General features: G+C 45.7%; 2 protein-coding genes and 2 long non-coding RNA genes across 5 annotated transcripts; 2 read left to right on the plus strand and 2 right to left on the minus strand.

The window, feature by feature from the left end:
* The first annotated feature begins 209 nt into the window (after nucleotides 1-209).
* On the plus strand, nucleotides 210-19,061 carry CDX4 (caudal type homeobox 4). Its single transcript, XM_056809156.1, has 3 exons — nucleotides 210-936; nucleotides 15,118-15,263; nucleotides 18,005-19,061. Exons 1-3 carry the CDS (start codon nucleotides 459-461, stop codon nucleotides 18,212-18,214), a joined length of 834 nt encoding a protein of 277 aa, XP_056665134.1. The 5' UTR covers nucleotides 210-458; the 3' UTR covers nucleotides 18,215-19,061.
* Nucleotides 19,062-23,661: 4,600 nt separating this feature from the next.
* LOC103094462 (uncharacterized) lies at nucleotides 23,662-40,747 on the minus strand. The gene is made up of 2 exons (XR_474633.3): nucleotides 39,087-40,747; nucleotides 23,662-24,773 (listed from the first exon to the last, which is right to left on the minus strand). It is a non-coding gene; the product is annotated as an uncharacterized LOC103094462 (long non-coding RNA).
* A 3,513-nt stretch (nucleotides 40,748-44,260) lies between these two features.
* Nucleotides 44,261-50,420, minus strand: LOC130456122 (uncharacterized). The gene is made up of 3 exons (XR_008914616.1): nucleotides 50,197-50,420; nucleotides 49,624-49,772; nucleotides 44,261-47,912 (listed from the first exon to the last, which is right to left on the minus strand). It is a non-coding gene; the product is annotated as an uncharacterized LOC130456122 (long non-coding RNA).
* Nucleotides 50,421-50,442: 22 nt separating this feature from the next.
* CHIC1 (cysteine rich hydrophobic domain 1) lies at nucleotides 50,443-109,650 on the plus strand. Of its 2 annotated transcripts, XM_056809157.1 has the most exons (7): nucleotides 50,443-50,551; nucleotides 50,658-50,944; nucleotides 75,097-75,151; nucleotides 79,666-79,821; nucleotides 86,721-86,777; nucleotides 89,547-89,606; nucleotides 91,022-96,923. In XM_056809157.1, the coding sequence occupies exons 2-7, from the start codon at nucleotides 50,685-50,687 to the stop codon at nucleotides 91,070-91,072; spliced, it is 639 nt and encodes a 212-aa protein (XP_056665135.1). In that variant the 5' UTR covers nucleotides 50,443-50,551; nucleotides 50,658-50,684; the 3' UTR covers nucleotides 91,073-96,923. The 2 variants fall into 2 exon arrangements, with proteins under 2 accessions (XP_056665135.1, XP_056665136.1); XM_056809158.1 differs by lacking the exon at nucleotides 91,022-96,923 and adding an exon at nucleotides 100,973-109,650 and having other exon boundaries at nucleotides 50,546-50,944.
* Nucleotides 109,651-142,524: the final 32,874 nt, after the last annotated feature.

The following is a 142,524-nucleotide window of genomic DNA, read 5'->3' on the forward strand; positions in this document are numbered from 1 at the left end:
GAGTGAGTGAGTGAGTGAGTGAGTGAGTGAGTGAGTGGGGTCAGAGCCCTGAAGCAGGCCCCGCCCCCGAAGCCGGGCAGTAAGGAGCCCAGGGGGAGGAGAAAAGGTCTGGATACACTAGAAGTTATTGCAAGGTGGGGATGCCTGGGTGGGCCTGCCCTTCATTTGAATGCAAATGGGGGGGGGGGAGGCCCAGCGTCCTCCAGCCTTCGGGCCAGATGGGAATGCCCCGTTAGCCCCGCTCCCAGGCCTCTGGACACAGAGGCTGCTTGGTCATGTTGGGCAAAGGAGGCACTTGAAGGTTGGCTGACAACCTTCAGAGCTCAGGGGCAGCTTTCTCGATTTCTGGGCACTGGGGAGTCTGGGGCTCCTAGGAGGCACCAGGATGGTGTAGGAGAAACCTCTCTGTCCCCCAAGCCACCATATACAGAAGCTGCCTCGAGAAGAAGGAGGGCGAGATGCATCCAGGATCCCAGAGGGCCAACAACCTGGGCAGCACTGGTATAGGTACCGGCATGGGAAGCAGTGGGGGTGGCATAGGCGGGGGCGGGGGCCACCTGCCAGCTCAGGCCTTCAGCCCAGCCCCTGCCTATCCACATGGCATGAGCTATTCTCATATGGCTAACCTGGATGCCCACGGGCAGTGGCTTGGGCCATGGGGACCCCACTACGGTCCCCCAAGGGAAGACTGGGCTCCCTATGGGGAGGGGCCCTCCAACTCTGTGGTGGAGCCTTCCTCCGTCCAGACCCTGGCTCAGGTCTTGGCCCTGGCCCCAACCCCAGCCCCGTACGGAGCCACTGACTACAGCAACCTGGTCCACCCTGGGCCCAGCGGGGTCCTCCCTCCTGAGAACATGGAATTCACAGAGCCCACCTCCAATCCCCCCAGCGTGGGAGGTGCCTATGCTTGGATGAGCAAAACCCTTCATGTCTCAGGTAAGCCAGACTCTGTCCCCCTCCTCCCTGGCTAGCTGCAGTGGGGTGGCCCTTGCACACCCTTAATGTGTCTTCTGTATTCCCTCCACACCGGCTACCACTGATGCGCTGGACTTCCCCGGCCAATGTTTATTTAGCGGGGAACCGCAGCGACTCCCCAGACGCCAGCAGCCCCGTTCTCTGAGGTTCTCCCCTGTAACAGTGGGGCTCTTCTATCCTGCTGGCCCCCCTCCCCCCGGACCTTGCTGGAGACCGGAGACCCCTTCTTTGATTTTGTTTGAAACCATCATTGAAGGCAACTTCGCTCCAATTCAGGGAGGGAAAAGTGAGGGCAGAGAAAGCTATTCTCCGCCGTCCCTCCAAGGTCACAGACCTCCGAAATCTCCTCCAGGACCCCCGCCCCCCACTTAGAAGAATGGGGCTCTTAATGAGCAATGCCCAGAATTCACCAGAAGAGCGAAGCTGGATCGAGCTCGAGCTCAGTGCGCAGAATATTGGAGACAGTGTTAGAGCTGGGAGGGACCCTGCACAGAAAGGGCAGAACCGGGGACTCCCTTTGCTTGAAAAAAATCTCCCTGAGGAGATGGTTTCTGGGGGAGGACAGGGACGCCTTCCCGGGATCCCTTTCAATGGTTGCCACTGTGGGAGACACCTCTGGGCGGGGGCACGATCTCTTGTTCAACCCACAGGATTTCGATGGTTTAGAGACAATCTGCCCAAGATGGGATCTGGGAAGGGGAGCCAGGAGGGACTGGGCCACTGGGCAGGTCATCAGGGAGAGTCCCAGGTGTTCCCACAGCCCTTAGCTTTCCTTTGGAAATGACTGGATGAAGCAGTGGGGGAGACCCAGTGAACATCCCCTCTATTTTCTTTGGGGAATCGGATGATTTTGCTTCTTTTGATTGCTACCTTTTTTCCTCCATCAGCTTTCCTTTCAAAGATATCTGTCCCCTCCACAACAATGAAAGCAATCCTTTGTCCCAAGGATTTTTTTGGTGACCTCTCCCACCCTCTCCCCTGCCCAGGAACTATATCTTCTCCATTCTTCCTTGGGGCCTAGCTTGATCACAATCAACGCAAAATCCTGAATTACCTTAAAAGTCAGAAAAGGGGAATTTTAGACTCCCATCTCCAACCACTTATTGGCTGAGTGACCTTGAGGAAGTCACTTCCTATCTCTGGACTTTTAAAAAATGTATTTAGTTATTTTCAATATATTTTTATTCATATATATATATATATATATATTTATGTATTCCCTTACCATCTTTTGTTTTTTAAAACCATTTCATTCCATCTTACAATCAATATTGTGTGTTGTTTCCAAGACAGAAGAGCAGTAAGGCTTAGGCAATGCAGGTTAAGTGACTTGCCCAGGATCACACAGCAAAGAAATGTCTGAGGCTGGATTTGAACCCACAACCTCCCATCTCTAGACCTGGCTCTCCATTCTAGTTACCACCTAGGTGCCCCCTTCCCTCCTTTTAAATAAAACTTCCAACTGCAGTTGGAAGAATTGAATTCTGCAATTATAGCTGCTCCCACTTACTGGCTATGTGATCTTGAGGAAGTCACTTCCTACCTCTGGTTCTACTCTCTGTCTGTCTCTATTTAAATCCTTACTTTCTGCTTTTGTAACAACTCAAGACAGAAAGGCAATGGCTAGGCAAATGCGGTTAAGTGAGAGAGATCACAGGACCCCAGATTTAGCATTTGAAGCAACCTCAGAGACCCTCATTTTACATTGAAAGGCACTGACATCTAAAGAAGGGAAGGGACTTATCCAAAGTCATGAATAAGCAATACTAAGATTTTTTTTTTTAAAACCCTTAGCTTTCTTCTTAGAATCTATTCTAGGTTAAATGATTTGCCTAGGTTCACACAGCTCGGGAGTGTTGGAGAACTTAAAAAAAATCTTTGCCTTCTGTTTTAGAATTAATACTTTGTATCAGTTCTAAGGCAGAAGAGTAGTAGGGCTGAGCAATGGGAGTTAAGTGATTGCCCAACTAGGAAGTATCTGAAGTCAAATTTGAACCCAGGGTTTCAATCCACTGAACTACTTAGCTACCTCCCACCCCAGGACCAAGATTTTAACTCAGGGATCCAAGTTGAACCCATTTTCTATGGCACCAAGATTCCTCCCATATCACCACATTAAAAAATCTACCTACCTACCCACCCACCCACCCACCCATCTATCTATCTATCTATCTATCTATCTATCTATCTATCTATCTATCTATCTATCTATCTATCTATCTATCTATCTATCTATCTATCCATCCATCCATCCATCCATCTTTTTCATTGAGTTTTGTTCCTGTTTTGTTTTTTCCATCATCCTTGTTTTCCCCAATATCTATCTCCTCCTTCCAGAGAGCTACCCCATATAAAAAATTATATTTTGAAAAGACAACAAAAGATAGAGAACGAGACAACACAAGGCATCAATACAATGAAAGAGTTTAAAAACATGTGTAACAATGGGCCACACTTGGAGATACACTTTTATGAAGGAGTGTCACTTCTTTTCCATTTTGATATCTCTCTCTGTCTCTCTCTTCAACCCTTCCTCCCTCCCTCCTTCTCTCCCTCCCTCTGTTTCTTCCCCTCCCTCCCTCCTTCTCTGTCTCCCTCTCTCTCCTACCCTTCCTCCCTCCCTCTCTCCCTCTCTCTCTCTTTCCCTTCTACCCATCCTCCCTCCCTCTCTCTTCCCCTCCCTCCCTCCTCTCTCTCCCTCTCTCCCTCTCTCTCTCCCCCTCTCTCCCCCTTTCTCTCCCTCCCTTTCTGTCTCCCCCTCTCTCTCCCTTTCTGTCTCCCCCTTTCTCTCCCTTCCTCCCTCCCTTCTCTCCCTCCCTCTCTCTCCCCCTCCCTCCCTTCCTCCCTCCTTCTCTCCCTCTCCCTCTCTCTCTCTCCCTCCCTCCCTTCTCTCCCTCTCTCTCTCTCCCCCTCCCTCCCTTCCTTCCTCCCTCCCTCACTCCCTCTCCCCCTCTCTCTCCCTCTCTCTCCCCCTTTCTCTCCCTCCTTCCCTCCCTCCCTTTCTCTCTCTCTCTCTCTGTCTCTCTGTCTCTCTCTCTGTCTCTCTCTCTCTCTGTCTCTCTCTCTCTCTCTCTCTGTCTCCCTCCCCCTCTCTTCCCCTCTGTCTCTGCCATTGTCTGTCTGTCTGTTTTATAGCCCTTACTTGCTGTATTAGTAACAACTCTAAGACAAAGTGGTAAGGGCTAAGCAAATGGGGTTAAGTGACTTGCCCTGGAGCACATAGGAAGTGTTTTAGGCCACATTTGAACCTAAATCCTCCCCATTCCTGACCTTGTGTTCTAGCCCCTTGAGCCAACTAACTGTCTCTTCATTTTTTTAGCCCTTACCTTCAGTCTTAGTAACATTTCTTAGAATTAAAAAAATCCTTTTAAACCCGTATTTAATGTCTTCCTAATGACTCTAATACAGAAGGGCCAAGACTAAGTAATTGAAATTAAGTGACTTGGCCAGGGTCACACAGCTAGAAGTGTCTGAGGCCAAATTCCTCCAGATTCTTGGCATGGGGCTCTATCTCCTTGAGCCACCTAGCTGCCCCCCCCATACTCTTTTTAAAACCTTTATCTTCTTTTTAAGTATTAGTTCTTGGAATTAACATTTTGAAATACTTTATATCTGATGAATAACTATGATACAGAAAGGCAAAGATTAGATAATCTGTGTTAAGTGACTTGCCCAGGGTCACACAGTTAGGAAGTGTCTGAGGCTAGATTTGAAACCAGGCCTGGCACTCTATCCCCTGTGCCACCTAGCTGCCCTGTCACCTGATTTGTAATTAGCATTTGAGTCTCACCTTTTTAGCAACTTAAAATTGAGATCTGTATGTAACTTTTGACTTGTAGGGCCACCTGTATTCACCCATGTGGGTATTTCTAGTTATTCAATGCCTGTTATGGGTAAAGGACTTTGGGAGGGAGAGGTGCAGAGATCATTAAGGACTAGGCCTTTCCCTCATGGAGCTCTCAAGTTGGCATGGCAGGGAGGAACAAAGGATGCCCAAACATATGATGTGGAGATGCATCAGTGATGTCATAGCGTGAATCCGTTCTCTGCCAGTGCACAAGGTTCACTTACTTCCTCTGGCACTAACTGTGTGACTTTGGGCAAGTCCTTTCCCCTCCCAGGGCCTTGGTTTCTCCATCTGTCCAATTAGGAACTTGGCCTCTATGGCTTCTGAGGTTCTCCTAGCTCTAGGTCTAGGATCCTCTGGTGATCCTTTCTGTGTGAGTCTCATCCTCCTAAATCCCCACAATGGTCCTTTTGAGGGGTCATAATCCAGGGAGCCTTCCTCCACCTATTGCTTTTTGCTCTTTTTTTAAACCCCTTCACTTCCATTACAGAATCAATATTGGTCCCAAAGCAGAAGAGGCTAGGCAATGGGGGTGAAGTGACTTGCCCAGGGTCACCCAGCTAGGGAGTGTCTGAGGCTAGACTGGAACCCAAGACTTCCTATATCTATGCCAAACTGTCAATCCACTGAGCCACCCAGCTACCTTTCTGTTCTTGCTGCACAGCTAGGCCACTTCCAGTCACATTTCTCCATGCCACACTCACTGCCCACCTTGAACACTCAAGAAGTCCTGCTGTCCCTTAGCCAGAAACAACCTCTCCCAATATAGATCACCACTCCTCTGCCTGAAAGTTGCTGTGTCCAAGAGATCCCTCCGTCCAGCCTGTAACTGAGCTTTGCCATGGTTCCCTAGGATGATGCTTGGATGATAGACTCACTACTTCTCATCACCATGCCCTTGCTAAAAGTCCTTCCAGCTTGGCAGGGATTTCTCAAGGGTCCAGTCCATTAACATAAAGTCTGAGAAGCCCAGGTCACCCATTTATCACAATCCACATTAGTATAAAGAGAGCATTGGCCCACAGGAGTCCCTAAAATGCTGAAATCCCAAGACTGCACCCTCTCCTCCTCACCCCCAAGTAAAGGATGGAGCCCCCATCACTTACTGGGCAGGCTGAGTTGAGCTGAGGAGTCACTGGGCCACCAGGTCTCCACACCAAGTCCCACTGAATCTGCTGCCAATAGAGGGAAGCCCTGGGAGGGCAAAGAGGGTGGGAGCTGCCTACGGAGGAGCAAACTGGCCCAGTCAGCCAACAGAGCAGGACTGGCCTTGTAAGTGAGCCTGAGTGAGATAGGGTGACCCAGCCTCCGAGCAAAATCAATAAATCAGAACAAAATGGGGTCCTGTTGAGGGAAGAGAGCAGGAAGATAACGCACCGGGTATGGATTTGACTCTGTTGATTCTGTTGAGTCCAAAGGCCACTTGGTGGTGTTTGCGTATCCTAATTATAACATAAGGGAAGAACCTTGATCTTGGAGTCAGAAGATGCATATGTGAATGCAGAAGCTACTCATTCACTTAATGGTTCCGTGTGTCCTTAGTGGAGTCACGTTCCTTCTTCTAGACCTCACCAGACACTGCAGTTTGGGGCTGGGTCTCCTCAGCTCACCCAGGCTGGCAATGCTGGGACCACTTAAAAGTCTGGTCTTGGAGAACAGTTGAGAGGGAAGCTGGTGCCTTACTTTGCACCCGCAGTTGGACAGGAGCAGGGGAGAGGCATCTGCCATCTTGGCTGAATCAGCCTTCTTTTGGGGACTCTTGGTTACGGGGAATGGCGCACTCTCTGAAAGTAACACGATGGAAGGGTGCCCTGGAGAAGCAGGGCACTTAAAAGCACACCCTCAGTGGAAAGCAGATGAAAAAGGCACATGGGGATCGCTGCCCAGGCCAGTGGCTCCCATGGGTGGCTTGCAAACGTTCTGCCCAAGGGGCTCGTGTAAGCACTCTTTAATCGTGCAATATGATGAGTGGGGCATTCAGTCGTGCTGGCACTACCTGAATTCATGCCTTGCCCATGAAAGGACTAGTGGAATGGAATCCACTGGACTCGCTGACGCCTCGGCTCCCCTCAGGGTTAGACTCCCATAAGCAGGCAAGGAGTAAGTCAATTTAAAATAAACCCATTGTCAAATGGGATCCTCAGGTGAAATGCCTCCCTTCCCTCCCTCGGGGAGTTTCCAGACTGTACATGAGAACAAATGGATGGACTGCTTACGGAAACCCTCCCTATTACAAGGCTTCCTTCCTTCCTCCCTCCCTCCCTTCTTTCTTTCTTTCTCTTTCCTTTCTCTTTTTCTTTCCCTCTTTCCCTCTTTCTTTCTTTCTTTCTTTCTTTCTTTCTTTCTTTCTTTCTTTCTTTCTTTCTTTCTTTCTTTCTTTCTTTCTTTCTTTCTTTCTTTCTTTCTTTCTTTCTTTCTTTCTTTCTTTCTTTCTTTCTTCCTTCCTTCCTTCCTTCCTTCCTTCCTTCCTTCCTTCCTTCCTTCCTTCCTTCCTTCCTTCCTCTTTCTTTCTTCCTTCCTTCCTTCCTTCTTTCTTTCTTTCTTTCTCTCTCTCTCTCTCTCTCTCTATTTCTTTCTTTCTTTCTCTGTCTCTTTTTTGTTACTCTCTTTCTTTTTGTCTCTCTTTCTTTCTCTCCCTCTCTCTCTCTTTGTTACTCTTTGTTCCTATCTGTCTATCTCTCTTTTTCTTACATCTTTCCTTCCTTCCTTTTTCTCTCTTTTTCTTCCTTTCTGTCTCTTTTTCCCTTTCATTTTCTCTCTCTTTCTTTTTCCTTTACTTTCTGTTTTAGAATCAATACTATAAACTGATTCCAAGGCAGAAGAGTAGTAAGAACTAGGCAATGGGGGTTAAGTGACTTGTCTAGGATCAAACAGCTACGAAGGGCTTATTTTTTTAATCTTTACTTTCCCTTTTTGAATCAATACTGTGTGTTGGTTCCAAGATAGAACAGTGATCAGGGTTAGGTAAATGAGATTAAGTGACTTGCCCAATGTCACAGTGACAAAGTGTATGAGGTCAAATTTGAACCCAGGACCTTCTATCTCTAGGCCTGCTCATTGATTTTTTAAAAATCCTACCTTCTTTTTTAGAATTGATACTGTATATTGGCTCCAAGGCAGAATAGTCAGGGCTAGGCAACTGGAATTAAGTGACTTGACCAGGGTCATCCATTTAGAAAGTGTCTGAGATCAGATTTAAGCCCAAGACCTCCCATCTCCAGGTCTATTCACTGATTTTTTTAAGCCCTTGTCTTCCATCTTAGAATCAGAACTGTGTATTGGATCTAAGGTAGAAGAGTAGTAAGGGCTAAGCAACAGGAGTGAAGTGACTTGCTCAGGGTCACACAGCTAGGACGTGTCTGAGGCCACATTAGAACCCAGGATCTCCTGTCTCTCTAGATCTGACTGTCACTACCTAAATAGCCACCTAGTTGCCCCTCTGTCCCACCACAGAACATAATTAAAGTTGGAAGAGGTCTGACATACAGTGACATAGTGTTGGAACTGGAAAGCACCTTTGAAGATAGGATATCAGCACAGCAGGAGATCTTAGTCCACAGAATGTCAAAACTAGATGGGGCCTTAAAACCTAGGGCATGGGGGGCAGCTGGATAGCTCAGTGGATGGAGAGCCAGGCCTAGAGATGGGAGGTCCTAGGTTCAAATCTGGCCTCAGACACTTCCCAGCTGTGTGACCCTGGGCAAGTCACTTAACCCCCATTGCCTAGCCCTTACCACTCTTCTGCCTTGGAGCCAATACATAGTATTAGTTCCAAGACAGAAGGTGAGGGTTTTAAAAAACAACCTAGGGCATGGAGTCATAAAGCTAGAGTTAGAGGGGTTGCTTAGAACATTGAACAGCAGACCTGGAAGGGAAAGACCCTAGAGAACACCAGTCCAATTTCTCTCATTTATAGGGAGTAAAGTTAGTTAAGGAAAAGGTGGTATCAGTGATTGCTTCTGACTGACCAGCAAAATAAGGTCTTGTATTGGGAATGAGTCTCCAATAAGGGCCATCTGCTTCATCTTTTTAAATGAAGACTCTTGGGGACTAGATGCTACAGGCTCAGACAGGATAGAACTTTGTTTGTTAGGCTTTTTAGCCAAATAATGCAAGAGACCTGCTATGATATCACTGTGGTCTAGCATCTCCCAAGATGGCTGCTGCTGGAAACAGTGGAAGTTGTATGGGCAGACTATCTCCACTACTTGGGTTGTTGACTTTAGGCAGGTCACTTCCTTGTGGGGCCCTTAGTTTCCTCCTCTGTAAAATCAGCAGTTTGAAATCCACCACCTCTAAGGTCTTTCCCAGTTCTAGATTCTGGGCTTTGTCACTGACTTGCTGGGTGAACTTGGGCAAGTCCCTTCCCTTCTCTGGGTCTCAGTTTCTTCACCTGCAAACTGAAGGAGATGGACTAGGTCTCTAAGAGGTTTTCCCACTCTGCCAGTGTTCTGAGTCCTCTCCACTAAAGGACAGCTGGAGCCCATCTCTTCTGGAGCTACAGAAATTCACCTTGGCCTCTTGGCATTCCCAGAACGCCTCAGTAGGGGTTCAGGTGATGGAGGGATGGAGGACATCCGCACTCTAAGCTGCGACATTATAGAAGGACTATACCAGAGAGGCGACACGAGAACAGCTGTTAGACACATCTGTCCCAGCCTGGGCGCATTGTTCCCAAATTAACTTGGGAGAGGCAGCTGGGAGTGAATCTCCCCTCCCGGTTCTTGGGAATCGTATTCTTTGGGGAAGAAAATGGCTCAAATGCTAGAGATGAATGCCAACAGATGTGGAAATAGCTGAAGAGTGGGTGGGGGAAGGGGCTGTTGGGGAGGGGCACTGGGGATGCGGATGGGGACAGGAGATTGTCCAAACGGTCCTCCACACCACCTTTAGAACCGGACAGGGGACAGAGACAGTGGATGGTAATTTCTCCCCCTTTGTCAACTCAGTCCTGAGGTCTGGTTTTTTTTTTCCCACTTTGTTTCGGGTTCTGAGACCTTATCTGCCAGATTGGGGCAACAGACCCTTTTAACACTTCCCTGGCCTTTGATATGCAGCCTGGCTCTGGCTAGTCCGGGGTCCCTCCTGTCTTGGGGGCTTATATTGCCTCGCCGGAAAGAATGAGTGTTCTCACTGCCCGCTCTAGTCTTTATTATCTTCCAAAGAAGCTGTTGGAGGTTGGGGTGGAGAGGGAGGAGTTGAGCTGAAGCCTTCCCTGGGGCTGGAAACCTGGATCTGTTTACTCTTTATTGAGTGGCAGGGGGTTAGGAGAGAGGGAAAGGGAGAAGGTGGGGGGGGGAGTTAGAGACAGACGTACACAGACTCAGACACACGGACAGGTTATATTTCCTGGTGATTGAACATCGCTGATGGTCCTCCCAGCCTTCTTTGGGGACCTGTGGCCCAGGGTTCCTCTGGTCCCTTGAGCAGAGAGGAGAGGAAGGAAAAGGTGCCAAGCTAGAAAAGATTTCCAATGTAGCGTTGTCCTGGTGGAGAGCCGTATGACTGTCAGGAGGGAACGCCAGCCCCTCAGCTGAGAAATGTCTGGCCACAGCACCTCGGCTAGGAAAACTGATAGACAATCAGCTCTCTGAGAGAAGGGGTGCTATCCTTTCCTGCATCAGCTTCTCCTAGCCCTGACACAGTGCTTTGCACATAGTAGGCACTTCATAAATGCTTATTGGTTAGGAGCCGCTAGGTGACCTAGAGCCCCTACCGCTCTTCTGCCTTGGACCCAATACTCAGTGTCATCACCATCACCAAGGGGTGAAAATAAATAGTCCAGGGACAACTAGGAGGTTCAGTGGATAGAGAGCCAGAACTAAAGCCTGGAGATCCTGGGTTCAAATTTGACTGCAGATATTTCCTAGTTGTGTGACCCTGGGCAAGTCATTTAAGTCCAGTTACCTAGCCCTTACCACTCTTCTGCCTTGGAACTAATAATGATTCTAAGACAGGTCAGGGTTTTTTTCATGCTTATTTATTAAATATTTAGCTGGAACCCCAGCTTTGCTCCTTACTATTAGAGAGATGTCTCTCTGTCTCTGTTCTTGTCTGTCTCTCTTTGTCTCTCTCTGACTCTGTCTCTATCTTTCTGCCTCTGTCTCTGAAATCAGGGGCTAAAACTCTGAGGTCCCTTTTAGCTCTCACTTCTGTGATCCGATGCAGGTGGGAAAGGGGGAGGGAAAGGAGGACATATTGGGTCCTAGAAGAAAATCACTATTGATCTCTAAGTATCATCCTTTCCAGCCCTAAGAGTTGTGAGTCTTCCAAGCAACAGGAAAAATCTAAAGAATTAGAACCATGTCTTAAATTACTCTTTAAACAGCCAGCCTTGGATTGGGAGGGTGTTTAGTACCCATTTCACCTAAGCAAGGAGTCTGGGGATTTGAGTTCAAATTCAGTCTCGTCTATTCACCAGCTATGTGATCTTGTGCAAATCTGACCTTTACTAATAGTAACACAAGAATAATGACAATACTGTAAGGCTAGCCTCTATATAGTGCTTTAAAATTCACAATCTTACTTTGCATGCCTCGTCTCTCTTGAGGTTCACAACAACCCCGTGGTGAGGCAGATACCACAGACACCATAATCATATCTGTCTCTGAATCCAAGAGATTAAAGTTCAGAAAAGAAATCAGATTTAAGGTTTTATTGGTATTTGCAACATCCATTTTGATTTTATAAACTACTCTCTCTCTCTCTCTCTCTCTCTCTCTCTCTCTCTCTCTCTCTTCCTCTCTGTCTCCCTCCCTCTCTCTCTCTCTCTTCCTCTCTCTCCCTCTCTCTCTGTTTCTCTTCCTCTCTATCTCTTTCCATTTCTCTCTCTCTCTCTCTCTCTCTCTCTCTCTCTCTCTCTCTCTCTCTCTCTCTCTCTCTCTCTCTCTCTCTCTCTCTCTCTCGTTCTCTCAAGCTTTCCCAGATATCTGCTTGGATGCTGAGAGCCAGCATTATTGCTCTTTCAGGACTTGTTAATTGTCCGGACTCCAGCCCTGAGTTAGCAAAAAGGCCCTTGGTGAAATTGTGTCACTTCAACAAAAGAAAATGACAAACCCCAGAAACGTCCCAGAGGACTACTCTTCCTCCCTCCGCTTTCCTGTTCCTGGACATAAAAAGGGCAGGGGGACATTTGTTTAGGGCTTGTAAATTCCCAATCCATTGTTTGTGCTCCCCAATGGACAAAGGGTTTGGCCTTCTGGGCTGTTAGGCAGGCCTCCATCTTAACACCTCAATGGAGGTCAGGGACCACTTGAAAGGGGTCTTTGTCCTTACAGTTTGTCCCCCAAACCAGTTACATCAAAAAGGGCTCGAAAGATCTGAAGAATCCCATTAACAAAAAGCTGAAGGGAGGGGCCAGAGGGTAGGAATTGGACTGCCTTTACCTCCCCCCCCCCCAACACACACACTCCAGGGGTCAAGAGAGAGGGAAATGGCCTAATTGCCTTTGGAGAAGACTAAAGGGAAGGAGGAGGAAAAGGTATCTGTCCTCAGGGAAGCCATTCAGAGGGGAAGGATAATTAGTTCCCTATTGTGAAGCAAAGGAAATGTTTGGCTAGAAGGTGCTGCTCCTGCCCCCCCTCCACTCTCCCCTACCCTCATCCACATCCCCATCCACACAAACACACTCACACCCAGGGCCCAGCGATCCCCCGGGGCTGCCTGGGAGCGAGGTGACTTGCTTGGCCAGCCTCTTTTCCCCCAGTGGACCGGTGAAGTCTGAGTGTGGGGAACTGCCTGGGAGGAAGTGAATTCATTCCACCCCAGCAGCCCTGCACCTTTCATTCTTAAAGGATTGCCTGGGGCCACTGAGAGCTCAAGTAACTTGTCGGGAGTTCCTGAAGGGAAAGTGAACCCAAATCTTCTTGCCTTAACGCCATTCCCTTTTGCTCCCCTTCAGTTGTTTTTTAGTTTCTTGGCAGAGAGACAGGTCTGGTTTCTCACTTCCTTCTGCAAGCTCATTTGACAGAGGAGGAAACTGAGTCAAATAGGGTAAAATGATTTGCCCAGGGTCATACAGCTAGGAAGTGTCTGAGGTCACATGTGAACTCAGGTCTTTCTTAATCCAGACCCAGTGCTTTATCCCCTGCAGTGCCACCCAGCTGCCCTCTTTAGCATCTATTCTGTCCTTTATACCAGTTGGGTGACCTTGGGCAAGTCACTTCCCCAAAAGTCTTCATCTGTAAAATGGGGCTCTTAATGCTTTCACTCTTGCAACCCTTAAAATGCTCTGAGTCATTTGATCATGGGCATTTTAGGGAAGGGCACAAATCTCCAACATGAAGTCAGAAGAAATATGCCCTAACCAGACAGATTTGGGCTCTTCTTGAGCTAGAACCACTTGAGGGAAAGAATTATGGCTTTTACTTAGATATCAGTGAAGGTCTTTTATATCCCTTGATTCATTTAAGCCTCATGTATGAAGTGGACAGAACAGAAGAGTATTTGACTCCTTTTTCCAATAAAGAAGCTGAAGTTCCGAGTGGGAGGAAAGTTGCTCAAGGATACCCAACTAGTAATTGCAAAGGCGAGTCAGCCAGCTCTATGACAATGCCCTGAGGTGACTTAGCTTCCCTGGGCCTCAGTTTCCCCGTCTGCAGAGTGGAGACTCAACCCCCTTCTTCCTTCATGCAGGGTACAAAATCAGCCAGAGTTGTTGAGGCCAAGTCTTGTACAAGAAGAATGGATCTTGGCTTCCTTAGTCTCCAAGCAGAAGTAGGATTATAGCAGAAAGACCCCTTGATTGGATGCAAGAAGACTTCCTTGTTCTGTCACTTACTAAACAATTCACAGGTCCTCTGTGGCTCCTGGTTTCTGTGGAACAAAGGGCTGGGGGACTACTTGGTTCCTTTCTAAAGCCAAATCTATGGCCCTGTCCAGTGGATCTACCTAAGGTGCCAGACCACGCACCAGCGAGAAAGAAATAAGGATCCTTCAGGGTCCCAGGGCCATGTTTTAAAGCTAAATTGGCCCGATGGAAATTAGCTAAATTGAGGGGAAATAGCTTGATTCTTAGACCCAAAGGATCCACCCATCCATTCCTTTGTTGAATAAACATGAATTCAGCACCTACTATTTGCAGAGCCAGTTGAGAGAAGACCCTAGCCTTGATCCTTCTAAGGATACTCAGGTGGGAGACAAGATACAAACACAGACAGCAAAAACGCTTCCTCACAATTGCTAACCATAACCATGTAGACAGGGCAAGGTACCTGAGCTGGACTTGGAGTTGGGAAGACCTGGGGTTCAAATCCTACCTCATATGCTCATTAGCAGTAGGACCCTGAGCAAGTCACTTAACATCTGAGTTTCCATTTCCTCTGATGGAAAATGGGAGTTATCTGCCTCCTGAGGATGCTATGAGTATCAAATAAGAGTTATTTGTGGATCTTAAACCACCACAGGAAGAGAGTGATTATTTTCCAAATAAAGACACTGAAGGGGGTGGCAGTGTGGTAAAGCTGGCTTTCACAGAATCCTTTACAGTTCCAAAAGATTTAAATAGATTATCCCATTTGATCCTTAGAAGTCTTAGAGGTAAACCCATTTTGCAGTGAATGTGAGCCAGGCCTAGAGACTAGAAGCCCTGGGTTCATATCTGGCCTCTAATACATTGTAGCTGGGTGACCCTAAGCATGTCATGTAACTGGTTCCAAAGCAGACTGGCAGGACGGAGTAGGCAAGATTCAAAGAAAATAAGCTCTCTCCTCACTCCCATCTCTCCCCTCTATCCCATCGCCCAATTTGTGGGTGAGGAAACTTGAGGTTCAAAGTAATTCAGTGACTTGCCTGAGGTCACAGAGACAGTAAGTGGTTAGAACAAAATTGAAATACAGGTCTCCTGACTCTGCTCTGCAATGCCTCCCTTCTCCTCCTAGGGTCATTAGAAAAATACAAACCAAAACGCTGTATGTTTTTCAAATAAAATGATCCTTCCCAAGGAGAAAGGGGAAGAACCTGGGAGGGCTTCATGGGGGAAATGGTAACTGAGTTGGACTTTAAAGGTTCTGACCAAGTGGAAGTTCCCAGGGGTGAACTGGCCACTTTGGTCTCCTCAGCACCAAACCTGGTATCTTACATCCAGTTGGCACTTAACAAATAAATCTGTTGAACTGAATTGAATTGAATTAAATTGGTGGAAGTTCAACAAGTACAGAGGAGAAAGGAGGGCATTAGAGGCCTAGGAAATCCCCTGGGCAAAGGCCCTGAGGTGGGAGATTTCAGGATGTACTCTAAGTGGTTAGAGACCTCCCAATGTGGGACAGCACTGTATGAGTTGCCTTTCTCCTAAGCAGGAAAAACCAGGACCAAGGAGAAGTACCGAGTGGTTTATTCTGAGCATCAGAGATTGGAGCTGGAGAAGGAATTCCATTGCAACAGATATATCAGCATTCGGAAGAAAACTGAACTTGCAGCACAGTTGGGCCTTTCGGAGAGACAGGTATCCCAGAGCATCTTCTTATTTCTATGTATTTGTTTTGCTTTTTTTTTTGACCCTCACTTTCTGTCTTAGAATGAAGTATTGGTTCCAAGGCAGAAGAACAGTAAGGGCTAGGCAAGGGGGTTAAGTGACTTACCCAGGGTCACTCAGCTATGAAGTATCTGAGGTCAGTTGGAACCCAAGACCTGCTGTCCTGGCTCTCTAGCCCCTGAGCCCCACAGCTGCTCCTTGTGTGTTTGTTTCTCCAGGCTGTAGAAGTCAGAACCCACACCTCTAGGCAGGCTCTAGAAATTTGTTATGAGAGTTGAGCAAAAAAACTCTGTGAGTTCCCCTAGATTCCTCCTGTTCACCCCCCAAGTGCAACCTCATCAGCTGGCTCATGGGAGAGGCAATCCTCTCAGCAGAATTCAAATGGGGAAAATGGTCCAATGCCAGCATCCTGCTAAGATGACTGACTGGCTTCTCCACCTTAAGTTGGAATCCCAAAGTAGATACAGCCTGGGCCAATGAGAGCTTTAGGAGAGAGGCAGCTGCATGTGGGGACAAGGAGCCCTGAATCTGGCCACAGAGGCACTGGGTTTGAATCCTGACCTTGCAGGCCCTCCTCCAAACTTCTCTGGAAAATAAAGGGTCTGGACTAAAGAATATCCTTTCCAGCTTGAAATCCTCTCCCTTGGGTTCTTGTAATCAGCCAATCTGGATCATTTAAATTCCCTAAGTGATTCTCAGGGTCAGCAGAGACTCAGTAGCCTGGTGCTGGAGGCCAGAGGAGTTGACCCCTTTATCGTTGTTTGAAGGTGACTCCATGACTCAAAGATTGTGCCTCAGTAGACTGCAGATGGGCCTAAGGACGGGCTGCTGCCTAATGGCTGAGGATCAGCCTGGCTTGGGGTAGAGACACTAATCTGAGCTGTGGTCACGGTAACCATTGAACCATACTGATCTCTGATGTCACGATGTCCCAAACCAGGAGGGGTTCAAGTGGCTGGTCTCTGAGGGGCTAGATGACTGCGACGTCCTCTGCCTGCTCTCTAAACCACCCCAGAGCACTGCCATTCCCTGTCCCTAGAACCCTTGGGATTCCAAAGCTTTTACTTCTCTGACCTTGAGCCGAGGATGGGCACTTCTGGTATGGCTTGAAGTCAGTCATCCATTCCCTCTTTCTGTCCCTATTCCTTAGAGAGAGAGACTTAATGCAGTGACTTAGAAAGTCACTAGCCAGGGATTCTGCAAGACCCGAGTTCAGATCTTGCCAGAGACACCTGCTAGTTATGTAAACCCTGGCATGCCCTTTGATGTCCTTGGGCCTCAGTTTACTCTTCTGTAAAATAAGGGAGTTGGACCCAATGACCTCTAAGGTCCTTTCTAGCTCTTAAATCTATGATCCTGTGATGTGGCAGGCACTAGGACAGACAGGAGCAAAAGTAGTCCCTTCAGGAGCTTATTTTTGGCTGCTTCATGCCATTCAAATGAAATGAGCAAATTCAGCTCCAAATCCGCAGATTCTAGGAATTTCTAGGAAGTTTTCAAGGTCCTTCAGTCCAGTTCCCTCAGTGCTCCCCTGTCTCACTTCTCCTCTGCCCTTGGGTGTCATGGCATCCTTTCATTCCTGCATGTCCTCCTACTATGGAAGCCCCTCTCTCTGGTCTCATCAGTCTAGTGTATCTTCCACAGTGGCTGTGTAATCTCTGGAAAGATCATTAGGTGGCTCAGTGGATAGAGAGCCAGGCCTGGGTTCCAATCTGACCTCAGACACTTCTTAGCTGGGTGACCCTGGGCAAGTCCCTTAATTCCATTGCCCAGCCTTTCCCACTTCTGCCGTGGAGCTGATACTTAGCATTTATTCTAAGCCAGAGGATAAAGGCTTGAAAAACTAAGATCATTAAAGTGATGACACATGGGGAAACTGAGGCTCCAAGATAGAAGGAAGCACTATTAAGTACTAAAGGTAAGACCTCAGGTCTCCCTAAGTCTAAGTCTGTCATTTCCGGTGCCCTGGGCCAGTAGTCTCCACATCTTTGATCTCTCAGTTCTATCAACAAAAAGGTTTTTCTGATGAGTTGAGGATGGAGGGGAAGATGTTTTCAGTGGCACCTGCACAGCTGCTGCTGCTCTGGGTACCTGATCCAGTCACCCAGATGGGCCAATGCCCATCTAAGAATAGAGCAAGTTGGGGACAGCTAGGTGGCTCAGTGGATTGAGAGCCAGATCCAGAGATGAGAGGGTCTTCAGTTCCAATGTGGCCTGACCCTTTGGAGCTCTGTGACCCTGGGTAAGTCACTTAACCCCCTCTGCCTAGCCCTTACAGCTCTTCTGCCTCTGAACCAGTACACAGTATGGATTCTAAACCAGAAGGGAAGGGTTTTTAAAAACTAAGATCGTTAGTGATGACACCTGGGGAAACTGAGGCTCCGAGATAGAATGGTTTCTCCAAGATGAAGTCACCTAACCCGCACTGCCTAGCTAGCTCTTAGGGCTTCTGGTCCGAAACTAGTACACAGGATGGGATCTAAGACGGCAGGGAAGGGGTTAAAATGGTACTGGAGGACGTTGGGGGTCGAAGGAGCAGCGAGGGTGGGCTCGGAGCGCCTTCCCAGCCTGCCCGGGGCTAGATTGGGGACAGAGCCCGAATGCGGCCGGTTCCCAGGCTCACTCCCTGAGCCACTTCAGCCCAGAGGAAGGCGCCGGCTGGAATGGCGTTCAAGGCCCCTCAATCGCTGTTCTGTGACGTTGCGTTGCAGGTGAAGATCTGGTTTCAGAACCGGCGGGCCAAGGAAAGGAAGCTCCTCAAGAAGAAGATCTCCGAGGCTCAGGGCACGGGGGTCAGCGCGGCCCACAGCGACTCGAGCTCCGTGAGCCCAGCCGACCCCCCGAAGCTCTACTTCCCGCCGCCGCCGCCCCTGGGGGAGTTCCAGCCAATCGATCTGCACCAGATCCTGGTGTCCGAGTGAGGGGCCTGGGCCGAGCGGCGGCGGGGGCGGGGGCGGCTCTTCCCCTCAGGCCCGGCCGCTGCTGCCGCCGCCGCCGCCGCCTGAAGCCGCCCCCCCCCCCCCCCCCCGGCGGCCCGGGATGTCTGCGGGGGGCGGGAGAGGTCTCATTCATTGTATGCAGCCATTGGGAACAAATTGATGGGGTAATAGAAGAGAGCGGGCGCTGCGGCCCCCGCCCCGCCCCCGCCCCCTCCTGCGCAATAGCGTGGTGTCAATTGCTACGGGAAGTCACAGTCATTCCGAGCCTGTTCCTAGCAGGCTTGTGACAGAAAATCGGGCCGCGGAGGGGGATGGTGCGATGCCGGGGGTGGTGGGGCTGGGGCTGGCGAGAGGGGTGGCGCTGGCGTTCCCACGATTCTCCCCGTTACCCAGGACCCCCGCGTTGGCGTTAAGTGAGTGTGACTTCTCGAGGAATAATAATAACTCAGGGGATCGTTAGCAATTGCTCCATTCTCCAGAAATTTCTTTCAGCCAGGGCAAGGCCCTGCTTCACCGAGGGCCTGGCCGGACTGGTTCACGGGGTCTTCGGATCCCAGTACGGACTGGGAGAAGAATCGTGCGCGGTGCGGGTGGGGGTTGCGGCACGGGGCCTTTCCCTCGGCAAATGGGAAAAATGAAGGGGGATGGAAGGGAAGTGATCGACTCAAGGTCACACACAGCCTATGGCTTCTTTACTCTAACCACTGCTCCGCCCCACTCGAACCCTAGATGTGCCTTGGAAACTCAGCTCAAAAGTCACCGTGAATGTGTTGTTGTTTAACAAAGAAAGGAAAAGAAGACGTCAAATAAACGCAATCTGTCTGTTCTTAGGCCATCCTTGTCCCCCCCTCCATCTCCTGGGTTAGACTGCCAGCTCTGGCCTGCACATGCAACCAATGAGCGGATGCCCCACTGCAGAAAGACCTCTCAAGCAGGGGCCTTCCATTGGCAGTGTTGGCATTCTTTCCCAAGGAGTACGGTCCGCGGCTCCCCGGGCTGTAGCAGGCCCCCCACTTCCTATGGCCCCACTTTAGCCTTCCCAACATTTCCAGGCTGCAGCTGCAAAGCCAGCCTTGTAAGTGGGCCCCTGGCCAGTTATGCTATTGGCATACCAACATGGTGGCCTCTGGGGCTCCGAACTGGATCACTTGGTAGGGACAACACTGAGAAATCCCAAACGAAGACTTTGATCTTTACAAAGCTCCGAGGTGGAGGCACTGTCATGTCCATTTGACAGTTAAATGGGCCTACACAAAGGAGGGGACCAGCCCAGGGCCATACCACAAGGGGCAGGGCCAAGGCCTGTGCTAAGGCACCATGATTGAGCTCAAAATTGGGGATTCTCCCTACTCTGCCCAAGGCCCCAAGAAGAGACATCCTTATAGTCCAACAACTTCCATTTACAAAGAAAGAAAGAGTCCTATGGTGGTTAAATGGCAGGTCAAAGGCCCTATGCATAAGAGGCAGAATCGGAACCCAGATCCTCTGACAGGAGAGAGTGAGTTCTAGAAGCACTGGCTGGTGCTGTTTCCTCAGGGGGAGAAATGGGCCAAAAAGTGCTTTGGAATAGCCAAGGGTTGGAAGGCCTGAAGGGCAGTCAGGTGACAAGTGGCCATCTGATTTCCCAGGGGAACAAAGTGAGACCGGTCAATCAATCGAATCTCTGATCACGCTCCCAAGTAGCCGAGTGTCTGCACCTCCTCAGACTCTGCTAAGTAAGAATGGTCAGTGGCGGAGGGGAGAAGATTTCAAGCTTTCCCGATCCAGGACAAATCCCACATTTGGCAGATGAACCAACTAAGGTTCAGAGAACTTCAGTTCCCTATCATAGGAAGGGAAGGCCTTTGGGAGCTGGGTGCCAAATTACTCCTACCAATAAATACACCCACTGAGTCATGAGAGGAAAGGGAGCAGCTGGGTAGCTCAGTGAATTGAGAGCCAGGCCCAGAGATGGGAGGCCTTGGGTTCAAATCTGACCTCAGATACTTCCTAAATGAGTGACCCTGGGCAAGTCACTTGACCCCCATTGCCTAGCCTTTACCACTCTTCTGCTTTAGAACCAATTCATGATATTGATTCCAAGATAGTTCAGATCCAGCCACAGATACTTCCTAGCTGTGTGACCCTGGACAAGTCACTTCACCCCAATTGCCCAACCCTTACTGCTCTTCTACCTTGGCAGTGATACACAGTATGGATTCTAAGACAGAAGGTGAGGGGTTAAAAAAAGAGCAGCTTCCCCAAATGCCACTTGGGCATCAGTGGGGCTGGCTGACATATGCGCCATCCCACACCCATAGTCCCCCACCTCTGCAAAGAGGGTGGTGCCTCTGGCTCTGATTTCCATAGAGAACTCTGTTCCCATCCCTGAGTTTCTTCCAGTTTCTCCCAGAGCACCTGGGGCTGCATTTTGCAACCCTCCCAGCCCTGGAAGATGTCTTTGCAACGCCCTCCGCTGTCCCAACCTGCCGGGACCCTGTGTGGCTGGGAACATAATTCCTGGGAAGGCTCTGGGAGTCCACGGGCCTTGGGAGGGGCCCCGCTTCTGCCCTGGTTCATTTTTCGGGGAAGAAGGGAGGGGAGAAGCCAGAGGGGCTTTTTGTCCCAAGACTGGGAGCGGTTGAACTCTTTCTCCCCGTTGCCACAGCAAAGGAGAGGGCGGAGCAGCTCTCTGCTGGAAGGGGCTGGCCGGATGGGCCACAGGCCCAATAGCTGAGGCCTCACCAGGCTTTGGGGCCAGGTGGCTGGCTTGCTCTCTTAGGATTTATGGAGCTGTAGCCCAAAGGGGCTTTAGAAATCATCTTGCCCATTTTCTTGAGAGGAAAACTAAGACCCAGAGAGACTAAGTGACTGACAGGGCCACCCAAGTGTGAAGTGGCAGGATCTGAACTCAGGTCTTCCTGACTTCCCGACCACTTTCTCACCTATGTTAAGCTGGATGCTTCCAAACCCACTCTCATTTATCCCTTACAACAGCTTGGGGATGTCACTAAAGCCAATGCCTTGTTGCAGACGTTTTTCAGTCATATCCCGACAATCCATGACCTCACTGGGGGTTTTCTTGGCAGAGACACTGGAGCAGTTTGCCATTTCCTTCTCTAGCTCATTTGACAAAGGAGAGAACTGAGGCAAAAAGGGTGAAGTGACTAGTCCAGGATCATAGTAAGTATCTGAGGCTGAATTTGAATTCAGGTCTTTCTGAGTGCAGACCTGGTGCTTTGTCCACTGTACCACCCATCTGGCCCCTGGGAGGTAGGGGTTCTTATTATTCCCATTTTCCAGATAAGGAAACTGAGGCAAACAAGGTGAAGTGACTTGTTCAGGCTCATGAAAGTATTATGTATCTGAGGTTGGATTTGAACTCAGGAAGAGGAGTCTTCCTGACTCCAGGCCTGGCACTCTAACCACTACAGCACCACCTAGCTGCTCCTCAAACAAACATCAAGAGACCTTAAAGATGCCATAGCTAACACCTTCTAATTTGATAGAGGAAGAAACTAAAGCCCAGAGTAATTAACTTCATGGATGGAGGATCAAAGAGAACTCAGAGGCCAATCCCTTTGATCTCAGCAAAGGGGAAACTGAGGCATGTGTGTGGGATTTGCTCTGGACAGCCAGATAGTAAGCAGAGCCAAGTTTCCTCTGCCCCCACATCCAGGAACTTTCCACTGTCCTGTGCTGCCCCCTAGGAGTGCCTTGCCCTGGGCCCTAGGCTACCTGGCCAGGAAGTGGCCTAGCTAGGATAATGAAGGAAGCTGTGGGTGCTGGAAGGGGCCTCAGGACCTGTCTGGGCAGAGTGTTCAGAACCCACGATCCCCAGGCCAGGGAAAACACAGGAGTGCTCTTTCCCAGCCAAGTTTGCTGATCCCCAGAAATCTGTCTGTGCGCCTCAGCTTTCCTCTGGAATTTGCTGCGTTTCCACAGTGGACTCAGGAGTCCAAAGGCTCTACCAGCCTGCCAAAGGGGCTACGGTAGCACCAAAGAGGTTAAGAATCCCAGTTCTAGTCCAATCTGCTCATCAGAGGGAAACTGAGGCTCAGCAAGGGGAAGGGACTCACCTAAGGTCTCAGAGTACCTCAGGGACAGAGGAGGAAACTAAGGTCCAGGGAGAGGAAGGAACTCACCTACGATCTCAGTAAGATCCTCGATTTGAGAATGTCAGAGGCCAGTGAGTCCAGCATTTTACAGTAGTGGAAACAGGCCCAGGAGGGAAAGGAATTCACCTAAGCTTTCAGTAAGATCTGAGATCTGGAGACCTCAGAAACTGGTGAATCTAGCATTTTAGAGAGGGAAACTGAGGCCCAGAGAAATGAAGAGACTGCTCTAAGGTCACACAATAGACAGTAGTACCAAAATTAGTCCACCAACTCTAAATCCTGCACTCAGGTCACAGCCCTGTTTTGTTTTATCCTATTGCTTTTACATACCCCAGGTCTCTAATGCCCTCCCTTCTTACCTTCCATTCTGGGAATCCTGCTTTCTTCCCAAATTCAGCTTAGATGGAGGCCACCTCCTCCAGGAAGTATTCCCTCATCCCTCCAAGTGCTAGTACCTCCTCTCCATTATTCTGTATTAATACACCTGTCCTGTGTGTAAGTACACCCATGCCTATACTTACATATGTCCACGTTGTGAGCCCAGATGAAGTAGTATAAGCTTCTTGAGGACAAGAGACGGTTTTATTTTTGTCCTTGTCTCTCAAGTGCTTGGCATACAGTTGGCACTCAATAAATGCATGCTGAATGAATATCCTTATCCAAGGTTACCCAGAGAGGCAGCAGAGACTAGTAGAGAGAGTAGAGTACCTACCCGGCAGGGCTCAATTATCTGAAATGAGATACTAGCCCATAAGGCATTTGGTACAGTGCCTAGTACTTAGTAGGTGCTTAATAAATGCCCTCTCTCACCCCTCAGGTAGTACTGATAGCTGAAGAATAGCCTATAACAGGGAAAAGACAGTACAGTCAGGTAGAAAGAACACTGGATCTGGAGGCAGAAGATCTGGCTTTGAATACTGTATGATCAAAAACAAATCCCTTCACCTCCTTGGGCCTCAGTTTCTTCCTCTGTAAAATGAGGGGTTGGACTAGTGGCCTCTGAGAGCCCTTCTGATTTTATGTTCCTATGTATGGCCATTGGCAAGTCATTTCTCCTCTCAAGCCTTCAGTTTCTTCCCTTGTAAAATGAGAGACAGCCTCAGTAGTTAAGGGCACTGGACCTGGAAACCTGAGTCCAAATTAGACACATTCTAGCTGTGTGACCTTGGACAAGTCACTTCACCTTCAATTGCCTGACGGAAGAATCCACTGGAGAAGGAAATGGCAAACCACTCCAGTATCCTGGTACCTATGGACCATGGGGTCACGGGGAGTTGGACACAACTGAAGAACAACAACAAATGAGTTGGGCTCCTTGGCCTCTGAGGATGATCTCTCAAGCCAATCCTGACCCTTAGGGATCTTACCATGTTGTTGGGAGTTTGGGCTCCCCCTCAGCACAGGAGAGACAGATCTGACTGTTGTATAACTGGGAGGGCTTCAGGCAGGGAGACCTGGGAGCAAGTCCATTTTGTACAATTCACTTCAGTGTTAGGGAATTGTCTCAGGGCCTCAGTTTTTCCCTCTGTCAAACAAAGGGATCAATCTGGGTGATTGCTGAAGTTCTTTCAGGCTCAGACAGTCTCCTCCAGTCACTTCATCCTCTGGAGTGGAGGTGACCCTGGGCTCTGGAAACCTGTGCCAACAGAACACAAAGTGGAGGTACCTGCCAAATTGGAAGGACTTCGAATGGCGGCCTGGAAGGAGACGGTGTTGTCTGAGGGCCAGCTGAGCTCAAGGCTGAGACCCATCAGCAGCAGAATCCGGGATGTCTACCCACCAAGGGGCTGTGGGGCAAAGGAGACAGAGCCCCAGACAAGACATGGGGGAAGATGCCCTTCCTTCAGCCAGCAACTGGGAAGAAGAGAAGATGGAGAGCTAGTCAGGAAAGGCCTTATGGAGGGAGGACCTGGGTCCTTGGGCCTCGAAGGAAGAAACAGATTTCAAAAGGTTGAGGCAAAGAGGGTAACTCTTCCCAGGTCTGAGGCCATGGTCTGCACAGATGGTCTATGCTGAGACCAGAGATGGCAGGACAACATGAGGAAGCAGCTCAGAGGACCATTTTGACATGAACAAGGCTAGAAAGGTACAGTTGAGTCAGGTTATGACAGCTTTCAAATGCCGGGCCAAAGAGTCCCCCCAATAGGGAGTCATGGGTGGTTTTTGAGCAGAGGACTAACAGGACCAGATCTACACCTTAGTAAGACAATTTTAATTTCTGTGTGAAATATGGACTGGAGAGCGGGAAAGCAATTGGGGAACCATTGTAGACCAGGAAAGAAGTGGTGACATCCCGAGTAGGCCAGTAACTCTGGGAGTCGATCACAATGGATGTGACTTTGTAGAAGTAGGCCGGTCGGCTGATTGTGTTAAAGTAGAGCCTGGTTTCAAGTTGGCTCTGCTCATGGAGTCCAAGTCAAGAAATTCAGGGAGACATGGCGCACCTTTCAGCCAAAGAAGAAAAGGAAGGTTGGCCCCAAGGGGAAGGGTGCTCACAGGCTTCCCTTTGCCTGACTCCATCATTAGGTCCCTTGCCCCTGTTCCACAAGCCATAGCGAGTCCGCACCAGAAGCAAAAGGGCCCGAGTCTGGGCCCTGCCCTGGAAGGAGGATCTGAGACCCAAATCAAGCTTCTGAGGCCTCATCAACTGTGCCTCTGAAGAAGATGTCTTGTCTTTTGGTCATTTCAGTCATGTCCCACTGTTTGTGACCCCATTCAGAGTTTTCTTGGCAAAGACACTGGAGGGCTTTGCCATTTCCTTTTCTAGCTCATTTGACAGATGAGGAAACTGAGGCAAACAAAGTGAAGAGACTTGCCCAGGGTCACACAGCTGGACTTCCTAGATATTTAGTCTGAGACTGGATTTGAACTCAGGAAGGCAAATCTTGGTCCTACATTCTATCTACGGAACACTAGCTGCCCAGCATCACTTGTGGCTATTATAATCCTGTTTAATCGCAAACTGAACTGAGTGTCTCCTGGAGTTTTGGGGCTCTTATACACCACCTCGGTCACCTCAGGACTCAATGCTCATCTCTGGAGGTGACATCCAGATCTCCATAGTGAGCCCTCCTGTCAGGCCCCAGCTGTGCTCCTCTATCTTTGCTAGGATGCCTTCTAGGCAGCTCAGACTCAATAGGCCCCAACCAGAATGCATTCTCTTGCTCTGGCCCACCCCTCCTTCTCTTGTTGTTACTTCTGTAGAGGCACCACCACACTTTCAGTCATCCATGCTGCCATACAGGGGGACGTCATGGGGCATCACTTGCCAAATCTTGTCGATTTCCCATCTCCTGTCATCCTTCCTCTCTGTCTACAACCCAGTCACCTTGGTGCAGGCCCTCACCACCGAGCCCACTGTGGCAGAGGCCTCACTAGACTTTCTGCTGCTATCATCCCCCCTCCAACCTATCTTCCACCCTGTCACTAAGAGCTGCTCTGTGGGGAAATAACAGAAGAAGACATTTTTGTAAATGATCAGAACTCTGCTGGCAAAAAGGGAGGCTTGTGGAGGAAAAAGATGATTGCCTACCAAAATAGAAAATACATTATCAGACTATAGGGGCAGCTAGGTTGCTCAGGGGATAGAGCACCAGGCCTGGCCTTGGGAAGATTTGGGTTCAAATCTGCCCTCAGATACTTCCTATAACTGGGTGACCCTGGGTAAGTCAATTAAGCTCCATTGCCTAGGCCTTACTGATCTTCTGCCTTAGGATCAATAAACAGTATTGATTCTAAGACAGAAGGCATGGGTTTAAAAGAAAATTCAACTAGTAACTATTTAAATATGATAGGTTTGGGGCAGTTAGGTGGTTCGATGGACAGTGCCAGGCCTAGAGTTGCAAGGACCTGGATTCAAATTTGGCCTCAGATACTTCCTAGCTGAGTGACCCTGGGCAAATCACTTAATCCCAGGTGCTCATCCCTTCCTGCCTTTCTGCATTGGAACCTGTACTTGGTATCAATTCTAAGACAGAAGTTAAGAGTTAAAAAAGGGGGCAGCTGGGTGGCTCAGTGGATTGAGAATCAGGCCTAGAGATGGGAGGTCCTGGGTTCAAATCTGGCCTCAGACACTCCCCAGCTCTGTGACCCTGGGCAAGTCACTTGACCCCCATTGCCTAGCCCTTACCACTCTTCTGCCTTGGAGCTAATATTGGCTCTAACACAGAAGGTGAGGGTTTATATTTTTAAAAAAGTTAAAAAAAGACAAACCAGAATATGAAATAGACACCATAAAATTCTCAGGCTTGAAAAATGAAACTGAATATTCCAAGAAGGAAATACCAAAAGTATGTGTCAGGGGGAACAACAGGAGGATTTATAAGTGAATTCTGCCAGATAATAAAGAGCAGTAATTGCTTGTGCTTTGGGTGTGGTTACTCTAAAGTTTGAGAAGGAAAGCACATTTTTATCATATTAAAAAGAACCCTCTATGCTTAGACTTTGTAGGCTTTTTAGCATATGTGAGTATATACTTAGTCAAAGACTTTTTGGAATGTGTCGATACTGTGATGAAGTTGCGGGCATTTTTATTTCTTAATGTGATTATGTTAATTGTTTTCCAAATGTTGAACCATCGTTGAATTCTCAATATAAACCTGACTTGATCAGAGTGAATCTTTTTTTATCTTTTGTAATAGACTTTTTGCTAGGATTTAGTATTGATTTAACATTTCCTCTTCCATATTTGTTAGCAAAAGTGGTATGCTCTGGCTTTCCTGGGTATTAGTATTGGGAATATATTTGTGTGGAAGAAGAGACAAAAGGCAGGAATACAGAGAAGCCTTCTGTGAAATGATGCAGAGTGAAGTTATAGCAGATAAATGGGAGGAATCCAGAGATGTATTATGTAAAATGATGCAGGGTGAAGCTGGCAGATGATGGAAGGGATGCAGAGAAGTCTCACATGATACAGGGTGAAGTCATAGAAACCAAATGGGAGGAATCCAGAGAAGACTTACATGAACTGATGCAGAGTGAAGTAATAGCAGAGAAATGGGAGGGATTCAGAAAAGGCTTATTAAAACTGATGCAATGTGATGCTGGCAGAAGAATGGGAGGAATTTGGAGAAGTCTTACAAGAAGCGATGCAGAGTGAAATTACAGTAGACGAATGGGAGGAATTCTGAGTAGGCTTATGTGAACTGATGCAGGGTGAAGTTGACAGATGAATGGGATGGATTCAAAGATGTCTGAGGTGAAATGATGCAGGGTGAAGTTAGTAGACAAATTGGAGGAATTCAGAGAACTCTTATATGAGTGATGCAGAGTGAAATTAGAGCAGATGAATGGGAGGAAACCAGGGATTTAGTATGTAAACTGATTAAAGGTGAAGTTGTAGCAGAAGAATGGGAGGAATCAGGGAAAGACTTATTTAAACTAATGCAGAGTGAAGTTATAGTGGATGAAAAGATGAATTCAGTGAAGTCTTATGTGAACTTATGCAGGGTGAAGTGATAGCAGACAAGTGGGAAGAATCCAGAAAAGACTTATTTAAACTGATGCTGAGTGAAGTTATAGCAGGTGAAAGTCTAGGAATTCAGAGAAGTCTTACTTGAACTCATGCAGTGATGTTAGTAGACAAATTGGAGGAATGCAGAGAAGCATTATGTGAACTGATGCAGAGTGAAGCTGACAGACAAATGGGATGAATTCACAGAGAAATCTTACATGAACTGATGCAGGATTATGTTATAACAAATGAATGGAAGGAAACCAGAAAAAACATATATAAATTGAATCAGGGTGAAATGAAAGTAGACAAATGGGAAGAATCCATAAAAGGCTTACATAAACTGATGCAGGGGGAAGTTGGCAGATTAATGGGAGGAATTCAGAGACATCTTATATGAAATAATGCTGGGTGAAGTTGTAGCAGACGAATGGGAGGAATTCAGAAAAAGCTTAAGTAAACTGATTCAGAGTGAAGTTACAGCAGACAAAGGGGAGGGATTTGGAGAAGTCTTACATGAACTGAAACAGGGTAAAACTTGCAGAGAAATGGGAGGAATTCAGTTTTGTGAATGAGGTGTTTCATATTTTCCTCAATTTTTTCATTTTTTTTGATTTTGTTTTATAGTTTCCTGCTGCCTTGTGAAGTTGCTTGCTTCTAATTGTTGTATTCTGGTTTTTAAAGACTGAATTTCATCCCTGGCTTTTTGGTCATCCTTCTCCTTCTGGTCTGATTTTCTTTGGAGGTCATCTTTAGTCTTCATTGCCCCATCTTTCATCTCCTTTGCCTCATTTTCAAGCTGATTAATTTTGGTTTTCAAGACACTATTTTCTGTTTCCAGATGACTTTTCTTGCTTTTTAAGTTCTTTTCCCAGTTATCTTCAGCCTCTCTTAATTATGTTTTGAATTATATTTTGAGTTCTTCCAAAGCCTGTGTCCAATTTGCTGGAGTTTCTGTGTTTTTGCTTGGTGTTCCTTGATTCTCCTCTGTTACATTTGCTCTTTGTTCATTGCCTGCTGTTGATTTTATTTTGTTTGTTTGTTCTTATTTGCCCCTTCCCCCACCCCCTGTACTTGCCTGTAGTCTTGCTCCTCTCATTATGTGCTGGATCTATGGGTTTTGGCTTTTCTTTCAACCTTCACCCTTGGAACTTAGCAAGATTCTCAGAGCAGTCTGTGGGTGAGGTGTGTTGGAGCTTGAGCTTCCCTGCCCTCTGAAGGCTTGATAAGATTAAGATTAAGCCCAGAAGAGTTGAACTTGCAGAGCTGGATGTGCCCTGAGGCCAAAACTCAGGAAGGGGGGGCAATATAGAGTGTCTCAGCTGCAATTGGGCTGCCTTCTTTGAGGTTCTCCTCCAGCTGTCCCCACCACAGCCTGTGATCAAGGCCCTGAGCCTGACACAGCTTTGCCCACAGGGTACTCCCTCTAGACTAGTGCCCTTGCCTACCCAGAGATTCCAGCCACTGCTGGATGCTCAGTACTGTAGGTGGGGTAGGGGTCTTGGGACCTTCCTTCTTCCTTCCCCTTAAACCCAAGTGTTCTCGAAATCAGGGTTTTGGGGGGCATACCTTTTAAGTTGAGTCCAGCAGGAGGGTTCCTTAGCTCTGTCCTGTTGTTAGATTTGGTTTTCAGTGCCCTAGGAGCATTTGGTTTTTAATCAGTGAGGAAGAGTTTTCAGAGGTCAGAACTTTCGCTGCCTCTACACCGTCATCTTGACTCCACCTCTCATGGGAGAAATTCAGAAAATTCCTACATGAACTGATGTAGGGTGAAGTTAGACAAATTGGATGAATCCAGAGAAGTCTTATACGTACTGATTCATGGCGAAATTGGCCGATGAATAGGATGAATTATGAAAAGTCGTAGAAGAACAGAAGCAGGGTGAAGTTATAGCAGACAAATGGAAGGAATTCTGAGTAGGCTTACACGGACTGATGCAGAGTGAAGTTGCAGATGACAAATGGGAAGAATTCCTAGAAGGCTTATGTGAACTGATGCATGGTGAAATTGTAGCAGATGAATGGAAGGAATTAAGAGAAGTCTTACAGGAAGTGATGCGGAGTGATGAAATAACAGATGATTGGGAGGAATTCTGAGTATTCTTACTTGAATTGATGCAGGGTGAAGCTGACAGAAGAATCAGATGAATTCAAACCTCTTTTATATGAACTGATTTAGGTTGAAACTGGCAGATTAATGGAATGAATACAAAGATGTCCTAACTGAAGGGATGCAGGCTGAAGCTGGCAAATGAATGAGAGGAATCTAGAAAAGGGTTATTTAAACTGATACAGGGTAAAGCTAGAAGAAGAATGGGATGAATTCAGAGAAGTCTTATGTGAACTGATGCAGAGTGAAGCTGACCGACAAATGGTTGGAATCCAGAGAAGTCTTACCTGAACTGATGCAAAGGGAAGTGTAAGGTTTCAGGTAGAACGAATCATGAAAGCATTAAAGAACTATTCAAAAGTTGACCCTAATGAGCAAAGTGCCCAAGGACCAGACTTTTGGATAGATTTCTAATATTGCACAGGATTGATTTCTGAATGCTTAAATTGGTTGGTTCTTAAATTTTGTGGAACTTAAGAATGAAGCCTCTGATGTAATCTGCAGTCTCAAAAGCTAGCAGAGCAGTTCCACAGGTCTTTTGTAATATCAGAGACTTGCTTCTGCATTAGCTGGTGCCAATGTGTTGGAAAGGAGAGGATTTCACATGGGCTTCATCCCTGAGTACCTGGCTCTACTCTTGTGGCCATCTGTTCCTTTTACTTGTCATAACTATGTTAAAACTTCTGATGTGCCGACTGTTTTTGATTGACACCATGCTACCCCAATTCCTGATATTCTATAATAAACTGCAGTGGTGCAGGGGATGGAGAGACACCTTGACTCCTGAGAACTGATCACTGACTCCATGCTAACCTTCTGTTCCAGTGTTATTTGTCTCTTTATTGCTTCTATGCCTCAACATCTCTAGCCTCTAATCCTATCACATTGCTTTACAGCTTCCAGGTTCCCTCCACAGGTAAATCAAACCACCTCAAGATGTCTATGCAGACTTATCAAGCCTTCAGAGCGCAGGGAAACTCATGCTTGAACACCCCTTGCCCACAGCCAAGAATCAACTACCCAGCAAAACTGACTATATTCTTATAGGGGAAAGTATGGTAATTTAATAAAATAGAAGAATTCTAAGCATTCGGAAAGCAAAGACCAGACCTGAACAAAAAATTTGATGCCCAAACACAGAATTGAAGAGAATCATCAAAAGGTAATTAAGAAAGGGGGAAAAAACAAAAACAAACAAAAAACTTTCTTAAGGGACCAAATAAGTTAAAATGATATATATCCCTACAAGAAAAGAGGATATTGGTAATTCTTAAAAATTGTGATCACCTGGGTAGCTAGAAGAATTACTCTTAGAAGGAAGAATCACAAACTGTATAGGATGAAATGCCAAACCATAAATATGCATATAGATATATGTATTCATAAATATATGTATATATATTTATATATACAACTAGAGTTTTAAAAAGAGGTTAATACTAAGAGAAATGGGGAAAGAAACAAAATGCAGTAAATGTATATGTCACAAAGAAGCAAATGGCGGGAGTGGGGGGAGAACATCAATACACTGGAAGGGTAAAGAGGTTGGAAATAGGAAATAGTCAATTCTTATGTGCATTGAAATTGACTCGAAGAGAGAAGAACAATCCAATCCATTGGGGCAGAGAATTAATTTGCACCCTATAGGGAATTAGAAGGGTAACAAGTGGACAGGTGGGGAGGGAAGAAATACAAGGGAGGGCAAGGTTGGGGGAGTGGTTTAAAAAGACTGTAAAGAAAACAAGAGGGCAATAAGAATGGAGGGGAGGTAGAAAGGGAAGTAAAATAAGGGCAGGAATTAGTGGGATTGATTAAAAACAAAACACTGGTGTAGAAGGAAATAGTGAAAGTAGAAAGGAGTGGGAATCAAAATGCTGGGAAATACACAGATGGTAATCATAACTCTGAATGTGAATGGAATGAACTTACCCATAAAACGCAAGCGAATAGCAGAGTGGATTAGAAACCAAAATCCTACCATATGCTGTCTACAAGAAACACACATGAGTAAGGTAGATACACAGAAGGTAAAAGTAAGAGGATGGAGCCAAATCTATTTATCTACTGATAAAAAGAAGGCAGGAGTCACAATCATAATATCTGACAAAGCCAAAGAAAAAAATAGATCTAATCAAAAGAGATAGGGAAGGTAATTACATCCTGATAAAAGGCAGTATAGACAATGAAGAAATATCAATATTCAACATGTATGCACCAAATGGCATAGCATCCAAATTTCTAAAGAAGAAACTAGTGGAGCTCAAGGATGCAATAGATAGAAAAACTATACTAGTGAGAGACCCAAACCTTCCTGTACCAGAACTAGATAAATCAAACCAAAAAATAAATAAAGAGGTAAGAGAAGTGAATGAAATCTTAGAAAAAGTAGAGTTAGTAGACGTGGAGAAAAATAAATAGGGACAAAAAGGAATATACTTTCTTTTCAGCAGCACATGGTACATTCACAAAGATTGACCATATACAAGGGCATCAGAACATTGCAAACAAGTGCAAAAGCAAAAATAATAAATGCAACCTTCTCAGACTAAAATGCAATGAAAATAATAGTTAGGGTACCTGGAGAGGCAAATAAAAATTAATTGGAAATTAAACAATATGATTCTCCAGAATCAGTTAGTTAAGAAACAAATCATAGATAGTATGCAAGATGAAAAGGGAGATCTCACCTCTAATGAAGAGGAAATTAAGGCAATCATTAAAAACTATTATGCCCAATTAAAGGGCAACAAATATGGCAATCTAGGTGATATGGATGAATATTTACAAAAATATAAATTGTCTATACTAACAGAGGAAGAAATAGATTACCTAAACAACCCTATATCAGAAAAAGAAATTGAACAAGCCATCAAAGAACTCCCTAAGAAAAAAACCCCAGGTCTGGATGGATTCACAAATGAATTCTATCAAACATTCAAAGAACAACTAATCTCAATATTATACAAACTATTTGACAGAATAAGCAAAGAAGGAGTTCTACCAAATTCCTTTTATGACACAAATATGATACTGATTCCAAAGCCAGGCAGGTCAAAAACAGAGAAAGAAAACTATAGACCAATCTCCTTAATGAATATAGATGCAAAAATCTTAAATAGGATACTAGCAAAAAGACTCCAGGAAGTCATCACAAGTGTTATTCACTATGACCAGGTAGAATTCATACCAGGAATGCAAGGATGGTTCAATATTAGGAAAACCAGACACATAATTGACCATATTAACAAGCAAAGCGACAAAAATCACCTGATGATCTCAATAGATGCAGAAAAAGCCTTTGACAAAATACAATACCCATTCCCTTTGAAAATACTAGAAAGTATAGGAATAGAAGGGCCTTTCCTAAAAATAATAAACAGTATATATCTAAAACCATCAGCCAACATCATCTGCAATGAGGATTTATCCAAGAAAGCTAGAAGCTTTCCCAATAAGATCAGGAGTGAAACAAGGATGCCCATTATCACCTCTATTATTTAACATTGTACTAGAAACACTAGTAATAGCAATTAGAGAAGAAAAAGAAATTGAAGGTATTAAAATAGGCAATGAGGAGGCCAAGCTATCACTCTTTGCATATGATATGATGGTCTACTTAAAGAATCCTAGAGAATCAACCAAAAAGCTAGTCAAAATAATCAAGAACTTTAGCAAAGTTGCAGGATACAAAATAAATCCACATAAGTCATCAGCATTTCTATATGTCTCCAACACATTTCAGCAGCAAGAATTAGGAAGAGAAATTCCATTCAAAATCACCCCAGACAATGTAAAATACTTAGGAATCTATCTGCCGAGACAAACACAGGAACTATATGAACACAACTACAAAACACTCTCCACCCAATTAAAACTAGATCTAAACAAGTGGAAAAACATTGATTGTTCATGGATAGGATGAGCTAACATAATAAAAATTACAATCCTACACAAATTAATTTACTTATTTAGTGCCATACCCATTGAACTACCAAAAAAACCTTTTTACTGTAGTAGAAAAAAAAAACTATAACAAAGTTCATTTGGAAGAGCAAAAGATCAAGGGTATCCGGGGAAATCATGGGAAAAAATGTAAAGGAAGGTGGCCTTGCAGTACCAGATCTCAAACTATACTATAAAGCAGTGGTCATCAAAACAATATGGTACTGGCTAAGAGACAGAGAGGAGGATCAGTGGAATAGACTTGGGGTAAGTGACCTCAGCAAGACTGTCTATGATAAGCTTAAAGATCCCAGATTTTGGGACCAAAATCCACTATTTGATAAAAAACTACTGGGAAAATTGGAAGATAGTATGGGAGAGATTAGGTTTGGATCAACATCTCACACCCTACACAAAGAAAAACTCTGAATGGGTGAATGACTTGAATATAAAGAAGGAAACTATAAGTAAATTAGGTGAACACAGAATAGTATACTTGTCAGATCTTTGGGAAAGGAAAAATTTTAAGACCAAGCAAGAGTTAGGAAAAAAAAAACAAAATGTAAAATCAATTAATTTTGATTACATTAAATTAAAAAGGTTTTGTACAAAGAAAACCAATGCAACCAAAATTAGAAGGGAAACAACAAATTGGGAAACAATCTTCATGACAAAAACCTCTGACAAAGGTCTAATTACTCAAATTTATAAAGAGCTAAATCAATTGTACAAAAAATCAAGCCATTCCCCAATTGACAAATGGGCAAGGGACGTGAATAGGCAATTTTTAGATAAAGAAATCAAAACTATTAATAAGCACATGAAAGTGTTCTACATCTCTTATAATCAGAGAGATGCAAATCCAAACAATTCTGAGGTATCACCTCACACCTAGCAGACTGGCTAACATGACAGCAACGAAAAGTAATGAATGCTGGAGGGGATGTGGCAAAGTAGGGACACTAACATGACAGCAACGAAAAGTAATGAATGCTGGAGGGGATGTGGCAAAGTAGGGACACTAATGCAGTGCTGGTGGAGTTGTGAATTGGTCCAATCATTCTGGAGGGCAATTTTGAATATTCCCAAACGGTGCTTTAATCCAGCTATAGCACTGCTGGTTTATACCCCAAAGAGATAAAAAGGGAAAAATACATGTACAAGAATATTCATAGCTGCGCTCTTTGTGGTGGCCAAAAATTGGAAAATGAGGGGATGCCCTTCAATTGGGGAATGGCTGAACAAATTGTGGTATATGTTGGTGATGGAATACTATTGTGCTAAAAGGAATAATAAAGTGGAGGAATTCCATGGAGACTGGAACAACCTCCAGAAGGTGATGCAGAGTGAGAGGAGCAGAACCAGGAGAACATTGTACACAGAGGCTGATACACTGTGGTACAATCAAATGTAATGGACTTCTCCCTTAGTGGCAATGCAGTGATCCTGAACAACCCAGGGGGATCTACGAGAAATACCACTATCCACATTCAGAGGGAAAACTGTGGGAGTGAAAACACCAAAGAAAAACAACTGCTTGATTACATGGATCGAAGGGATATGATTGGGGATGTAGACTGCAAATGAACATCCCAGTGCAAACACCAACAACATGGGAATAGGTTCTGATCAAGGACACATGTAATACGCAGTGGACTTGCACTTTGGCTACAGGAAGGGCAGGGGAGGGGAGGGAGGGAAAGAATATGATCCTTGTAACCATGGAGTAATGTTCTAAATTGACTAAATCAAAATTTCAAAACAAAAAAGATTTCTGTGCAGAGCTGGATCTCAACATGAAGCTATAGCAGGCGAGTAGGAATAATCCAGAGACATAGTATGTTAACTGATACAGGCTGAAGCTGGCAGATGAATGGGATGAATTCAGAGAAGTCATAGATGAAGTGATGCAGAGTGACCTTATAGCAGATGATTGGGAGGAATTTTAGTAGTTTTATGTGAACCGATGCAGGGCGAAGTCATAGCAGATGAAAGGCTAGGGATTCAGAGAACTCTTACATGAAATGATCCAGAGTGAAGCTGCAGCAGAAGAATGGGAGGAATCAAGAAAAGGCTCATTTCAAGTGATGCATTCAAGCAGGGTGAAGCTGGCAGATGAATGGGAGACACTCAGAGAAGCCTTACAAGAAGTGATGCAGAATGAAGTTTTAGTACATGAATGGGAGGTATTCTGTGAAGGCTTATATGAACGGACGCAGGGTACAGTTCTAGCACAATAATGGGAGGTATTCCAAGAAGACTGATGCAAAGTGAAATTATAGCTGACGAATTGGAGGAATCCAGAGAAGTCTTACCTGAACTGATGCAAAGGGAAGTGTAGGGTTTCAGGTAGAACCAATCATGAAGGCATTAAAGAACTATTCAAAAGTTGACCCTAATGAGCAAAGTGCACAAGGACCAGACTTTTGGATAGATTCCTAATATTGCACAGGATTGATTTCTGAATGCTTAAATTGGTTGGTTCTTAAATTTTGTGGAACTTAAGAATGAAGCCTCTGATGTAATCTGCAGTCTCAAAGCTAGCAGAGCAGTTCCACAGGTCCTTTGTAATATCAAAGACTTGCTTCTGCATTAGCTGGTGCCAGTGTGTTGGAAAGGAGAGGATTTCACATGGACTTCATCCCCGAGTACCTGGCTCTACTCTTGTGGCCATCTGTTCCTTTTACTTGTCATAACTATGTTAAAACTTCTGAAGTGACGACTGCTTTTGATTGACATAATGCCACCCCCATTCCTGAGATCCTATAATAAACTGCAGTGGTGCAGGGGATGGAGACACCTTGACTCCTGAGAGCTGATCACTGACTCCACGCTAACCTTCTGTTCCAGTGTTATTTGTCTCTTTAGTGCTTCTGTGCCTCAAAAGCTCTAGCCTCTAATCCTATCACATTGCTTTCCAGCTTCCAGCTTCCCTCCACAGGTGGATCAAACCCTCTCAAGGTTCTACGCAGAGCTGGGTCTTAACATGAAGTTATAGCAAAGGAATGTCAGGAATCTAGAGATGTCTTATGTGAACTGATGCAGGGGGAAGCTGTAGTAGATGAATGAGAGGAATCCAGAGAGGTTCCATGTGAACAGATGCAGGGAGAAGCTGACAGATGAATGGGAGGAATTCAGAGACTCCTTATATGAAATGATGCAGAGTGAAGTTATAGCAGACAAATGGGAGGAATTCAGAAAAGTCTCAAGTGAACTAATGTACAGTGAAGTTAAAGCAGAGAAATTGGAATAATCCAGAGAAGTCTTATGGGAACTGATGCAGGGGAAGTTAGCAGAACGGGAAATAACATAGACAAAGATCATAATGATGTAGGAAGTGGCTTTAGTAATATCTAAGGGATGTCTGGTACAGCCTGCACCCAGTTACAGAGGTGTTTTGAGCTTGTTTTCCTCTATAGCTTCATTCCTTATATTTTTTCTTTGTAAAAAAGAGTATAAAGTGTGCTAGCTCTGATCCTATGGAAAGTAGACTCTATTATGCCAATGTCACGTGAGAGGCCTTAGTGAAAAATGGTAAGTTGAGGAGCAAAGGCTTCAAAGCCACTTGGTAGAAGCACACACCTAACTGGGGAAATCCACTCTAAACTCACTTCCTTGGGCTAGCCAGTCAGCATGATCACCCCAGGGAGAAGCAGAACCGGGGCAAAGAAAGTTGTTCATTGCTCAAGAACCCTAAAACACCTGGAACTTTGGCACTTCTGCTCAATTAGATTGAGGACTGCAAGCACCCGACTTCGGCTGCTTCTAATAGAATAGAATCAGGTTGGTGGCCAGCAGCACCACTTGGTGGTGAAAATTGGATCTAACGGGCAAGAGAAGAGAATGTGGATGCCTGGTGTCCGAAATAGAAAAAAGAAAGTTGTTTCACATCCAGCTGCCTCAATTGTAGCGGCTAAACTTCTCAGCCAATCTCTGGTACCCAGAGATTTCCGGGCAGAATGCATTGGGCATAACATGAAAGGGTTTAACCCTTCTTCTCTGGAAAAGCTATCTATGCAGATGAGTGAGTGAATGAATGGAGCATTTGTTTTCTGCAGATAGAAATTGCAAAGTGAGTCAGCCCCAGTTTTCACTCACTAATGGGGTTTCTAGCACACAAAGAAGGTCTTAGCTACAAGTAGGTTGGCAAGGTCTCCTGGTCTTTAGGGCACAGCAGCAAAGCAGCCGTTTGTGTCTCTTTTCAAATGTCATTTCCACTGACCCAATCCTATCTGGTTCTGCTGTTGAACCCTTTGACAATGCCAAGGACTTTGGGGACAGGAACATTCTTTGCTGGGTCTTCAAGAACTGTGGCACCTGCAGAAGCCGTTCCCAGGCTGCTTCCCCCAATGGTGTCCGAGGACCCTGCTCAGGGAGCTCCTTGGTGTTCAGGGCTCTGAGACTCAAGGTCCTTGGCTGGCACCAGTGAAGTCTAGCTCAGAAAATCTTCAGAAGACCAGGAGAGCGGGAGCACGGCCCCATGGCATGCCTATAGCCTGCCTGCTTCACTCTACCTGGAGCTGGACTTTCTGTGCTCAAATATCTGTGCAGGAGGGGACTTCATTTGCCCGGTTCCTGGCTTTCTTTTGGCTGCCGCTGTGATGCCTTCAAGAATAAGGGCTTCCCTCTCCCCCAGATCTGAAAGGGAGGAGCATTGGTAGCAGAATCACAACCAAACAGAGCAGCTAGGGGGCACAGAGGACTCGGTTTTGAGTTCAAATCTGGCTTCAGAAATGTCCTAACTGTGTGACCTTGGACAAATCACACCATCCTGTTTACCTCAGTTTCCTCATCTGTCAAATAAGCTGGAGAAGGAAATGGCAAAACTCTCCAGTATCTCTGCCAAGAAAACCCCAAGGGGATCCCGAAGAGTGGAAGGCGAAGGAAACAAATAAGTAACAATAATAGCAGCAGTAGCCAGCTTCCTAGGGAGCCGGGGAAACAGAGTGAGGGGGGAGAGGGGCACGGGCGCCCCTTCTAATATTCCTTTTCCTAAATGCACACAGATTTACCACGAGAGCGCTCTGTACTGGGGGATGCCAGTGAAGAGCTCGGAAGCCACAGTGCGGTGTGGTGCGGCTGAAGTAGAATCAGAATGCGAGGCTTGGGGGGGGGGGGTCCGACGCTTTGTCCCCCCAAACAAGCCTCCCCCGCTCTTGGCTGGGCCGGTTGGACCACAGCGTTTCTTTGGCAGGAGGGGCCCCAGAGTGGCCGAATCACAGCCAGCCCTGCTCGGAATGGCGCGGGAATGACCTTGGACAAAGAACTCCCTTTGTCTGGGCCAGTCTGCGCGGGAGGGAGCTGGATGAGAGAATCCCGGCTGCTTCCAGGGTGCAATCCAACGAGCAGACTCCCGCGAGCCACACCGCACGGGCCACACACGCCTGCTGCCGATGAATGGAGGCCCACCGGGGAGTCTGAAGCAGCTGCAACTCGAGGGAGACCCAGGCCGCACGGCCCCCACGGGAATCTGCGGAGTGTGCACCGAGCCTTCCCCCCGTACCTGCCCTGGCAGGGGCATTCTTCGCTTGTCTGCAAAAGGAAACATCCTCCCCACTAAAATGCCCTAGTGTGTCCGCTTGCTTCAGTGGCCAGACCACAGCTTGGCCGGCGGCCAGGGCCTTCCCAGCACATTGTGGTCAACCCAGGGCCAATTATTCTTAATAGCAGTGAGAACAAGAAGAATGCCAAACACCACCGCAATGCCTCCCCCCCTCCCTCCTTCCGAAGTGTGGTAGGAGTTTTGATTGGACAGGATAGCCATAGGTAGAGACCGGAGAGAGTGGGGCATTCTGGGCATAGGCAACAATATGGTAGGAAAAGCTCAGGTCTGAACTAGGAGACCACCCTATGTAGCTCAGGAGCTGCTGGGAACTTCGGGGAAACAGTGGATAAAGGTCGCAGGGTCCTCACACACAAAAAAGGACCAGGTCAGCAACGTGGAGTAGTAAAACCTGGGTCTAAACTTGGAATCTGATCTTGGGTTCAGATTCTAGTTCATATATTTGCTATCTGTATGGCCAATTGGGCAGCTAGTAGAGTGCCAGGCCTGGAGTCACGAAGACTCCACATCATGAATTCAAATTCAAGTCTTAGACACTTTCTAGCTGTGTGACCTTGGGCAAGTCACTTAACTCCATTTGTGCCTTGGTTTTCTCATCTGTCAAATGAGCTGGAGATAGAAATGGCAAACCGCTCCAGTATCTTTGCCAAGAAAATCCTGAAGGGGGTCATGAAGAATTGGACACAACAATGATGATGGTCCCCAAGTCACCTGGAAAGCACTAATTAAATACTAACCATATGCCAAGTGCTAAAATTTCCAACACAGACCTGAAACAGAGACCTTGAGCAGGCCACTGGAACTTTTCTGGGTCTTGGTTTGTAAAATGAGAGAAGTGAATTAGATGATCTCTCTGTCTCTGTCTCTGCCTATTCTCTGTCCTAGTGCCTGTCTCTGTCTCCCTATCTCTCTGTCTGTCTCTCTCTCCCTTCCTTCTCCCTCCCTGTCTCTCTACCCCTCCCTTCCTCTCTCTCTCCCTTTCTTTTTCTTCTCTGCCTCCCCCTCTTCCTTTTTCTTTCTGTCTCTCCCTTCCTTCTCTGTCTGTCTCCCTTCTGTCTCTCCCTCCCTCTGTCTCTGTCTTCCTGCCTCTCTCCCTCCTTCCTTCTTCCTCCCTTCCTTCCCCTCCCTTCCTTCTTCTCCCCCACCTCTCTCCTTTCCTTCTCTATGTCTGTCTGTCTCCCTCCCTCTCTCCTTTCTCCCCTCTCTCTCCCTCCCTCTGTTTCTGTCTCACTCCCTCACCCTTCTCTCTCTTCCTTTCCCCTCCCTGTCTCTCTCCCTCCTTCCCTCTTCCTTCCTCCCTTCCCCTCTCCCTTTCTTCTTCTCCCCCACCTCTCTCCCTTCCTTCTCTGTCTGTCTGTCTCCCTTCTGTCTCTCCCTCCCTCTCTCCCTTCCCCCCTCTCTCCCCTCTGTCTCCCTCCCTCACCCTTCTCTCTCTTCCTTCCCCCTCCCTGTCTCTCTCCCTCCTTCCCTCTTCCTCCCTCCCTTCTCTCCCCCTCTCTCCCTTTCTTCTCCCCATCTCTCTCCCCTTCCTTCTCTGTCTGTCTCCCTTCTCTCTCTCCCTCCCACCCACTCTTTCTCCCCCTTCCTTCTGTCTATCTCCCTTCCCCCTCTCCCTTTTCTCTCTCCCTCCCTCTGCCTGTCTCCCTCACCCTTCTCTCTCTTCCTTCCCCCTCCCTGTCTCTCTCCCTCCTTCCCTCTTCCTCCCTCCCTTCTCCTCTCCCCCTCTCTCCCTTTCTTCTTCTCCCCCACCTCTCTCCCCTTCCTTCTCTGTCTCCCTTCTCCCTCTCCCTCCTACCCACTCTTTCTCCCCCTTCCTTCTGTCTGTCTATCTCCCTTCCCCCCTCTCCCTTTTCTCTCTCCCTCCCTCTGCCTCTGTTTCCCTCCCTCACCCTTCTCTCTTCCTTCCTCCTCCCTGTCTCTCTCCCTCCTTCCCTCCTCCTCCCTCCCTTCTCCTCTCCCCCTCTCTCCCTTTCTTCTTCTCCCCCACCTCTCTCCCTTCCTTCTCTATTTGTCTCTGTCTCTTCCTCCTTCTCTCCCTCCCCTCTCCCTTCCTTCTTCTCCCCTGCCTCTCTCCCTTTTCGATTTGTCTCTCCCTCATTCCTTCTACCCCTTTCTTCTCCTCTTCCTTCTCTATCTCCCTTCCCCCTCTTCCTTTTCTCTCTCCCTCCCACTGTCTCTGTCTCCCTCCCTTCCCCTTCTCTCTCTTCCTTCCCCCTCCATCTGTCTCTCCTTCCTTCCCTCTTCCTCCCTCCCTTCCCCTCTCTCCCTTTCTTCTCCCCCACCTCTCTCCTTTCCTTCTCTCTGTCTGTCTGTCTGTCTCCCCCTTCCTTCTTCTCCCCTGCCTCTCTTCCTCTCTCCCTTTTCAATCTCTCTCTCTTTCCCTCATTCCTTCTACCTCCCTTGCCCTTTCTTCTTCTCCCCCACCTCTCTCTCCTTCCTTCTCTGTCTCCCTTCTCCCTCCCATCCACTCTTTCTCTTTCCCCCTCTCTCTCCCTTCCCCCCTCCCTTTTCTCTCTCCCTCCCTCTGTCTCTGTCTCCCTCCCTCCCCCTTCTCTCTCTTCCTTCCCCTTCCCTGTCTGTCACTCCCTCCTCCCCTCTTCCTCCCTCCTTTCCCCTCTCCCCCTCTCTCCCTTTCTTCTTCTCCCCCACTCTCTCCTTCCTTCCCTCTTCCTCCCTCCCTTCCCCTCTCTCCCTTTCTTCTCCCCCACCTCTCTCCTTTCCTTCTCTCTGTCTGTCTGTCTGTCTCCCCCTTCCTTCTTCTCCCCTGCCTCTCTTCCTCTCTCCCTTTTCAATCTCTCTCTCTTTCCCTCATTCCTTCTACCCCCCTTGCCCTTTCTTCTTCTCCCCCACCTCTCTCCCCTTCCTTCTCTGTCTGTCTCCCTTCTCCCTCCCATCCACTCTTTCTCTTTCCCCCTCTCTCTCCCTTCCCCCCTCCCTTTTCTCTCTCCCTCCCTCTGTCTCTGTCTCCCTCCCTCCCCCTTCTCTCTCTTCCTTCCCCTTCCCTGTCTGTCACTCCCTCCTCCCCTCTTCCTCCCTCCTTTCCCCTCTCCCCCTCTCTCCCTTTCTTCTTCTCCCCCACTCTCTCCCTTCCTTCTCTATTTCTGTCTGTCTCCCTTCTCCGTCTCTCCCTCCCTCTCTCCCTCCCCCCTCCCTTCCTTCTTCTCCCTTGCCTCTCTCCCTTTTCAATCTCTCTGTCTCTATTTCCCTCATTCCTTCTACTCCTCTTCCCCTTTCTTCTCCCCCACCTCTCTCCCCTTCCTTCTGTCTGTCTCCCTTCTCCCTCTCCCTCCCACCCATTCTTTCTCTCTCCCCCTTCCTTTTATGTCTGTCTATCTCCCTTCCCCCCTCTTCTCTCTCCCTCCCTCTGCCTCTGTCTCCCTCCCTCCCCCATCTCTCTCTTCCTTCCCCCTCATTGTCTGTCTCTCCCTCCTTCCCTCTTCTGTCTCTCCCTTCCTTCTTCTCCCCTGCCTCTCTCCCTCTCTCCCTTTTCAATCTCTCTGTCTCTTTCCCTCATTCCTTCTACCCCCTTCCCCTTTCTTCTTCTCCCCCACTCTCTCCCTTCCTTCTCTATTTCTGTCTGTCTCCCTTCTCCGTCTCTCCCTCCCTCTCTCCCTCCCCCCTCCCTTCCTTCTTCTCCCTTTTCAATCTCTCTGTCTCTATTTCCCTCATTCCTTCTACTCCTCTTCCCCTTTCTTCTCCCCCACCTCTCTCCCCTTCCTTCTGTCTGTCTCCCTTCTCCCTCTCCCTCCCACCCATTCTTTCTCTCTCCCCCTTCCTTTTATGTCTGTCTATCTCCCTTCCCCCCTCTTCTCTCTCCCTCCCTCTGCCTCTGTCTCCCTCCCTCCCCCATCTCTCTCTTCCTTCCCCCTCATTGTCTGTCTCTCCCTCCTTCCCTCTTCTGTCTCTCCCTTCCTTCTTCTCCCCTGCCTCTCTCCCTCTCTCCCTTTTCAATCTCTCTGTCTCTTTCCCTCATTCCTTCTACCCCCTTCCCCTTTCTTCTTCTCCCCCACCTCTCTCCCTTCCTTCTCTATGTCTGTCTGTCTGCCTCCCTTCTCTGTCTCTCCCTCCCTCTCTCCCTCCCCCTCTCCCTTCCTTCTTCTCCCCTGCCTCTCTCCCTCTCTCCCTTTTCAATCTCTCTCTCTCCCTCATTTCTTCTACCCCTTCCCCTTTCTCCTTCTCCCCCACCTCTCCCCTTCGTTCTCTATCTCCCTTCTCCCTCCTTCCCACTCTTTCTCTCTTCCCCTCTCTCTCCCTTCCATGTCTGTCTGTATATTTCACTTCCCACCTCTCTCCCTTTTCTCTCTCCCTCCCTCTGTCTCTGTATCCCTCCCTCACCCTTCTGTCTCTTCCTTTCCCTTCCCTGTCTCTCCCTCCTTCCATCTTCCTCCCTCCATTCCCCTCTCTCCCTTTCTTCTTCTCCCCCACCTCTCTCCCTTCCTTCTCTATTTCTGTCTGTCTGTCTCCCTTCTGTCTCTCCCCCTCCTTCCCTCTCTCCTTTCCTTCTTCTCCCCTGCCTCTCTCCCTCTTCAATCTCTCTCCCTCATTCCTTCTACCCCCCTTCCCCTTTCTTCTCCTCCCCCACCTCTCTCCCTTCCTTCTCTATTTCTGTCTGTCTGTCTCCCTTCTCTCTCTCCCCTCCCTCTCTCCCTTCCCCTCTCCCTTCCTTCTTCTCCCCTGCCTCTCTCCCTCTTCAATCTCTCTCTGTCTCTCCCTCATTCCTTCTACCCCTTTCCCCTTTCTTCTTCTCCCCCACCTCTCTCCCCTTCCTTCTCTATCTGTTTCTCTTCTCCCTCTCCCTCCCACCCACTCTTTCTCTCTCCCCTCCTATGTCTGTCTGTCTATCTCCCTTTCCTCCTCTCCCTCCCTCTGTCTCTGTCTCCTTCCCTCCCCCTTCTCTCTCTTCCTTCCCCCTCCTTGTCTGTCTCTCCCTCCTTTGCTCTTCTTCCCTCCCTTCCCCTTTCTCCCCTTCTTCTTCTCCCCCACCTCTCTCCCTTCCTTCTCTATGTCTGTCTGTCTCCCTTCCCCCTCTCTCTTCCTTCTCCCTCTCTGCCTGTTTCTCTCACCCTCACTCCATCCTCCCTCTCCCTCTCCCTCTGTGTCTCTCTCTCTCTGTCCCCATTGATGTCTCTGTCTGTCTGTCCTCTGCAGATACAAATCCTATGATGCTTTGACCACATAGATGGGATCTGCTTCCTCCAAGGATCCCTTGCAGCAATAAGGCCCCCTCTCCCCAGTGTCTGATCTGAATATGGCCTCATGGGAAGATGCAGGTGCCCTGCTCTGTGTCATCCGGAATCAGCCTCCATCAAATGAGCTGAAGGGGAGATAAAGGCTCGGCTCAGAAATCAGAACATGTCCTGAACCAATGAGACCAGTGGGATTATCATGGCAGTTGGTTCCAGTGGCCAAGAGGAACTCTAGAAAAAAAGATGATTAGCAAACAATTTTCAGTGTTTCTTTTACATTGTCCAGGGAAGAGGGAACTTGCATTTTGGTAACTGATCTTTTTTTTAACCCTTCCCTCAGTTTCCCCCTCTGAAAAATGAATGACTCTGAGGTCCCTTTGAACCCTAAGCCTAGAGTTCCAAGATCTGCAGTTCACCTTTCCCGTCACCCTTCTTCACTTCTCCCACCCCAAATCCTTCCCTTCCCTTCAATACTGTGTATTGGTTCCAAGGCAGAAGAAGAGCAGTAAGGGCTGAGCAATGGAGATTAGGTGACTTGCCCAGGGTCACACACTAAGAAGTGTCTAAGGCCAGATCTGAGCCCATATTCTCCCATCTCTAGGCGTGGCTTTCCATCCACTGAGTCACCTAGCTTGGCCCCTAGGTAACTGATTTTGCTTATATGGAAAGCCAGTGATCCCATCTTGATTTTTTCTTAACCAAGGAAGAAACTGAGGCCTAGAGATGTTCAGATATTTTTCTATATCTCCCATAGGGAGCAAGTTCAGAGACAAGATTCAAGTCTAAGTTCTCTGATGCCCCAGATTTGGAGTTGAAAGTCCTGGGTTTGAATCCCACTTTGGCCACTTATGACCTACGTGGACTTGAGTATCTTTTTTTAAAAAAAATCTTATCAATTCCAAGACAGAAGAGCAGTAAAGGCTAGTTAACTGGGGCTAAGTGATTTACCCAGGGTCACCCAGGGAGGAAGTACCTTAGGCCAGGTTTGAACCTCCTTTCTCCAGGTCTTGCTCTCTAGCCACTGAGCCACCTAGCTGCCCCCCTCTTCCTAGCTTCTTGACCTCAAATAAATTCCTTTGACTTGTAAGCATTATTTACCTCTCCCTAAATCAGGAACAGTAAGAGCCTTCTTGCCATCCTAGCACCCCAGGGAAGCTGAGTGAGGATTACCCAGAGGCCTAAGGGACACCAGCCACGTTTAGAAGCTGCTGTGCTGGAGAACCCTCTGCTAAGAGCCAAATCTGCACGTCTCTGTCTACATACATTGTGCTAAAACAGCTCGTTTGGTTCCAAAGGTAATTTGCTTTACTGAAACGTGGGCGTGTCTGGCATTAGGAAACCATTACCTCATTTTCTCCAACAACGTGAAACAGCCTGGTGTCCAAACAATCCCTGCAGAGGACACAGAGCCCAGATGAGCAGCAGTGGGAAAGGCTTCCAAGCGCTTCCCAGCCAGGCTCTGAGCAAAGTGGAAGGTGGCCTTATTTCCCCCTTGGGAAGGTGGGACCAGATGCTGGGGGGATGATAAGGAATGTTCTCCAAGGAAGATGAAAGTCAGTTTAGGGCTCAGATTCAGGAATCTGCAATTTTTCAAAGGGCCAAGACTGGCTGGGGAAATCAGGTAGGGCTTCCCATAAGAAGTGGTAGGCAGCGGGCAGCGGGGTGGCTCAGTGGATTGAGAGCCAGGCCTAGAGACAGCAGGTCCTGGGTTCCAATCTGTCCTCAGACACTTCCCAGCTGTGTGGCCCTGGGCAAGTCACTTCACCCCCATTGCCTAGCCCTTGCTGTTCTTCTGCCTTGGCACCAATACACAGGATTGATCCTAAGGTGGAAGGTTAAAGGGTTAAAATAATGAGGGTGATGGCTGAATTGTCTTCACAGGTTTTCCTGTTTGAAATCTCAGGGCTAATTGCTGTAAACCCAGCACCCTCTCCACTGCCCCATCCTGTCTCCCCATATGTTATCTCACTGGATCCCTATCACCCTAGGAGAGGCCTAGCATAGGCATTATTGCCCCATTGTTCAGAGGAGACAACTGAGATGCAGTGACTTCCATCATCGCCCAGCTGGCAAGGGGTAGAACTGGGATAAAAGTTGAGCTTTCTGGATCATGGGATTTAGTGGTCATCTAGTCCAGTCCCTTTAGGGGAGGAAATGAAGGCCCAGAGAGGGAAAGGACTTGCTCAAGGTCACATGGGCAATAAAGAGCCATAAGCAATCTTTGGACTGGGGCCCTCAGAACTGATATTCTTACCATGACACCAACCTGCCCCTCCACTCAACTTGAAGGAAGGGGCCAGTTGTTGGCCCACTTCTTGGACCTGTCCGACCTCTGCAGTATCCAGAACTGTGGCCACGTGACATTTTCTCTGCATTTCCTCTGTCCCCCCCAGCCTTCAGCAAATCCTCTTGGATCTTCATTCCCTAAGCCACCCCTTCTGTGATGCCCGCCCTCCCAGATACCCTTCTTCTCCAGGCCTGGGAGATTTTCAGGGGGCTCCCTTAGCACTTCAAGGGGCACTTAGAGGACTCATGGTGCAGGATCTGGCCTCAGCCCCAAGCTCCAGGATCTGGAGCAAGATGGGGAGGAGCAGAGACAGGCTCGGTAAATGTGAGTGCAGCAGGACCAGAGTTGCCAGGCAAATCTGGCTTCTCTTTCTAATCTGCACTCCTGGCCTTGGTTCCACACCATTCTCTAGGACATCCACATGGCCTGTGTCCCCAGGATACCCTGTGGTCACCAAGGAGCCCGGACTAGGGACACAATGGCTGCTGCAGCCATTCTGGGCCATCCATCCATTCGTCCATCCATCCGTCTGTCCACTTGTCCATCTATCCGTCCATCCCTCCCTCCATCGACAAGCATTTATTAAGTGTTGACTCTGTGCCAGGCCCTGTGCTAGGCTCCAGTGCTGTAAGGTCAAAGAAGGAAATAACCCCTGCCCTCAAGGAGCCTGTATTCTAACCGGTGGAATGACAGGGCCATATAGAAATACACACACAGGATAACCCTAAGGAGAAGAAATCCAAAGGGGTACCAAGTGGGCAACTACAAGGGTGGCACTGACAAGGGCATTCTGGGAATGTAGGAGGGCCAAATGCTGTCCCTGGTGCCACTAGAAGAGAATAATAGTGGCAGCTGGGTAGCTCAGTGGATAGAGAGCCAATCCTAGAAAGGAGAGGTCCTGGGTTCCAATCTGGCCTTCTGGCCTCCAACATATTCTAGCCAGGTGACCTGGGTCTCAAACCTTTGGCTCCCAATATTTCACGGCTTTGTTTCCCAGCTTCCATCAGACTCCCCATGCCTGGGCCTTTGGTTTTCAGCAGATCCTGGAGGGAGAAATGCCAGGCCATGAAGGGAAACAAACAGTGAGTTGGATGGAACCACCTACCTGAGAGTGGCACAGGTATTGGGCCAAACCTTGGACTTAAATCAGGACACTTGGCTTCAAGATCTGTTTAATACCCTACTGTAAGCTGCGTGACCTTGGGTAAGTCTCTTCCCTTTTAGTGGACTAGATGCCTTCCCTCATAAAATAAGGGAGTCTCTAAGATCCCTTGGTGCCTGAAGTCAGGATTCTGTGATGCAGTGGAACGGCCACTCAGGGGCAAGGGAGAGATCCCTGAAGTGTCCCACATCTGCCTGTGCTATTTGAAGTCATAGTAAAGTGAAATGTGGAAATTGTCAGGGGATTCCACATTCCCATCAACCAGGCCTGAGCTTACCGGTTCCTCTTACTAATTCCTAATGCCTCCCAGTGGCTTGTCATGACTCAGGGCACCTAGGTGAATAGAGAGCCAGGACTAGAGATGGAAAGTCCTGGTTTCCAATCTGGCCTCAGACACTTCCTAGGTGTGTAACCCTAGACAAGTCACTTAACCCCCATTGTCTAGCCCTTACCTCTCTTCTGCCTTGGGACCTGTGCTTGGTATTGTTTCTAAGATGGAAGGTGAGGGTTTTAAAAAAGAGAAGAACTGACTTGGGAGTCAAAGGTCTTGGGTTCAAATCCCATCCGTGATGGCTAGTAGGACTTTAGGGATGTCATTAAAGTTCTCTGGGGCTATTTCATTATCTGTAAAAGGAGAGGCTGAATTAGAGACTCCATGTGCTCCAAGATCCTGAAACCTCCAATTCGATGTGTCTGGGTCTGATCCAAGCTTTGTTACTGACTCCCCTGTGGAACCCTAGGTAAATATGTCTGGTACTTCCTGTCAAAGGCAAGCAATAGCCTGGGTGATTTGGGGAAGGGACAAAGTCAGAACTTAAAAGGTCCCACCATGAGGGTTTTCTCCCCCCAGCTCCAAAGGGATCTTCTGCTCTGGGTTCAAGTACTGTCATTGTCACTCCCTTTGGGGCTTGGGGTAAGGTTGCTTTCTTACCCTCAAAGTTGTCTCTGCCACTAACATTCTAGGAACCAATTTGTATCCTAATTCCCCTTACATGGAATTCTGTTCCTCAGTTTCCCCACTTGTAAAATTAGAATGCAGAGTGGTGGTGATGGTGATGGATCAGATACCCTCCCAATGGTTCTAATCAATATCATCCTAAGAGCTAAAGTGTATCCAAAGTCCCTTTCCTCTTCTGTGCCTCAGTTTCTCCACTTGTGAAATGAGAGTAGTGTTAGGTTACATGTGTGTGCACTCTGAAATGGCATCCTAAATCCCTTTTAATGCTCTGTGCCTCCGTTCCACCTGTAAAATGGGAGTGGGGGTGGTATTGGATCAGATGTCCATCCAGTGGTCCCTTTAACTAGCATTCTAAGATCCAAAGTGTATCCCAAGTCCCTTTCCAAGTCTGTGCCTCAGTATTGGATCAAATGCCCTCCCAACGATCCCTCTTATTATCATCCTAAGATCCAAAGTCTATCTTAAGTCTCTTTCTCCCTCTGTGCCTCAGTTTCCCAGCTTTGAAATGGGAGATATGTTGGGTGATGTCCTCCGGAATGGCATCTCTTATCCCTTTGGGACTCAGGTTTCCCACCTCTAAAATGGGAAAGGGGGGTGGTATCAGACCTGATGCCCTCCCAATGGTCCCTCTTACCATCATCTTAAGATCCAAAGTGTATTCTCAGCCCTCTTTTCTCTCTGTAGCTCAGTTTTCCGACATGCGAAACCGGAGATGTGGTGGGTTCGATGCCCTCTGAAATGAAACGCTGTTTCTTTTTCCTCTCTGTGGCTCAGTGTCCCCACCTGTAAAATAGGAGTGAGAATGTTGGTACTGGATCCGATGCCCTCCCAATGGCCCCTCTCAATATCATTCTAAGATCCAAAATGTATCTCAAGTCCCTTTCCCTCTCTGTGCCTCAATTTTCCCTTCTATGAAAGTTGGCTGCCCTCCAAAATGGGATCCTAAATCTCTTTTGCCCCTCTATGCCTCAGTTAACCCCACTTTCAAAACAAGGGGGGTTGGTATTGGATCAGATGCCTCCCACTATTATCCTCTGAGCTGAAGTGTCCACCTGCGGCCATTCCCACTATCCGGTGAACCTAAGTGTAACGTAAGTCTCTTTCCCCCTTTATGCCTCAATTTCTCTCTTTGTGAGCTAGGCGTGGGTTGCCGTGGAAACGGAGGTCCAAGAAGATAAAAGGGGCGTCGGGATGGCCTTCAGCTCACCGGGCGATCCTAGCAGAATTGGGAGGCCGCGAGAAGGTGACCATTTTTTGAATCCTAGCGGTTTGCGGTTCTAAACTCTCTCCCGAGAGGTTTACTGGAAGGCCGGGGTGGGTGCGGGGCAGCTGCCGTGCTAAAGCTCCAGCCTCTAGCGGTATCTAAGAACCTCCCACCCTCCCCTTCCCGCTCCGCAGCCCCCTAGGGCTGCGCAGGCGTAGAACAGAGTCGCTCCTGGGGGGGGCTCCCCTCCCTTCCAGACCCCCCGCGTTCTCTCCGTGTCCCCGGCGGAGCGCGCAGGCGCGCTGTGGCGGCCCTTTGGCCGGGCCCCGCGGCTACAGCAGATCATTTGGAGCGGCGGGTAGGTGGCGTGCGGACGCGGCACGGCCGTTCTTCCAGTGGGGAGGTTGGTTAGGTCGCGCGGCTGCTCGCTCATCTCGCCTGCTCTACCGTACCCCTCCTGAAAGGTTGCGGCTCGAGCCGGGAGTCACGTGATGAGCATCCTGCTGCCCAACATGGCGGAGTTCGACACCATCTCCGAGCTGGAGGAGGACGACGACGACGCGGCAGCCTCATCCGGCCTCGACGACGATTTCGAGGATCGCTTTGACGACGAGGATGAGGGCGTCGCGGTGGATTTCGAGCCGGAGCTGCTACAGCCGCTGCCGCCGCCGGGCCAAGCCCAGAGCGAAGAGTACCTGCGCCGGCTGGTGCCTGATCCAGTGACCGTGCATGGCACTGGTCACATCACAGTGTAAGTCCGGGCTAGGGAGGCCTTGGGTGGGGGGGAGCCTTGCCGGGACACCAGGCGGGGGGGGGGGGCGGCGCGGGGGGGGGGGCGGCTACCGGGACCGAGAATGGAGGGAGGCGGGGTGATGGAACCCTCCTTTATTGAGTGTTCGGAGGTGGGGGGGGAGGAGAAAGGGGGCTACCGGGAGGGGGAAGGGGGAGCCACAGCCCCTGATGGAACCTGAGACTGAGCGCACTAGAACTGTGGAGCCAGGGGCGGAAGGGAAGGGGGGGAAAACTAAGGGGGCTAAAGAGATTTAAGTTGGTGGGGGATAGGAGTGAGGCAGAAGGGCTCACAGGATGGGAAGGATGGGACTGCAGTGCCTGTAAGAGGATCAACGGGGCAGTGGGGGGGGGCAGGAGAGCTGAGAGGACTAAGGGATGAAGGGGGGGGGATCCAAAAGAAGGGGCCACTTGCCCTGGCAGTCAGATGGGGGGGAGGATGATTACTGCCAGGGGAACCATGGGGGGCAGTAGGGGTGATAGGGGAGGGTCAAGCTGAGAGGGCATTTCTGTACCTTGAAAAAGAAGGGAGCCACATTAGGAAGGGGGGCAGGTTGGGCCTAAGGAATTGATGGGATAGGGGAAGGATTTGCTTCTTGTGGAAGGGAGTCCCAGGGGGTACCCTTGTTTCCTTTGAAAAGGAACCAAGCTGGGGGGGGGGAGAGGATAGAACTGAGAGAACCCCTTGGAAAGAAATGGGGGGGCAGCAGGAACACCAAAGGTAAGTTAAATTGAGGGCATTCAGAGGGTTCTAAAAAGGAGTCTGTTTACTCTGAGTAAGTTGAGGCTAGAACTGGGAGAACTGAACTGAGTGTAGGAGACTGAAACAGAACTGCTTTCTTTGAAATGAAGCTAAATTGGGAGGGGGTTGCAGGGTGTAGAGCTGAGAGAAGTCAAGGGAACTGAGGCAGATGGGGTGCTAAGGGAATTGATGGGACTCAGATTTTTGGGGGGCACTGAGGACTAAAGTAGTTAACAAAAGGAACCATTTCCTCTGAAAAGGAGCCAAGGTGGGGAATCGAGCTGAGAAATCAAGGGATCCAAAGTGATAGGCTGAGGTATTTGACTGGCAGGGTTAAGGACTAAATGGATCCATTAAAAGGAATTAAGTGATACTCCTTCCTTTGCAAGGGAACTCCATCAAAAACTTCAAGCAGTCAAGGTCAGGGGATGTTGATTAAAGACTTCAGTTGGGAGGGGGCTCAGGATTGAGAGAGTCCAAGAAAAAGGGAATGTGATTTTGCTTGCAAAGGGATTCAGATTGCAGAGATGGAGCTCATAATTGAGGGAAGCCAAGTTGAAAAAGTCCTGGGGGTTCCAAAAAGAGATGGATATTTCCACGGAAAGGGAGCCAAGTTGGGAAGTGGAGCTCAGAGAAGTTAAGTTGGGGTCCGAGACAACTTTGGGGAGCCATGGTTGTGGGGAATTTCTGAGAATTGGGAGGAATCAGATGAATATCTAGAGACTGAGATCTGCTTCCTTTGAAAAGAAAGCTGAGAGAACTGAGAGGAGCCTGGTTTGGGGGTGTTGAAAGAATGGTGGGAATCTGGTAGAGGAGGTTTGAGAAATGAGGGCTCTCTAAAGGGGGCTATGTCTTCTGAAAGGGAGGGAGCCAGTTGGGGTAGGGTTAAGAGAGCTTAGCTAAGGGGTAAAAGAGGAGCCAAGGTGTGGGAGAGGGTTGAGGGAATTGGGGGGATTCAAGTGGAGAGGGGACCGAGGAAGTCTTAACAAGGGGCTGCTTCCTCCAAAAGACAGCCAAGTTACAAGGGTGGAGCTCAGAGAACTGGGGGTGGTGGTGGTGAAGGGGGCTGCTTCCTGTGAAAAGGAGCCAAGCTGGAGGGGTAAGACTTGAAACAATTGAGAAGAACATGGAAGGGGGGGCACTAAGAAGATTGAAGTGAGCCAAGTTTGGAGGGAGCCCAAAGGACGACGACAGTCCTTGAAAGAGGCCCAAGCTAGGGAGGGAAGCCAAAAATTCAGTGAGCTAAGGTGTGTGTGGGTATGTGGGGGGGATAGATAAGAAGTTGGAGGGGGGCAGAAAAAGGCTACAACCTCAGAAAGGGAACCAAGTTGAGACAGTATAGGGAAGCCCCTGTTTGGTAGGGCTTAGAGAGCAGCAACCCCTGGGACAGCCAAGGAGGAGAGATATGGGGGGCTCTCTTTAAATGGTATGTGACCAAGCTGAAAGATTTGGGAGGAGCCAGGTGGCTGGAGCCTAAGGCCTGGGGGTGAAGCCCTTAAAGAGGGAGCCCAGTTGTTGAGGGAGGTGGAGCTGAGAGAACTCTGAGGGGCTTTGTTGGGGGGGTTGCTAAGCAGGCTGGAAGATCCTGGGGTGGGGGTGGGGCTTAGAGGAGAGGGGGCTGAGAACTGGGTTCCAGAGGGCTGGGAAAGCAGGGGAAAATGAGTCAGGAGAATGTAGATGAGGCAGGGTGAAGCCTGGAAACAAACCCAGAACCCAGCAACTTGGCCCTTCAGCCTTGTCTGCTGTCCATTTCTTCCCCATGGGAATAGCTGACAAGACAGGAGTTGAAATCCTTTCCATCCCCCTTCTAAACCTCAGCAGGAGAGGGTTTTGGATATACTTGACAGACCTCTGAAGAGATACATACGTGAAGAAAATGGCCCTCTCCCTGCCTTGGCTTTTTTCAGCATTCCACCCCTTTACGCGAGAGGTCAGTTGCCAAGGAGGGAGACCTGGCCATGGAGGGGAAATGAGGAAATCACCCCCAGGAAGCAAGGGTAACTTAGAAACTTAGATGAGGCCATTTTTTCTTTTGTAAAACTCTGAATTGTCCCTGGAAAATCAAGCAGCTGACCTCCCAGAGTGGGGAGGCCACGGGGAAGACTATGCCAGCCCAGTGGCTGCAGAGGAATTTTTCTGGGGGTCCCTCACAAGCTTTGAAGGCTACTTAAAAGGTGTTCACTTACTTATGTTTCAAGACTGGAAATTCTTGGGACTTCACATACACTTTTCACTCTTTTACTACATTTTCAGAACCAGACCACCTTTTTTTCTGTCAAGTTATCATGTCTCTCCTTTCTGTGATCTCTTCAGAGCTCATAGACTCACACCTTCCTTCCCACAGGCCAGGGCTCGCGATTGGGCCCGTCCTATGCTTTTTTCTATTTCAATGAAAGACAGAAGAACACAGCTTGTTTGGTTGGGTGGGCGGGGATAGGAGAGAGCATACTGTTTTATTCCCTGGATGGCTCTTTGATGAGGCAGCTCAAATTCCAAATTTGGGGGTCTGGGGATCTTGTAGAGAGCAGCAAGCCACAGGAAGCCAGCAAATGGACAGGGCAAGCTCATTTCCACATTCCTTTTTACCACCAGCCAGAGAATTTGGTCCAAACACTAAGATCCTAGCACCTCTGGAATATGTGAATCGCCGTCATGCAGACTAACTCACAGGGCTGAGGGAATCCTAGGAACTAAACGTAGAGCTGGAAGGCCTTCGAGGTCATCTAGGGCCCTCATTTTAGAGACGAGGAAACCGAGGCCCGGGGTTAACATGGAGTGACAGTAGGAGGTGGGTGAGGGGGATGGACAGCTAGCCCCAGCGCATGCTCCCCATTGCACCCTGCTGACATTGTCAAAAGCTGTTCATCGTGGCCAAGACTGCTCACCAGCACTTCTTTTGGTAAGTTCAGACAATGGCAAAGGAGCAAGGAGGCAGAATTTGTTTCCTGGACCTTGTCTTGGTCCATGCATGGAAAAAGAGCCAACTTTTCTATTTTCTCCTTTCTTAAAAGGGAACAGCAGCCTTTTTTGCTTGGGATCTTCTTCAATGACAGACTCAAGGTTCCTGCTGGCTCTACAATCTTGTGATTCTAAAGGGGGCAGGGGAGGTGATAAGATGCCTTCCAGGATGGAAGCCAAGGCCTTTCTGAAACCCAGGAGCCCAATGTTAGGTTGCTGGGCACTTTATAAACTTACTTAGTATGCCCAAGTTCTATGGTGCAGCTGTGTAGGATTTGGGGTTGAAAATTGTGATCAGTGCATTAAATGACTAGAATCACATTTCCTGAGATGTGAAGAAAGGAGGAGCCTTACTGTTGGCCTGATGGACTCAGGAAATAGCGAGTCTTGTGTCAATGACTTCAAAATAAAGTGAGTGTGTGTGTGTGTGCACGCTGTCAGACAGAAGGTTCCTTCCTTATTCCCCAGATTTGTGTCTTTTCCATTTTCTGTACTTTTTTTAATGCTGAAAAGGACTTTGTTTCTTTTCACAGTTTTAAATTTGAATTAAAATCCCCAAGTGGGACCTTTTTTAGAAAGCTGTGTTGACACGGTAAGAAAAGTTTTCTTTTTGAAAATTTCATGACAAGTGAAGTACTTGAGAGATAAGGATTGTTCCTCGCCCCCTCAGCATGATCTCCCCTTTCTCCATCCCCCAGATCTCTCTTGTGTTCTCACTCTGTTCTGTTTGGTGTAATATTGCAGTACGTCTTTTATTGCCCTACTCTGTTATATGCTCTGAGGACTATATGATTTCCCGTAGCTCCCCCAGCACCTAGCACAGTGCTGCACATATAGGAACTACGGAATCAAGAATTATAGACATGAGGGGCAGCTGGATGGCTCAGTGGATAGAGCACCAGGCCTGGAGTCGAGAGGACCTGGGTTCAAAGGTGACCTCAGACACTTCCTAGGTGTGTGACCCCTGGGTAAGTCACTTAACCCATTTGCCTAGCTGTTGCCCTTCTGTTTTAGAGTTGTTGCTAAGACAGAAAGCAAGGGTTAAAAAGAATTCCACACATGAATTAAAAATTGAGAAGCTCCCACCCACCTGTGTGACTTTGGGCAAGTTACTTGCATTCTGTGGGCCTCCAGTACCATCTGTAAAATGAGGGAGTTGGGTGAGGTCTCTAAGACCCTTCCAGCTCTCACCTTTGGGGGAGGCACCATGGGGCCACAGAACTCTGTTCCAATCCCAGCTGTTCACTCCTTCGGTCACCTTGGTCCACTTACTTCCCTTCCCTGGCCTAACTGTGCTTCATGCTCAAAAGCCTGACGGTCCCACATCTTTACAAAGATGTAGCGAATGATACAAGTGTTTGGGAAAGATAAAGACTGAAAACTGGTCTCCGAATTAAGCCAGTGACCACATGGCCATGTCTCTGTCTCTCTTGATATTTATAGTTGCACATCTCGAGAGTCCAAAAGGACCTCAGAACCCATGTAGTCCAACCAGTCCCTGAAGGGAAATCCTTTCTACAGCTAGTCTGGCAGGGTACAATGGAAAGAACACTAGGGAGTCAGAGACCTTGGCCTCAAATCCTTCCTCTGATAAATGTGGCTTTGCTTAAAGTTATTTTGTTTTGTGATCCTTCAAGTTCTTCCTGTGCCAATTGAGACAATTGTGCTAGGTGGTTGCTGGGGTCCCTGCCGGCTCGAGATGTGTGGCCGATCTCTCACACAGCCTTTGCTATCCAGTGAGATGGATCCCACTCCTTCCTAAGCTAAGCGTCCACTTGGGGATAGCTCTAATTCTTAGGAAGGTACTAGTCCCTCTCACCCCCCCCCCATTGTTCCTGGTTCCATCTTCTGGGACCAAACAAGACAAGTTGAATCCTTACTTTCCCCCACGGTAGCCCTCTAGATACTTGGCTTCTCTCCTGGCTAAACAGCCCCAGCTCCTCATACAGCCTGATCTGGAAGGCCCTCCTTTAGACACCCCAGCTCATCATCATCATCTCTTCTATTTGACACCCAGAGTGAGAATGCCATCTTCCAGGTTTGGTTCAGTCAGTGGGGTGCTCTCATGCCCCTAGACTGGCCTTGAACATTGCTTTCACTTTCTTGGCTGCCATATCCTGTGGACTCATTGGAGTTTGTGGTCCACCAAAGCCCCCAGATCATTTTTGGATGAACTTGGGTAAAAATGAATTATCCTGCTTTAATTCCCCCTCTCTCTAGTAGCAACTTTGGATGGTAAAATCCTTTGTTAACACATTAAAATACTTGGGTAATAGTCTTCTGGCCATTTAGCTGAGGACCCCAAGGTTCCGAGATAGTAGGTAGTGACTTGCCCAGGGCCACATGGCAAAGATCTGCCCTGCGACCCCTGCTCTCAATTTTCTCTGGGCACTTTCTAGTAATTGAGGATTTCCTAAGCAAATTAATATTAAACAACATTTCAGGGGAATGTCTAACATTCTTGAGAAGAAACTTTGGCACATTCTGGCTGACTTTGTTTCCATGTCGTCCCGAATGGTTGAACTTTTTGTGGAATTACAATACAGCCAGATAGCCTTAGAAAGTGAGAGATTCTAATTTTGGAGGAATTGTCATAGACCTGCTTATCATCATGGCCAAAGAGAAAATATTTATTGAATATCTTCTGTGTGTAGTCCATATTAGCCTCCAAACAAGGTGCTGTTGTCTATTGGTCGCCTTATTCTGCCTCTCCTAAGCATTCCATAAAACCTGAGAGCAAAGGTAACTTTGGGTTTGGGTGAACACTTGCCATGTCAGCGGACTGTGGTATGACTGAGGTATGAGGCACACAACCTAGAAATGCTTAAATCTTTCACCAGCCTAACTCCACAGAACCCACCTCCAAATCTAGTCATTTACTAACATTTACGGAGTATTGCCCCATCACCCCTCACTGGCCAGATTCCTCATCTTTTCTTCCCTATGGCGCCCATTTTGGTTAACGGTGTCACCATCTTCCTAGACTCCCAGGCCACAGAGCTTGGTGTCACTTTTGAATGTTGCTTCTCTTTTGGGCCCTATTCTAATTTGTCACCAAGTCTATAATCCATTGGAACAGACTCTGGTCTAATAGCCACACTCTGCCTCACCATTCTCACTTGCTGTTTTCTCCTAAAATCTTAGTTATCCTTCCTGCCTCCTGTTTCTTCCCTCATTAATCTATTCTCAGTAGAACTTTAAAATGTTCAAAATTTAAAATTTAAATTGAATATTCAAAATAGCCCCTTTTGATCATGTTTCAGAACTGATTATTATGACTCCCTGTTAACCGGGAGGCGTCAGATATGAACACCTTTGCCTGGCTTTCAAGGCCCTCTCTCTAACACTGGCCCCACCTTGCCATCCAACTGAATCTCTGGCTACTGCATTCAGGCCCATCTTACTGTCTTCCACACATACCATGCTCTTTTCTGCCTCTGCTTTTTGCTCATGCTGTTCCTCCTGCCTAGAGTGCCCGTTCTCCTCCTCTCTGCCTATCCATACCACTTCAAGGCCCAGCTCAAGTCCTACCTCCTCATGAAGCCTACTTTGGAGTCAGAAGACCTGGGTTCGAATGTGGCTCTGCTCCTTACTCCCTGTGTGGCCTTGGGTAAGTTATTTAGCCTCTCTGGGCCTTGGTTTCCTCCTCTTTAAGATGAGAGTGTTGGGCTAGATGACCTCTTTCCAGCTTCTAAATATGATGATTAGATAATTATTCTAGACTGTAGCTATTCTAGACTCTGCATACTCTAGCATGGGGGAGGTGGGATTCTGCTCTCTAGTTCTATTCAGAGTGCTGCCCATGCCTGGTCACTAATTATTTTATGGTGGTACATCTGTATTTCAGCCAATTTGGGGATTTATTTAAAGCAGATTCTCTTTGTGGACCCTTCTGGGGCTTCTGGATGATGGATTTGGTGACAGATTCTACAGATAAAGGATGAATCTCAGCTTAAAGCTAGTCTGGGTCAATAGTTCTTAACCTCTGGGGTCTGTGAACTTTAGAAAAACAAGAAAGTTTATACATATATTGAAATATAGATAATACACCCACATATATGTAGGTATGTGTGTGTATATATACACACATATATATTTTGCTAACTAAATGTCCTTTGAAATCTTCTGCATTTTATCCACTATATTTTAAAATATATTTAAAAGCCTGATGCTGGAGAAGAAGGGGTTCATAGGCTTCCTCAGATTGCCCCGGGGGTCCAGGATGCAAAAATGCTTTGCTAGACTGGCAGGGACGAGATTCAGACTCATCAGTTTGGCAATCAGCAAATAGTACAAGCTTGCATAGGATTAAGTGCTAAATTGTGTGATACAGATGGAAAGTGTAGTAGTTTAGAGAAGGGGCAGAGGGGGTTTAGTGGGTCTCACAGTTAGAAAGGCAGACTTCTTAGAGGAGGTATCACTTGCGCCAGGCCTCAAAGGTTAGGCTAAGACTTGAGTACACCAAGAGGTTGGGTATATAAGGATGGTTCGTGAGTGAAGACTGTTTCCCCAAATGGTTGTGGGTACGTGAAGGGCACCTCATGAGAAGCTGAGATTCCTGAAGATCCCTTCAAGCCCTCATTCTTGTGATCTCCTTGAGCTCAGTGGCATTGCTAAGCTCCATTGCCTTTCATAGTCAGCCCTGTTGGGTACTGCTATGAATAGGTCTCCTAGAGGACCCATTCCACTGCTAAGCGCATAGTTGGCACTCAGTTAATGCTTATTGGCTGGCTCAGTTGCTGTGCCAGGTTCTGGTATCAGAAGCAGTTTATACACAGGAGATAACAGTATTAGCACCTCCGGGCAGTCTTATTAAGCTGGTGGCAGTGTGTGAGAGGATCCATGCTTGGGCTTCTTTGTCCAGAATAGGACCTGAACTCTTGAGGAGGGAGGGGCAGACTAACATGCTTGGGGAAGATTCTGGGAGAAGGTCCTTAATGGGTAGGGAAATCAAGAAGAGGTTGTGGATGGGGGGGGGGGAAGTAAGCATTAGGAAATGTTTTGGTATTCAGAGAAAAAGCGAGTCATGTTCTATGCACAGTGAGCAGAGTCCCAGAGGTGGGACGGACGCAGGAAGGCCAAGGATATGTTTGAAGGGGCAGAGGAGAACACATATGGGACTAGACTGGACTGGTCAAATGGCACCGGGTTGTGGAGGCCTGGAAGGCTAGGCAAGAGGCATTGAATTGGGAAGCGGTAGGCAGATGGCCAACTAAGGATTTTTGAGCGCACTGGAGATGGGACCACATCTTGCTTCCTGACATTGGTGTTCTGCTTCCTCTTAGAGCGGTTTGTGATTATGTGTCTGTTGGATATCTTCCCGCCCCCCCCCCCCAGCCTGTGAGGTACAGTACGGTCCTTGAAAGGCAGATAATCCAGATTTCTTATGTGTGGTAGATACTTAATAAAGGCTTGTTGAATCAAATTGATCTCAAGTTTCTCTACTTTCTTCATTTAAAAAAATGGATATGTTGCTTCAAATGGAATGCTATGTGATGTATGTATAGAAAGAACATATAACTAGCACCTCCCCAAAAGGCTCCTTGATTGATGAATCAAGGCAGAGGCGTGTGGTCCTGGGTTCCCAGAGACTGCCAATACCATGTGAGTTCTGGTAGCTTCTGCCCTGCTGAAAATCCCCAGAAGCCATGGCTGACAGAGGAGAGGGAGCAGGATCTGTACTGGGAAAGGTCCAGTCCAAGCTCTCCCGTTCACAGAGCCCTTGCCAGTTTTGAGAGAACTTTGACCCCAAAGACCCAGGAGGAATACCGGTGGTGCTTGGACGAGTAGTTTTAACAAGTGGCAGATGAGATGAAACCCTGGATGGCCCCCCCATCACTGAATGAATTGTAGAGAATGGAGCATAGTGAGAATTCTAGAACTGCCAACTGCTGTAATTTCATGCTCTTGCTGGGGAAGGCTTCATTTGGAGAAAGAAAGGGCAAATAAAAACTAGACCAAAGTCTCTTCATGTTGGAGATAGGAGGAGGGGCAGTTTGGGAGATTTAGTCATTCTGAAGTTGGCAGTAAACAAAGACTTCCCTGCTTCCTAAGGATCGATGATTGATGGCGAACAAGTATGTTTTATCGGTAATCTTGTTTTCTTCTGCTCTTAGAGCAAATTGGAATTAATTCCTGGGGGATGCAGAAAATAGGAATGTGACAGTTTAATTAAGTGAGACCCTCAAGCAGAGGATGAAGAAGGATGACTGGTTTGCTGAAATTAGCCAGTAGAGTACTTGCTGATTGTCCTGGAGGAACAGCTGCCTTGGGCAGGGGGGAAGCATGGCAATACATAAGAAGTAAGTCATGGTGGATAGTTTGCAAGGTTCCCGAGCATTGAGGAATCTCGTATCTTTGATGCCCTGCTATTCTGTAGTGGGCAAAAAAGTTGTCTGTATTTCCATGGGGGAGAGGCTGGAGACTCCAAGTATAATAATTGGAATTGCTGGTGTAGACTGGTACTGGGACAGGGTGGGGGCGGTCGAGTGGTGGCCACACAGAGGGTTTAGCTGGCCTTTTCTCTGGAGAACAGCTAACCTTTTGGCATAGTAGATACCCATTGTGAGCAAACGGGAATTGGTTGGTGTTTTGTCTATTCTGATTTTTAAAATACTTTAATGATTTTCAAAGTCATTGGATCTGGCCAGGGCCAGCAAGGTGGCTCGGTAGATAGAGAGCCAGGCCTAGAGATTGAAGAAGTCCTGGATTCTAATGTGGCCTCCCTCAGACCTTTCCTAGCTGGGTGGCCCTGGTCAAGCCACTTAACCTCATTGACCAGCCCTTAAGCTTATTTACCTTGGCGCCAGTAGACAATATTGACTCTAAGATGGAAGGGAAGGGTTTGGAAAAATGATTGGATGAAGGAGAACCATACCTTCGAGTTCTTGATGCCGTGTACTTTTCCTATTCCCCAAACATACGAGAGCCTTTTAACAGATTATCTATGTTCTTGAGAACCACTGGCCTTAGGTTCAAGGTGGTCTGAGATTGTTTTGAGTGAGTAAAACTTCGGAATTGAACCAAGGACCTCACTCGTCTACCTCATGAGATTGGAGTTTGGAGAAGAGCCTTTTGCTGCCATGTTTGGTGCTCATGAAGTTTCCCAGGGGCCCTTAGCTGGTCCGTCCATCAAGGGCTGTTACTTGAGCACAGCAGAGTGATCCTTAAGCTCTGGTCCCCAAGGCCAGTTGTGTTTAACATTGTTTTGACAGCTAATAGTCTCTAATGAGGGCCATTAACATAAATATAATCACCCTGTCTGTTACCTCCATAATTGCTGCTGAAAAGTAATCCTAATTTTAACTGCTTAAGGATTGGTTCGCCTTTTGTGGAATCATAGAAGTGGAATGAATATCTCTAACTGAGAGCTGAAATGGCTCTCGAGGCATTATCTCCTCCCCTGCTGGGTTTCTTCTGGGCCTCTTTAAAGTTCAGAAGCCTTTTGTCATCCCAACTGTCCAGAAGGACCTTGCCCTTTGGCCCTTTTTTAACCAAGTTTTCGAATCCTCGACTGCACTCACTGTAACATGTATTATGGCTCTGGAGTTTGGGGCCTTCCCCATTAGAACAGAAGCCTATGACACAGTCAGAGGCTGGGTCTTAGCTGAGCCTCGTCTTTCTTTCTAAAGCACAGGTCTGATGGTATTGGTCATTCCCTTGCTCCAAAAGGTTGCCTGTCGGTATCTCCTCTTGCCTCCAGAAGCCAAGACATTTGAGGTCTGGTTCAAGCCTGCCTTTTCAGACATGATTCCCATCCCGTACGCGAGGAGCCATCCTTGTTCTCCACACTGAGCCTTTGTCCTGGGCAGCTCTGTAGCTGGAGCACTCCCTGGCCTGCCCTCCACCTAAAGCTCAGCTCCCAGGTCCCCTCCTGGACCATGATAGCTCTCTGCTCCTCATTTTTGACTGTTCTGTCCCCATAGAGTTTCCCAAGGCCCTCAGGGACTGCTCTCTTATTGGTGTGCTTGCTTGCTGGCACTGGCTGCTGATGAAATATTTGCTGAATGTCTGAAAGAGCCTGCAAAAGGAGTAACCTGAATGGCAACCATTCTGAACTGAACCAGCACCTGTTAGGTGCCAGGAGGAGCCAGGCAGGCTCTGAAAGCGGTCCTTCCCCCTCTCGGGTGGTTGGATAGAGCGTGGACATGAACACCAGCACCTCACAAGCAGCACAAGTTTCTCTAGCCAGGTATGAAATTGTGGCACTCTGACCACGACTAGGGGAGCCTTCTGAGGGAGAGAGAGAGAGAGCTTGGGGAGGCCCCAGGATGGAAGGGCAAGAAGCTTCTGTTCAGCAAGAACCATGAAGCCCATGCACAGAGGAAGGCTGTGAAAGCCAGCCACAGCACTTGAGATGCTGCTAGAGGCAAGCCCCACGCACTTCCTGGCTGGGTGACGCTGCTATTGAATTTGGGCAGCTGCGAAATGGCTCCTTCTCTCCCTAGGAAATCCACCTTGGCCTTTCCCCCTCATTTCTTCCTCAATCGCTGCTTAGCACAGTGGGGGGATGGGGCTCAGGCCTTAACACAGTGGAGTGGTCTCAACTCTTACGAGGTACAGTGCAGGACATCAAGGCAGTGGAGGGGGGGCTGAATGGCTGTTTAGAACAGTAGTGGGCTCTCTGTTGTTACAATGGGGGGATCTCAGGTCTTAGTTGGCACAGCAGAGAATCTCAAGGCATAGTTGGCATAGCAGGGGGTCATAGTTGGCACAGTGGGTTGGTTTGAAGTCACCATTGGCACAGTGGGGGGTCACAGGTCTTAGGTGTCACAGCAGGGGGGTCTCAGTTCTTATTGGCACAGGGGAGTTGTTCAGGCATAGCTGGCACCCCAGGAGGCCTCAAAGGCCTAGTTGGCATAGCCTGCTAAGATCATAGGTCTTAGTTGTCACAGTTGGAGGGTCTCATGTCTTAGTTATCACAATGGGGGATCTCAAGTCATCACAAAGGGGGGGGGTCAGGTCTAAGTTGTCACAATGAGGGAGTCTCAAGGATCACCACAATGGGGGGATCTCAGGTCTTAGTTGGCACAGCAGAGAATCTCAAGGCATAGTTGGCATAGCAGGGGGTCGTAGTTGGCACAGTGGGTTGGTTTGAAGTCACCATTGGCACAGTGGGGGGTCGCAGGTCTTAGGTGTCACAGCAGGGGGTCTCAGGTCTTATTGGCACAGGGGAATTGTTCAGGCATAGCTGGCACCCCAGGAGGCCTCAAAGGCCTAGTTGGCATAGCCTGCTAAGATCATAGGTCTTAGTTGTCACAGTTGGAGGGTTTCATGTCTTAGTTATCACAATGGGGGATCTCAAGTCATCACAAAGGGGGGGGTCAGGTCTAAGTTGTCACAATGAGGGAGTCTCAAGGATCATCACAATGGGGGGTCTCAGGGTTTAATTGTAACAATGGGGGGTCTCAGAGTCATCACAATGAGGGGTAAAATCTTAGTTGTCACAATGGGGAGGTCCTCAGGTTCTCACAATGGGGGGGTCTTAGGTCTTAGTTGTCACAGTGCTAGTGTCTCAACTATTAGTTATCCCACTGGGGGGTCCCTCAGGTCTAACTTGTCTCAATTGGGGGTCTCAGGTCTTAGTGGTCACAATGGGGGTTTCAGTTCTTAGTTGTCATAAGGGGGGATCTCAAGGGTCATCATAATAGGGGGTCTAAGGTTTAAACTGTCACAATGGGGGGTCTCAGGTTGTCACAGTGAGGGGTCTCAGGACTTAGGTGTCACAATGAGGGGTCTCAGGGTTTAGTTGTCACAGTGAGGGTGTCTCAAGTATTAGTTATCACAATGGGGGGTCCTCAGGTCTAAATTGTCTCAATTGGGGGTCTCAAGTCTTAATTGTCACAGCAGGGGGTCTCAGGTTTTAGTGGTCACAATGGGGGATCTCAAGGATCATCACAATAGGGGGTCTCAGGTCTAAACTGTCACAATGGGGGGTTCCCCAGGTTGTCACAGTGGGGGGTCTCAGGCCTTAGTTGTCACAGCAGAGTGTCTCAGGGTTTAGTTGTCACAATGGGGGTCTCAGGTCTAAATTGTCACAGCAGGGGGTCTCAGAACTTAGTTGTCACAATGTTGGGGGGTCTCGTCTTAGTTGTCACAATGGGGGGATCTCAAGGGTCATCATAATAGGGGAGTCTAAGGTTTAAACTCACAATGGGGAGTCTCAGGGTTTAGTTGTCACAATGGGGGGTTTCAGGTCTAAATTGTCACAGCAGGGGGTCTCAGAACTTAGTTGTCACAATGTTGGGGGGTCTCAAGTCTTCGTTGTCACAATGGGGGGATCTCAAGGGTCATCATAATAGGGGGGGTCTAAGGTTTAAACTCACAATGGGGAGTCTCAGGGCTTAGTTGTCACAATGGGGGGTCCCAGGTCTTTGTTGTTACAGTTGGTGGAGTATCAGGGCTTAGTAGTCACAAAGGGGGGGGTCTCAGGTCTTACTTGTCAGATCAGGGGGTCGAAGGGCTTAGTTGTCACAGTGGGGGAGCCTCAGGGATTAATTATCACAAAGTGGGGTCTCAGGTCTTAGTTGTCACAATGGGGGGTCAGGTCTAAACTGTCACAATGGGGGGGTCATCACAATGCGGGGTCATGTCTAAGTTTTCACAATGGGGTGTCTCAGGTGTTAGCTGTCATGGGAGAGTGTTTCAGGTCTTAGTTGTCACAATGAGGAATCTTGGGGCTTAGTTGTCACAATGGGGGGTCCCAGGTCTTAGTTGTCACAATGGAGGTCTCAGGTCTTAGTTGTCACAAAGGGGGATATCAAGGCTTAGTTTTCATAATGATGGTATCAGGTCTTACTTGTCACAGTGGGGGGTAACAGGTCTTAATAGTCACAGTGGAGAGTGTCACGGCTTTGTTGTCACAATGGAGAGTCTCAGGTATTAGTTGTCACCATGGGGCATCTCAAGTATTAGTTGTCACAATGGGGGGTCCTCAGGTCTAAGTTGTCTCTAGTGGGGGTCTCAGCTCTTAGTTGTCACAATGGGGTGTTTCAGGACATAGTTGTCACAATAGGGGTCTCAGGTCTTAGTGGTCACAATGGGGGTTCTCTGGGCTTAGTTGTCAAAATGGGGGTCTCAGGTCTTAGCTGTCACAGTTAGGGGTTCCTTAGGTCTTAGTTGGGGGGTCCTAAGGTTGTCACAGTGGGGGGGTCTCATGGCTTAGTTGTCACAGCAGAGTGTACCATGGTTTAGTTGTCACAATGGGGGGTCTCATGCCTTAGTTGTCACAGTGGGGGTTCCTCAGGTCTTTGTTATCACAATGGGGTGTCTCAGGTCATCACAATGGGGTGATCATGTCTAGGTTGTCAAAATGAGGGGTCTCAAGTCTTAGTTGTCACAATGGGGATCTCAATTGTCATCACAATGTGGGGGTCTCATGTCTTATTAATTGCCACAAGGGAGGTCTCAGGGCATCACAATGAGGGGGTCTCATGGCTTATTTGTTACAATGAGGGTCTCAGGTTGTCACAATGGGTGGTCTCAGGTCTTAGTTGTCACAATGGGGGTTCCTCAGGTCTTAGTTGTTACAATGGGGTGACTCAGGTCTTAGTTGTCATAATGTGGGGATCTCAGGTCTTAGTGGTCACAATGGGGGTTCTAAGGGCTTAGTAGTCACAATGTGGGAGTCTCAGGTCTTAGTTGTCATAGTTGGGGGTCTCAGATATTAATTGTCACCATGGGGGCATCTCAGAGCATCACAATGGGGGGTCAGGTCTAAGTGGTCGCAATGGGGGCTCTCAGGTCTTAATTGTCACAATAGTAGGGTCTCAGGTCATCAGAATGAGGAGTCTCAGCTCTTAGTAGTCACAATGGGTGGTCTCAGGTTGTCACAATGAAGGGTCTCAGGTCTTAATTGTCACAATGGGTGTTCTCAGGTCTTTGTTGTCACAATGAGGGGTCTCAAGGTTTAGTTGTCACAATATTATAGGTCTCAGATCATCACAATAGGGGGTAAGTTCTAATTTGTCACAATGGGATGGGTCTCAGGTGATAGTTGTCACAGCAGGGTTTCTCAGGGCTTAGTTGTCACAATGGGGGTTCTACAGGCTTAGTTGTCACAATGGGGATCTCAGGTCATCACAATGGGGCTGTCAGGTCTAAGTTGTCAAAATGGGAGGTCTCAAGTCTTAGTTGTCACAATGGTGGATCTCGGTTGTCATCACAATGGGGGCATCTCAGGTCTTATTAATTGCCACAGTGGGGGTCTCAGGTCATCACAATGACGGGTATCATGGCTTATTTGTGACAATGAGGGTCTCAGGTTGTCACTGTGCGTAGTCTTAGGTCTTAGTTGTTATAATGGGATGTCTCAGGTCTTAGTGGTCCCAATGGGAGTTCTAGGGGCTTAGTTGTCAAAATGTGGGGGTCTCAGGTCTTAGTTGTCAAGGTTGGGGTTCTCATGTCTAAATTGTCACAATTAAGGTGTCTCAGGTTGTCTCAGTGGGGGGTCTCGGGTCTTAGTTGTCACAATGGGGGAACTCAGGTTGTCAAAATGGGGGGTCTCATGGCTTAGTGGTCACAATGGATGGTCTCAGGCCTTAGTTGTTACAATGAGTGGTCTCAGGGTTTAGTTTTCACAATCTGAGGTCTCAAGTCATCACAATGGGGGGGTCTCAGGTCTTAGTTGTCACAATGAAGAGTCTCAGGGCTTAGTTGTGACAAAGGGAGTCTCAGGTCTTAGTTGTTACAATGAGGAGTCTCAGGGCTTAGTTGTCACAACGGGGGTGTGTCAGGACTTAGCTGTCACAGTTGGGAGGTCTCATTGCTTAGCTGTCACAATAAGGGGTCTCAGGTCTTAGTGGTCACAATGGGATTTCTCAGGTCTTAGTGGTCACAATGGGGGGTCTCAATGGGGAGATCTCAAGGGTCATTACAATGGGTGGTCTCTGGTCTAAATTGTCACAATGGGGGTCTCAGTGTCATCACAAAGAGGGGTCTCAGGTCTAAGTTGTCATAATGAGGGGTCTCAGGTCTTAGTTGTCACAATGGGGATCTCAAGGGTCGTCACAATGGGTGGTCTCAGGTCTAAATTGTCACAATGAGAGGGTCTCAGTGTCATCCCAATGAGGGGTCTCAGAACTTAGTTGTCACAATGGGGGTCTGAGGTCATCACAATGGGGGGTCAGGTCTAAGTTGTGACAGTGGGGGGTCTCAGGTGTTAGTTGTCACAGCAGAGTGTCTCAGGGCTTAGTTATCACAATGAAGAGTCTTAGGGCTTAGTTGTCACAATGGAGGGTCTCAAGGGTCATCACAATGGGTGGTCTCAGTTCTAAATTGTCACAATGAGAGGGTCTCTGTCATCCCAATGAGGGGTCTCAGGTCTTAGTTGTCACTATGGGAGTTCTAAGGTCACAATGGGGGGTCTCATGGCTTAGTTGTCAATACAGGGCTCTCAGGTTATCACAGTGGGAGGTCTCAGGTCTTAGATATCACAATGGGGGGTCTCAGGTTGTCAAAATGGGGGTCTCATGTCTTAGTTGTCACAATGTGGGGTCTCATATCTTAGTTGTCACAGTGTGGGGTCTCAAGTCTTAGTTGTCACAATGAGGAGTCTCAGGGATTAGTTGTCACAATGGAGGGTCTCAGGTTACCACAATGGGGGGTCAGGTCTAAGTTGTCACAATAGGGGGTCTCAGGTCATCACAATGGGAGGTCAGGTCTAAGTTGTCACAATGGCGGGTCTCATATCTTAGTTGTCACAGTGTGGGGTCTCAGGTCTAAGTTGTCACAATGGGGGGTCTCTTGGATTAATGGTCACAATGTGTGGTCTCAGTCCTTAGTTTTCACAATGAGGGGTCTCAGGGTTTACTTGTCACAATGGGAGATCTCAAGTCATCACAATGGGGGGTCATGGTCTAGTTTGTCACAATAGGGGGTCTCAGGTTGTCACAGTAGAGTGTCTCAGGGATTAATTGTCACAATGAGAGGTCTCAAGTCATCTCAATGAGTTGTCTCAGGTTTTCACAATGGGGGATCTCATGGATTAGTGGTCACAATGGGGGGTCTCACAGTCTTTATTTGTCACAATGAGTAGTCTCAGGGTTTAGTGGTCACAAAGGAAGGTCTGAAGATATCACCATGGGGGGGTCAGATCTAAGATGTCACAATGGGGAGTCTCAGGTCTTAGTTGTCACAGCAGAGTGTGTCAGGTTTTAGTTGTCATAATAAGGAGTCTCAGGGCTTAGTTGTCACAATGAGGTCTCAGGGAATAGTTGTCACAATGGGGGTCTGAGGTCATCAAAATGTGGGTGTCAGGTCTATGTTCTGACAATGGGGGAGTCTCTGGTCTTAGTTGTCACAATGGGGGGTCTCAGGTGTTTGTTGTCACAATGGAGTGTTTCAGGTCTTAGCTGTCACAATGGGGGTCTCAGGTCTTAGTTGCCATAATGGAGTTGTTTCAGGGCTTAATTGTCACAGTTGGGGGGTCTCAGGGCATAGTTGTCACAATAAGGTGTCTCATGTCTAATTGGTCACAGTGGGGCTTTTCAGGTCTTAGTTGTCACAATGGGAGGTCTCAGGTCATCACAATGGGAGGTCTGAGGCCTAAATTGTCACAATGAGGGGGTCTCAGTGTCATTACAATGGGGGGTCTCAGTTCTTAATTGTCTCAAGGGAGTCTCCAGTTGTCACAATGGGGGGGTCTAAGTTGTCACAATGGAGGGTCTCAGGTCTTAGGGGTTCCTCAGGTCTGAATTGTCACAATGGGGGGTCTCAGGTCTTAGTGGTCACAATGGGGGAGTCTCAGGTCTTAGTTGTCACCATTGGGTGTTCTCAGGTCTTAGTTGCCACAATGGGGGTCTCAGGTCTAAACTGTCACCCTGGGGGGTTTCAGGTTGTCACGGGGGGTCTCAAAGGCTTATTTGTCACAATGAGGGGTCTCATGGATTAGTTGTCACATTGAGGTATCTCAAGTCATTACAATGGGTGGTCTCAGTTTTTCACAATGGAGGGCCTCTTGGATTAGTGGTCACAATGTGTGGTCTGGAGAAGTCCTTAGTTTTCACAATGAGGGGTCTCAGGGTTTACTTGTCACAATGGGAGGTCTCAAGTCATCACAATGGGGGGGTCAGTTCTAATTTGTCACAATGGGGTGGGTCTCAGGTTGTCAAAGCAGAGTATCTCAGGGATTAATTATCACAATGAGAAGTCTCAAGTCATCAGAATGAGTTAACTATCTCAGGTTTTCACAATGGGGGGTCTCATGGATTAGTGGTCACAATGGGAGGTCTCAGTCCTTATTTGTCACAATGAGTAGTCTCAGGGTTTAGTCTTCACAATGGGAAGCCTCAAGTCATCACAATGGGGTGTCTCAGGTTTTAGTTGTCACAAGAGGGGTCTCAGGGATTAGTTGTCACAAGAGGGGTTTCAAGTTTTAGTTGTCACAGTTGGGGGGGTCAGGTCTTTGTTGTCACAATGGGGTTTTTCAGGTCTCAGTTGTCACAACGGGGGATCTCAGTTCTTAGTGGTCACAATGGTGGTTCTCAGGGCTTAGTTTTCATAGTTGGGGGGGATCTTCCGGTCTTAGTTGTCACAATAGTGTTGTCTCAGGTCTTAGTGGTCACAATGGGAATGTTCAAGGCTTAGTTGTCCCAATGGGGGGGGTCTCAGGTCTTAGTGGTCACAATGGGCCTTCTCAGGTCTTAGTTGTCACAATGGGGGTCTCAGGTCATCACAATGGGGGGTCAGGTCCAAGTTGTCACAATGGGGGGTCTCAGGTGTTAGTTGTCACAGCAGAGTGTCTCAGGTCTTAGTTGTATCACAATGAGGAGTCTCATGGTTTAGTTGTCACAATGGAGGGTCTTAGGTCTTAGTTGTCACAATTGGTGTTCTCAGGTCTTAGTTGTCACAATGGGGGGTCAGGTCTAAACTGTCACAATGGGGGGTCATCACAATGGGGGGTCATGTCTAAGTTTTCACAATGGGGTGTCTCAGGTGTTAGCTGTCATGGGAGAGTGTTTCAGGTCTTAGTTGTCACAATGGGGATCTCAGGTCTTAGTTGTCACAATGGCGGTCTCAGGGCTTAGTTGTCACAGTGCGGGATCCTCAGTCTTTAATTGGCACATTTTTCAGGTCTGTGTCTTTAGTTTTGCACAATGGGGAGGCCTTAGGTCAGTGGGGGTTTGAATAGCTGGTTTGTATAATGGAGTGCCTCTGGTCTCAGTTGGTACAGTCCCAACCCAGAGAAGAAGTGAGGCTGCCTGGTGATGACTGTGACCCGCAGGGATACAGGGAGTGACCTTGACTTTTGTTGAGAAGTAGGTGGAGGGAGACCTGAGGACGGTTGGGCTGTGATTTCTGTGGCCTAGGGAACAGGCCCTGCATTTTAGAACCTTAGAGATTATAATCTCTTGGAGAGCTGGTGAGATCGCCAGGACCTGCTTGTGATTTTCCTGCCATTCTCACCACCAGTTCTGAAAGGCAGGAGTTGAACTCAGGTTTGCCTGCCTTTGAGGTTGGCTCCCTAGCCACTGTGCCTTCTCCTGTATATTGAACAGAATCTGTGCCAAAAGCAATCTCTGGATTCGGAAGGGGCTACATATCAATGGGGAAATTGGGAAAGGCAGCTCGTTGGAGCGAGGAAGGAGAGAGCATTGGAGGCTGTGCCAAGACTGTTCTGTACAGCAAGCTCCAAGCAGACCAGTTTGACTGGAATGTGGTGAATGGGGGAAGTGATGTGTAATCAGCCTAGAAAGGCAGGCCAGAGCTAGATTGGAATGGACTTTAAATGCCCAAGCAGCACCATGGAGTTGCATGATTTGTCCCTTAAGTTTTGGCTTTGGGCAGAACCCTTTTAACGACAACCTTAGGAGGTTTGGAAGTAGGTCATGCTCTATCTTAGCAGACGCCCACCATGACGAGAATCATCCATAGGCTAGTTATTTGGAACGACGAGCAAAACCCCATGTCCACTGGGAGTTGTTGAGCCAGTGCACAGGGATTCACATCAACGTGGTGCTAGCCAGAGAGGAGATGCTTGTTAATTAGCCAAAGTGCAGGTAGGCCTGGGTACTTAGAAATCATTGGAAAGCAATGGGAGCCCATGGAGGTCAACTTTTGGAGGCTCCTACTCTGGAGGAAGGCCTCAATGATCCCCCAGGTTCCTTCTCAGCTGGAACCAGCAGAACTTTGGGGCAGGAAAAAACCTTTAGGAAAAATGGAAAATACATCCCTGCTTAAGAGCTTCAACCAGCTTGCATCGGAACCCGGGCTCTTGTGGCCTATCAAAAGCTTCTTTGTGAAAGGAGATTAAATCTAGCCTTGATTAATGCATTAAAGCCTTTGCATTCTCATTTAGGTGGATTGGCCTGCCCTTAGTCCATGAACTTATTTGTGTTCCAGAGTCTGGGATTAGCATGTAATGGTAAATTAAATACTAAAATATGGATTCCTCACACTGTGAAATAAAGTCCAAAGACGCCACCAAGCCAATCCTAGGCCTTGGAATTTAGGGACTATTAGGTTTACACTGACTCTGTGGGAGTATTTAGAGAGAGTTCAGATGGGGGCGGAGGGTTTGAACCCTGGCCCCTGGCACAGGACGAGATGGTTCACCCTGGACATTTTACGTACCTCTGGGGCCCTGGTTTCTTTCTCTCTTAAATGGAGAAAGTACTTGGCCCACCTGCCTCCTGGGGTTATTGTGATGAAAGGGCTTTATAAACCTTAAAATACCACAGGAATGTGAGCTTACAACACTGGACAGTTTTTTTTCTTACACACAAAAGGTCAGGCCTGGGATCATAGCTGAATTTTATAGTATTTTTTGTTTGGATTTTTAAATTGTAGCTTTTGTTCTGATTTCAACTTCCAGCTTTAGATGTTGGCTACTGCCCACACAATGTTTTCTTTTTTCCTTTTCCTCTGGTAATATCTTCTTGTCCTTCCCCCCAAGTACACGTAGAGACAACTTTTCATGTTTGTTTTCTGATGTTTAGTGATCCAAATTCTCTCGCTCCCTCCTCTCTCTCCCCCTGAGAGGGAGGGCTAACAGTCATGGTATAGGTTATGTAGGCCACATGACATTTTCACAGGACTTAGAGTTTTGTTTTTGTGGGTATCATCATCATTGTTTTTTAACCAATCCAAGCTGCTAAGATGTTGGATTTTGCATCCGAGGGCAGCTGTAATCAGCTGGTGGGAGGCCCCCTCCCCTGTTGTCGGACTCCACTTGCTTCTTCCCAGTATAGCTAGCTTTTCCATGGGGACATTTTTGAATGGATGCCTTCCTTAGACTTCTTGTCGATAGCACCTCTATTTTCTAAGGCCAAAGTGGACCCAAGAAATGGCTCTTTCATGACATGTTAGATCTCATACTTCTATAGAAACTCCTAGACATTTTCTTGGCCATTTTCTTTCTTGTAGTTTCCCTAATGTTTGGCCTTCCTTTTTTAACCCCTAACCTTCCATCTTAGAATCAGCACTTGGTAGTGATAAGGGCTAAGCAATGAGGGTGAAGTGACTTGCCCTGGGAAGTGTCTGAGGCCACATTTGAACCCAGGACCTCCTATCTCTAGGCCCGACTCAATCCACTGAGCCACCCAGCTGCCCCTCACAATGGCCCCAATTTTGGACATGTTAGAGTGCTGAGTGAGGGTCACAATGTAGGTTGGCTTGAGGGATTAAATGAGAAAAGGAAGGCTATTGGAACTTCTGAATTCAGCAGCCATCTAGTAAGCCTGTACTACATTTGGGGTCTGTGCTACTGGATGGCGATACATCGCCAAGAAACCAGCCCAAGTCCCCAGGGAGCAGGAGCTCTGTGAGAGTTTATAGTTTTTTGGAGGGAGACACATACATTCCTAATGATAATACAGAGTGGTCATAGCTAGCATTCATATAGTGCTTTTAAGGTTTGCAAAGTCCTTTACAAACATTCCTTCTTCACAACAACCTTTGGAGGTAGACACTATTGTTATCCCCATTTTATGGAAGAGGAACTGGAGGCAGGCAGTGGTGCATGACTTGGCCAAGGTCACATAGCTAGTCAGGGACTCAGGTAAGATTTGAGCTCAAGTCTTCCCGACTCCCAGGCCCAACTTGTCCCAATGAAATAAATGCACAAGGGAAGTAGGTGCTAACGAAGTGATTATGTGAGAGCCTGTGTGTGTGTGTGTGTGTGTGTGTGTGTGTGTGTGTGTGTGTGTGTATCAGGAGACACTTCCTGGAGGAAGTGATGTTGGAATTGGACTCCAAGGGATGGGAAAGAGTCCAGAAGGCTTTATTGTTAGGAGTGCAATCTGATTTGTTTTCCTCCTCAGAAATAATAGCATAATAGGAGGTTAGATTCCTGACTGTACCAATGGCTTGATGCCCATTTGAAAAAATCGAAATGACTACAAACCCCATGTTTAATCTACTCTAGACGATACACCTCTCTGCTCTAAAAGGCACCGTTTCCAAGATGAATTCAATACTGTTGTCATTCATTCAGCAAGTACTGATCAAATGCCTCATCTGGCCAAAAGGCCCTGTGTATGTGAGGCCCTGTGGTGGTCACAGGGATTAGGAACGTATATACGCCTCTTATGCCCAAGTTTATAGTCCAGGACAACATGCTATTGGTTATGATCCAGCAATCCCCAGTAGAACAGAACACGATTCTGCCCTTGCCATTACTGTGGCAGGGCAGAAGTGCAAGGTACAGCCTTGGGTCCAGGGAATCCCCAAGAGTTTCTTTGGGAAAATTTGACAGGCTTTTGGGGGAAATGGGGATAGGCATGGTTGCTGTCAGAATTGAGCAGGTAGGCAGGTAAAGGTACCTCTGTATTTGGGGTGGAAACTGGATGAACTTGCCCTTTCCCCCCACAAAGCCCAAACCCCAAAGCATTTTATTCTGACGTTGGGGAGTTGCTAGAGGTCTACCAACATTTCTTTCACTCAGTTATTAGGGAACAGCTGGACCTAGAGCCAGGCCGAGAGATGGTAGGTCTTGGGTTCAAATGTGACCTCAGATACTTCCTAAATGAGTGACCTTGAGCAGGTCACTTAACCCCAACTATCTAGCACTTACCTCTCTTCCACCTTGGAACCAATACACAGTATTGAGTCTAAGATGGAAGGTTAGTGGTTAGAAAAAGGTCTATTTCAGTTAGACTCTGACATTGTTCCGTGTTGCCATGCTAACATGTTTAATGAGAATTAACATTCCAGGATTTTGAAAACTTCCCATGTTAATTTTTTTGATCTCTACATTATTTCAACTAATGTGCAAAAATGCCAGCTTCAAGATTCATCCAGAAAACTAGACGCCCGGAGGGATATTGTGTGTGTGTGTGTGTGTGTGTGTGTGTGTGTGTGTGTGTGTGTGTGAGTGTGAGTGAAAAACACAAGGCCAGCCTGTTAGAGTAGCATAATGTTCAAAGTCATGTTAACCGAGTTGGTTAGAATATTCCTTCTTTCTTTTTGTTTTCAAGGTTTGGATTGAGCAACAAATTTGATACAGAATTTCCTTCAGTTCTGACCGGAAAAGTAAGTAACAGATGACCCTGAACCCTTCTTTTAAATTCAAAGAGATCTCACTTTCCCAACTTCATTTAATACCAACGTGCAACATCCGTTTTCCAAGGCCAAAAGATCCCAGTGAATGGTCCGTCACTCGGGGCTGGTGAGCAGTGGTTCTGGGTAATCCATGTAGTATCATATGAAACAGACTTCAGTGTTGGGTGTTGTCATAAGAGAATAGACCCCAAGGTCCGAAAAGAAACAAGATGCTTCTGAATCTTTCAGTGCAAAGAAAAGATGGTTGGGAATAAAGCAGGACTGGGAGGGCAGCTGTGTCCACACTGGCCAGTATTTTCTAAGTGAGAGCAACCCTAAACAGCAGATGAAACATTAATGGTATGCTCTGTTTTTGCCCCAAGGAACCGGTTCAGTAAGGAAACTGACCACCTGCCCCCTTCCTCCCTGCCACATGGGATGTGGAATGTGGGCCTGTGTGGGCTGTGCTGAGATGTTTTCTTTGATTTCCAGGGAGAGTTCAATTGTGTGTGTCTTTGTGGGTGGGGGTAGGGGTGTGGGGAAGGCAGCTGGGGGCCTGGAGAATGTGTGCAGAAGGCAACGGAATTATGTGTTAGGGGGGGAGTGTGTGGACAGAGTCTACTGTAAAGTCAAAAAGGTAGCAATCAAACATTTCACAGCCAACAATGACCAAAGCCCAGCAAAGCTGTGGCCCCTTCACAAGTGGCTTGCCATGCCCTAGCAGTAGCTATCCATTGGCCACCACTCCCTGAAATCCCTCATTTCTTTATCCATGGAGCTTTCTTGCATGACTTGAGACCCTCCCCACCCCAGATCCATGCTCTGAGCTGACAGAGAGATGGAAAGGGAGACAGACGGAGAGAGGGAGAGACATTCAGAGGGAGGGAGAGAGACATAGAAAGACAGAGAGGGACAAGGAGACACAGAGAGAGAGAGGCAGACAGAGAGAGGGAGGGAGAGAGAGAGAGATGGATAGAAAGATGGAGAGGGACAAGGAGATACAGACAGAGGTAGAGAGAGACAAGAGGGGAAGAGAGAGAGGGGAGAGGAGAGAGACAGAGAGAGAGGTAAAGAGAGACAGACAGAAGGAGAGAGAGAGACAGGAGGCAGAGATGAGAGAAACAGGAGACAGAGGCAGAGAGGGACAGACACAGAGAGGGAGAGACAGAGAGGGAGAGAGAAAGATGGAGAGACAGATGGAGAGGACATAAAGAGACAGAGATGGGGAGAGGGAGACACAGGAGATAGGAGAGACACAGGAGACAGAGAGAAAGGAGACAGGGAGAGACAGAGAGTGGGAAAGAGAAGGGGATAAGGGAGAGGGGGAGAGAGGGGAGGGAGGGAAGGAGACAGAGAGAGGGGGAGAAAGAGGAGACAGAGAGAAAGAGACATGAAGAGAGGGAAATAGACAGACAGAGATGGGGAGAGACATTGGAGATAGAGAGACAGGAGACAGAAATAAAGTGGGAGAGACAGAGAGGGAGGGAGAGAGAGACAGGAGATGGGGAGAGAGAAAAAGAGAAACAGAGACAGAGGAGACAGAGAGACATAAAAAGAGAGGCAGAGAGGGAGAGAAAGAGAAGAGACAGAGAGGGGGGAAAAGAGAGACAGAGGGACAAAAAGACAAGTCAGAGAGGGAGAGAAGGAGACAGGGAGAGAGAAGGCAGAGAGACAGAGAGAGTGAGAGAGACAGAGAAAAAGAGATGACAGAGAGGGAGAAAGGCAGGGAGAGGCAGAATCAGATGGAGAGAGGGAAAGAGAGGCAGAAAGATACAGATGGAGAAGAGAGAAACAGAAATTGGGAGATAGAGACAGAAGAGATAGAAAGAGACAGAAGATAGAGAGACAGAGGAGATAAACAGAGAGGAGGGGAAGGACAGAGACAGGGATGGAGAAGACGGAGAGACAGACAGAGAGACAGGAAAGACACAAAAGAGACAGAGACGGAGGGAGAGAGGGAAACAGAAAGAGAGAAGGAGAGATAGAGAAAGGAAAGAGGAAGAGAGAGAGACAGAGACAAAGAGACAGCGTTGGGGAGGAGTGTGTGTGTGTGTTGATGGGTAGATGAACAATTGCAGATTTTGTGTTTATTATCAGAAACCTGTACTTTCACCAATGATTTTGAATGGATATTTAGGCTGAATGCAGCTCAGGCAAGTTGCTCTGCAAATCTTGCTGAAAATCCAAAGGGCAGCAATTCTTTTGCAATTCATTTTGCTTTACCTCCATAAAGAAAGCTTCAAACTCTTACCTGTAACAACCACAGGCAGTCGGTTCAGTGGGCAGTGTACCAAATTCTAATCAAAACAATTAAGCAGATTGGTTGATGGGAACTAGTCAAAACCATTTTGTGTGATTACATGTACTTAATGTCCTCGATGGTCCTGAGATTGGAAATGATGATACTGGATCCTCTGGTCATTTTATTTGCCTCTGATGTCCTCTTAATTCATATTGGCCTTCATGATAGAAGTGAAGCCGAGTTGGTGATAATGTTGTGAGGGCTAGTGAAGTGCACACACTCTCTCTCTCTGTCTCTCTCTCCCTCCCCCCCCCCTCAAAAAAAAAAAACAAACCCAACAAGCTTTCCTTCTGTCTTAGAAGCAATACTGTGTATTGGTTCCAAGGTAGAAGAGCAGTAAGGGCTAGGCAGTGGAGGTCAAGTGACTTGCCCAGGATCACACATCTAGGAAGTGTTTGAGGTCAGATTTGAACTCAGGATCTCCCATCTCTAGGCCTGGCTCTCAATCCACTGAGCCAGTTAGCTGCCCCCATAAATATTTTTTGACACCTAAATTACCTTCCTTGATTTGTGTTTTTGTGACTTCCCTTTTCCAAAGGCATCATTTCCTCACTTGCTCATTTCCCGCTAGGTAGGGGATTTTAGGGGATTGTGGCCTTCAAAGAGGGGTCATTTGACACTGAAGGGGAATCAGTTTTTGAAGTCCAGAATAAGGATTCCCCCTTAAGGCCCATGACTTTCACAGACTTGCAAAACCCTGAGGTTATGTTTTCCAGGTCCATCTAAGGAATCCTTTCGCTTCTTGTTAGTAGTAGTGTCAGAGAGGAACAGGAGAGACTGTGACTGGAGAACTTTGAGGCTTCAGACTTTAAAACCCGTAGATCTAGTCCAACCCATTCATTTTACAGAAGTGGGGAGACTAAGGCCCCCAGAGGGTAGGTCCACAGGGTTAGCCTTCAAACCCTGCTTCTCTGGGTTCTGGATCCAGCAGCTGGATCTAGCCGCTGCTTTCCCATACTGTATATGAACAAAACAGCCACAAATTGAGTTGTCAGCCAGTGCTCAGCACTGCTCACTTGGCATACTACAGATTTACGGGGCACGGGGTGGGGTACAAATATGTTTTCTAGTGGCACCTTATTTTTGAGGCAGCCTGTCCACAATAACAATAACTATTATAGCTGGGATCTAGAAGACACATGTTTAAGACACTGTCGACAGCTGGGTGGCTCAGTGGATTGAGAGCCAGGCCTAGAGACAGAAGGTCCTAGATTCAAATGTGATCTCAGCCACTTCCCAGCTGGGTGACCCTGGGTGAGTCACTTAACCTGCATTACCTAGCCTTTCCACTCTTCTGCTTTGGAGCCAATACATAGAACTGATTCCAAATGGAAGTAAGAGATTAAAAAAATCTCATTTGATTATGAAAACAACCCTGTGAGATAGGCAAGGTAACTGTGATGTCCATTTTAGAGATGGGAAAATCAACGGCCATTTATAGTGTCTGTAGGCTTTATTCAGTTCCTCCAGAAAACTTTGCCTGTGCTTTAATTAATGCCTCTCAGTGGTATCTTTGTGTTCTGACCTTCAGAAACATTGTCCTTTCAGTTTGAAGAGAAGCAACATGACTCGGTTTCCTCCTCCGTAAGACATAGAAGTTGTTGCACTCCAGGCCTGAGATCTCTTCCAACTTGGAATATGTGGTCCTCTGGTCCCATGATTTGCGCCATATTCCCTGGTCAGAAGTAGAGTGAAGCCTAGTTTAATTCTCAGGTTCAGTGTTCTTTTTTCCACTTCAGGCCGCCTTCCTGTCTGCACCCTCCAGATATTGAGAGGCCACCAAAAGCTTGATTGTCATCAGTTATCACCCCTTTTCTTTGGCAGTGTTTGGCATATTGAACTAGAATCAATGAACGGCTACAAAAAAGATTCTTATTTGTGGGAGCAAATGGTAAGAAATCAGGTGTATGCCCATTCCTGGCATGCAGAGGGAGAGAGTTAATATTTACTACAAATATCACTAATGGTTACTTGTCTTCTGCTGCCTTTTTATTCCTCCGTCATTGGAAGAGTTGACGAGCTTCTGTGGACTCATCCTCTGATCATTTTTTACTTTTTAACATCCCCCAAGTGTCTTATCTATAATTATGTGGCAGTTGGAAGGTGACCCCAGCCACATTTTGGTTTACGGGTGATGAAAAGGATCGTGCTAGACTTGGTTTTGGGACACCACCACCTCCAAATGATTCTTCTTCTCCCGCAGGTAGCCCCAGAAGAATTCAAGACCAGTATTGGCCGTGTGAATGCCTGCTTACAGAAAAACCTTCCAGTCAGTATCAAGTGGCTGTTGTGCGGCTGCTTGTGTTGCTGCTGCACTCTGGGGTGCAGCCTATGGCCCGTGGTTTGTCTTAACAAGAGAGTAAGTATACACCTTGGTACGACAGATGTGCCTGTCTGCTCTTGGGCACTCTTGCCCATATTCCTCTTACTTTAAACCCAAAGGGAACAAACAATACCGGCATTCTTTTGGCACAACTATGGTTTCTCTAATGCACTCTGCCAACTGTCTGAGACTGAGTATGAATTCTGTGAGTTATCAGTTTCTGCAGGGATGAGTACATCCTGTGTGCTTGTGTCCTTTGTGTGTGTGTTTTTAAAAAACCCTTTATTTTCAGTCTTCAATTTGATACTGAGTATCAGTTCCAAAAAGGAAGAGAGGTAAGGGCTAGGCAATGGGGATAAATGACTTGCCCAGGAGCACCCGGCTAGGAAGTATCTTATGTCCTTCTGTCACCTGGCCTGGTGCTTTATCCACTGAACCACCTGGCTGCCCGCTCTGTCATATTCTTACCTTCCAGCCTTCCAGCACAGGGCAAGATTCCTCTCTGCCTCTTCAGATTCTCCTTCTTGAGTTTCACTTTGAAGCTCTGTAGTTTCATGAAAGAATATTTCATTGTTCCTGGTAACCTATAGAATGGAGAGCAGGCTTCAGGGGTCACAGTTACTTGGCTGCAGCAGGACAAACTAACATATTCTCTGGGGCTTCTTATAAATTTGCCCATTGCTGCACGTTTCCTACCAGTGGTAGTCTGAGAACAACATTCTTGGGCCTTCCATCTCTTTTTTAAAACCTATACCTTCTATTTTAGTAACAACTCTAAGACAGAAGGTCAAGGTAAGACAGAAGGTCAAGGTCAAAATTGGGCTTAAGTGACTTGTCCAGGGTCTCCCAGCTAGGGAGTGTCCGAGGCCAAATTGGAACCCAGGACCTCTCATTTCTAGACATGGCTCTCTATCCTCTGTGCCACCTAGTTGACCCTGGGCCTTTTCAACCTGCAGAGATGTAGAAATAGTGATTTAAAATGGAAAGGTGTGAACTTCTCTACTAGTAGCAATGCAATGATCCAGAACTATTTGGAGGGACATATGAGAAAGAACACTATCTGCATGCAGAGGAAGAACTGTGGGAAAAGAAACACCAAAGAAAGACAACCGCTTGATCACATGGGTCGGTGGGGCTATGACTGGGAAAGTAGACTCTAAAAGATCACCCTAGTGCAAATACTAATAATATGGAAATGGGTCTTGATCGGTGGCACATGTTAAACCCAGTGGAATTGTGCATCATATATGGGAGGGGAAGGAGGGAACATGAGTCTTGTAACCATGGAAAATTATTCTAAATCATCTAATTAAATAAAATTTTTAAAAAATGGAAAGGATCTTAGAATCACCTAACTCCTGCATATTAGATGAGTAAATGATTTCTTGTATCAAGTTATTAAGATTTCACTAAAGACTCAACACTCTTTAATATGTGGCTCCTGCTGAAGGCTGTTGTTTGCCTCCTTGACCTGCAGCCAACCTCGGCTGAGCCTTTTTATACATCTCCACCCAGGGGCAGCATGGCACAATGGAAAGGGCCCGATATTTGGAGTTCAAGGATTTGACCCAGAATTCAGGCTCTACTGCTGACTGTATGGGTGATGGTCACCAAGTCACTTGGCCTCTGAACCTAAGGTTCCTTAGCTGTAAAATGAGGGCTCAGACTAAATGGTCTCTAAGGCACCCTTCTAGCTTCCACTCATTTTGCCTGGGATCACTGGCTACACTCAGAAATTTCAAACTCCTCAGAAGAACACGTGGTGGCCAGTGTGTTTCTAGGCCCAATCAGATCACCTCTTCTTTTTTTCCCATTTGAATTAGTTTATTAGTCAATTTAGAACATGATTCCTTGGTTACAAGAATCATATTCTTTCCCTCCCTCCCCTCCACCCACTCTTCCCACAGCCAACGCACAATTTCATTGGGAATTACATGTGTCCTTGATCAGAACCTATTTCCCTGTTGTTGGTGTTTGCATTAGGATGTTCATTTGGAGTCTACATCCCCAATCATATCCCCCTCGACCCATGTGATCAAGCAGTTGTTTTTCTTCTGTGTTTCTGCTCCCACAGTTTTTCCTCTGAATGTGGATAGTGGTCTTTCTCGTAGATCCCTCCAAGTTGTTCAGGATCACTGCATTGCCACTAATGGAGAAGTCCATTACATTTGATTGTACCACAGTGTATCCGTCTCTGTGTACAATGTTCTCCTGGTTCTGCTCCTTTTGCTCTGCATCAATTCCTGGAGGTTGTTCCAGTTCACATGGAATTCCTCCACTTTATTATTCCTTTGAGCACAATAGTATTCCATCACCAACAGGTACCATAATTTGTTTAGCCATTCCCCAATCGATGGGCATCACCAACAGATACCATAATTTGTTTAGCCATTCCCCAATTGACAGGCATCCCCTCATTTTCCATTTTTTTTTGCCACCACAAAGAGCACAGCTATGAATATTCTTGTACATGTATTTTTCCTTATTATCTCTTTGGGGTACAGACCAAGTAGTACTATGGCTGGATCAAAGGGCAGACATTCTTTTAGCGCCCTTTGGGCATAGTTTCAAATTGCCGTCCAGAATGGTTAGATCAATTCACAACTCCACCAGCAATGCTTTAATGTCCCAACTTTGCCACATCCCCTCCAGCATTCATTACTTTCTTTGCTGCCATGTTAGCCAATCTGCTAGGTGTGAGGTGGTACTGGTACTTCAGAGTTATTTTGATTTGCATCTCTGATTAAAAGAGATTTAGAGCACTTTTTTCATGTGCTTATTAATAGTTTTGATTTCTTTAACTGAAAATTGCCTATTCATGTCCCTTGCCCATTTATCAATTGGAGAATGGCTTGATTTTTTTGTACAATTGGTTTAGCTATTTATAAATTTGAGTAATTAGACCTTTGTCAGAGGTTTTTGTCATGAAGATTGTTTCCCAATTTGTTGCTTCCCTTCTAATTTTGGATACATTAGTTTTATTTGTACAAAAACTTTTTAATTTTATGTCATCAAAATTATTGATTTTACATTTTGTGATTTTTTTCTAGCTCTTGCTTGGTTTTAAAGTCTTTCCTTTCCCAAAGATCTGACATGTATACTATTCTGTGTTCACCTAATTTGCTTATAGTTTCCTTCTTTATATTCAGGTCATTCACCCATTCTGAGTTTATCTTGGTGTAGGGGATGAGATGTTGATCTAAACCTAATCTCTCCCACACTGTCTTCCAATTTTCCCAGCAGTTTTTATCAAAAAGTGGGTTTTGGTCCCAAAATCTGGGATCTTTGGGATTATCATAGACTGTCCTGCTGAGGTCATTTACCTCAAGTCTATTCCACTGATCCTCCCTTCTGTCTCTTAGCCAGTACCAAATTGTTTTGATGACCGCTGCTTTATAGTATAGCTTGAGATATTGTACTGCAAGGCCACCTTTCTTTGTATTTTTTTTTCATTATTTCCCTGGGTATCCTTGATCTTTTGTTCTTCCAAATGAACTTTGTTATGGTTTTTTCTAATTCTGTAAAGAAGTTTTTGGTAGTTCAATGGGTATGGCACTGAATAAGTAAATTCATTTGGGTAGGATTGTCCTTTTTATTATGTTAGCTCATCCCACCCATGAGCAAGCAATGTTTTTCCAATTGTTTAGATCTAGTTTTAATTGTGTGGAGAGTGTTTTGTAGTTGTGTTCATATAGTTCCTGTGTTTGTCTCGGCAGATAGATTCCTAAGTATTTTATATTGTCTAGGCTGATTGTAAATGGAATTTCTCTTTCTAATTCTTGCTGCTGAGATGGGTTGGAGATCAGATCACCTCTTCTTAACTTGTCTGTACTTATCATGACTAAATGAGAAAGACAGAGGAAGGACAGGAGGAGGGAGAGAGATCCAGAAGGGGACACAGAATGTCTGTGTGTGTCCACATACAGAAGGAAGGAAGGTGTTGCTTGGCCCTGAAAGTATAGACAGGCTGGTTCATCTCTGGTTCTATTCTCATGTTTAAAGTCCCCAAGGAACAAAACCCCCAGCATCAGCCTCATAGAAACAAAAGGCCAAGCCCTGGCCTTCCATTTCAGGCTTTGAAATGAGAAAGACATAATTCTGCCTGGGGTCAAGTATATTCTAGGGGACTGGAACATTGGCAAGCCCTGTCCCCCCAGTCATGTTTTCTAAAGCACAGTTTGTCCTTTGGGGGCAGAGGTGGAGAAAGAAGAACAGAGCATTTTAAAAGTTTGAGCCAGAACCATTTGTACCGTTCACGTAGAGGGGCAGCTTGACCCAATGGATACAGCCTTGGAATCTACTTTATCAGTGGTCACATACTTAGGAAGAGCCTGCCATGTCCTGGCGGCTCAGGACAAAGAAGGAAACAATCTGTACACTGGTAGGGACTTTGTGTTCTTGTGTGGATGTGTGTCTACACCCACGTATGGATGTATCTAATGGAAATATTCACAGAGCATAGATCTAAAGTTAATCAGTGCATGTGTATATACACACGTTGTTGCTGCTCTCTTTGGGCTTCTCTTTTCCAGAGGACCAGTGACATCAGGGGCCATGTCTGTGGGTGAGTGGGATTTAAGGGAGACAGATACATGCAGCCATGTGTACACAGATATTTGAATACAGGGTAGTTTGGGAGGGGCAACACTTAGGAGTTGGGAGGCTCAGGAATGGCTACATCTTAAAGAAGTCAGGGGGGTGGTGCGTAGAAATACCAGATGGAGCATCACAAGAGAAGAAGAGAGAGAATGGCAGATTGGGCAGGATCACAGCCAGTGAGGCTAGAAGGAGCAGAGGCCTGTTCCCGCTGCTGCCGCATACTAGCTAGGTGACAAGTCGCTTCACTCTCAGTGCTCTTGGCAGTTGCACAAGATTGGGTTCTAAGGGAGCTGTCCATCTGTATTGGAGGAGAGGATCTCCATACCCAGAGTTCCCTGCATAGGTCTGTTAACACATTCCTCCAACCAGTATTTATTTATAACTGGCCTTGGACACTTCCTAGCTGCTTGACCCTGAGCAAGTCCCTTACACTTCCCCCCTTGATACACAAGATGAATTCTAAGATGGAAGATAAGGGTTTCAGAAAAGAAGAAGAAAGCATTGGTAACCTTGGTGAGAAGTTGATGAGGCTAGAAGCCAACTTGTCGAGGGTTTGGGAGTGAGGAGGAGAAGAATAGGAAGCAGAGATGAGTGTGGACTTCGGTTATGAAGCCTGAGATGCAAAACCCAGAATGGTAGCTTGATGGGATGATGCAGCCAAGTGAAGTGAAGACGGAGGGGGGCCTGCGGGACACAGAAATTGAAGCTAAAAGAGAGAAGGAGTAATTGAACACACAAGTTTTTCTCTGGGCCAAGGAGCGAGTTGGGAGCGAGAGCAGGGACTTGTGAGGTAGCAGGTGCATTTATTGCCAAGGGGATTCTTTGCCAGCTACGGCTTGTACATTCTGAGACTCAGCTTCTGTGGCTAGAGCATTGGGCCCAGAGTTGGGAAGAAAGACCGAGCTCAAATCTGGCTTCAGACTTAGCTGTGTGAGTTAAGTCACTTAACATCTGTCTGCCCTTGGACTCCTTATCTGCAAAATGGGCATAATAATAGCAGCCTACCTCTTAAGGTTGTTACAGCAGGAGATATTTGTCAAGTTTTCTGCCAGTCTCAGAGGGCCACAGAAATGCTGGCTGCAGTTATTGCTTTTTTTTTAAAACCCTTACCTTCCATCTTGGAGTCAGTACTGTGTATTGGCTCCAAGGCAGAAGAGTGGTCAGGGCTAGGCAATGGGGGTTAAGGGACTTGCCCAGGGTCACACAGCTGGGAAGTGTCTGAGGTCAAATTTGAACCCAGGACCTCCCATCTCTAGACCCGACTCTCAATCCACTGAGCCACTGAGCTGCCCCCCTGGTTATTGCTTTTTGATGAGGGACACTTACCCAAGGTGTCCGTGACCTTGTGTTCTACACGCTCAAAATGGATTCAGAAGGGAAAGAAGTAAATGTCTCTTGCTCCAAGTCTCCCCCAGCTTGTGAGGTATCAGATGTGTTTATTGCTTGTCAGCTGTGACCTGTACTTTTTGACTCTTGGCTTCTTTTTTTTAGAATTGAACATTTTTATCTAATTAATTTAGAATTTAGAATTTTTCCATGGTTACATGATTCGTGCTCTTTTCCTCCCCTCCTCCCTTGTAGCCAGAGAGTAACTGGGTTTTACATGTGTCGTTGTTCAAGACCTAGTTCCATATTATTGATATTTGTATTAGGGTCTCTCAGCTTCTTTGATCCTTTTCCCTCTAGCCTTCCTACCAAATCTCTCCATTTCCCAAGCAGAAATTAAGTAAATGTGCCCACGTCCCCTCATCCCCCGTGGACCAGACCTTCTTCATTCGTGTCTTTCCCTCTCGATGCTAGTTACTGGCTATGTCTGAGCCACTCCTTTCCACAGATGTCCTTTGGCCTCGTAGCCAACATGGCATCGTCTTCCTTCCCAGGAAGAAAGCCCTTCGACAGGGAGACTGGTTAGCGTGGCATGCTAGGTGCCCATTAGAGACATATTCTAAGATGCACAGATAGGAATCTTGGATCGTTCTTTTCTCGACTTGCTTGACGGGTTTGAAACACTTGGTTGAGTTTTATGATGGCCCCAAGAACTGGGGGAGTGCAATTGGGTTCATGGCTGACTCCCTGGGGTGCATTTCTTTTGGAGAAGGTGGCTCTGACTCTTTCATGTAAATATGGTCTTCCTGGAGTTTTCCTCAGTAGCACCATATATTTTAGCCTATATTCGAGTCTTCGTTTTAGAAGAAGGGATGATGGGATGAAGGGATTTTTGTAGATAGGCAGAAAACATTGAACAATTTCCGGGGGAGGTGGTGGGTTAAGATGTGGACAAACCTTTTTCTAGAATGCTCATGCTTCTTTTTTCTTCCCTCTCTCTTTTCCTCTAGACAAGAAGATCTATTCAGAAGTTACTTGAATGGGAAAACAACAGATTGTATCACAAAGTAAGAAACATTGAATGGGATTTTAGCCAAAGCATCATGTTCTTGTAAACTTTACTGGTTCCAGTCAAAGAAGTTTTTGCTAGTTAGAGATCCCTTTTCCTCCAGCCTGTTTGCAGAGGATTCGCGGTTTGATTGCATTGGTCATCCGCTGACTTTTGTGAAATCCTCCCTTCTCTTAATGAGGGTTCCTGAGGTAAATCCTGCCTCTTCACATGGGTGCCAGAACGTAAGCCTGCTCTTGCTGTAATGCCAAGTGTTGGACATAGAATCACTTTTGAGTGTTCGGTGCAAAGAAAGGTTGGGCTAAGACGCAGTACCTGTTATCCTGGAGTTTGGGGTCTGGCAGAGAAATAAAACCTCCATATTATAAAGGATGCTTTAAATGCAGTATGGAAGCCTAAACGGAGTGCTCGGAGCCAGCTGAGTGTGTGTGGAAGCTTCCCTCCTCCCTCCCGTGGCCCACCCTAGGTCTGGCCGCTTTTCCACTGTGCTCTCTGGGATGCTGCCTGCTCCTTAAAGAACAAGCTTGCTTTCTTCTTCAGCCTTTTTCTTTTTCGTCCTCACTCTTGCATCTTTTGGCACTCACTGACACTTGGCTTCCTCCCGGCCACCCCTTACATTACTGGGTTCTTTTTCACTCAACTCTCCCTCCTGCCCCCCCTCAGTAGTCATGATGGGACCCATGATCATAGGTCCTTGCTTCCCCTTGCCACTTTCAGGGTTTTGCTCTACCTATAGCATTCAGCAAGCTTACCTTCTTCAAGGTTCACGATTGTCAAATTTATCTCCTAATCCAGATCCTTGTGAACATTATCCATAAGGCCCCGGGACATTCTTCTTCCTGCCTTCTTGAGTTTAGTGCCTGGTTCATAGTTTTTAAAAATACCTTCTGTTGTAGCACCAACACTTTGTATCACTTCTAAGACAGAAGAGAGCTAAGGGCCAGGCAATGGCGGTTAAGTGACTTGCGCAGGGTCACACAACTAGGAAGTGTCTGGGGCCAGATACAAACCTGGGACCTCTATCTCTGAATTCACTGAGCCACCTGGCTGTCCCCCTTCCTAGTCTTTCATTCTACTCAAGCTCCTACCCTTCCACTGGGTACTCAATGTTGCACCCTCAATTTATTTTATTTTCTTCATTTTAATTTAATATAACACATTTTAAATTTATTTAATTTATTTGCCTGCTCCTCAGTCAACTCAGATCCCTCTGTCTCTTCTTTCCAGCCACTTCTTCTACCCTCAGAGATGGCACTGCCACCATGCCCCAAGTATCCCACCTCTATGTTCACGAACTCTGAAATTCTCGTTTGATTATAATCTCTTGCCTTTCTACCTTGCTCTCAGAATTACCACCTCCAACTCTGTTCTTCATCGTCATCATGAGCTGCTGTCACTCTTCTCCTTGGCCCTTTGCCACCAGGCCATCAACCCTGCACTGGCTCCATACATTCTTCTCTCTTGCCTATCTCAGCCTCTTGGGAAATTCAGTTCCATTTTGCATTTGGTCCTCACAAAAACCCTGGGAGATAAGCGCTATTATTATCACTCTCATTTTATAGATGAGGAAACTGAGGCAGACAGTTGTTAAGGGACTTGTTCAGAGTCACAGAGCTAGTAAGTGCCTGAGGCCAGACTTGAATGCAGAGCTTCCCTAAGACCAGGCCCTGTTCACGTCTGTTTGCAGCCCTGCCCTCTTTGCTGAGCTCTGGTTTTGAGTCACCAACTGGCCACCCCACATAGCTTGTCAGCATTTTTCTTCTGTATGTCCCATTCTCTCTACACAGCCAGTCTCGACGATTGCAGTAGCCTTTGATTGGCCTTCCTTGCCTCATATCTCTTCCCCAGGCCATTCCATCTTTCCCTCAGCTTTCCCAAAAGACAAGGCTCACCATGTAAGCCGCTATTCATATTGTCTCCCTCATTAGAATGTCATCAGCCTTTGCTTGGACTCTTTCAGGCCCTGCCTCAAATTTCTCTCCATTCCACACCATGCTCCTTTCAGCTGCCATAGGCTTGATCATGTGAACTCCTCCCCCCAGTAGACTCCAATGGCTCCCTCTTACCCCGAGGGTAAATCGAAAGGTCTCCAATTGGCATTCAAAGCCCTTCCCAACATGGCCCCTTGCTACCTTTCCAACTTTCATATACTTTGCTCTCCTCTATGCCCTGTATATAACGTTCCATCTCTTCCTTTGTGGCTTTGAACTGGCTACTCCCCGTGCCTAGAATGGTCTCTCCTTACATATGCCCGTCAGATCCCACCTTTACAGTAGACCTTTTCCACTCTCCGTGGCTCCTCCTCCCTAGTGCCTTCCAACTACGCTTTCTTTATCTTGTATATATGTGGCTGTCCACGTATGTTCTCCCGCATTATTAGGGGCCCTTTGAGGGCAGGACCAGAGCTTTTTGCCTTTTTAACCTTAGTACTTAGCCCAGTTCCTGGGTTGGATAGACCAGAGGGGAGATTCTTTGAGTTGGCTTAGAAAGGATGGGTAGGGCTCTAGTGGTTAATTTGGGAGGTGTCCTTGGGGACAAGAGCATGGCTGCAGAGTCAGGAGAGTCTGGGGCATGTTTGTGGGATGGCTAGTAGCTCATTGGAGAGCACCAGAAAGGGAGCGGGATGAGTTAAAATCAGGAAGGAGGGCCATGAAAGCTGGGCACAGGAGGTTGGGACTTACTGAAGGGTTTTTGAGCCTAGAAGTGACATGGCCCAGTCTCCGCAGAAGGAAACTAATGTCACATTTAACCAATTTTCTTTCCATAGCTTGGCCTGCACTGGAAACTGAGTAAAAGGAAATGTGAAAGTAGCAATATGGTAGAATATGTAAGTATATATATGTGTGTGTGTATTTTAAAATAGACTTTTCTCCTTTGCTTTGAGGAAGTCCATTTTTTGGTGTGTAATTAATTGGGCAACTATTACTGTGGGTTACCTTTTTGGTCCACTTACCATAAACATCAGCCTTCCTCTTTGGACTGATGGATAATAGCATAATTATCACAAACGCTACAACCAATTATGATGCCTTAGAAAAGTCTGCTGGTACAAACCATATTGTACCAGGTTAATCCCCTTGTGAGGCATTCCCAAGCCATAGCAATAGAGTTGATGTGCTGGTAACAGCTGCTGCTGTTGTGTGACGCAGAATTGGGGAATGGAATCTTGGGAAAACTACTGCTTGGACTCAGAGTCTTTGTGAAGGGGCCCGGGCCCCTAGCTAGCTTTGAAAAAGGAATAACAGATTGGGAAATGTGTTTTTGACTTGAACACAGGCTTAGGTGTTTTTTATTTGTAAACCACTGATCTCCACATATGGTCAACCCCAGAAAGAGCCCTTTAACTACTTTGGATGGATTAGGTTCCCCGTGTCCAGAACAGCAGATTGTTTTCCTTCAGTGGATATTTTAATAAACATTTATTTTTATGAGGATTTTCAAGTTAATTATGAAAAGAGGCCTCAGACCCTTCCTTGGGCAAGCCAGTTTGCTCCCATTGCCCTGCCCTTCTTCCTAGCCTTTCTGCCTTGGAACTGATATATAGCATTAATTCTAACGTGGATGGTAAGGGGTTAAGAAAACCCCAAAAGAATCCTAGCTAGGGTACAAACAGTTCCTCATTCTTGTGTCTTGGGCTTTGTTGTTATTGCCTTTTCAGCCCTCCAGTTTCGATTTCGGAGCAGTCCATTTAAGAAAAGATTCAGCTTCAATGAGCGCTTAGTTGCCTTAATATGGCAAACTAGTCTTTGCTGTAAAAGCCCATTTTCTCCTCCTTGTCTGAATCGAGCCTCTCTCTGCGCCATCACATTCTCTTCCTCTGCCCCCCAGAGTTGCAGGGATAATGTGAAAGGTGGTGTTTTGATGAATAGAAACATCTAGTTAGAAATTCAAGCCTTTTGGCTATTGGTAGACTTTTAGAATGTTAGAATTGTCAGGGGCCCGAGAAACTGTCTGGTTCGTAGGCCAGCCACAGCCAAGCCTGCTGTTTTACAGATGAGAAACCTGTGGTCCAGAGAGATTGGAGTGGGGCGGGGAATGATCCGGCTACATGGGCTTAGCCCTGTACCATGTGTAACCTAAGGGGAGAGTCTTCGATTTTACTCTTTCAAAACAAAACCATTTGGGAGAGACTCTGGCTTGCATTCCCCATAGAATTGAGGCCAAAGGGAATGTACTTCCTAAAATGTCGATGTTTGAAGGGAGTCCATTTTGTCACTGTCTTCTTTTTTGGTTATTTTGCAGGTGATCCTAATAGAATTTCTACCAAAGTTTCCTATTTTCCGGCCTGACTAAAACATCCTAAGTCAATCCTTTTCATGTTATCTGTCATTTTCTACCCTTAGTGCCTTGTTAGATGATTTTGGAAAGGAGATGGTCTATTTTGTTGTGCTCCGAATGGTATAATGCTAGCTAGAATAGTCTCCTTACTCAGTTATTTTTCTTGGTTTAAGAAGAAAGCACTTTGCACATTTCCCCCCATTCAATGAGGTTTGTGTTTTGCACTCAGAGTTTTTAACACGAACCATAGTCTCCACTAATGATCTAACATCAGTGCTGATTTCAAACAGCTTGTTCCGAGCATGCCGCCTTTTGATTTGTGCCCCCCCTTCCCCCCGTCTCTAAATATGGCTCATTTGTCTAGGACACTATCTCAAAGCACCATGTTCCCCTAAACCCTCACGGAGAACCAGAACTCATTTTACTGTACCCTGCTTGCAAAGGGCATGCGATCAACAGCACTTTGCCAAATCTCAAGCCCTAACTTAGACTTGTAAATATTGTCTCCTTGCTTAATCGAAGCTGTGATATGCCCTGGTTTCCAGAATGGACAGCTGCTTTACCATGTTGCCAATGTGTCTGAATGATATTTGTATGCATCCTCCTGATTGTACAGACCCTTGTATGCCGGTTTATGGCAAAGCCATAACAAACTGTTCTGGGATTGTTTGGGTAGCAATCGAAGTTGTCTGTTGTAACGAGTAGTCTTAAAATGTGTAATGGACTGATATTCTGCATTGTTACTAAAACAGCATTCTTAGTTGGGAAAGGTTGGATTACATGTTTACACACACACACACACACACACACACACACACACACACACACACACACACACGTCCCTGTACCATCCAGAACATTTTCCAGGCCCCCTATAGTTTTCTTTGCACAGATTTCCCTTTCCCAGAAGACATCAGTCATGTCCCTGTCTCCCTTTCTCCATTTTTCCTACCAGGAAAAAAACGAAAAGAAAACCTGCCCTCTCTTGTATACAGGTGGTGCCTCATAACAGTGTCTGGGGAGAGGTTGGGAAGGCACCATCATGAGCCACTCACCACTGCTTTCTGGACTTGTTTGCTCTGCTCATTCTGAAATTGAGAAGCGCAAATTTAAGGTTAGTCCACAGCGGCTTCCAAACCTGTTGAGGTTTCGAGATCCTTGCTTACGGACATTTTGGAAGCGGCCCCAAGCCAGAAATGAGCAAATCATTTTAATCATTTGGATGCTAGTAGTGATAGTGATTCAAGGCATGTGTTTAGCCAGAGCTATTTGTAGATTCTGCATTCTCTGTGGAAGGGGACTCAGTGGGTACCTCATTCCCCAACTCTTCTAAAGCTTAACAATTCCACATTGGGAGGCCCAGATTAAGTTCATTGAGGTACGTGCACCATGGCAAAGAAAGAACATCTAGAATTGAGTGGCCATCTTTGGCCAGGGAGGGGGCTCAGAATGTGGCCATCAGGAGCACTTTAGGCTCACTTTTTCCTGCTCCCTTGAAAGAGGACAAGTCATTGTTTTTGCAAGAGTTTTGCAGCCAGCTCTTTGTGCAGGCACCCGTCTGCCTTTATTTTTTAGCTTCATCCTCCTCTCCCCCCCCAAAACAAAAGCAAAAACCTTAATATTTATGTGTGCCTGCAAAGAATGCTATTTGCCTACTGCAAAATAAGAGGTTAATTTGCACCTCTGAAAGTTCACCAAACATGCTTGGCTTCCCTGTTGAGGTCAAGGAAAATTCTGTCTATGGTTTCATTTCCAACCAGCACGATCCCATCAGTGGTTTTTTAGATTGTGACATGTGAACACCCCAAACTGGGTTAGTTCACACGGAGAATAGCTGTTGAGTGTTTTAACCCCACAAGCCTCATTGTCCGTGAGGAACTGAGATTTGGTCAGAGTCACGTTTGCTGTCATTTCTAGAAATCTCCCTTGGTTTTGTTGTCTAAAGAGTGACAGCAAGTTTTGGAACTGTTTCTGTGAAACATACCTATAGGTAGCAAGGAGCGGAAGTTGTCCAGGTTGAGGCTGTTGCAAGGAACGGATGAGTATGGGGTGCGGAGTCCTCTATTAGCATGTAGAGTGTTAACCTTAAAGAAGGACTTTGCTAACTTTATTTATTTCTATTTCAAATGCTGCTGTTCATTGAGTTAGAACTGACTCCTAGGCTCATCTCCTTTCCTTAAGTTATCCAGACACTGGCCACCTAGTTCTTTCTTTTGTTCTCTCACTTTCTCCCTCTCCCTCCCTGTCTTCCTTCCTTCCTTTCTATCTCTGTCTCTGTACCTTCTCTCCTTCCCCCCTCTCATTTGGTTGCATTTTTCAATGGTTTTTCCTTTGAAGAGGCCGACAGAAACTCAGGAAAGAGTTTTAGGAAGCTTTTGTTTTCCTTTCAGTTACTTTGTCATGAAGGCTATTGGCAATGACCCAGAGTGCTGTGGCCACTTGCACTCCCTCAGAGAGAGCGTCTAGCCTTAAAACCCATCAAGTTATCATCAATTCTCCCAGGATCTTTCCTTTGGGAGTGGTTCCATATTTTGTGAAAGGTGGGGCCAGGTTGAGGATTCTAAGGAATTGTCTTGCTCACCCAGTTAGCTGCTCCTTTCCCAAAACAACCTGTGGAGAAAGAACAGAGTAAATGTTCAGTTACCCACATCCTGGAGGTCTCTTTGCCTCAAGAGATTGCATGAAATTTGTCTCATCCCAAGCTCATCATCCCTACCTTCTTGCCTTCCTGTTTTTCACATCTCCCTTTTCCCATAGCCCTTTCTCCTGCCTCCCTTGGATATCCCCTTCCCCTTTAAACATTGAAACTAGTCATGGCCACAGCCATCATGTACATTTCTCTACCCAGCGAGATTTATATCTTCATGGGCTGTGATGGTAGGATGGATGGATGGATGGATGTCCTTTGACCCTCCCCCAGCCCCAGCTGTTCCCCCGGCTAGGCTTCAGTTTTGGTAGCTGGGAAACCATTTCGATGGTTTCGCTAACAAATCCAAGTAAGTATTCATTTATTCCATGGATCTAATTCTCCCAGGCAGGAGTGCTAGATTAGGATGGCCACCACGAGTCCAGAAGTAGAGGTATTAAAGGTGTGCTTGGAAAAGTGCCTTGTTGATCTTGAATAAAGATGTTAGGCTAAGTTGGAGGCCAGCGGTGGCAGATTGATGGATAAGAAAGACTCCAGACAAAAACCACTTGTGTCAGACCATCTGACTCAATTATTCTTGTCTTGGTTGTGGCCTGTTGCCTGGGAGGTTTTTTTTGAGGGGGAAATTCAGTCATTTATCATAGTGAAGAATTAGTGTCAGAAAATCTTCTGCAGTTCACTACTATTCACCCTCACGTTGAGGGAGCTTATGTCCAAGTTGTCCCAAAAACCAGGGAAAAGCAGCATTATGCTTTCCTTTAGGAAGAAAGAGAAGCCCTGGAAAACTGAGCCTTGTGTCGGTGAGCCCTGACAAGTCATTTCTGGATACATGATCCCCCACCCTGAGCCTCTTCAAGCAATAACTTCCATTCTTGTTAGTTGAGTCAGCAATCTTTGCCATTTCGACTGAGCCATGTTTTAAGGTCTTAGGGGTATTTTCCCCCCAGTGAAACATTTGTAAGTTTGTGGAGATTGTCTTTATTTTTCCAAGTTCAGAACACTTTTATTTTGTTTACAAGTAAAAGAGCCACTTTAAGAAATAAGAGCCCCTCACTACTTGAGCTTAAAATCCTGAATATATGTTGTTTCGAGACATTACTGTATTCACCTGCCTGTGCCAGGTCAGGGAGGCAGAACTTCACCCACAGCAAATTCATTGGGAGCATTTGGAACCCTTGGGGGCTACATTTTAATTCAGTTCCGTTTCAGATGCAGAAACTCTCCCCTCTCCCAGGTGAAGGCCAATGATGCCCTGGCAAGCAGATGCCTTTTGGCCTTTATCAAGGCCTGGGCACCGCTCGGATGGATTGGTTAGTATCTGGGCTCTCTGCAAATGAAGGGGAAAGAGAGTTTTGAATGGTTTTCTCTCCAGTTTTCTGCTTCCTGACTCCGAGCTAGCATTTTTTGTTTTGTTCGCTTCAATCCCTCAGATCGTGGGAAATTTGGGAATGAAACACTTCATACTGAAATTCTTACCCTAGAAGAAAAGCGCTGGAAATGGCCACCACCTAATGTTAGCACCCAGTGTGTAAATTTGTTCCAACGCCTTACACTCAGTGGGCACTGAGTAGAGAGAGATTTGGTGATTGTGTGTGCAGTGACTGCTGCGTGTTTAGATTCCAAAGATCTGAGGAGGAGGCTGAAGTTCTACCCTTTTACCTCCTCCCACCCACCCACCCACCCACCTGTGCCTCTCCCTTGTGGTAAACATTAATATTGCCAGGGAGGGACTAAGGCACCAAGGGACTCTCCTCTGGTCTGTGGGATCTGAACACACTGCTGCCAGCTGCTACTATCCAGGCAAGAATCCCAACTATGATGACAGGGGCAGATGAGGGTGGGAGGAAGAACCATTTTGACATTTTATAGGATAAGAATTTCACTTCTTAGCATCTGGCTCATCTCTTTCTCAAAGAGCCACACCCTAAAGCTCTATGGGAATGGAATGGATGCTACGGAGACCTGGGAAGTCAGGTGGTTGAGAAATCCCAATGCAAGTCATTCATTCCTGGTTGAATTCTGGGCTCTGCTGAGCTATTTTAGATGAGTGACTTCATTCCTCTGTACCTCATATCCTTGTCGGATAAAAATTCGGGACCTACCTCCCAGGGGAATCGAGGCTCAATTCATTCACAAGTGTTCCGGTGTGCGTGTTTAGATCCATCTTGGTAGATTTGTTTTATCAGTTGAACCACACGCAACGAGCGCGACTGAGATTCCCTAGATCTGGGGCTTATGGTTTGGGAGTTTACCCTGCGGACTGCTCCTTCCCCCCAGCATACGTCCATATTCTCCACTCTCTCCCAATTAGTAGACTTGGTTTGGTGACAGGAACACCTTTGGATTTGAACACACGGGATGGATTCTCTTGCCCTTGGACCGCAGACTCTTGGTCTGGTTTTGCCACACTGGGGATGTAGTATAGCTTCAGGTGACCGTTTGCTTCTGCTTGAGAGGGAAATATTTAAACTACTTCATTTAGTGTATATACATACAATGTACTGTAGATGTCAAGAATGTTACACTGTTATGCTCCAGCATGGGACTCTAAATTCCCAAATATCTTAACCTAAGGCCATTTCAGCTTGGGAATTTCATATAAACACCAACTTAAAGCAATAATCTCTCAAGTGTCATCTGTGTCCTCGATTTTGTTTATTTTTTAAGAGAAAAGACAACTTTCAACTCCATTTTGTTTCTAGCCTCCCCAATAAAACGTAGCATTTTCAAATAGATGAATTCCGCTTTTCAATGACGTATCAATGTTTTAAATGAAATGTAATCTCTAAGCTCACTTGGCATCCCTAGTCATTCAGCACACAGAAGGAAGCATCAGAGGATTCCAAGGTGTTTCCTGGAACTGTGATGAGCAGCAAGACCAAAATGCCAGAAAGGAGCCATTTCAAACCAAGACATCTTGTCGAACTGTCCAGTCTTTCTGTTTCAGGGCAGAGGACTCCTGTTCGAACAGCTTTACCAGCGGAGAATGGTAATCATTTCTAGTCAAACCAAGAACTCTCCTGGATCTTCAAATGTGATATATAACCTGTTGCCTTCTGATCTACCCTCCTGTAGAATGTAGCTCCACTCCCCCTCTCCCAAAGAACTCTTCTTCTATAGCTGTGCCAAAACCGAAGACACTGCTTTTCTCATTGTTCATTTGTCAGATGTAAAATTGATTATCTCAGGATTGCAAAATTAAAGTCAAGTGCAAACCAATGAGAGTCGGATGGAGTCCTGCTTTTCGGAGGCCGTCTTTCCCTCCCCTCGGTGCTAATCCTCCTCGTAAAGTAGATACTTGAGGTTCCCTTCTCCATCTTTAATTTGCATGTCATCAGTTCCCCGGGAGGCTAAGATGGATTCCTGCCCACATCGACTCGTAGATCCTTTGAGTTATGGATGTACTTTGGCACCTGTCCAACAAGGGAGGGGATAGCAAATAGCTTTGCTTTTGACCCAGAAAGCTAACCCTTCACTGGGGAATGGAAAATGAAAGACAAGGAACCAGGTGCAACTAGACCTAGTCAAGCATCAAGTGGAAATGCTAGTCAAGCCTTATCAAAAAATTGAAAAAGCTTTCTTGAAAAAATCTTCAAGGTAAAGGAATCCCCTGTGTTGACAACGAACTCTTAGGATGCTTGCAGGGCATGTACTCAACGGGGCTAATGGAATCATGGCTTGGCTAATGCTAAGCCATTGACAGGGACTTAATGCTCTAGATGCTGAGGGCCCGATTTATCTGGAACCCTTCCCATTCCCACCCCTAGTTGGGTTGGCAGATTTGGAATGGGGGTGTCTGCCCTGGAAAGGGGAGAGCTTGTGGAAAAAGCCTCTGAGAGGCTGGCACTCCACACTTGAGTATATGAAGAAATCAAGGGCTGGAAGGCAGCTAGGTGGCTCGGTGGATTGAGAGCCTGGGTTCAAATCTGGCCTCAGCTACTTCCTAGCTATGTGACCCTGGGCAAGTCCCCCTCTTTGCTTAGCCCTTGCCCCTCTTCTACCTTGGAACCAATACATAGTACTGATTCTAAGATGGAAAGTAAGAGTATATATAAGTGACCCTGGACAAGTCCCTTAACCCCCATTGCCTAGCCCTTACCTCTCTTCCACTTTGGAACTGACACATAGTATTGATTCTAGGAGGGAAGGTAAGGGTTAAAAAAAGCCCAGGGTTTAACATCATCCACTTGACTTACTGTTTGAACTTCCTAAACATGTGAAAACACTAAGGGGCAAATAAATCATGTTTCTACATGGAAAGGCAGAGTAAAGTGAAAAAGGACCCTGTAGATGGTATTTCCAAGTGAATACTTCACATGAAGGGTTCCCTTCTAGCCTGAAATTCTGCATCCAAGGTTCTCTTCTAGCCTTGACATTCCATGTTCCAGAGACCCAGCTTCCACGGACCTTCCATCTCTAGCATTCTGTAAACAGACAAATGGGACATCACAAAAAGAGACTAAAGCCCTGAAAAGAGAAGATGGAGCTCAAAAGAGGCCTCCAAAATTTCTTAAGGTAAAGGATTCCCCTCTGTTGACAATGAAACCTCAGGATATGTGCATGGGATGCACTCAGTGGGGCTAATGGAACCACAGCTTGGCTGATGCTGAGCCATCTGGGTGCTTGGGCATGAATTAGCAGGAACCCAGCTGGTTGGGTGGATGGGGGTGCCCGCACTGGAAAGAAAACATCCTGTCACATTCATGTCCTGTCTTGGGGGGAACAAGACTGCCATCTGTGCCCCATCTCCACAATGCGTTGTGCACTGTTTCTTCCAAACCAAAGTCTATTCAACTTCGTGGAATGACATTGGGCCAAACTCTTGCCCAGAGTCCTCTTCGGCTGCTGCCCCTAGGTGTCTCTGACACAGTTATTTCAATCAGTATTTAAGCCATGTACTGGCAGACAAGAAGGGCAATTAGTGTTTTCCCTGTGAGCCCAGGGCCTGAAAGCTAGCCATTCCCATTGGCTTGGGTCTTTAAGAATAACAAGAGGCTTTGGTCTGTCCCAGGCACTGAGTGACAACTGGGCCTGGAAGTGGGGTTGAAGGCATTTGATCGCAAGATATTAGAATGCTTCACCAGCAGGCTGATTTGGACCCTCTGGGCAGTCATTTCCTGCCGATTATTTGTTACAGCACCAGGATGCGGGAACAGGGTAGGGATCTGCCCACTGGAAAGAGCTGCCATGAGCATGGGAGCCCCTGGGATCGGATTCAGGGACCACCCCATGTTTCTCTTGCCCCAGCCAGACATTTCAGTTTTAGATAATGTATGCTCAGGGGGAGGGGCAGTGCTAATAAAACTTTTCTGGGCCCTAGTTCGCCCTTCTGTAAGGTCTGGATGTTGGACTAGAAGGAATTTAGAACCTTGGGAAGTCTGGGAGAGCTCACAGACCCCTTCTCAGAATCACCATTTTAGATGCATAAAATAAAAAGTGTCCAATTGCAAAGGAAACCAACTTTATTCAAAAGAAGTTTTCAGAATATAAAAAGAAAAAAAAGCCAAGTTCACTGACCTCAGGTCAGTGTTCCACGTGTTCTCCAAAGTTCCTTCCAGCTCTTTAGATCTCTCTGATCTCTCCTTTGAACAAGAATTTTACCAGTGATTGCAAATTCCAGAATTCACCAGAGAGAAGACTTTACCTAGAATCCTAACTATGGAGGGCAGTTAGGTGGCTCAGTGGATCGAGAGCCAGGCCTAGAGACTGGAGGTCTTGGGTTCCAATTTGACCTTGGAAACTTCCTAACTGTGTGATCTTGGGCAAGTCACTTCAACCCCACTGCCCAGCCCTTACTACTTTTCTGCCTTGGAACCAATAAACAACATTGATTCTAAGATGTAAGGTGAAGGTTTAAAAACAAAAGAGAAAGAATTAGGGGCAACTGGGTGGCTCAGTGGATATGGAGCCAGCCCTAGAGACAGGAGGTCCTGGGTTCAAATGTGGCCTCAGACACTTCCCAGCTGGGTGACCCTGGGCAAGTCACTGTGCCTGCATGGCTATGCCCTTACTGCTCAATTCAGAGGATTTGTTCTAAAATGGAAAGTACAGGTTCTTTTTTTAAAAAAGGCAATTGCAGTAGTCCAAGTGTAAGGCAGTGAGAGAACACTTCCCGTGTATAGAACGTGGACTATGAAGAGTTATGGAGATGAGAGAGAGAATGTGGATGAGAAATAGCAAGCAGGTCAGTCTCAAAGGAAGGTAATCTGTATAAGCCTTGAAAGGTAGCCTGGAGCCACATTTGTCTGTCTTTATGTGTTTAGGGGGCTTGTATTTTGATTAGAGAAAAAGGAGCCACTGAAGCTTCTTGAGCATGGAAGTGACTCGGGCAGGCCTTTCAGACCGAGGGTGCCGGGCTGTCGGAAGGGAGAAATGGTCTTCTGAAACTCTATCTCTGGGCACCATTCCAAGAGGTAGAGTCAAGCTGAAACTGCAGAAAATGGAGGCAAAAACAGAGAAAACATTCCATGTCTACTTCATGGGGTAGCAGAGGATCCCAGTTCTACTTGTGTGACCTTGGGTGAGTTTCTTCTCCCTAGATCGCAGTTTTCTCTTGTGTAAAATGAGGGGTTGGACTAGAGGGCCTCCAAGGTGCTTTTCAGCTCTAACTTAGATGATTTTAAGAACTATTTTACCGGACAACATCAGAGGATTGTTGATGTTAGAGGTAGAATAAACCCTGGTAGCCCAACCCCTCTCGTTTTACTGAGGGGGAAACTGAGACCCAGAAAATCACATTGACTTGGCTGAGGTCACACAGGCAACAAGATTCAAAGCTAGGCCTTTCAATTGCAAATGCACTGTTCTTTCTAATAAACCACTGAACTGGAGAGCCAGTGGAGATGCCCAAGCAAGTGGCCAAATGGGTCTTCTGTTATGAGCACCACATAACAGAACTGGAAATCGTCCCTGCCTACAGGGAGCGTATACTCTATTGGGGGGCGGGATACAGCATTTGAATAGAGAAGTAAGTGCAAGATTATTTGGAAGGATAGTCAGAGCAGTTTCAGCTTTTACTGCTACTGAGCCGCCATCTTGGTTCAGTCACAGTGCAAGATTAGGGAGGAGAACTCTAGCAGTGAGGAAGTTCAGAAGGCTTCTGAACTGAACCCACAAATTCAAAGAGACCCTGGTGAGGAAGGGAGTACATTCCCTGTGTGTGTGTGTGGGGGGGGGCAGCCGGCTGTTGCTTAGTAGTAGATTAGTTGTGTCCAACTCCGGGTTTTCTTAGCAGAGATCCTGGAATGCTTTGCCATTTCCTTTTCTAGATCATTTTACAGATGAAGAAACTGAAGCCAGCAGGGTGAAGCGACTTTCCCAGAGTCACACAGCTAAGATCCTGGAGTGATTGGACATTTCCTTCACCAGCTCATTTTACAGATAAAGAAACTGAGGCCAACAAGGTGAAGTGACTTGCCCAGGGTCACACAGCTAGGACGTGGCTGAGACCAGATTTGAACTCAAGAAGAGGAGTCTTCCTGAATCCAGGCCCAGCACTCTGCACTGCAACACCAAGTATCAGTGTCAAGTTTTGAGCGGGGACAGAGCTAGTATGCCAGTTTGGCTGAAATGTGGAGTGGGTGAAAGGTGGTGCATAAAGCGAGGTGTCTAGGGAGTTGGTGGGAGCCAGCCTGTGAATGGCTTTCGAGAAGTTTGCATTTACCCTAAAGACAGTAAGGAGGGAGCAAGGATTCGGGAGCTGAGGGTTGACATGGTCAGATCTAGGACTGAGAAACATTACCTCAACGGCTACGTGGGAGATGGGGTGGAGGAATGACTCGTTTGACAGAGGGAGGCCAGTTTGGTTACTGCCCCAGTCTAGATGAGAGGGAATGGAAGCCTGAGGTAGTCAGCTGAGTGGCCAGAAGGGAGAGGACTGTATAGGAAAGCTGTCCTGAAGGAAGAAGCCATAAGGTTTGGCAGGGGGTGACATGTGTGGCGTGAGTGAGGGCAGTGGCTCGAGGAAGACACAGGCCAGGAGCTAAGCCAATGGGAGGACCCGATTATAAAAGGGAAGTTCAGAAGGAGAAGAAAAAACCATCAGTCCCATTCAGTTCCTACACAAGCCTTGGACTTTTGATGTTAAACTTGTGAGTCTCCTCTCTATCTCTGGCTTCCTCTTCCTCCTCCTCCCCCCTCTTTTCTCTCTCTCTGTCTCTTTGTCTCTCCTCCTCTCTTTCTATCTCTCTCCTCTCTTCTGTCTCTGTCTCAATGTCTCTTTCTTCCTTTCTCTGTCCTTTTGTCTCTCTTCTCTCTCTGCCCCTCTATCTCCTCTCCTTCCTCTCTGTCTCTCTCTTTGTCTTTCTGGCTCTGCCTCTGCCTCTGCCTCTCTCCCTTTCCCTCTCTCTCACATCTTTAATCTCGCCCTAAATCTCTTTACTACTGGGGAAAACTCCAGGAAGACCATATTTACATGAAAGAGTCAGAGCCACCTTCTCCAAAAGAAATGCACCCCAGGGAGTCAGCCATGAACTCAATTGCACTCCCCCAGTTCTTGGGGCCATCATAAAACTCAACCAAGTGTTTCAAACCCGTCAAGCAAGTCGAGAAAAGAACGATCCAAGATTCCTATCTGTGCATCTTAGAATATGTCTCTAATGGGCACCTAGCATGCCACGCTAACCAGTCTCCCTGTCGAAGGGCTTTCTTCCCGGGAAGGAAGACGATGCCACGTTGGCTACGAGGCCAAAGGACATCTGTGGAAAGGAGCGGCTCAGACATAGCCAGTAACTAGCATCGAGAGGGAAAGACACGAATGAAGAAGGTCTGGTCCACGGGGGATGAGGGGACGTGGGCACATTTACTTAATTTCTGCTTGGGAAATGGAGAGACTTGGTAGGAAGGCTAGAGGGAAAAGGATCAAAGAAGCTGAGAGCCAGAAAGTACAAGCCACAGCCCTCTGAGACTAGCAGAAAACTTGACAAATATCTCCTGCTGTAATAACCTTAGGAGGTAGGCTGCTGTTATTATGCCCATTTTACAGATAAGGAGTCCAGGGGCAGACAGATGTTAAGTGATAACTCACAGCTAAATATGAAGCCAGATTTGAGCTCGGTATTTCTTCCCAACTCCAGGCCCAATGCTCTAACCAATGGGCTACCTGGATTGTCTCTTGCCTAGCCAAGATTCCAACCCAAGTTTCTTGATTTCCATTTCAGTGACCACAGACATTATTAGGACACACATGTACTATATACCCTCACCTTCCATCTTAGAATCAAGATTCTTGATTTTTTTCCTTCTAAAACAGAAGAGCTAGGCAATAGAGATTAAGTGACTTGCTCAGGGTCACACAACTAGTAAGTATCCACCTAGCTGCCCCCTTACTATGAATTCTTTTTTTTCTTATTTATTTTTTCCCCTTAGTATCAGTCCTAAGACAGAAGAGTGGCAGAGGCTAGGCAATCAAGTTAAGGGACTTGCCCAGGATCACACAGCTAGGAAGTGTCTGAGACCAAGTTTGAACCCAGGTCCTCCCAACTCCAAGCCTGGCACTCTATCCGCTGTGCTACCTAGCTGCCCCTTCTGCTAAGCTTTTCTAAGTCAATATGTAGTGGACAGGATTCCTTATAGACAGATTAGTAGCCCCCACCAGTTCCTATTTGAGTTTGAGTTTGATGCTCCTATTACTTAAGGATCTTAGAAGGATCTTTTTAGCCAGGGCAAACCTTTAGGTTGACCTCTTCATTTTGTGAATGAGGAAACTGAGTCTTAGAGAGAAGGAGTGACTTGCTCAAGGTTTCAAAGCTAGAAAATAGCAGAAGTAGGATTTGAACCCATGTGGTGCTTTTTTCATTGCATACCATCTGAATCATGAAGTCACTCCACATTAATTTATTCATCTACAAAATGGGGTTGGTGATGCTGGCACTCAAGCGCCTCCTGTTTGCTCAAATGCCAGCTTCTGTCTTTCATGTCCCTCTTCTGCTCTCCCAACTTGGTCTGGGGGCTCATCATGTAGTTTCATTTAAACTTCACATTTAGTAAATTTCAAGGGGAGGGCAGGGAAAGGGATCACACCTGCAGTTGACAAGAGAGGGGGCTCAGAGCTACCAAGACTCAACTTAGGAAATTGTGGCTTTAGAATCTGAGGATCTAGGTTGAGGTTCCAGCCCTGTCTCATATCTCTTTCCTTGGGCAAGTCACCTTCCCCTCTGGGCTCCAGCTGACCCATCTGTGATCCAAAGGGATTGGAATTAGTCCCCAAAGTCCCTTTCAACTCTGAGTTCCATGATAAACTAGTGGCTGCCCAACCCAGGGAATTGTTCCAAGAGGCCAGCATCTCAGATCAGGATGGAACCTCAGAAGACTCCCACTGAGAAGTAATCTCCCTGACAGCTGCCCCTAAGAAGCCATCAGTTAATTGATTATTATTAAATGTGTGTTAAGCACCTAATAATAATAACCACTAACATTTCTATAGCCACTTCAGGTTTGTGAAGCAATTTACAAATAATATCTCATGTGACCTTCACAATTCTGGGAGAGAGGGGCTGTTATGATCCCCATTTTACAACTGAGGCAACTGAGGCACGTGGAAGTGAAGTGACTTGCCCAGGTCACACAACTAAGGCCAGATTTAAATTCAGTACTTTCTGACTCCAGGCCCAGCACTCTACCCACTGTACTGCCTGGCTGCCTACTGTTGGCCAGGTATTGTGTTAGGTGTTAGGGTTAGAAGGACTGAAGTGAACCAACCCCTACCGTCAGGAATGATACATTCTAACCTGAGGGACAACATATATTGACTATACAAAGGAGAGTCTGGGGAGGGAGAGGAGTGCTAGCAACTGGGGCAGGGCCAGTGGGAAAGCGTTCATCTTCCCACTTGAACCTCTCCAGTGATGGAGAGCACAAGGCCGTGGCCTTGTGAATACCACTAAATGGCCTCCTACTCTCTAATCCAATTCCTTCCCAGCTTTCGATGGCTGCTTCCTATGGAAAGTTCCCCCTGATCATCCTAGTCCCAAATGACCGTGGGATCATAGTTCCGAGGCCAGAACGGATGTAGGAGGACACCAAGTCCAATTCTGTTCTACAGAGGCAGAGAGATTTTCAGTGACTTGCTCACAGTCATATAGCTAATTCCTACTTGAGTCTCCCCGTCTCCAATCCACTACTCTATTCTTGATACCACATAGCAGATCTCTTCCTTTCCTCCGGTCTGCTGGGACCATATCAGCTTTTCCATTCATCTGGCTTTGGACATACCCTATTCAGTGTCAAGCTCTGTTTTCTTGTGTGAATTGAACATATCTATTAATCACACTAACCTCAGTTTCTATTCACAGAGCCCTGTACAAATATTAGGGCCTTATTTTTATGGATGAGGAAACAGAAGTTCAGAGGCATGAAGTGACTTGTCCAAGGTCACAAAGTTAGTGTCAGGGCTGTCAGGCAAACTCAAGTGTTCTTGTTCTAGATCCCCCGCTCTTTCCCCTGGAAAATTAATGGGGACATGGGTAGAACCCTACTCTGCTGTAGTTCCCTTTCCTTTAGTGTTGTCTTCATAAGTACTCCCAGGAAAAGTTGGGCCGACCTAACTCAGAACAATATTATCTTACGTTTGCGTGGGGGCTTAGAATCTTCTGAAAGCACGTGTACATTTATGATCTTCTACCATTCTAACAACTTCCCAGGCTCATCGAGGCTGATTTTTATGACATTTGTTTCCAATTTGAAAAGAGAAAATAAGCCCAGAGAAAGGAAGTGACTTGTCTAGGGTCTTATGGTTATTTAAGATGGAGAGCAGAGCTAAAACCGAAGTTTTTTCACCAGGCCATACCAGCGCCAGTGGCAGTTGGAAGCTTGGACCCTGTGTGCATTCCCAGCTCTGGTCTTTCCTAGATGTATAAGGCTGTGAGCAAGTAACTTTCCCTGTCTAGAGGTAGCTACGTGGTGCAATAGATAGAGCACTAGGCCTGGATTCATGAAGACCTGATTTTGAATCTGCTGGCACTCAGACCCGTCCTAGTTGTGTGACTCTGGACAAGTCACTCCACTTTTGCCTGCCTCCATTTCCTTATCTGCAAAATGGAGTACCTACCTCTGAGGGTTCCTGTGAGGATCCAGTGAGAAAATAATTGTAAAGCACTTAGCACAGTGCTTGGCACCTAGTAGGCACCTATTAAGGGCTTATTTTCCTCGTATGTAAAACAGAGGAGTAATAATACCTGTCTTGCCTGCCTGAAAGCTACCTGGAAAAGGGAGCAGTTATCCTCTTAGTGCCACTGATACAGTCAGACCTGCTAAAGAGGAGGGCCTGGCTGATCTTAACTGAGGGAATTAGGCAACCTTGGATCAATCCCCATCATGCCGTAGGCCAGGGAGAGGCCACTCGACTTCCCAGTCTTCCGAAACCTGTCTCCTCCTGCTAGAGCCCTGTGGTGCTCACCACCTAGCCTGTGACCCACTCTTGAGCCATCTAGGGAAAGGACTGAGTCATCGCTGGGACCCAGATGGAGTAGTGCCACCTTACCCAGCAGCGCCTCGGTTTCCTCTGTGTAGCTCTGGTCAAGCTACTCCCCTCCTCCGAGTCGTTCAGTTATTTCCAACCCCCCACTGAGGAAAGCTCTGGAGACCATAGCAGAGCAAAGACCTCAGGCCAGGGCTTCCACTCCAAATTCTGTGTGCTTTTCCTAGAGTGAGCTGCTACAATGAGTGCAAATCTCTCGGCCTGGCACTCAGAGGGTTCCTCAGTTGCCAACGTTAGCTCATATTACTAGATTGCAAAGCAGCAGTCTGAACCTCCAACTAGACTCCCAGCCCTACCCTATCCTTGGGAAAGGTGTATTTGAAGCTTTGGGGCCTCCCTAAAAGCAGAGGGGTAAGAGTATAGAGCATTTGGACACAGAAGTTTGAATTCTACCTGTGTGACCCTAGGTAAGTCACCTCCCTCCTTGGCCTCAGTTTCCTTATCTAGGGGAGGTGAGAGGCTTGGACTAAGTGATATTAAAGGTTTCTTCCAGGCCTAAATAATATAATTCTCTGCTTAAGATTAGGAAATCCTTATTAAGTACCAACTACATGCCAGTTTCTGTTCTGGGTACTGAGGATACAAAAACCCAAGTGAAATAATCCCTGCAGGCCCTCAAGAAGTTTACATTTAGGGGCACCTAGGTGACTCAGTGGATAGAGAGCCAGGAGGTCCTGGGTTCAAATGTTCAGACACTTCCTAGCTATGTGGCCCTGGGCAAGTCACTTGACCCCCATTGCCTAGCCCTTCTTGCTCTTCTGTCTTAAACCAATTTATAGTGCTGATTCTAAGAAGAAGATAAGGGCTAAAAAATAAGCTGACATTTTATTGAGGGGGCTGAGGTAGTGACATGAAGAAGACGCCATCTGGAAACTTGTAAGGATGGGCAAGGGTCAATCAGGAGAATGCCTCGATTTCTCTTATTTGCCTACTTTGGATATATTTCTGTTTCTTCTGTATGTGCTGATCTAGGGTATACAGGGTAGTCAGGGAGGAAAGCACTTCTAGCGTGAGGACTTTGAGCCCTTTTTCTGGCTGCTCATCGTCCTTTAGAGTCCTCCTGCCATGCAGCTCTCACAAGAAGCTGGAGCATGGACAGCAGTTACATCCTGGTAAACAGTCTCAGCAGGGGCACTAAACCAGGCGGAGGCCTCAAGCCTGTTGGTGAACCAGGGGGTGTCTCGTGCAGTCACACGAGGACTTCCTCTGGCCCAAGGAGCCGATGGGAACAGTTTGTTTCCAAAGCCGTGAAGGTGGCTGAAGCAGGGGCTTCAGTGGAGCGCTTTGAGCTGGCTTGGGCAGACAAGGAAGATGCCAAAGTCCTCTCCAGTCATCCTGACTTGGCTCCTGCCACTGAACTTGGATGACTTTGGAGGAGAGCGTGAGGCCCATGACTCTGCGACCCTGCCTCCCCTACATCCAATTTGTGCTCTAGTCACAAGCCAGTGATGTCTGTCATCTTGATGGCCCTCTTCAAGTGCGAAGAATGGCAACCAAACAATGTGCTTAACTATGAAGCCCCTCCCATTAGAATGTAAGCTCCTGGGGGCCAGGAAATGTAATCGTTCTTTATTTTTGTATCCTGGAGGCCTGGCACGGAATAGGTGTTTAATAAAATGCCTTTTGATTGCTGGTGATGAGCGTTCAGAGAAGAGTGCATTGTCTGGCAACTTTGCCCACACACCTCTCTCCATCGAGGAATGGTATGGGCATGGGCATGCCCATTGGCACCCTGTTGCTGGAATAGAAGCCAACTCCCAATTCAGTCTCACTAACGAAGACTGCCCAGAGGTAACTTGGTTGGTTTGGAGCCGCCTACAAAATGAATCTTCATCCAAAATGTAGCCCTTCTGAGCATATGTAGACAGCGATGGCAGCAACAGCTGGTGGTGCTGGTGGCATTGAAGCCATCCGTGGCTGCCTTGGGCATAGACTTATGGGAGTTGCATATGCTAGGGTTGCCCATGCCCATGGTCCCCATGTAGAGACCTCCAGCTTCCCCTATGCTTCCTTTTCCTTTTATATATACAGGTGAGAGCCTAGAAATGTGAAAGTGGATTTTCCCAGCCGAAGAGATGGCAACCATTGGGGCAATCTTGGAGAAGCACGTAGGAGATCCATGTGCTTATTCATATACCTCAAGAGAGGGATTCATGATCTTTGTCATCCCAGGGCCCTTATCTTGTAATTAGAAGAGAGACATTTCCTCGGGGGCTCCACCCTAGATTCTCAGGCTCCGCCAAGTCAAGTATTGGGGGTTTCCTTGTAAGCCCAGATTTGGGAGTTTGGAGATGGACCCTTCAGCCCAGAGAAGGGGAATTTCCTGAGCATTGGGTTTCTTAGAGAGAGGAGAGGAAGGCATCTATCTCCCTCACTAAGTTCCCTTCTGAAGGCACTCCAAACCATGGGGTAATGCTGAGCCTGGAGGACTCCAGGACTCTATGGAAAAGTGGGACCCACCAGAGAGGGAGAATTGAGAGGCTCTTTACAGGCTTCCTTTTTTATTCATAGAATGTATCCCCCAGTATCTCAGTGCCTCACTCCATTCATTCCCAGCATCAAAGGAGACAGATATCACAAGCAAACAGATAAGGCTGTATAGATTATGTTTTCCATTTTTCAGTTCATTCTTCGGAGGTGATATTTACAATTTCTTCTTCAAGCATTGACTCTGTAGCTGTATATGTGTTCTCTTGGTTCTACTCACTTCACTGTCTGTTGTCATTTATGTGCTTTCTACATTCGTTTAGGGACCCCCATAAGTTCTTTGCATTTGGGTACATTTTCTGTATCTGTACCCATTATCTTGAGTATTTACACTGACATGGGACCCTACGCTGGTGGAATAGACCCAAGCTGTATTGGGTGATTTTCCAGAGGAAACTCTTCAGGGTGATGGGGAATCCGAGTTTCAGGCTAGTTAAACCCAACTTCAGAGTCACCTCCTTCACAAGTGAAGTCCTTACTTCTCCAGTCTGTAGCGTTATGTTGCTGTGATCTGTATGAGTGTGGCGCCCTCTCCTGGACTAGTCTCAGCTAACCAGCTTCCTTTCAGCTAGAACTCAGCAGTGTGACCCTGGGCAAGTCACGTCACCCTCATTGCCTAGCCCTTACTGTCTTCTGCTTTGGAACTGCCACTCAGTGTCTAGTCTAAGATAGAAGGTAAGATTTTAAAAACCCCAAACACCATGATTTGAGGTATTTGCAGATTTCCAAGGTGCAAATGCTCATGCTGAAAGCTGAGCAGTAGGTGGCTTCCAGCCGGCTCCAGCACACCCCTGCAGAGGATACTTAATTTCAGGCTGTCAGTCAGGGATTTCCAGTGGTAACTAGTGCACTCCCATCCCTTGAGACCCAGAGGGGAAGTGACTCGTCCAAAGTCAAGGAAATGGTAGAATGGGGCTTGGAACCCAGCATCCTCTGACTTGAGAGTCTTTGTATTCTCAATGGAAAGCCCTAGCGTCTCCATACATACAGCAGAGCACAAAAGAAGGTGCTGTGTGCCAGTGGGAATCTCCATACATTTGTAGTTATTTTAAAATGATCTTGCTTCTTGGGGCCTTCGCTCCCTTATGTGCTCTTAAAAAAGCTTCTGTCCCCCTTTGGGGACATCCCCACTGCTCCCCCTCCCTCCAATTCATCTGATGAAATCACTATTGCTTTCCTACCTGACTCCCAAGTTAAAGAGTGACAGAAGGGAAAACAGAGGCTCAGAGGAAAGGAACCCACCTCGTGGCCAGCTGTCTTTCTGCACCCTAAATCCCAGGGAAGGGGCTTCATCCCAGGCCTGTCCCCTGTGTCAACATGTCCGGTGAAGTGGGACCTTCCCTCAGGGGGAACCTCTCCTGTGATGAGGCCAAAACCTGGGGTGTCTACCCCCCAACTGAATAAACTGGGGACTTCTAGATTCCATGTTGACACCTGGAAGCCCAGCTGGCCATGGATAGCACTGATCAGAGCTCTTACGCCCATCTTCCAGGGTTGTTTGTCTTTGCCGTGATGTTACTGCCCTTGTAGAAATTGTTCCCTGGCCCTGCTCCCTTGCCTCACACTGTACCTTAGTTCTTACCACTCAGAATTCTCCGCAATTGCCTCTCGTGTTATTTCTTTCTAAGCGTTGCCTTCAGTGTGTTCCATCCTTCTCCAGTTGATGGGCACCCCTTAAATGACAGTTATCTGTTTTTCTTCTCTCTTCCCTTTTCTGCTTCTTGAATTTGATGCATTTCCACACCAGATTTTTTGTCCTGCCTGTGTGTGGGGAGTATGTGTGTGTGTTCAACCCTCCTTTGTCCATTTCAGATGAGCAGGGTTCATCTGGTGCCTTCGGCCTATATCCCTTCCTCAGTGGGTGTTTGCATATTCTTCTTATTTGGACCAGTTATGAGAAACGAGTCCCACCTCCTTCTTTCTCAGACCTCTCTCCCTCATTCAGAACAGAATGAACACATTTCTAGGTTCTTTTTTCTTATTTAACTAACTCCTTCGATGACCTGTGAAGGCATTAGGATTCTGAAGGGACACTTGTTCCTTCTCCCTTCGTTAGAATGTTAGCCCTACATCATCATACAGCCCCTTCCAATTGCTTAAATAAATCTATCTTTCCAGGTTTCTTTGGACTCTCTAAGTTCCTACTCAGCTCTAGTCTTTTCATCAGAAATGCTTGAGAGGGCAGCTCAGTAGATCTAGAGACAGGAGGTCCTGGGTTCAAATTTGACCTCAGACACTTCCTAACTGGGTGACCCTGGGTGTAGCAGTACCAGCCACTACAAAAAAGTTCTCACATGGGTTTGGTCACCTGTGGAAGGAAGCTAAAGATTGAAGAGCAATGGGTAATAGTTTAAGGACTAGGGAAAAAGAGACTTGGGTTGAACAGACAGACAAGAGACACAGAGAGAGCATCCAGTCAACAGGCCAGGTCACACACACACCGAGTGCTGATCTGTTTATTATAGATTTTTTGCATTGGGGGTTTTGGGATGTCAATCAACAACGGGAACAGTAGAAGTATTAACATAATATTAGCGTCCAATTACAAGATAAAGGAACAAGTAGCAACACAATTGTTTAGCCAGGTGGTCAGGGAAGAAGCTCATTTGAAAGTCCTTCCTGACTTTAGTCAAACCTTCTCCCTCCCAGAAGGTCCAGACCCATTCAGACGACTTTTTCAGATGTTAAGTGTAAGTCTGACATTTCAAAGGACCCTTACTAGTTGTCTGCTAGCTTTCCAACTGCAGATAATAATAGAGGCTCAATTTTGAAGCTCCACAAAATTTAAGCCCAATCCAATTTAAGGATTCAGAAACCAGTCCTGTGAAATAATAGAAATCTATGCATGAACGCTTTGCTCATTAGAGTCAGCTTTGGAATACATCTTTATTACCTCCGTGATTCATTATAACTGAAACCCTTCACTGGGCAAGTCATTTCGCCCCCATTGCCCAGCCCCTACCGCTCTTCTGCCGTGGAACCAATACACAGTGGTGAGTCGAAGATGCAAGGTAAAAGTTTTCTTTTTTAAACTGCTTGAAATCCCATTATTCCAATAAAAGTTCATTTCCCCACTGTAGGATTATGCTCAGCTTTGAGTATAAGTAAGTTCTTGGTAATTTTTTTTCCTTTTGGGATATTGTTTTTTTCCAGATCTCCTATCCTTTTTAAGTAGAAGTTGCCATGTCTTAGGTTTTCTTAACTGTAGCTCCTTGCTACTTCCTTAAAGTGGGGGTGCTTGACTACGACATTCCTCAGATTTCTCCTTTTCAGATTCTTTTCTGGAGGTGATGTGTGAATTTTTTTCCATCTTCACCTTGCCATTTAGTGCTAATAGATCTGGGTAGTAGATCATTTATGATTTCTTGGAATAGGGAGAATAGGTGCTTTAAAATTTTATTTTTTAAATTTTTTTCTAAAACCCTTATCTTCTATCTTAGAATCAATACTGTGTATAGCTCCAAGGCAGAAGAGTGGTAAGGGCTAGGCAATGGGGGTTAAGTGACTTGCCCAGGGTCACACAGCTGGGAAGTGTCGGAGGCCAGATTTGAACACAGAACCTCCCATCTCTGGGTCTGACTCTCAATTCACTGAGCCACCCAGCTGCCCCCTTAAAAGTTTATTTTTAAATTTTCTTTTTAAAATTTTTTTCTATGATTCCATGATTCTTGTTTGTCTGTCTCCCCTCTTCCCTCCCTCCTCTTGGAGTTGACAAGCAATTTCACTGGGATATATATATACATATATATATGTGTGTGTGTATACATATATATGTTACTACTCAAATCCTATTTCCATATTATTTATTTTTGTAATAGAGTAATCTTTTAAAATCAAAATTCCAAATCATATGCCCATATATAAGTGATAAATCATATGTTTTCTTCTGGATTTCTACTCCCACTGTTCTTTTACTAACTGTGGATAACATTCATTCTCATAAGTCCCTCAGAGTTGTCCTGGATCATTGCATTGCTTTTAATAGCTAAGTCATTACATTTGATCATTCCACAATGTTTTGCTTACTGTGTTCAATGTTCTTGATATCAGATATTGTCTTGCATTTCCCCCCCAAATTTAAAATTTTGTTCTAACATTCTTTGCTTTCATGAAGTCATTGGTTCCTGTTTGGTCTAGTCTAGTTTTGGGGGAGCCCATTTCTTGGGCAAGGTTTACCACTTTTTCTTCTATTAATTTTCCTTCTACTTTCCCCTCCAGAGCATTTATTTCATTTTTTATATCTTGATTAATTTCTTCTTTCTGTTTTAGAGTTAATACTAAATATCAGTGCTAAGGCAGAAAAGAGATAAAGGCTGGACAATAAGACTTAAGTGACTTGCCTGGGTCACTCACCTTGCCTAAATATTAGCCAATGCACACACAAAAACACACACACACACCTGACATTTTGAACATGTAAAATGAAAAACAAATCCTGGGCAGCAATTATATATACTGACATTTATTGTACAAAGTTGTAAATTACAAAATGTTGGGGTCTGGGTCCATCCCAGCTGGACCAAAAAACCCAGAGTTTATGTGCCAACTGGTATACACAGAGCCAGATTACACTGACCACCCTTTAAAAAGAGGAGTGGTCTTTCATCTTTTCTTAGAAGGGATCTTTGGAGAAGGTCTCTTTTTTTTAAGAAAGTAATTCTACAAATTTATTTAAAAAATCAAGCCATTCTCCAATCAACAAATGGTTAAGGGACATGAATAGACAGTTTTCAGCCAAAGAAATAAAAACTATTAATAAGCACATGAAAAGTGCTCTACATCTCTTATAATCAGAGAGATGCAAATCAAAACAACTCTGAGGTATCACCTCACACCTAGCAGATTGGCTAACATGACAGTTATGGAAAGTAATGAATGCTGGAGGGGATGTGGCAAAGTGGGGACATTAATTCATTGTTCTGGAGTTGTGAACTGATCCAACCATTCTGGAGGGCAATTTGGAACTATGCCCAAAGGGCGCTAAAAGACTGTCTGCCCTTTGATCTAGCCATAGCACTGCTGGGTTTGTAACCCAAAGAGATAATGGGGGAAAAGACTTGTACAAGAATATTCATAGCTGCGCTCTTTGAGGTGGCCAAAAATTGGAAAACAAGGGGATGCCCATCAATTGGGGAATGGCTGAACACATTGTGGTACCTGTTGGTGATGGAATACTATTGTGCTCAAAGGAATAATGACCTGGAGGGATTCCATGTGAACTGGGACGACCTCCAGAAATTGATGCAGAGTGAGAGGAGCAGAACCAGGAGAACACAGAAGTACACAGTAACTGAAACATAGTGAAACAATGGAATATAACTGACTTTTCTACCAATAACAATGCAATGACGTAGGACAATTCTGAGGAACTTATCCAGAGAAAGAACTGTGGGAGCAGAAATGCAGAAGAAAAGTATATGACATGGTGTGATGGGGATGTGATTAGGGTTTTGATGTTAAAGGGTGGCTCTACGGCAAATATGAATAACATGGAAATAGGTTTGAACAATGATCAGTGGATAACCCAGGGGAATCACTTGTCAGCTCTGAGAAGGAAGAGGGAAGAAGAGGGGAACCATGAATCATGTAATCATGGAAAAATATTCTAAATTAAAAAAAAAAGAAGCAAAATTTACCAATAAAAAAGAAAGCATATTCTATGAAGTAATGATTCATTCCACATATGGTAAAAGTCAAGGTCACTCTTGTAGCTTCAAAGCCAACTGCGATATAATGTCTGGACACATTCCAGGATGTTGGACGCATGAGCACAACTTCCCTTGGCGAGGTTATCTTGTCCAGCATCTCGGAGAATTTTTCTCACAATATGATTGTTGATGACTGATTCTCAAACATTTATTCAATCAAGGAACAATTGGGATTATTCCTTATAACTTCACTAAAATGCTAAATTAAAATACAAATTATCCAATAGGATTACATGCAAAGAATTATATAGAGGCACAAAATATTAAATTAAATATAAATGAAAGGTGATTAATTAGGTTATCTTTTACAAGCATTAAAAAAGTATCTAATTGACATGTTAAAGCCAAATAAGATTATAACTGAAAGTGGATCGCCAATTCAAAGTGTCATGTGTTAGGCTTGGCCCACTCTCTCAAGGCCTGGCATGCTGTGCTACTTCTCCCTTCAGGGTTTCAAGGTACTCTGGGGGATTCTTCAATGTATCTTTTCCATTACCTTTGCCCAGAGCTTCTCCAGGAGGCCCAGTTCCAGTTAAGCTCTTAATATCTCGTAGTATCTGCAGAGGGATATTTATTTGCAGCCTGCAGAAGGAACAATTTCATCAGGTATCTGGAGGGCAATCTCTGCTCTTCGCTAGGGCCTCTTGGGGAATGGGTTGGACTCCACTGCCTGGACTCTTATGGCTAGATTTTCCGTGGTTGGTAGCTCTACTCTCTGTAACTAGAATGGACAAGAAAAAAGGAAAAGAGGTGACTCAATGCTTAGAAATTGGAGGTCCTGGGTTTGAATTTGAATCCAGCCACTTCCTAGCTAGGTGACCCTGGGCAAGTCACTTAACCTCTATTGCCTAGCCCTTACTGCTCTTCTGCCTTGGAACCAATATCAATTCCAAGGCAGAAGGAAAGGGTTAAAAAAAGAAGAACCCACTAGAGGGCAGCTAGATGGCTCAGTGGATTGAGAGGCCTGGAGACAGGAGGTCCCGAGTTCAAATTTGACCTCAGACATTTCCTAGCTGCATGACTTTAAGAAAGTCAGTTAAGCTCTGTTTGCTTTAATCCACTGGAGAAGGAAATGGCAAACCAGTCTAGTATCTTTACCAAGAAAACCCCATACAGCATTACTAAGAGTCAGACATGACTGGACAACTACTTTCTAGTGTCCTCTTCATAGCTTCTCCCGTTTTTCTTTTACTGCTTTTTTGGAGAAATATGTCCATTGCCCATGATTCTCTCTTGTGTTAGCAGGTGTTTGGTGAGTGGGGGCTAAGCCGGCCAAGGGAACTCCGGATAGCCCTTCTACGGGTGACTTTCCCCATTGTGGTTTCGACACGTCGTGTGTGGGCATAAATTAAGTGGGAGTTCTTTTGGAGTCTTGTGGAAGTCACGGACAAGCCTATGAGCAAATACTTAAGCCAGATTCTATGCTAAAGTATTGCAAAGAACCCCCAAAAGAAAAGGAAACAATTCAGACTTCTCTGGTTCGAAGGGAGGGCCAAAAATGTCATGTGGGTGCTGCACCCCTAAGCCAGGAGAGCCGTATCACCCCCTGGTCTGGGGAGGGTGACTTGGATCCCCCATCCCTAAATAACATCACACTTCCAGACAGCAAATGTTTGAGGTGGGTACGAGGGCCTAAATGTACAGCGATCCCCTCTCCGACATGTTAGCACCCAGCCTCAGCCCTCCTCCTACTCGAGCAAACCGGAGAAATGGGAGTGGGAAGCAGGCCGCCCTGGCCCTTATTTCCCCGAATCAGGCTTCAGCAAATGGAGGCCTGGCCACTGGCCTTTTCTGGCAGGGCCTGGGAGTTGAGGTTGTTTTGTGCGTTTTTTATTTACATAAATAACTCTATTCTTAAATGTCTTCATCTGTTCTTAGCTTGCAGGGCCATCTGAAGACAGGCGGCCTCCGAATTTGGTCCACTGGCCCATCCTTGGCGGACCACTGCTAAATACATCTGTGTGGTATGGGCGGCCCCCATCCCCATCCCGGAGGTTCAAACCTTTCAACTGTTCCACATTAAGTGCGGTGTGTCCACCTGGAAGCATTAGCAAAGACTGGTGAGGGATGGTTTGAGCTAGAGATGATGAGTGGCATACAGGCCGGGAGAGATGATGGCACTACATCTTCCCAGTGCCAGACAGACGCCAAGCTACACGTAGGCAAGGCCTGCAGAGGCCTCTGGGCAAATCACTAAAACCTCTTCTAGCCTCAATACCTTGTAAGATGGGGCTAATGATGAGTTAACCCTTCTGCTTCTAGTCTAGAGTTTTCTTTTTCTTTCTTAACCCCTTAACTTCCATCTTAGAATCAAATACTGAATTGGTTCCAAGGCAGAAGATCGGTAATGACTAGTCAATGGGGATTAAGTGACTTGTCCAGGGTCACACAGCTGGGAAGTGTTTGAGGCCAGATTTGAACCCAGGACCTTCCATCTCTAGGCCTGACTCTCAATCCACTGAGCCACCTAGCTGCCCCCTAGAGTTTTCTTTCTTTTTTTTTAAACCCTCACCTTCTGTCTTGGAGTCAATACTGTGTGTTGGTTCCAAGGCAGAAGAGTGGTAAGGGCTAGGCAATGGGGGTCAAGTGACTTGCCCAGGATCACCTAGCTAGGAAGTGTCTGAGGCCAGATTTGAACGTAGGCCCTCCCATCTCTAGGTCTGGTTCTCAATCCACTGAGCTGCCCAGCTGCCTCCTAGAGTTTTCTTGAGAAAACTTTTGGCTGGTTGATAAAGTTCTCAGGTATGGAGAAGAGCCTGAGAAAGTGAATGTTTTTTAAAACAAAATTTGAACCTTGAAAACTGAAAAAGTGCTTTATATATTTCTTGTCTCATTTAAGTCTTTCCTCATCTCTAAAATGGGGACAATGATGCCCATACTGCCTTCTGGGAGGATCAAAGAGGTGAGTGGCTTGCCTCAATCCTGAGAGATGGAATTTGAACCCGGTTCTCTTGGGTCTAAATCCAGTGTTCCGTTCCTTGGCACAGTGAGCGTGTTCCCCAAGGGGCAGTGGGGCAGTGGGGCAGGGGCCAAGTTGTTGAGTTGACCCAGTTAGGTTGGAATTCCTGTTGCCCAAGATCAAGGGTGCCTTGTCTCCTCCCCACCCACATTCCAGTGAAGGCTTTTGAGGCTTTGGTTTTGGTCACTGACTCTCCTCCTATTTATTCACAGACAACAGCCGAGGCTGGCTGTCTAGGCGAGACCTCCAGCTGTTCAAGCGGCCTTTGTGGCGATGCTGCCAGGGCTGAGATTGCAGACTCTCCTGGTACTTTCCCTCTGTAGCCAGGCCATGGAAGGGCCCTGCTCCCTGGGATGGCCTGGGTGGGGGCTAGGAATGTACCCCAACTTTTCAAATGGAAAGAGCCTGTGGCCTCCCATTAGGTCCCCTACCAGGAGAGGGTGAGGTTGGAGACAAAACCAGGCGAACCTCCCAGGCCATCCTGGCTATCAGCCACCATTTCGGTCCTCAGGCTCATCCTCCCTGCTGGCTGAGGCTGCTCCTGAGCCCAGACAATGCTCCTGACTTATGCCAGCCCCCAGATGTCCCGAGGTGAGGAAACCGTGGGCCGATGACATGCCATCACCTTGGTAAAGACACACATTGTTATTTCTGAACCTCGACATCCAAGGCCTTGTGGGCCGGCCATAGCAGAGCACTAAGGTCAAGTTTGGGGGGAAATCTGGGGCCCAGCCAGGCCCATTGAGCACTAGCCTCGGGTACTCCAAGGCTTTCCCTGTGGCGTGGACCCCTGTGGGGGTCATTTTCCCACTAGCCCTTGTGGGCCTGGATTCCTTGAATGACTCAGTTCTGAAGAGAACTGATCTCAGCAAGCACCAGAGCCAACGTGGCTTATTCTTCAAAGGGCTGGCAAAGGAGTCATCGCCACCGAGGCCATGCATTAAGGTGACACCTCTGGGGCTGGACTGATTGGTGCAGTCCTCATCTCTGCACTAGGCCGAGGACCCCGTGGCTTCTAGTTAGATGTGGGTGCGTCACGTATCCATATAATATAGCAAGTATCCGTAACGGAATACATAACGATTAATATATGAAAGAACACAACACAACATAATAGAATGAGCAATATAACAGCACAGCATGAAAACACAACAATACAATATAATTAATATAATATAGCACAATATAGCGTAGCATAACATAACAAATACAACCTTGGATTTTTAAAAATTCTTGTCTTCTGTTTTTGAATCAGTGTTAAGTAGCGATTCTAAGGCAGAACGTTGATAAATGTTAGGCAGTTGGAATTGTGACTTGCCCAGGGTCATCCAGCTAGGAAGTATCCAAGGTCAGATTTGAACCAAGGACCTCCCAAGTGGTGCTCTATCCCCTGCCTATCTATTGGCCTCTTTTTCCATTATTTTAGGCACTATCTATATTCTCATCCTGGTTCCCGTCCATCTTCCCATGGTTTTTTCCCCTATTTATCACTCCTTAGGGTGAAGGGAGTGATCTGACTTCATTTCCCCAGAATGAGAGGCTCGAGGGTCTCTCTCACACTCTTGGTTTGGGCTCTAATTTGTCCCCTCCTTTTTGTTGTTCAGTTGTTTTCAACTGAACATGTTTAACTCTTTGGGATCCCATTTGGAACCAAGATGGCAGAGTAGAGAAATACTCAGTGGTGAGCTCTCAGATTCCCCTCCAAACAGCAAATAACACCTCAAATCAAATTCCAAACTGGCAGAACCAACAAAGGGACAGGCAGAACAGTCTCCCAGTCCAAGACAACGTAGGACCTTGGCAGGAAAGGCCTGTCCCAACAGGGCGATGCAGCTGGCAACCTAGGCCACACCGTGGGGGCAGCTTCACTGGCCACAGGAGCAACAACAGCAGCTTCCAGAGTCCTCGGCCCACAGACAGTTGGGGGGTGAGGGGGGGGAGGCAGACAATTGGTCAGCAGGAGATCAAAGGGCACCCTGTAGCACTGCCCAGGCACATGGAACTATAGCACTTGAGGCCAAGGGCCCAGGTTAGGGTTCCATGGCAGAAAAGAGAACTTGTGGTCCCTAGTCTGTATTTCAAGGCAGAGGGGAGCACTCCTGTGCCATGTGCCCTTTGTGCTCCATTCATCCAGTTATTGATTCTTTCATTTAAAACAGATTTATTACCCACCTCCTGAATAAACAGCCCCATCTGCGGAGGCAGAAAATGGAGTTACGAGAAGCTCTTTTCTCTTAACAGGCTCCATGGTCCAATAGACCATGGATATGACACCAGCACAGATCTCTTCTCCGCCTTCTGATACTCTCCCTCCTTCCTCTCCCTCCTCCTTCTCCCCTTCACTGCCTCTCTAGTATCTCCCCATTCTCTCTCTATCCCAGTTCTTCTTCCTTTCTTACCATTTTAAAAGCTTTTCTCTTCTCTTTGTCTTTCTATCTCTCCCCAGCCTTCTTTTCACCTTCCCCTGTCTGTATTTTTCCTTCCCTCTCACTCTCCTTTCTCCTCATCTCCATCTTTTGTTCTCTAGTGCTTCATTATCTCTTAGTCTCTCACATTATCTCTCTCTCTCTCCTCTATTCTCTCTGCATCTCCTTCTGTCTTTCTAACACTCTTTTATCTTATCCTTTTTTCTTTCCTGTCTCATTCTTTTTCTCAATCTCTCTCTCTCTCCCATCCCTCTCCTGTTCTCTCCAGAGTTTGTTTTTCTTTCCTTTTTTCTCCCTCAATCTTTCCCAGCCTTCTTCTTACAGCTTCTTGTCTTTCTGCATCTTTTCTTCCCTCTCTTGCCTTTGCCTTTCTCTGTCTCTTTCTCTGCCTCTTTTTCTTGGTTTCTACACTTATCTCTCTGTCTCTCACATAATCTCTCCCTTTATCAAGTTCTTCATTTTTCTCTCTCCTCTGTTTTCCCTCCCTCCCTCCCTCCCTCCCCCTATCTCTTTCTCTCTCTCCTCCATTCTCTGTCTAAATTAATCTTTTTCCTGCATTCTATTTTTTCTGTTTTCTCAATCTCTCTCTTCCTTATCCTCAGTCCCTTAGCTCCCTTTCTTCTCTTCTGATCCTCTCTTTTCTTTGTCCTTCTATCTCTTTTGAGACTTCAATTCACATGCATCTATTTATCTTTCCTTCCTCTCACCCCTTCTCTTTCTGTCTCTCTCATTCTCTCAGCCTCCATCCATATATCTTAGTCTCTTGCTCTCTCTTTCCCTCCCTTACACTCCAGCCTTATCTGTCTCTCATATAATATCATCTTCTCTCCATCTTCTCTATTATTATCTCTCCCTCTCTCTGTCTTTCCTGGTCTCTATATTTTCTTTTGTTTCTCTCTTTATCTCTCTCTCTCTCTCTGTGTCTTTATCTTTCCTCCTCCCTTCTCTTCCCCTTCCTCCTAACCGTTACTACTTCTTTCATCTCTCTTAATCCTTTTTCTGTCTCAAATCCCTCTCTCATTCTCTCCATTATTTTAATTTCTTCTTTTCTTTGCCCCTCTATCTCTTCTCAGACATTTTTTCATTCTTTCCTGTTTATGTATGCATTTGTCCTTCCCTCTCACTCTTTCACCTCTTTTTCTCTGTCTCCCTCTGCCTCTCTTTTTCTTTTTCTTTTATTTCTCTGTTTCTCACATTATCTCTGACTCTTTAATTTTCTCTATTCTTCTCTCTTACTTTCTCTGCTTTGCTTTTGTCAGAGTTGCTTGCTGTAAAAAATTCTCAGTTTTTCCCCTTGTCTTGGTTGCATTGGTTTTGTTTGTGCAAAACCTTTTAAATTTAATGTAGTCAAAAATAACCATTTTATATCTCATGATGCTTTCTATCCTAACTTCCTCCTTTTATAGAAGAAAAAAGTGAGGCTTAGATAGGCAAAGTGATTCGTACAAGGTCATACATTAAATCCAAATCTAGAGTTGAAAGGGACCTCATAGATCAACATTATTTTTACAGGGGAGGAAATGGAGGACTGGAGAGGGAAATGGATGTATCAAAGGCCACACATTAGGAGAGCACACACATCAGGAGCTAGAAGGCACCTCAGACACCACATTTCATTTCAGAAGAGGAAACTGAGACCTAGAGAAGGGAAGGGACTTGTCCAAGGTCACGCATATGAACCTTAGTCTTCAGAGGCCACTTTTCAAGGAGGAAAGTGAGGCCTACATAGGATAAGGAATGTAACCAAAGTAACAGAACCCTATATTGAGAGCTAGAAGGGACCTCAGAGGCCAGTTTTACAGAGAGCGAAACTGAGGTCTAGAGAGAAAGGGATTTGTACAAGGTCACACACAGGACCCTAAATCTAGAGCTGGAAGGGATCTAAAAGTTCTCTTAATCCAACTTTCTCATTGTACAGATGAGAAAACTGAGGCCTAGAGAGGCTAAAATTGACTTTTCCAAAGTCACTGTACCCTAAATCTAGAGCTGGCAGTGATCTTGGAGTTGATTTAATATAAGTCCTCCATGTTACAGAGGAAGAAAATGTGGCCCCTGAAATGGTGAACCTTTTTGAGTTCAAATGCCCAGAGGGCAAATTCAAGCTGTCTGTGAGCCCCCTGCATGACTGGAGAGAGCAGAGGGAGAAAGTGCTTTCTGTGGGCAGCTGGAAAGAGGGGCAGGGCATGCCAAAATGTCCATGGGCCTGGCAAGAGGGGGAAGAGCAGTTCTAGCTCTGAAGGTCTGCCGCATCTTTGTCAGTGCTGGACCAGACCAAGGGACATCTAGAACCCTGCTTACAGAGCTAAAAAGCCCCTTGGAGTCCACTGAACTCAAAGCTCTCATTTTACAGAGGAGGAAATTGCAGCCCAGGGAGAGAACTGAGCCTTGATTCCAGGCCTCCTGGTTTCCTTCCCTCTGCTCTCCAAGAACTCCTTTCCGGGCCCATTTTCTTCTTCCTCAAACCCCAGCTGTCTACCCCTCACTCCTTTCTTCTCCCACTCCGTCCTGTCCTCAGTGTAGTCTTCCCTAGTCTGTAACCCCTTTCTACTAACCCTGGATCTTGGAAGACATCTGATCAGCCCCTCTCTGCCAGTTTCCATCCTCCCCATCCTTCAAGACTCCGCCCAAATATCACCCCCTCCATGAAGTCCTTCCTGATCTCTCCCCGCTGCAAATTCTCTCTCCTTCGTCTGATCTCATCCTGCTTTCTACCTTTCCTATACCCGTATCACAGTCACAAGTACCTATCACATGTGTATTATAGCTATTTATACACTGGAGTGTAGCTCGTGGAGGGCAGGGCCCTGGGACTGATTAGAGACAGAATGGGGTCATGGAAGAGGAGCTGGCCTGGCGTCCGGATCCCAACTTGGATATTTCCCAATACAGCAAGACTTGGGTTTAGAACCTACCTCAGTTCTGACTTGACTCAAGTATTTTTGCTATTGTTGGTAAGTCATTTTTCCATCATGTCTGAGTCTCCAGGACCCCATTTGGAGTTTTCTTGGCCGAGATACTGGAATGGTTGGCCACTTCCTTCTCTAGCTTATTTTACAGAGGAGGAAACTGAGGCAAAAAATGTGGCGTGACTTGCCCAAGGCCACACAGCTAGCAAGTGTCTGAGGCTATATTTGAACTCATGAAGTTCAGTCTTCCTGACTCCAGGGCCCATGCTTTATCCACTGCAGTGCCACCTAACTACCCCTTGTGACCCTTATCCTCTATTGGTCTCAGTTTCCCAATCTGTCAAATAGGAGGAGATGGGCTAGATGGCCAGCTCTAGATCTCAGAGTCAATCCCCTTCCTGGGGCCTTGGTTTCCTCCTAGGACTAGTTGGCCTTTGTGGGCCCTATTTTGCTTCTCAGTCTCGGCTTCTTCAGCCCTAGAACCAGACAGATAAGGCTCGCTTCCTGCTTTCCAAGGCTGCTCTGAGGATGATGCTTGGTAAACGTTTACGTGCTAAAACAAAGGAGTCTTTGGTGTGAGCAATGTTTGCCTCTGTGTTCTCCTGGGCTGAACAGAGGCCCAGCATCCCCTTCAGTATCTAGGTAATGTTTGCAGACTGAAGGAATAGGCAAATGAGGGCGAGCTCCCAGCATACCCCCACCAGGCTTATTTGCATTTGCATGCAGGGCTGGGGAGCCTGGAGAGAGAGCCTCAGGACCCAGAGGGAGTTGGGAGGATTCCTTGGCATGCATTTGGAGCTTCCCTTTTAAGAGGCTGGCATACTGGGATCCACCTAAAGCACTGGACAAGTAGAATTTCTTGTTATGGTGATTATAATATGTGATGAAATCACCCTCTTCCCTTGAGCCAGTATTGGGGCCCCCACCTGCTCTTTTCTTCTTTTGCCACCTCTTAAGAAAATCCACTAAGAGCTCAAAGGGACCTCGAGGAGGAGGAAGAAATAAAATCGCAAACCAACAAAAAGGTTGGAAATTTCTTTCAAATGAGAGAGCAGTCCCCTCCCCCCCAAAACCCTAATAAAATCAGCAATCAGGTAGTTAAATAAGTACTATGGGGTACTAGGTACTAAGTATTAGGTGGCACAGTGGATAGAGTACCAGGTCTGGAGTCAGTTCAGTCATGAGTTCAATTCTGACGTGAGATACTTTCTGACTGTGTCACCCTGGGCAAGTCATTTCATCCCATTTACCTCAGTCAGTCTCCCATCTGTAAAATGAGCTAGAGAAGGAAATGACAAACCACTCCAGTATCTTTGTCAAGAAAACCTCAAATAGGGTCACAAAATCTGGCCTCAGATATTTACTGGCTGTGTAATCCTGGGTTTGTCATTTAACTGTGTTTGTCTCAGTTTCTTCATCTATAAAATGAACAGCAGAAGGAAATGGCAAACCACACCAGTGTCTTTGCTAAGATAAGGTCACCAAGAGCTGGACATGACTAAAGAACAACAAATGAGTGTTATATTTTTGTAGACCTAAAAAAAGTCATTCTAATAACAGGTCTTTAAATGAGGCAGATGGATTAATCTGGGAATATGCACAGGACTATAGTACAAGGTCTTCCACTGAACTAAAGAAAAGGGAGCACTTAAATAGATTTTAGGAAAAATGGGGAGAGGGACCACCAGATTACATTGAGTTCACTGGAGCTTGGTAAAGATGCAATACCCAGAGCTTCAGATGACTGGGAACAGCCTAGATCAGTGATGGTGAACCTTTTAGAACCTTTTAGACACCAAGTGCCATACCTTGCCCGCACAGACTGGGTGCCATGCCCTACACCCCAGAGACTGAGTAACCCCCTTGCCCCCCACCTTAATAATGGGGTGGGAGAAAGGGAGGGAGTGGCCCAGGCACTTCACTCAGGGGAAGGGAGTAAGTGCCTCCATTGGGCTGCTGGGCAGAGGGGTGGGGAGATACAGTGAGGAGTGGGAAGGGAGCAGCTCTGCCTGAGTCCTTCTGCCTTTCTAGTAACTAACTCTGACAGGTGATGGTGGGGGTACCCACAGAGAGATCTCTGGGTGCCACAGGGAAATGGTTTGCCCAACAATCCCATTTTGGTGGCATACTTAAAGCAAGATTTAAAGCATAAACAAATATTAAGGTGTAGAAATTCTAAGAATAAAGCAGAACACTGGTTTGTCAAGGTTTATAAACCTGGCAGTGACTCAAAGCACTATTAATGGAAAGACACAAAAAGAAAATACCAGATAAGACTAAATTAAAATCCCAGTTGAGTATCTTCTTCTAAAACAAAGCAAACTTCAAATATTGCTCAGGCATATATCAGAACGTCATCCAAATATTTGAATGCTTATAGGAGAATTTTCAACTTCAAAAACAATTCAAAATTAAATGTAAAATTCTTCTCTCCCCCTGCAGAGAATGAGATGCTAAGGATATAATAACAACATGCTTTTAGAGTCACAGAGATGAATTTACTCCTGTTTTTGCTGCTTATTTTAACATAGGACTGTGGTGGGGTGTCTGAATGGAGTAGCCATTGTAGCAATTTCCTTGGGTAGCTTTGCCTCCTTTTAGCATGGAAATCTCCTCTCCTTGTCTACCTTTCATGCTGGGTCCAGTGGAAGAGCCCCTTTGCTCATCCTGCTTTGACTTCTGTCCTTTTGAGACACTTTGTAATGATCAGTTTGGGAGGATGTTCTGAGACTTACCTGCTACTACTCCGCCATCTTGGCTCTGCCCCACTGTAGCAATTTAATTGGCTATAACCATGCTCAGATATTTCATTCACATAAGGATCAGTATTTTCAAAACTTATTTCAGATCCCTTTGAATTCTTGGGTCCTTCCAGAGTATGCTCTATATAGGAGTTAAGCCTACATTAAATAATAAATCCCAGTAATTAGATGTCTTTGAGATGAAAAAGATAGATCATAACTCATTCTTCTCAAATGATCACTAGTTTAACCTCACTAATATCACCCCAAAAAAGTATACCTTGTTTTCACAAACTACCGCAATGTTTTCCAATTATTCCTATAACGCTTATATATTTTCAAAGATCTCAGAACTAGTAGCAGGTAGATGATAAGCTCAATATTCATTTACTCAAGTTTTTGAAAGCTGAAGTCCTACATACCTGCATCTTTAGTTCATATGTGTTTTAACCTCAACCTACTAGAAGGCTGAGTCACTCATCGTGATTATAGAAAAATTGGCATAAAAGGAGAAAAGAGGGACATAGTTAAAAATGACGGATCTTCATATTTCAATGCCAGGTGGAAGTTGGCTTTGATGCACAGCCATGTAGAGAATTTGCCAGGTGGAAAACTTTTCATTCAAGAGGAAATGTCATACTAAGTGAAACCATGAGGAAGAGTCCTTAATCAGCCCAGGCCAAAATCATTCCTTCAGTTTCCCCTTGAGGTCCACCTGTAGTTCACAGAAGTCACCCCTGTCAACCTTGAAAAACACAGGACCACCAAAGTAGTTAGAAAGAATAAGTCTTCAATCAGGACGAGGAAAACAATGCTCTAATTGGCCCTACACTGAGTCATGCCCTAGCTACCACACAGAGCCAAGCTGTGGGACTCTGGGAACAATGTCTCCTGAGAAGAAGCACCTCTAAAGGGAATTTTCCCATGAGCTGTAGAATTTGGGGTCTTATATACCTTTTGGGGAATAAAGGACAGGAAGGAAAAATGATTGATTTACAATGGATACAAGGGAAGGAGGATTCCAGCCAGCAGATGGACTACTTGGGAGAGGCCTAGCTACAACGGGAGAAACTTCTAAGACAAGAGGGCACTTAAGATTTGTGTCAGAGGTTGATAACTTGGAGCCCATCTAAGATAAAGATCTGAGTGCCCTCTGTCAAACAGAGGTCAAAACTCAGTCTGTCTGAGAAAAAGCCCAAGTGCCCTCTCCCTCCCCTTCTTTAGGCTTCTCATAGTATACATGTCTATTGATGGCAAAGATGTTGTTACTGACCATTCTGTGAACCCTGGGTGGTGCTTGAATCATTATCTTACCCCAACTGCCTATCTACATTTCTTAGAAATATTCTCTCACCCTAATTCCTGGAATCTTTATCCTGTACCAGGTGTCATACCTACCATCCTTGTTACATTTTCCCAAGGACTGTATCAGCACTTTCCCAAGGACCCATCTCAAAGGAATGCTTTCATTCTTTGTGATCTGTACCTTTAAAAGTTGTTAGCAGCAGGCAATAAATTGTATTTTGCCTGCCATCATCAAGGTGAAAACCCTTCTCACTCCACATTGTGTCTGTCTTTGATTCTTATCTTTCCCCTCACCCTTATCTTCAGGTGAGGCCCTTCTTACTTCTACCTTTGTATTTCCTCTTATTATTTTCCTAACCTTACTTGTAGAACTCTGGTCCCAGTCCTTCCCCCACCCCCCTACAGGGCTTTATCATATTTGATTGTATCTACTAATTCTATCTCAACTGAGATCATTGGGTACTTTAAGGTGTATTGTTCAGTCCAAGATAAAGGTTAGTCTGGGACTTTCAGGAAGGCAAGTTCCCAAGAGACAAAGGCAAATGTGGGGGTTCCATAAAACAAAGTTGTCACTCCATAGGGCTGCTGGCAGCATAGATCATTTGGACCCATAGCATTTATTGAAAGTACAGTCCAATAGGATTTAGCCTCAAATGGCAAATCTCTCTAATCACGTTTTAGGGTTAAATACAAACTTTCCTAACATCAAATATTACTAGCCTCCAATATTCTTTTCTAAAATCTTATGACATCAGATTGAGAAAATGATTAACATTCTCAAATTCTACACAGATAGAAAATATGTGATAATTTACTCACAAACTTTGAAAAGCATTCTGGACAAATTTGGTGTAAATCTCCAAATGAAGAGAAATTAAGTTATATTGTTGTAGGATACTAAAGTTGAACCCCTGGGGTTCAGAAGGATACCTTTTGCAAGAATGCAAGACTCTGAAATGTAGCTTAACAATAAAAAGAGAAATTTATTAATTTAGAAAGTAATGTTGAGAATGGCCAGGAGGATAGTACAGGTGGAACAGCAAGATGAAAGGCTGCTCCCAGAATACATCAATTCTGAGGATTATATACTCTTTACAACAGTGGGGATGTGATGCTGTGTCATGGTCAAGATGTGATTGTAGAGTGGTAAACACTCAAGCATTTGGTGGGGAGGCGGGGGTGTTGGTCATCTGACTGGGTTTGCCTGAAGACCCTCATAGTTTAGGGACAGATGTATGTCTGAGATACAGTCCAATGGTATTGAAGTGTAGCCTGGAGGTGCATCTCTATGTCCATCTCAAATTTAATGGACAGTCCAAGGATGATAATTCTCTCAGGGTCTTATAGAAGTTATCAGATGTTTTGGGTTAGGAGTCAAAAGGACAGAAAAGAAATTTCCCTGCTTATAGTTTGCCTGAGTTTGGGGGTACAATGCCCATGCCATCTCCCCCCTCCCCTCTCCAAATATCTAAGGGAACATGGGCAAAAGTCTATCTTCTGTAGCTTCTTCAGAGCTAGGAATGGTCATAGAGCTGTCCCTGCCTGTCATCAGGAGAGAGAGAGAAGTACTGGCTATAAGCATCTTCCAAGGGTTTAGGCTAGAAAGGTTGCAGAGGTTGCAGTGGCATCTCGGTGACTCCTATGAGTGCTTTCACCCTAGAAGCAATTAGAGAAATGACAAGGTACAAATGCAAGGCCCACTATCAAGATGCCCCCAATTATCAGGATGATAGGGATAAAAGGAGAAAGGAAGGCATATAACCAGGATATTCAGGAGATGAGCCGGGAAACATCTTTCTGTGGGTATCTGTCATCCAAGTGGACACCTAATGTAACACTTGGACTCATACTTCCACTTTGTGGGAATTGTTGACATAGACACAAGTATTCTGAACCATACAAACTCTGCCTTCTGCCTCTAACAGACAGTCTAAGGCAATTCTATTGTCCATCACAACATTTGCCAGGGAATCCAAAGATTTCTGAAGATCCTCAAGACTCATAGCTGTCACACTGGAAATTTTCTCAATAGCTAAGGCCAAGTTACTCAGTACAGCTTCTTGGTTTAAGTGCCCTATCCAGGGAATTGTCAGTGATGTGCTCTTCTCAATTCACCAGAGGAAATTGTCCCAAGAGCTCCTCTTTACCCTTTGTACCTCAATGGGATAAGGAGTCAGGGAATTTTGGTTTAAGTGTACTTGGGGGAAGCAGGAGTCAAGATGGAGCCATAGGGGCAGTGAAAGTTCAGACCTCTGGAAACCCTTCTGCACCAATTACAAACTAAATGCTCCTAGGGGACTGACAATCAAACCTAACAACAGGACAGAGCAAAGGAATTCTCTTTCTGGACTCAACTTAAAATGCACACACCCCAAAAGCCTGAATTCAAGAACACTTGGGTTTAAGGGGAAGGAAGAAGGAAGGTCCCAAGACCCCTTCCCCAACTACAGTACTGAGCCTCCAGCAGTGGCTGGAATCTCTGGGTAGGCAAGGGTGCTGGTCTGGAGGAAGTACCTTGTGAGCAAAGCTATGCCAGGCTCAGAATGTTGAACACAGGCGGTGGGGAAGCAGTTGGAGAAGAAGCACTGAGTGGGCAGCCTAGTTGCAGCAGTGGAGACAGTCCATATTACTCCCCCCCTTCCTGAGGTTTTGGCCTCAGGGCACATCCAGCTCTGCAACTCAGCTGCTCTTAATCTCATCAAAGCCTTCAGAGGGCAGGGAAGCTCAAGCTCCCACACCCCTTCACCACAGACTGCACTAAGAGATTTGCTGACTAAGCTCCAAGGATGAAGGCTGAGAGAAAAGCCCCAAACCAGAGATCCAACACAAAATGAGAGGAGCAAAGTGCAGGCAACTACATGAAATAAAGAAGGAGCAAATATGAGCAAACAACAGAAAAAGAAAAAAGAAATTACAATTGACAGCTTCTATCCAGGCAATGAACAAAGAGCAAATGGAACAGAGAAAGATGAAGGAACAGCAAGCACAAAGACAGAAACTCCAGCGAATTGGATACAGGCTTTGGAAGAACTCAAAATATAATTCAAAACACAATTAAGAGAGGCTGTAGACAACTGAGAAAAGAACCTAAAAAGCAAGATAAGTCATCTGGAAACAGCTTGAAAATGAGGCAAAGGAGATAGGAGGATGACCAAAAGGCAAGGGATGAAATCCAGTCTTTAAAAACCAGAATACAACAATTAGAAGCAAGGGATTTCATAAGGCAGCAGGACACTATAAAACAAAATAAAAAGAATAAAAAAATTGAGGAAAATATGAAGCACCTCATTCACAAAACAGAAGATATAGAAAATCGTTCCAGGACAGACAACTTAAGAATCATTGGTCTACCAGAAGACCATGACAAAAGAAAAAGTCTGGACATCATCCTATAGGAAATTGTCCAAGAAAACTGCCCTGATATTCTCAAACAAGAGGGAAAAGTGGAAATGGAAAGAATCCACAGATCACTTCCTGTACTTAAACCATAGCTGACAACACCCAGGAATATTATAGCCAAATTCAAGAACTATCAGACCAAAAGGAAAAAATATTATAAGCTGCTAAGAAGAAGTCATTCAGATACCAAGGAATCGCAGTGAGGATAACACAGGATCTGGTTGCATCTACACTGAAGGACCAAAAGGCATGGAATATGATATTCCAGAAAGCAAGGGAACTAGGTCTACAACCAAGAATCAACTACCCAGCAAAACTAACTATATTCTAACAGGGGAAAGTATGGTCATTTAACAAAATAGAAGAATTCCAAGCATTTGTAAAGAAAAGACCAGACTTGAACAGAAAATTTGATGACCAAACACAGAATTCAAGAGAATCATCAAAAGGTAATTAAGAAAGAGGAAAAAAAGAAAAACAAAGCAAAAGAAACAAAAAAATCAAGTTTTTTTAAAGAGACCCAATAAGTTAAAATGATATGTATCCCTATAAGAAAAGAGGTCACTGGTAACTCTTAAAATTGTTATTATCACCTGGGTGGCTAGAAGAAATATACTTAGAGGGAACAGTGACAAACTGTATAGGATGAAATGCCAAGACATAAATATGTATATAGATATATATATGCATAAATACATATATATGTGTGTGCATATATATACACACAACTAGAGCTAAACAAGAGGTTAATACTAAAAGAAATGGAGAAAGAAACAAAATGGGGTAAATTTATATGTCACAAAAGAGCACATGGCGGGAGGGGGAGAAAACATCAATACACTGGAAGGGTAAAGAGGTTGGAGATAGGAAATACTCAATTCTTACATGCATTGAAATTGACTAAAAGAGGGAAGAACAATCAAATACATTGGGGCAGAGAATTGATTTGTGCCGTATAGGGAAGTAGAAGGGTAACAAATGGACTGGTGGGGAAGGAAGCAGTAAAAGGGAAGGGAGAGGGTGGTGGGTAGTTTAAAAAGACTGTAAAGAAAATAAGAGAGGAATAAGAAGGGAGGGGGGTATAAAGGGAAGTAAAATAAGGGTGGGAATTAGTGGGACTGATTAAAAAACAAAACATTGGTGTAGAAGGAAATAGTGAAAGAAGAAAAGGCAGGACTAGGAGTGGAAATCAAAATGCTGGGAAATGCACAGCTGATAATCATAACTCTGAATGTGAATGGAATGAACTCACCCATAAAAGACAAGGGAATAGCAGAGGGGATTAGAATCCAAAACCCTACCATATGTTGTCTACAAGAAACTCAAATGAGGAAGGTAGACACACATAGGGTAAAGGTAAGAGGATGGAGCCAAATCTATTGGGCATCAACTGATAAAAAGAAGACAGGAGTCGCAGTCATGATATCTGTCAAAGCCAAAGTAAAAATAGATCTAATCAAAAGAGTTAGGGAAGGTAATTACATCCAGATAAAAGGCAGTATAGAGAATGAGGAAATATCAGTACTCAACATGTATGCACTAAATGGCATAACATCCAAATTTCTAAAGGAGAAACTAGTGGAGCTCAAGGATTAAATAGATAGAGAAAACTATACTAGTGGGAGACCTGAACCTTCCTCTATCTGAACTAGATAAATCAAACCAAAAAATAAATAAGAAAGAGGTAAGAGAAGTGAATGAAATCTTAGAAAAATTAGAGTTAGTAGATATGTGGAGAAAAATAAATAGGGACAAAAAGGAATACACTTTATTCTCAGCAGCACATGGCACATTCACAAAGACTGACGATGTACCAGGGCATAAAAATATTGCAAACAAGTGCAAAAGAGTAGAAATAATAAATGCAACCTTCTCAGATCACAATGCAATGAAAATAATAATTAGTAAGGGTACATGGAGAGGCAAATCAAAATTTCATTGGAAATTAAACAATACAATTCTCCAAAATTAGTTAAAGAACAAATCATAAAAACAACTAATAATTTCATTGAAGAAAATGACAATGATGAGACATCCTTTCAAAACCTATGGGATGCAGCCAAAGCAGTACTCAGGGGGAAAATTTATATCCTTGAGTTCATATATTAACAAATTAGGAAGGGCAGAGGTCAATGAATTGGGCATGCAAATTAAAAAACTAGAAAGTGAACAAATTAAAAATCCTAAGGTGAAGACTAAATTAGAGATCCTAAAAATCAAAGGAGAAATTAATAAAATGGAAAGTCAAAGAACAATTGATTTAATAAATAAGACTTGAAGCTGGTACTTTGAAAAAAACAAATAAAATAGACAAAATACTTGTCAATATAATTTTAAAAAGGAAAGAAGAAAACCAAATTGACAGTATCCAAGCTGAAAAGGGAGACCTCACCTCTAATGAAGAGGCAATTAAAGCAATCATTAAAAATTATTATTCCCAATTATATAGCAATAAATATGGCAATCTAGGTGATATGGATGAATATTTACAAAAATATAAATTGCCTAGACTAACAGAGGAAGAAATAGACTACCTAAACAACCCCATTTCAGAAAAAGAAATTGAACAAGCCATCAAAGAACTCCCTAGTAAAAAATCCCCAGGTCCAGATGGATTCACAAATGAATTCTATCAAACATTCAAAGAACAACTAATCCCAATATTATACAAACTATTTGACAGAATAAGCAAAGAAGGAGTTCTACAAAATTCCTTTTACAACACAAATATGGTACTGATTCCAAAGCCAGGCAGGTCAAAAACAGAGAAAGAAAACTATAGACCAATCTCCTTAATGAATATAGATGCAAAAATCTTAAATAGGATACTATCAAAAAGGCTCCAGCAAGTTATCACGAGTGTTATTCACTATGACCAGGTAGGATTCATACCAGGAATGCAAGGATGGTTCAATATTAGGAAAACCATCCACATAATTGACCACATTAACAAGCAAACCGACAAAAATCACCTGATGATCTCAATAGATGCAGAAAAAGCCTTTGACAAAATACAACACTCATTCCTATTGAAAACACTAGAAAGCATAGGAATAGAAGGGCCTTTCCTAAAAATAATAAAGAGTATCTATCTAAACCCATCAGCAAACATCATCTGCAATGGGGATAAACTAGAAGCCTTCTCAATAAGATCAGGAGTGAAACTAGGATGCCCATTATCACCTTTATTATTTAACATTGTACTAGAAACACTAGCTCTAGCAATTAGAGAAGAAAAAGAAATCAAAGGTATTAAAATAGGCAATGAGGAGACCAAGTTATCACTCTTTGCAGATGATATGATGGTCTACTTAAAGAATCCTAGAGAATCAACTAAAAAGCTAGTGAAAATAATAAAAAACTTTGGCAAAGTTGCAGGATACAAAATAAACCCACATAGGTCATCAGCATTTTTATATATCTCCAACACATCTTTGCAGCAAGAATTAGAAAGAGAAATTACATTTAAAAATCACCTTAGACAATATAAAATACTTAGGAATCTATCTGTCGAGACAAACACAGGTACTATATGAACACAACTACAAAACACTCTCTATACAATTAAAACTAGATCTAAACAATTGGGAAAAACATTGATTGCTAATGGGTAGGATGAGCTTACATAATAAAAATGACCATCCTATCCAAATTAATTTACTTCTTTAGTGCCATACCCATTGAACTACCAAAAAACTTTTTTTACTGAATTAGGAAAAACCATAACAAAGTTCATTTGGAAGAACAAAAGATCAAGGATATCCTGGGAAATCATGAAAAAAAATCTGAAGGAAGGAGGACTTGCAGTCCCAGATCCTAAACTATACTCTAAAGCAGTGGTCATCAAAACAATTTGGTACTGACTAGGAGACAGAAAGGAGTATCAATGGAATAGACTTGGGGTAAATCACCTCAGAAAGACAGTCTATGATAAGCTCAAAGATCCCAGTTTCCGGGACCAAAATCCACTATTTGATAAAAACTGCTGGGAAAATTGGAAGATGGTATGGGAGAGATTAGGTTTGGATCAACATCTCACACCCTACACCAAGATAAACTCAGAATGAGTGAATGACTTGAATATAAAGAAGGAAACTATAAGTATAAGGTGAACACAGAATAGTATACATGTCAGATCTTTAGGAAAGGAAAGATTTTAAAACCAAGCAAGAGCTAGAAAAAAATCACAAAATGTAAAATTAATAATTTTGATTACATAAAACTAAAATTTTTTGTATAAACAAAACCAATGCAACCAAAATTCGAAGGGAAGCAACAAATTGGGAAACAATCTTCATAACAAAAACCTCTGACAAAGGTCTAATTATTCAAATTTATAAAGAGCTAAATCAGTTGTACAAAAAAATCAAGCCATTCTCATATTGATAGATGGGCAAGGGACATGAATAGGCAATTTTCAATTAAAGAAATCAAAACTGTTAATAAACACATGAAAAAGTGTTCTAAATCTCTTATAATCAGAGAGATGCAAATCAAAACAACTCTGAGGTATCACCTCACACCTAGCAGATTGGCTAATAGGACAGCAAAGGAAAGTAATGAATGCTGGAGGGGATGTGGCAAAGTTGGGACATTAATGCCCTGCTGGTAGAGTTGTGAATTGATCCAACCATTTTGGAGGGCAATTTGGAACTATGCCCAAAGGGTGCTAAAAGACTGTCTGCCTTTTGATCCAGCCATAGCACTGCTGGGTTTGTACCCCAAAGAGATAATAAGGAAAAAGACTTGTACAAGAATATTCATAGCTGTGCTCTTTGTAGTGGCAAAAAATTGGAAAATGAGGGGATGCCCTTCAGTTGCGGAATGGCTGATTGTGCTATATGTTGGTGATGGAATACTATTGTGCTGAAATAATGAACTGGAGGAATTCCACATGATCTGGAAGGACCTCCAGGAATTGATGCAGAATTAGAGGAGCAGAAGCAGGAGAGTATTATACAGAGACGGATACATTATGGCACAATCAAATGTAATAGAGTTTTCTACCAGCAGTAATACAATGACCCAGGACAATCCACAGTAACTTGTGAAAAAGACACTATCCCTATCCAGAGAAAGAACTGTGGGAGCAGAAATGCAGAAGAAAAGCATATGATCAATCAGATAGTATAATAGGGATATGATTAGGGTTTTGATGTTAAAAGATCACTCTACTGCAAATATGAATAACATGGAAATAGGTTTTGAACAATGATACATATATAACCCAGTGGAATTGCTTGTCAGCTTCAGGAGGGGGAAGGAAAGAGGTGGGGAGTGGGCAATCATGAATTATGTAACCATGAAAAAACATTCTAAATTAAAAAAAAGAATAATATTCATATTGTGATGGCAAAACATTGGAAAATGAGGGGATGCCCTTCAATTGGGGAATGGCTGAGCAAATTGTGGCATATGTTGGTGATGGAATACTATTGTGCCCAAAGGAATAATAAAGTGGAGGAATTCCATGGAGACTGGAACAACCCCCAGGAAGTGATGCAGAGTGAGAGGAGCAGAACCAGGAGAACATTGTACACAGAGACTGATACACTGTGGCACAATCAAATGTAATGGACTTCTTCATTAGTGGCAATGCAGAACAACCTGGAGGGATCTACGAGAAAGAACACTATCCACATTCAGAGGAAAAATTGTGGGAGCAGAACCACTGAAGAAAAACAACTGCTTGATCACATGGATCGAGGGGGATATGGCTGGGAATGTAGACTCTAAATGAACATCCTAATGCAAACATCAACAAAATGGAAATAGGTTTTGATCAAGGACACATGTAAAACCCATTGGAATTGTGCATCAGCTAAGGGAAGGATGGGGGGAGGGGAGGGAAAGAATATGACTCTTGTAACCAAGGAATCATGTTCTAAATTGACTAAATAACTTACAATGGAAAAAATGGGAAAAAGTGTACTTTGGGATCCAGGAGCCCTAAAGTACATTCCCCATAGTTGATGTAGGGGCTAAGGCAGGATGTAGTTAAAACTACTAACTCAAAAGATTCTTTAGGTGACCACCCTGGGGCATAAAATGGGGCACTGGCCTAAGAGGTTAGAGGCACCATGTTGTAGCCACAGATGAACCTGTACCCTGCAGTGGCACAAAGAGATCTGTCTGTGGATTTTAGCATTTGGGTAGCATTAATTCCCCATTCAGAGGAACTATTGCAGGATTCTAGCTTGCCTGGTTTTTTTTTTTGAAAATTTTATTTAATTTAGATGATTTAGAATATTTTTTCCATGGTTACAAGATTCATGTTCTTTCCCTCCCCTCCCCCCCTATCCTCCTCCCATAGCTGACAAGCAATTCCAAGGGTTTAACATGTTTCATTGATCAAGACCCATTTCCCTATTATTAATATTTGCACTAGGGTGATCTTTTAGAGTCAACTTCCCCAGGCATATCCCCATCGACCCATGTGATCAAGCAGTTGTTTTCTTCTGTGTTTCTTTTCTCACAGTTCTTCCTCTGGATGTGGATAGTGTTCTTTCTCTTAAGTCCCTCAGAATTGGCCTGGGTCATTGCATTGCTGCTAGTAGAGAAGTCTATTACATTCAATTGTACCACAGTGTATCAGTCTCTGTGTACAATGTTCTCCTGGTTCTGCTTCTCTTACTCTGCATCAATTCCTGGAGGTCGTTCCAGTTCACATGGAATTCCTCCAGTTCATTATTCCTTTGGGCACAATAGTATTCCACCAACATATGCCATAATTTGTTCAGCCATTCCGCAACTGAAGGGCATCCCCTCATTTTCCAATTTTTTACCACCACAAAGAGCGCAGCTATGAATAGTCTTGTACAAGTCTTTTTCCCTATGATCTCTTTAGGGTACAAACCCAGCAGTACTAAGGCTGGATCAAAGGGCAGACACTCTTTTAGTGCCCTTTGGGCATAGTTCCACATTGCCCTCCAGAATGGTTGGATCAATTCACAACTCCACCAGCAGTGCATTAAATGTCCCAAAGTTGCCACATCCCCTCCAGCATTCATTACTTTCCTTTGCTGTCCTGTTAGCCAATTTGCTAGGTGTGAGGTGATACCTCAGAGTTGTTTTGATTTGCATCTCTCTGATTATAAGAGATTTAGAACACCTTTTCAAGTGCTTATTAATAGTTTTGATTTCTTTGTCTCAAAATCGACTTTTCATGTCCCTTGCCCATTTATCAGTTGGGTAATGGCTTGCTTTTTTGTACAATTGATTTAGTTCCTTATAAATTTGAGAAATTAGACCTTTATCAGAGGTTTTTTAATAAATATTTTTCCCAATTTGTTACTTCCCTTCTAATTTTGGTTACATTGGTTTTGTTTTTACAAAACCTTTTTAATTTGATATAATCAAAATTATTTATTTTACATTTTGTCATTTTTTCTAATTCTTGCTTGGTCTTAAAATCTTTCCTTTCTCAAAGATTTGACAGATATACTATTCTGTTTTCACCTAATTTACTTATATTTCCTTCTTTTTGTTCAAGTCATTCACCCATTCTGAGTTTATCTTGCTATAGGGTGTGAGATGTTAGGCCAGTCTGGAGTAAAGTTTCAGCACAGACCATGTGTGTGGTGGGTGGAGTACAAATGGTGGATGTACAAATACAAATGTACAAATAGAGAAATACATCGTTACTGCTGTCGCAAAGGTGACTGGACCCTCAGAGCAATTCATACACAGTGCATGAGTCATGTTAAAAGGAAAAGGGTCAGTGTTCCAGCCCTTATCAAAGTGCTTATAACAGAAGGGGTCTAGGTTGATCTACCCATCCTTGATGAGTGCTAGCCTGGAGATATTCTATAAAAATGAAAGACTGCCCTGTGAGAAAACAGTGGGCATCCTTTAAGGTATACAATAGGGGAGTAACCAAAACCAGAGTAGATGGGAATCTCCTTAAAGTCTCAGGTCTTGGGTAAGCCTCAGAGGCACTGAGACCATGGGCTAGAGGCCTGGGGGTCTCTCAGCTTTGGGGGTGCTTCATACTGTAAAAATGGAGATTTGAACCCTGGACTTCAATCCCCAGAAGTCCTTGCTCTAATTCCCAAGATGCCCTCTAATCTCACTGAGATCCCCACCTGGGCGAGATCAAAGTTTCTATTTAAACTGGCTGTAAAGCCTTCTGAGGTCTCTCTTCCTGCTTGTGATTCCAAAGACTTGTGTCCCTCAAGATGTAGATAGAGTAAGTGGCTATAAATGGCCTCTTTGCCTAGGCACATGCTTTCTTAATTTTGTATTTTCTTTATTTCGTAATCTTTAATAAAACCTCATAAAATTATACTACTTCTAGCACAGAACCGAATTTTAACTGTTACAATACACACCCAACAGTCAGAGGGACCTGCTTTGGCTACTGCTTCCCCAAGTTGAATCAGAGAACGATCTGTCCTGCTAGGTGGGTATGCATGATTTAAAACACAGGAAAAGACCCAAAATGTATGGAAGGGGATAGTCATGGCTAAAGCAAGAGAGATTTATGATAACAAGGAGGGAGGGGGGCTATTTATTCCAAAGTGTCTTTATGTTGGTTCTTTTGGCAGAAGAGGAATTTGAGATCTTCCAGTGGCTCACAGTGGCTTCTGTTCCCCCTTCAGCACCTGTGTCTGGAGGGATAAAGGGTTTAATACTAAAGACATGAGTCCAAGTATTCTGCCCCTCTAGTTTTACAGCTGTGGGGGTGGATAAAATGATTCCATGGGACCCCTCCCATCAAAGTGTTAGCTAGTTTGATCCACTCCACATCTTCAGGTATACCAAATCTCCCATTTGGGCTGGATGGAGGGAATCCTCAGTACCTTCTCTTGAGGGTTTGAGGAGGATTTGATTAGTGTATTCTCTCAGAACCTGGTGGATCAGGCCGAGTTGTTTAGAAAACCAAGCAAGGCTGTGGATTTCTGTATCTAAAAAAATATCAGAGGTTAGAAAAGGTCTCCCATCTCTTCAAATGGGCTCAGCCCTAAATTTCCCCGAGGAGCAATTCTGATTCTGGTTAGAACGATTGGGAGAGGTTGTAAGCAATCAATCTTTGCCTCCTCCCACAGTTTGGTCAGGGCTCTTTTTAGGGTCTGATTCAAAAGTTCTGTTTTCCCCAAAGATTGGGGATGCTAGGCCAAGTGTAAATGATAAGTAATGCCCAATGACTTGGAAACCATCTGTGTAATTTGTGAAATAAAGGTGGGGCCATTATCACTATATAAGTGGAGATTTTGAACCTTTGATTTCATTCCCCAGAAGTCTTTAGTATTTCCCCAAATTCCCTCTAATCTCTCCTGTGTCTCCATGTTGGCAAGATCGTGTTATTGTGTATGTGTGCTCCTCCCATGTTGTCTCTTTGACCTGCGACCTGGCTGAAGTCAGGCAGTTCTTTTGCTTTAGTTATTATATTACATATACATATTAACTTTGTAAAATATAATATTTAGTTATTGTTTATTAATTTTAATCTTTACATTTTTGGCATACCACGAAGTGATTATGAATTCTCTAAAATGTTTGAGCAGATAGTCTTGCAGTAAAGACAGTAAGTTTGCCTGGTTGCCACCCACCACAAGGGTCTGGTGACGGGGTGTGCCCACACTCTTGCCCCGCCCTGCCACCTGCCCCTGCTTGCTGTTTCTCCTGTCCATCTGCTTGAGCCAGCATTCCTCACTGCTCTCCACCCAGCTTGGAGCCTCCTCTTGCTGAGACCAGACCCGCCAGACGAGCCGGCCAATCCCAGCCATTTTTTTCCAGAGTGACATATAAAAATCTTTCTGCCCCAATCTCTTTCCACACTCCACATGTGTGTTTCTAGCCTGCCATAGTCATTTTTCAGTGTGGAGAAAAGAACTCCACACCTAATTTTCCAGCAGATTTTTTTAAAGCTGATCTTGGACTCCTCGTTTAGAGGGTTGTCTGTTATTCAAGGTTTTTCACTGGGAGGGTAGAGAGTCCTAATCAGTGGATTTAAAGTCAGTTTTGGGAAATAAGCCTGTTTTTTCTTTCTCTCTCTTGACCCCAAATGCCATCCCTTCATATGTAAATACACTATTGTTGTCCCTTGAAGTTTTGCCTTTACAGAAGAGAGCCCAAAGAATAGCTCTCAAAAACCTTTTAGTTAAAAAACCCTTAAAAAGTCTCTTTACCTTCAGTCAGGGCCTCCTTTTGTTTAACTGTGATTTAAGGAGTAAACTTGTTACCAAGCATGGCACCCTCTATGAAAGAGCAGTGCATTACCTATCTCCAGCAGCTCAAAGTCCTGGGAACAAGGATCCTTATATTTACTTTGAATAATCCTGAGATTCAGAGGGGAGATTCATCTTCCTACATGCTTTTGGCATTTGGGCCTGCCCAACCTCTACCAGCTTTGGGAAAGGGTGGCCCCCCCCCAGGCCATTTATCTGGCCCCCACCGCACTTCTGAAAGGGGCACCTCTTCACTGGTGGTCAGTAAGAGGAGCACCATATGTGGTGAGCCACGATCTGGAGCAGGGGATTCTGCACTGTGTGTAGTGCTGCCCGGTATAGTGGTGGCAGTGATGGGCCTGTGCAAGGTGGGACAGGCCCATCCCAGCCAGCGCTGCAGCCTCCGCTATCCCAGACAACAGTGCACAGATCTGTTCATAGGTTTTTTAGTCCAGCCCTCCAATGATCTGAGGGACAGTGAACTGGCCCCCTGGGTAAAAAGTTCTACAATATCTCCAAATTGAGATCCCTCCATACTATATTCAGTGCAGAATTCTCCCTCACTATGATCAACTTCAGAGCTCTGATAAAAGAGATGCAAATGGATGATAAATACTGGGGGAGGGGAAGGAAACTTTAAAAGAGATCTGGAAGTTTATTGCTAACTATTTTGAGTTTATTCTCCTCCTATATAATATAGAACAAGTCTTTTAGGATTGGTTAAAAAAAAGGATTTTGACTGCACTGCCTGCCTGCACCTTCTCATTTGTTTATATGATTGTATTTACTGATTGCTTTAAGGTTTAAATTCTTTTTTTAAGTTTATCTGTATTAATCTAGTTGATACCTTTCTGTAATACTAAATCATTTTAAGCTACTATGTTTTGCCTATATTGATCTTTAATTTGTACCTTTACCTTTGCTGAAGAACAAAATATTGTATAAGTCCATGAACATCTTGCCCAAACCCTTATCATTAGATCCATCGAAGATCACATGTTGCCTTTGCAAATTATCACATAGATGATGACGGATGGACTTCATCAAAAGCTATATACAACCTTTGGAGAATTTAATGAGCTAAGATTTAAATTGTAATTTCAAGGAGTCTTCAGAAATAATTTTAGATAACTAGTGGTTTCTGAATGGATGATTTTTAAAATATTTATATATTATAAAGAATGTTGTATCAAAGGTAAAAAGTTCATATAAAGCAAGAAGTCAAAAAGAGCTTCTGTACATGCATAATAATTTAACTCTTCAGTTTAATTTACTTCCACCAGAATAATCTAGATTTTTTTGGTGATGATCTAGACCCAAATAAGTTTTACTTTGTTTAAAAATATATTTGCCAAGGTTGAAAAATTTGCTACATCTGTAAAAATTGTGACAAATATCCATCAGTTCATAGGGTTTTTTATGTCATACAGCAACTTATGTGAAATATGATAGTGGATTTGTTTGCTATTGTAATTAACTGGGCTATTGTGAATTTGGGGAACTTTGGTACTTCTTTGAATGTGTGTTATCTACTGTGTTACTGTTTTATTCTGAAAATCATTTGTACTCCGACGAGATCCCAATGGGATTGATGTAATTTTGGGCCAAGACAAGAGAACTTGAACTTGTTTGGGGTTTGAGGTTTTGGCTGTTTTGACATATATCAGAGGCGGGACTTCCTCTGAATCACATTCTATCAAGCACCTCCTTTTGGCTGCTATCCTTGCTCCCATTTGCTGTTGAAATCTAGTCCCTTTTCTGTCTTTCATGGTGTGGCAAACTTTCTGTAGTCCTGGCTATTGATTGGGGAGTTCATAATTTCCTAAATCATTTTAATTGGTCTTGGATTCAAGGGCCTGTTATAGATTTGTTTTTCCTTTACTTACATTTTTTTAGACATAAGACTTTTACATTTTGTATTTCATCCACAAGATATTGTTCTCTTTTATTTGGGTTTTTTCATGTTTTTGATTTTCTTTGGCAAATTGATTCATATACCTCAAAACTCAGCCGTGCATCCCTGAGCGATCCCTGTGCTTTTTATTATTCACCTCAGGGGGGCCAAGTTATTGTTGTGAACTTTGATTTAAATTTGAGCAATTTTAGGATAAGAAACTTGCTACCTCTCAGAATCCAGAATGCACCAGAATGCCTGCAGAGACCACATGCTGTACCAGAAGATCCAGAGTGAACTTTGGGATGTGAATTGAACTATGGGGCATTGAAATGCTTTTGTTTTGAATTA

Source organism: Monodelphis domestica, chromosome X, assembly GCF_027887165.1.
Source record: "Monodelphis domestica isolate mMonDom1 chromosome X, mMonDom1.pri, whole genome shotgun sequence".
NCBI lineage: Eukaryota > Metazoa > Chordata > Mammalia > Didelphimorphia > Didelphidae > Monodelphis > Monodelphis domestica.

Bases quoted from the DNA above. Each gene is read 5' to 3' on its own strand.
- CDX4 (XM_056809156.1), top strand. From the start codon at position 459: ATGCATCCAGGATCCCAGAGGGCCAACAACCTGGGCAGCACTGGTATA. The intron at 937-15,117 runs GTAAGCCAGACT...TCTCCTAAGCAG, and splicing joins CAAAACCCTTCATGTCTCAG to GAAAAACCAGGACCAAGGAG. The intron at 15,264-18,004 runs GTATCCCAGAGC...GTTGCGTTGCAG, and splicing joins TGGGCCTTTCGGAGAGACAG to GTGAAGATCTGGTTTCAGAA.
- CHIC1 (XM_056809157.1), top strand. From the start codon at position 50,685: ATGAGCATCCTGCTGCCCAACATGGCGGAGTTCGACACCATCTCCGAG. The intron at 50,945-75,096 runs GTAAGTCCGGGC...TTTGTTTTCAAG, and splicing joins GGCACTGGTCACATCACAGT to GTTTGGATTGAGCAACAAAT. The intron at 79,822-86,720 runs GTAAGTATACAC...CTTTTCCTCTAG, and splicing joins TGGTTTGTCTTAACAAGAGA to ACAAGAAGATCTATTCAGAA.